This window comes from Chiloscyllium plagiosum, unplaced genomic scaffold, assembly GCF_037043375.1.
Source record: "Chiloscyllium plagiosum isolate Xiang-an unplaced genomic scaffold, Cpla_swu_hap1 HiC_scaffold_21, whole genome shotgun sequence".
NCBI lineage: Eukaryota > Metazoa > Chordata > Chondrichthyes > Orectolobiformes > Hemiscylliidae > Chiloscyllium > Chiloscyllium plagiosum.
The window spans coordinates 69,907,414-70,051,592 of NW_028270159.1; the positions used below are offsets into that span (position 1 = coordinate 69,907,414).

General features: G+C 42.8%; 1 pseudogene; it reads right to left on the reverse strand.

Moving 5' to 3' along the window:
* Nucleotides 1–20,400: 20,400 nt before the first annotated feature.
* On the reverse strand, nucleotides 20,401–60,201 carry LOC148146301 (uncharacterized; annotated as a pseudogene).
* Nucleotides 60,202–144,179: the final 83,978 nt, after the last annotated feature.

The following is a 144,179-nucleotide window of genomic DNA, read 5'->3' on the forward strand; positions in this document are numbered from 1 at the left end:
CAATGTGGAATACCTCTTAATGGGGAAGATCTGAAACAAACATTTTGATTTAGGATTTACTGTGGAGAAAAACATGGAATTTCGGGAACTTGGGAAAATACATAGTGATGTCTTGAACAGAGTTTACATTGGAGAACAGGAAGTGCAGGATGTCTTAAAATGCAAAAAGTTAGCTTAAATTTTGGGATATGATCAGATGTGTCCCAATGCCTTATGGGAAGCTTGGGCAGAAATATCAAGGCCCATCACATCATCGACAGCCAGTTCAGATCAGTGAGACCGATGGGAGAGTAAGTGGTTGGAGTTGATTCTGAGAGAAAGGATCATCATGTATTTGGAAAGACAAGGAACGATTAGTCATAATCATCATGGCTTTGTGCTTGGAAGATGATGTCTCACAAACCTGACTGGTTGTGGAGGTAGACAAATTATGTATACAGAGAAGTAGATGATGTCTCCATTTACTTCAGCAAGGCCTTTGACGAATTTCTGTATGGGAGACTGGTTAACAAGTTTAGGTCACACATAACCAGGGGGTGCTCACCAACTGGATACAAAATTGGATTGACGGTAGGAGAAAGCGCGTGTTCATAGAGGGTTACTGCTCAAACCGCAGGCTGTGTCCAACGGTGTGCCATGGGATTCGGTACTGGGTCACTGCCGTGCATTATTTATGTAGATGGTTTGGATGATAATTCAGGAGTCATGGTTAGCAAGTTTGTGACACTGAAATTGATGAAGTGTACAGTGAAGAAGGTTATCTAAGAGTACAATTTGAACAGCAATACTTTTGGGGCAGTATTCTAGGAATAACAGGTGGAGTAAAGCATGATATTGCATTTTGCTAAGGCAAACCAGTCTGGACTTTTACAGTAAATGCTCGGGCCTTCGGTCGTGTTGTCAAACAGAGAGACGTACGGATACAGGTGAACAGTTCTTTGAAAGTGGTGTCACTGATATACAGGCTGGTGAAGTAGGAATTTGGGATGCTTTCCTTCATTGGTCAGAGCACCGAGAGTAGGAGTTGGGATGTCATGTTGCGTCTGTACAGAACATTGGTGAGGCAACCATAAAAGCATTGCTGATTGTGTGGAAAAACTCGACTCTTTCACTTATGTCCTTGTGGGAAGGACATCTGACATTCTACCCTTGCCTGGCTCACATGTGACTTCAGACCGACAACAATGTGGCTGACTCTGAGTTGCCTATGTGCCGTTAACAGTGGGATAATGCATGCTAGTCTGATGGGTGACATCCTCAGCCCATGTTTAAATATATAAATAAACATACTTTCATCGCTACGACTGAATACACCTCAACCTCCAGTAATTTGTACTTTATTTGTAACATCATTCAGTTCCTTGCCCCTCTCGGTAACACACTCACCACCTGCAGCACCTGAAACTCTCATCCTATCATCGGATGAAGCCTGACAATATTTCCTCTTCCCAGTGCACTCCTCCTGCTAGAAGACCCCTACTAATCACTTTAAAATGTATTTCTAAGGCATTGGTTTCTTCAGAATTGTGAGGTGTTTTTCTTTTCCAAGCATGTTTTAATGAATTCTGGAAAATCCTGGGAATTACTGGGCCAAGACCGTCTAAAGTGGGGGAGGAGCATTGGGAATGTATCGAGAAGTTTGAGACTTGGTGTGGGGAAAAATGCGAATCCAGGAGAAAACAGCATATGGAGTGCACTGCCACACCAACGTTCCACCCACCCCCTTCCCACGGCCACATTCTGCCACAAGTGTAACTGAATCTGTGAAAAGGTAAATTGGGCTGTACATCCACCTACAGATTCCCCCAGAGAGTGGGAGAAAGTCAGCCTCTTCTGTGACCCACCACCAATGAGATGATGAGACAGGAAAGTTGAATCCCCTCTCAAATTTCCTCGTGTGTTTTTTTTTAGAAATTTCAATAATTGTCTTCCAATGCAGTGTCTCGCAATGTAGTGCTGTAAAGGGGCCTTAACGCTGTCCTTCCACTTCTGTGCTCTGATTCTTATTACCCAGATTCATTCAGTTCTCCTAATGATTGATAATATGAGGCAACATGATTTAGTGATCAACCATTGTTACCTAAATGATGAGAGTTTCACATCCTGCTTCATATTCTGCCTGACTTTCCACGATGTTTTTTGGCGTGAATATTAATGCCTCACCTTTTTGTTCATCCTGTGACAATGTCTCCGTGATGGTGATTAGCTACAAAATCACAAGTCACACGTGCATATCTCTTATTACAAATGCATCATGCATTCACATTAAGAAACAGTACTTTTCTTTTTTATCACAATTTCCTCTCATAAACCTATCTGCTGATATTCAATTTTAGTTAACCTCCGTCCCTTCCTGTTTCTTTCTGTTTTTCCTCAGCCATATCCCCATGTTTCAACCTTTCTCTTTGAAATAGGGAATTTCCTTTCACCTGAGCCCCGTTTCTCCTCCACTGTGTCAGATTAAATGACTCAGCATAAAACTGATCGACCAGGACACTGGTCCAACACTGTACCATCCGAATAAAATTGTTGTCTCCTCCATGAGTACCGGTAGCAGTGCCCACTGAATCAGAACAACTTCTGCTGACATCATTGCGTAATCCTGACACCTTTCTTCGCTCTGCTGATAACGGTCAGTATCTCTCCACGTGGTGTCCCTCGCTGTGTGGGTTTAATTGCTGCGTCTGTCAGCTCTTGGAACTAATCCAAATTGTGACCCAATAGAATTCTCCATTCCAGAGAGACACAACAGTAGAGGTCAGGGACGGCGACTAGGATTTTCCAGATCTCTGCTGGACTCAGTGCAACTCGACATGAGTTATCTCACTGCAAAAGTCCAATTTCCCATTCTGTCATTTGACTGCCTCATGCAGGTAATCACAATGTTCATAACTCCAGTCGCATCCATCACCTCATTGAACATGCTTGGTCAGCCAGAGAGAGATGGAGAGTAAGACCTGGAGCCTTCAGTAAATCTTGCTGCTGGAAAGGTCACTCACAATAAACAGCACAGGGAGAGGTTGGTGTCCTTCAGTTCTCAGACCCGTAAATCAGGACATAGGCACAGTGCTTGGCAAGGAACACCAACATTTTAGGCTGCATTCTCACCATCTTGAGAGGGTCCTCCTCTCATCCCTGCTTTACTGCTCATCACTGAGGCACACAGGAAGTCCCAGGCATCAATCCTGGCCCATGTTGTACTTGTGATCTCTCTGTGACCTCTGCCCTTCTGTTCAATTCACTATCGTCCCCAACACAATACTTATGAATGGTTCTCTGCGTACGCCATAAGGTAGATAGAATGACAGAGATGTAGCTGCAGTATGACCATCGCTGGGAAGTGAATATTGAAGGATTGGTGAGATCGAGTCAGGCGAGGTAAAAAGCCAGCAAGTTGTGAATGAAGGATAAGTTTAATGCATTGATGAGATAGTCGCGTTGATCTGAAGATCAAAATTTCGAGTGTAGTTGGGTGGAGCTGAGAATAAGCACGCAGCAACAGTCGATTGCAGGAATTCTTTTGGAGGAACAAACCAGTGATGATAATGCAAATTAGGTTACAGTCAGGACACTGAATATACTTGCAGCAAGGGCAGTGCAGTAATTGTGTGTGACAGTGCTGTCCATCCTGACTGTATAACTAATGAGTATTCATCATTATTCGATGAAATCCTGGATTGCATGCTAGATCGTTTTCTAAAACACCATATCAAGGAACCATTAACAAAATTGTCTATTGTAGATCAAATGTTGTGTAATAATAAATATCTAATAATCCCATTATAATGGAGCTTTGTGAGCAGAGACCCATGATGTTATACAGGAGATATTGAGTTTGAGTTCAGACCTTGAGATGTCGGAGCGGAATTATGCCATTTACCCCATTGAGTATGCTCTGCCTTTCAATAAGTTCATGGCTGAACCGATACTCTTCAACTCTACTTTCCCGTCTTTTCTACAAAACCGATGTTTCCCTGAGTAATTAAAATCTGACAGCCTTCGACAGTCAGGAATTACCAAGAGTCACGACCGTCTGAGTGAAGACATGCCTGTTCCGCTCCATCTTTAATGGGTGAGCCCTTGCGGGGATTTTATGCCCTCTGATTACAGATTCGTTCACATTTGAAACGAAAGGAAGTGGCAAAGATAATTATTGCTGATGACACGAAAATTGGTGGAGTTGGGGTTAATGTGCAAGGATATCCAAGGTGGCAGGAGGCTACAGGTCAGTTGGAAAGGTGTGCAGAGAAATGGCAATTTGAGTTTAATATGTGTAATTATGAGATGATGTCAAATTCAAGAGGACAGTTAGCATCTTGAGGGACATTGATATACATGAGGATCTTGGCGCAAGTCAGTAACTCCCTGAAAATAGCAACAGAAGTATTTCAGATGGGAAAGAACGCAAATGGAACAGTGGTCTTCATCGGTCACCAGACTGAGTGTAGTGTTTTCCATCTCATTTTGTTATTCTATAAAACTTGTGTTTGGCCACATATGGAGTACTGTGTGCAGTTCCTATCTGCACAAAATTGGAAGGATGTCGAGGCTTTGGAGAGGGTGCAAAAGGGGGTTTATCAGCAGGTTGGCTGTGTTAGGTTTGTTTAAGGGTGTGTTTGATGTAAGAGCTCATTAAACAATTTGGATTGTTTTATGAGAATGTCAGGGGCGATAGGGGAACAGGTACGGGAATGTAAAATTAGGAGAGAGATAGCTAATATGGATCGTCAGAATCTTTTTTTCCAATAATAGTGTCAAATACTAGAGCGCATAGGTTTAAGGTGAGAAGGAGAAAGTTAAACGAGTTGTGTGAGGCAAGTTTTTTTTTTGACGTAGAGCGTGGAAGTTACCGAGGGAGATCGTAGAAACAGAAATGTGAGCAAAGTTCTGAATTGGCATTTAGACAGAAACATGAACAGGTAGAGAGTAGAGGGAGATGGACCATGTGCAATCATTTGGTACGAGTTGAGAATCGCATCATGGTGGGCCGATGAGCCGAATGCTGTGCTGTACTGTTCTATTTTCTAACTTCCCTGCATCTATCCGATCAAACTCTTTCAGAATCTTGGATGTTGCATTCAATTTCTCTCTCATTTTCCTCAACTTCAATCGGTTCAACCACAATCTACACCACCTCTTCTTATTTGAAAATCCGTACATTCCCAGGATCAGCTGAGTGAACTTTCTCTGGCTTGGCTCGAATAGAAAAAAATCTTTTTTTGGGGCACTCACGCTGTTTATAATAATCTAGGTGTGGTCTAGCTCATATCTTGTATAGTTTTAACAAGACGTTCCTATTTGTAGACTCCATTCCCTACGTAATAAGTGGCAGCATTTGATTTGCCTCCTCTAGTACATGTTGACGCTGTAAGCTATCTTTTTTCAGATTGATAAACAAGAATTCCCACAACTCTTTCTTCTGCCAGTCTGAAAACAAAGTGTTAGCTTGACAGGAATTCAGGAGCATGCTGAAATGTGTCAGAAAGAAAATGCCAATTAACAATAACTGAGATCTTAGAAACACATTTTATAAAAGAGTATTTGTTTTTGAGCCTGTGGGATTTTATTTGTTTGTGTGAATATAAATGGCAGAATAGATAAGGGTGGGGAGAGGTATGTTTGTACAAGAGATGTGATCTATTTGCATTTTCAGAAGCCTTTATGCAAGTTTTAATAAGGGCTAAGAGGAACTTGGTAGAGAATAGTGCACATGAAATCTTCATAAGTCGACTATGTATGGAATCAGAGGCGATAGTTGAAGCCTTAAACCAAAACTATCTTGTCAGTATTTACTGTGTAGAAAAACATGGAAGCTTAGGAACTTAAGGAAATAAATAGTGACCTCTTGGAAAGAATCCTCAACAGAGAAAAAAAAAGTGCTGGAATCTTGAAACAAATACAGGTAGATCAATCCTCAGTAGTTCATTCGAACGATCCGAGAATATTGTGGGAAACTAGGGAAGAGATATTTATATTATCAACAGACGCAGTGAGGGTTCAGAAGACTGGAGGGAAGTTAATGCTGTTCTCTCACTTATGGGCTGCAGGGGAAAGCCAGACGAGTGACACGAGTGATGGGTAGGTTGTTGGAGGAGATTCTGAGAGAAAGGAGCTACACATATTTGGAAAGACAAGGACTGATTAAAGATAGTCAGCATGGCTTTCTGAGTGGATAACAGTGTTTCACAAACCGGATTGACTTTTTGAGGACGTAGCCAAAAGATAGATGAAAGCAGTGCAGTCAACATTGTCAACATGAACTTCAGCAAGGTATTTGACAAAGTCCCAAGGAATGCAGAATATCTAGTCAAGAGGAAGAAGGAAGCTTACTTAAGGTTGAGGAAACAAGGATCAGATAGACCTCCGGAGGGGTATATGTGGTGGCACGGTGACTCAATAGTTAGCACTGCTGCCTCATCGCACCAGGGACCCAATTTCGATTCCAGCCCCGGGCGATGGTCTGGCTGCAGTTTGCACATTATCCCCATGTCTGAGTGTGTTTCCTCGAGGTGTTCCGGTTTCCACCCACAGTGCAAAGATGTGCAGGTTAGTTGAATAAACCATGCTAAATGACCCATTCTGGGATGTGTAGGTTTGGCGCAATCGTCAGGGAAAATGTGAAGTGTCAGAGTGGGGGTGATGTTCTGGGTAGATTAATGTTCGGAGGGTAGATATGGGGAGGTTGAGACAAATGGCTTGTGTCCACATTCTGTGGACTCTCTGCAGGGAGCCAGGAAGGCACTGTGGAATGGATTTATGACATGTAGAAGGGGGCATGAATACGCATTGTTGGGAAGGTGTAAGGAAAACCGTAAAGCATGCTCCTTTTATGTTAGGAACAAGAGGATGCCAGAGTGAGGTCAGAGTCGAGCAGGGCTAGTGGAGGGAACTCTGTGCCTGGAGTCAGAGACGGTACGGAGGTCCTTAATGAATACTATGCTGCAGTATTCACTACTGAGAGGGACCTTGTCATTTGTGAGGACAACATGAAAATGATTGATATATTTGTAGAGGTTGATGTTTATGGGAAGATGTGCTGAAAAGTTTGTAAAACATAAGGAAAGATAATTCTGCTGGACCAGACGAGATGTGCCCAAAATTATTACAGGAAGCGAGGGAAGAGATTGCTGCGCCTTTGGCATTGACCTTCGCGCCCTCACTGTCCACTGGAGTCGTGTCAGATGATGGCAAATGTTATGGCCTTGTTCAAGAAAGGAAGAGAGATAATCCTGGGAATTACAGACCTGTTAGTCTTATGTCTGTGGTGTGCATATTAATGGAGATGATTCTGAGAGAAAGGATTTATGATTCTTTGGAAAACCATAGTTTGATTAGACACAGTCAGCATGGTTTTGTAAGGGATAGGTCATGCCTCACAAATCTTATTGAATCCTTTGAGAAAGTGACAAGACATGTTGAAGGCTCATTTTGAAAGTATGGAGAATTGGCATACAGGGAAACCTGTCTGTCTGGATACAGAATTTCTGGCCCACAGGAGAGAGAGGGTGATGACAGATGGCATTCAGCTTGGATCTCGGTGACCTGTGGTATTCTGTAGGGGTCTGTTCCAGGAACTCTGCTTTTTGTGATTTTATTTAAAAAGACTTGGATGTGGGTGTGGAAGAGTAGGTTAGTACGTTTGCCAAGGAGAAGTTTGGTTGAATAGTGGATAGTGTGGAGGGCTGTTGAAGGTTGGAACGGGACATTGGCCGGATGCAAAACTGTCTGAGAAGAGGCAGATGGAATTCAATCTGGAAAAGTGTGAAGTGATTTATTTCGGAAAGTAGAATTGGAATGCTGAGTACAGGGTTAAAAGCAGGATTCTAGGCAATGTGGAGAAACAGAGGGATCTTGGGTTCCACGCTCAAATATCCCTCAAAGTTGTTGAGAAGGAATACATGGTGATGGCTTTCATTAGCTGGGGGATTGACTTTAGTTTATGCTGCTGCTCTATAGAGTCCTGGTTCGACCCACTTGAAATATTGTGTTCAGTTCTGGTCTCTTCTTTACAGGAATGATGTGGAAGGTGCAGAGAGGGTAAATACGCGATTTACCAGTATGCTGCCTGTACTGGAGAACATGTCTTATGAAAAACGTTTGAGGGAGCTAACGTTTTTCTCATTGGAGCTAAGAAGTGTGAGCCGGACTTGTGAGGGGTGAACAAAATGATGAGAGCCACAGAGAAAGTGGATCGTAAGAGACCTTTTTTTTTCCTATAGCGTAAATGGCTATTACAATATAATATTAAGGCGAATAGAGGATGGTTAAAGGGCGATTTTAGAGTTTGTTTCTTTACACAGAAAATGGTAGATGATTTTATTACATTCGGGACATTTAGTAGACTCTTGGATAGGCACATAGATGTGAGTAAAATGAAGGGTTTGAAGGTTACAGTAGGATAAAAGATTAGCATGTCATTATGTCCAAAGGGTCTTGTGCTGTACTGTTCTGTGTTCTACGTTCTGTATAATAACTTGGGTAATAAGCTCAGATCAATGTAAAAGGAAATGGCATTCAGGAGGAGCCAGTCAACTGGATACAAACATGGCTTGATGGTAGGAGACAAAGGGTGATGTGTGACTTGTTTTCCTGACTGGAGGCAGCGGTGTAGTCGGTGTTCATTGTTATTTGGGAAAATGGCTTGGATGGGAATATTATTTTACTGGTAAGTAAGTTTTGATTAGATGACGTACAGTGTGGAAACAGGTCCTTCGGCCCAACAAGTCCACACTGACCCTCCGAAGAGCAACCCACCCAGACACATTCCGCTACATTTACCCCTTCACCTAACACTACAGGCAATTTAGCATGGCCAATTCACCTAACCTGCACATTTATTGGACTGTGGGAGGAAACCGGAGCACACGACCGAAACCCACGCAGATACGGGGAGAATGTGAAAACTCAACACAGACAGTTGCCTGAGGTGGGAATTGAATCAGGGTCTCTGGCGCTGTGAGGCAGCAGTGCTAACCACTGCACCACGGTGCCAACCAGGGGACGACACTAGAATTGGTGCTAAAGTGGACAGGGAACAAGGTTTTCAATGATACAACAGGATGAAGAATAGCAGATGGAGTTCAATTCGATAAATGCGAAGTGCTCCATTTTGTTGAAGCAAACCAGGGTGGGACTTTACAGTTAATGTTCGCCCTAGGTAGTGTTGTCAATCAGAGACCCAGGGATGCAGGTACACAGTTCTTTGGAAGTAGTGTCACAGGTAGACAGGCTGGTGACGCAGCCGTTTGGGATGGTTACCTTGATTGGGCAGAGCGTTGAGAGTAGGAGCAGGGATGTCATGTACGATCGTACAAGATACTGGTGAGGTCATCATAAACGCATTGTTGATCAATAGGAAGAACTCATTTGGTTCACTTCCCTCCTTTAGGGCGATATTCTAATCTGGTCTGGCCTACATGCGATTCCAGACCCACAGCAGCAAGGCTGACTCTGAGCTACCCTCTGGGCAATTAGCAGTAGGGAAAAGAATACTAGTACAATCAGTGACATCCTCATCCTATGAATGAATATATACAAATACATATGCCCCTCCTCCACCTCTGGAAACACCTACAGCTGCAGCAATTCGTACTGGCTTTGCAACACCTTTCAGGCTCTGACCATTCTCTGTAACAATCTCATCACCTCCAGCACCTTCAACTCTATCTGCCCTTACAGTTTCAATAAACTCTGAGCATGATTCCCCTTTCCAATGCCCTCCTCCTGCTAGAAGACCCTTTGCAATCCCTTTAAAACTTACTCCTCAAACATTTTCTCACTTCAGGATTTTAAATACTTTTGGTGATCTTCTCAACCTCATAATCTATTATGATCCATTTTGTCCTGAATGACGGACAGGCGGGAATTTCTAGCTGAGGCTTTGTCTGTCTCAATGGAATTTCATTTTACTGAGTGCTTTACACTGTTCCTTCAAATGTTTTCCACTGTCCATTTGCAGACACGTGTTTCAATCTATTTACCTAGGACAGTTCTCCGCTCAAACTAATGTAATTGGTTATTTCTCCTGTTTCTAGTTGTAGCTTGTCCTCTCGGTGATTCATGTTAAAACTTTATATTTGTTTAAACTGCACTTTATCAAAATTTCCCAGAGGACCTCCCCAGGTGACATTACTCATTCATTAATTTTCATCCGACAACGGTCGATCTGAGATAGTTACAGCCCGAGCCAGTTGCACAATGAGTTATTGAATGAAACACTGAAAAACAATTATCCGAACTTCTCTTCCAATATCACTCTTGTCAGTGTGACTGTCAACATTACACGAATATTGAAGTTTCCCAAAGTTATCACAATGTCTTTGTTTAAAATTCTAATTAATTCCTGTTTAACGCAGTGATGAACAATGAATTGCTGCGAGGTGGCCGAAAACTGTTCTGCTGCTTATGTCCTTGACAAGTAGTATCCAGAATTTACATTCAGAATGACTCTATTTCATGATCTGAGCCAATTGTTTTCTCTGCAATGCCTTTGTTATCCATTATTGTTACTGATACCCATTTTGCCTGAATTTGCACAAGGTTGTGAAGATTGAATATTTTTGTTCACCCTGTAACCATGTCTCTCTGGTGTCTAAATCTCTTTTACCGCTGTGTCACAAATCCATCTATCTTATTGCAGCGAATTTGTCCATTCCAAAAAATATATAATTTACTCTTTCCCACCATTACCTTCACAAACCTATCCACCGATGTGCAGTTTTCGTTAAAATGTATCTCATCTTCTTCCTTTCTGCTTGTCTTCAGCCACATTCACATGCTTTTCCGATATTTCGCCATTTCTCTTTGGATTTGGAAAGCTCCTTTCACCTGAATACTGTCCCTGCATTATCTCTGTCAGTTTAAAGCACTGTCCGTAAATCTACCGATATGATTGGCCAGGATACTGGTCCAAGCACGGTTACAATGGGGCTATCCTACTGGATTATATTAAAAACATGTCAGGGATGTTGGTGTCTCTGGCAGACCAGCCTTTTTTGCCCAGCCCGAGCTGCCCTTGAACTAAGTAGACTGCTAGTCCATTTCATCGGGAAATTGAGAGGCAAACATTTTCTTGTGTGTGTATCGTCTAGACCACATGAGGATGGGCAGATGTCTTTCTCTAAAGGAGAGGCGTTTGGGTTTTTGGTACATCAACAACGCGTTCATACTTATTTATGAATTGTTAATTGCTATTTTTAAAATTGCTGACATCAATTTCAAGCATTCCAGATGGTGGGATTCAAACATACCTCCCCTGAATATTATCTGAGGTTTTGGATATGTGCTCTAGCGATAATATCACTAGGCCATCACTTCGCGTGTTCACTGGCAGCTCATCCCTGAGTACTGATATGAGTACAACATGAAGCTAAACCAGTTCATCCTACATAATTTTTTGATCCTGATACGTTCCTGCTTTTTGTTGCTCTCACTCAGTCGCTGTCCATTTGATATCCCTCACTGTGAGGGTGTAATTGCTGCTTACGTTAGTGCCTCTCGATCTTGCAGCTGCTCCAGATCCTGAGCCAACAGAATTCTCCTCTCCAGAGAGACGAGGCTGCATAGGCCAGCGATGGAGAATTGATTTTTTCCATTTCTCTTTGGGACTCAGTGTAACCCTCACTGCATCAATCTAAGTTCCCATTCTGTCTATTTGTCTGTCTCCTGTAGGCTCTCAGGAAATTCCTGATACAGTAGACTTCCCAACTGCTGGGTGTCTCGTCAATCACATAGTTGAAGATGGTTAGTCAGCCAGAGAGGCAAAAGGCAGGGAGATCTGGAGCCCTCAGTAAATCGTGAAGTGAGGTAAGATCACTCACAGTGAACAGAGCAGAGAGCAATGAGTGGAATCCAAACGTCGGCTAACAAGACATGACATGGATACATTGCTGGGGGGGGTGGGGGGGGAGGAATAGTACAGATAATCAGGCTCAATCACCGCTCCTACTTTAGGTTTTGTTTAACTAAGACCGCATAGGGAGTTCTGAGTAATCAATACAGGCCTGTGCTCTCTTAGTAAGCATCAGGAAAACAGACGGTAAAACAGGCCTCCCATTGTAATGCTGCCTGCGATCTTTCTGTGCTCTGCTCTCCCTCTTGCAAAAGTGGTCAACACTGACACTTTAATATCTTTCCCTACCTTGTTTCCCAAGGGGAGGTCAGGATTTACAGCTTCTCCAGTTAGCCCATTTACACTTGACTGAGAGAGTTTTCTTGAACATACGTAACAAATCCCTCCCATCCAAGCTCCGAACACTCTGGCAGTCCCAATCTAGGTTTGGAAAGTTAAAATCGGCGACTGTTAGAACCCTATTACCCTTACAGATACCTGAGATATCCCGACATATTTGCTGCTCAAATTCCTTTTGACTATTGGGAGCATGTAGTACAGTCATATCTAAGTGATGACCCAGTCTCATTTCTCATTTCCACCATTTTCGCTTCACTAGGCGATCCCCAGGAATATCTCTCAGTGCTGCAGTGATGTTTTCCACAGGTAAAACTCCACTCCCCCTCCTCTCTCGGCTCCCCTTCTATCATCTCTGTTGCATCTGTACCTTGAACAATGAGCTACCATTCCTGTCCCTCCCTCAGCTGTGTTTCTGTAGTTCCTGTGATATTCCGGTCACATGCTCACATCCATGCCATGAGTTCTTCTGCCTTACCTCTCAGGCCTTTTACATCGAAATAAATACAGCTTAATTCTACAGTTTTCTATCATTGCCTATTGTGCTCTTGCCTGCCTTGTCTAGTTAAATTACTCCCTTGAAATTCCATCACAACCTCAATGAACAGACTGTAACCTGAGCCATCTACCTCACTGTGGACAACACACTCACCTTTCATATCATCTGCAAACCTACTAATGATTCCTTCTTGTTTCACATCTGAGTAATTAATGTACTTAATATAGAGCAATGGTTCTTACACAGATCCCTATGGTACACTCTCTGGTGAAAGGCTGTCAGTCCCCAAAACAATCCTCCACCAGTTGTGAATCCAGTTCACCAAATTGCCTTGGATTCTATTGGTCAGTTGGACCAGCCTTCCATGTGGGACCTTATCAAAGGCCTTAATGAACTCCATGTAAACCACATCATCTGCATTACCCACATCAATATCCTCAATAGTAATTTCAAACAAAATGCTCAGCTGAATTCTTCAGACAGGATAGTCATCTACCAAATCCGAGATGATTTTCTCTCATCTATTCCTGTCTTTCCAAATGTTGATTCATCCTGTCTTTCACAATTGTTTCCAATAATTCCCCTCCCACTGCTGTCTGTCTATCTACTGTGTCATTACCTGGCCTATCTGTGCTGCACTTCTTAAACTAAGGAACCACATTAACTACCAGCCAGTCATTCAGTGCTTTACCTGTGGCCAGCAAAGTATTAAATATATCCCTCCAGGGTCTCAGCAATTTCCGCCCTTAATTCCCATAGCAGCCCGACATACATTTCATTGGACACTGCGGATCTCTCCACCTTTATGCCCGTGAAAACATTTAATACCTCCCCCTTATTGATCTTAACATTTTCTAAAACCTCACCATCCGAACTGAAATCTCCAGCTGCAATGCCTTTCCCCTGTGTTAATACAGATGGGAAGTATTCATTTAAAAACTCAGCTTCTTCTTCTGGCTCCATGCACAGATTGTCCCATTGGTTATTAACAGGTCCCACGGGCACCTGAAAGTACTGAGGGACGCGCATAAGAACGGATTATAATGCTCAATTCATCGATCGCCAGTTCCGACGTGCCACAGCAAGGAACCGTGATGACCTTCTCAGGAAACAGGTACTTGCTGCAACCGACAGGGTACCCTTTGTTGTTCAGTACTTCCAGGAGCTGAAAGACTGCGCCATATTTTTCGTGATCTGAAACACGCTATCAATGAGGGTGAGCACCTTGCCAAGACATTCACCACACCTCAACTGCTTGCCTTTAAACAACCACCAAACCTCAAACAGATCATTGTTCGTAGCAAGCTGCCCGGGTTTCAGGACAACTCCATACAACCCTGTCATGGTAGGCGCTGCAAGACGTGTCAGAGTGTGGACATGGATACCACCATTACACGTGGGGACACCTGCCACCTGTTCGTGGCAGATACTCATGTGACTCAGCTAACGTTGTCGATTTTATACGTTGCAGGCAACGATGCCCTGAGGAATGGTACATTGGAGAAACCGTGCAAAGGCTACGTCAACAGATGAATGGACACCACACAACATTCAACAGACAGGAGTGTTCCCTCCCAGTTGGGGAACACATTAGCGGTCCAAGACATTTGACCTCGGAATTTTGGGTGACCATCCTCCAAGGCGGACTTCGGGACAGGCAGCAGCGAAAAGTGGCCGAGCAGAGGCTGATATCTAAGTTCGGTAAACATAGGGAGGGTCTCAACCGGGATCTTGGGTTCATGTCACACTACAAGTAACCACCATTGCACTACACGCATACACACGTGCACACATACACATGGACACACATATACAGACACTCACACACACCCTTACAGGCACACACACTCCCACACTCTCACATGCATCCTCTCAGAAACTTAGACCACTTTACACTCGTGCACACAGATATACACTCTCTCACACAGACACACTACATTTCGATATTTATATAAATGATTTCGATCAGACACGGGAGGTACAGTTAATAAGTTTGCAGATTACACCAAAATTGGTGGTGTAGTGGACAGCGAAGAAGATTAGCTCAAATTATAACGGGATCTTTATCATATGGGCCAATGGGCTGAGCAGTGGCAAATGGAGTTTAATTTAGATAAAAGTGAGGTGCAGCATTTGGGATAGCAAATCTTAGCAGGAATCATGCACTTAATGGTAAGGTCCCAGGGCACGTTGATGAACAAAAAGACCTTGGAGTGCAGGTTCAAAGTTCCTTGAAAGTAGAGTCACGGGTACACAAGATAGCGAAGAAGGCATTTGGTAGTCTTTCATTTATTGGTCAGAACGCTTAGTTCAGGAATTGGGAGGTCATGTTACGTCTGTGCAGCACATTAGTTAGGCCACTATTGGAATATTGCATGAAATTCTGGTCTCCTTTCTATCAAAAGGATGTTGCGAAACTTCAAACGGTTCAGGAAGGATTTTCAAGAATTTTGCCAGGCTTGGAGGATTTGAGCTATAGGGAAAGGTTGAATAGGCTGGGGTTGTTTTCCATGAAGCGTGAGAGGCCGAGGGATGACATTATAGAGGTTTATAAAATCTTTAGGGGCATGGATAGGATAAACAGACACATCTTTTCCCTGGGGTGTGGGAATCCAGAACTAGAGGATATTGGTTAACGATGACAGCCGAAAAATATAAAAGGAATCAAAGGGGCAACCTTTTCACGCAGAGGCTGTTGTGGGTATGGAATGATCTACCAGAGGAAGTGATTGAGGCTGGTACAATTACAGCAATCAAAAGGTATCTGCACGGGTATATGAATAAGAAGAGTTTAGAGGGATATGGGTTCTCTAAGTACTGGAAAATGGGCTGAGATTATGTTTGGAGATCTGGCCGCCATGGACAAATCAGCCCAAAGGGTCTGTTTCTGTGCTGTACATTTGTATCTGACATCAAATGTTTTCCACTGTTCATTTACATTCATACATTTCAATATGGTTACCATGTTTAACTTGTTCAGTTCTGCTCTCAAACTCGTATAATTGGCTTTGTATCTGATTGCCAGATGGTCACTTTAAAAAATCATATCCTCTTTGAATTCAAACATACTACAATTTCCCAGATGATTGGTCATTGTGACATCATTCCTTCACTCAGCATCATCACCCAATGGTCATTCTGAGATAGCCACGTCCCTCGCCATTTGCACAAGATGCTGTTCAAAGAAACACTGACAAGGACATTCGAGGAAGAGTTCGGAGAGTCCCACATTATACAAAGATTGAAGACTCTCAAAATTATCGCAGTGCCTTTACTACAAATTTCAATAAATTCCTGTTTAATGCAATGATGAACAATGAAATGCTGTAAGGCATCATAAAAAAAAACTGTTCTCCTACTTGCGTTTATGACACGCATTGCCCACATTTTGCATTCAGGCTGATTCAACTTCATCATCTGAGGCCAAGTGCTTTCCCTGTCCAAACTTTTGTTATCCATTACTGTCACGGATACCTATCCTGTACTCCTATTCTGCCTGAGTCCCCACAAGGTTGTTTACTGTTGAATATTTGTGTTCTAGCTTTTGTTCACACTGAAACCACATCTCTCTGTTGACTAAATCTCATTTATCTGTGTGACAAGTCCATCGAATTATTGCAGATACTTTATACATTCCAAGAAAAAGACACTATAATTTACTCTTTCCGACAATTTCCTGTCACAAACCTATTCACTAATGCATAGTTCGAGTTAAACCCTGTCCCTTCCTTCTCCTTTCTGCTTGTCTTTAGCCACATCCCCATGCTGTTCCGAATCTTCACCTATTGTTTGTGTAACTTGAAAGTTTATTTCGCCTGAAATCTATTCCTGCATCCTCTATGCCAATTTAAAGCCTGCCCATAAACCTACCGACATGATCGGCCAAAACGCTGGTTTCAGAAGTTATTTTTAATTCACTCGTGGAATGTGGCTGTCTCCGGCCAGCCAGCATTTATAGGGAGAGAGTGAGTACTGCAGATGCTGGAGGTCAGAATCGAGAGTGTGATGCTGGAAATGGTCTGGCAGCATCCAAGAGAGTAGGATAAATTACATTTCACGCATATGAAAGGCTTCTGCCTGAAAATCAATCTCCTGCTCGTCGATGCTGCCTGACCTGCTGTGCTTTTCCAGCAACAGACTCTCGACTCTGGCCATTATTTCTTGCCAACCTCCAGCTGCCCTTGAACTGAGTGGCTTGTTCGGTCATTTGAGAGGGCAATCAGGGGGAAATGTGTCTGGGTCGGTTACTCTTCGGAGCATTGGTGTGGACTTGATGGGCTGAAGGACTTGTTTCCACACTGTAGAGAATCTAAACTAAATGGATACCCTAGTACTGGTTGCTGTTTTGACAACAATTGAAATTTAACCAATACATTTAAACTATATCTACGATCACAACACGCAATTGAGTTTATTTTATTTCCAGCATCGAACAAATGAACCGTCACCTAATTCAGAACAATTGAGAGGGAAGGAGAGAGAGAACAGAGCGAGAGAAAAAGCTGGGCAGTCAGTCAAAGAGAGAAAGGAAACAAGCCAGATGGATAGGAGAAGGGGAGAGAGTAAATGAAGGGAGAGAAACAGAAATAAATCAGAGAAAAGGATAACTTACAGACTGGGAGAATCAGTGAGAAACAAAGGACTCGGGGAGATGGGTGTTGGAGTAACAGGGATGTTGAGTGGGGTTCTGGAGAAGCTGAGAGTGAAGACCAGACGGGGTTGCGGGGTGGGAGGTGAGGATTTATTGTTACCTGCACCAAGACTACAGGCAGATAACAGTAAGCAAGAATGTACAGAAAATGTTTGTAAAACATGTCTGAGTGGCATGTACGTTATGTTGCACAGGGCGTGCACTGGGCAAGATCAATATTAACAAGATCAGCACGATCTGAGATTAGAGAATCCTTTCATCATACTGACAACAGCTGGGAAGAAGCTGTTCCTGAAACTGCTAATGCGTATATTCAAGCTTCTATATCTTTTAGCTTGATGGAAGAGATTGCAGGAGATCATTACTGAGGTGTGATGAGTCTTTGATCATGTTAGAACAAAGAACGAAGAAAATCACAGCACAGACCCTTCGGCTGCTCAGGCCCGGGCTGATCCAAATCCTCTATCTAAACCTGTCGCCTATCTTCTAAGTGTCTGTATCCCTTTGCGCCCTGCCCATTCAATTATCTATCTAGATAGATCTTCAATGACGCTACCGTGCCCTCCTCTCCCACCTCCGCTGGCAACGCATTCCAGGCACCCACCACCCTCTGTGCAAAGAGCTTTCCACGCATATCTCCCCTAATCATTTCCCCTCTGACTTTGAACTCATGACCCATCGTAATTTAGTCCTCCACTCTGGGAAAAAAAAATTTGATATCCAACCTTCTGTACCTGTCATGATTTTGTTGACCTCAATCAAGTACCCTCCCAGCAATCATCTTTCTAATGACAATAATCGTAATTTTAACAACATCTCTTCATAGCTGATGCTCTCCCTACCAGGCAACATCCTGATGAACCTCCTCTGCACCTTCTCCAGAACATTCACATCCTTTTGGTAATGTGCTGACCAGAACTGTACTCAGTATTCTAAATGTGGCCGAACCAAAGTCGTATACAACTATAACATGACTTGCCAACTATTGTACTAAATATCCCGTCCGATAAAGGAAAGCATGTTGTAGGCATTCTTGACCACTCTATTCACCTGTGTCGTCACATTCAGGGAACAATGGATCTTAACACACAGGTCTCTCTTTACATCAATTTTCTCCAGGACGTTTCCATTTACTGTGTAGTCCTCTCTTGAATTGGATCATCCACAATTCATTAACTCGCATTTGCCCGGATTGAAATCTATCTGCCATTTCTCTGCCCTACTCTCCAATGTATCTGTACACCGCTGAATTCTCTGACAGCTCCCTTGACTATCTGCTACTCCACCAATCTCAGTGTCATCAGTAAACTTGCTAATCAGACCAATCATTAATGTTTCTCATAAACAACAGTTGTCCAGCACGGATACCTGTGAAACATCACTGGTCACAGATCTCCATTTTAGAAACTCCCTTCCCCTTCAATTCTCTGAAAGCTGTTGCCCAGCTAGTTCTCTATCCATCTAACTCGTATGCCAAGGGTCCCATGCGACTTCACTTTCTCCATGGGGAACCTGATCAAATGCCTTAATGAAGTCCATGTATATGACACCTGCAGCCTTTCCCTAATCAATCAACTCTGTCACTTCCTCAATGAATTCTATTAAGTTGTTGCGACATGACGTTCCCTGCACAAAATCATGTTGCCTATCACTGAAGAGCCCATTTTCTTCCAAATGGCAATAGATCCGATCTCTCATTATCTTCTACATCAAATTCCCACCACTGACGTCAGGGTCACCGGGCAAACATTAACTGGATTATCCCTGCTACCCTTCTCTAAAAATGGGATTATTAATTCTCCAGTCCTCCGTCCTGCTGTCTTCCATCAAGGATGCTACAAAGATGTCTATTATTCTCCAGCCTTTCCACGGCAATAAGAAGTGCAAACAGAGTCAATGGTTGGGAGGTTAGAATCCATGATTGTTAGGGCTGTGCACCAAATCATCTGTACAGCGAGTACAGAAGGGGGCTGAGGGCAGAGCCTTGGATGAACTGGGAGTACAGTCAGGGGCTGATGCACAGCCTTGGGTGTACAGGGAGTAGAGTAGGGATTTGAGGGCACAGTTTGTGACGGTTCTTGGCATAGCAATTGCCATACTAGGTCGTAATGCATCCAGACAGTATGTCTCAATGGTGCATTTGTAGAAGTTGTGCATGCTGAATATCCTGAGCAACCGCAGGAAGGAGAGCCATCGTTGAAACTTCTTGACTGTCAGACCTATGTGAGTCGTCCAGGTAAGATTGTCATTTATCGTCACTCTGAGGGACTTGACACTCTGCACTCTCTCAACGCCAGCTCCATTGATGCAGAAGGGGGGTGTTCCCCACCTTCTATTCTGATAAAAATATCAGTTATTTTGTTTTGTTGAAGTTGAATGAGAGACTGTTATCATTACATGACGTCAGCAAGCCCTCTATCTCCCTTCTGTATTCCGACTTATCCTCCTTAGATATCCCTCCTCCTATGGTGGTGCATCTACTAACTTGTGCTTGACATTTGTTTAGAATTTGCAACACAGCTGAGCGTATATGAGGAGTACAGTAGGGGACTGAGGGCACAGCCGTGGGTATACAGGGAGTACAGTAGGCGGCTGAGGGCATAGCCGTGGTTGTACAGGGAGTAGAGTAGGGGACTGAGGGCACAGCCTTGGGTGTAAAAGGAGTACAGTAGCGGGGTGAGCGCACAGACTTGGGTGTACAGGAAGTGTATCAAGAGGCTGAGACACTGCCGTGTACATGGAGTACGGTAGGGGACTGCAGACACAGCCGTCGATGTATCGGGAATACAGCAAGGGGCTGAGGGCACAGCCTTGGGTGTACACGGAGTATGGTAGGGGGCTGAGGACATATGTGTGGGTGTACAAGAAGTACAGTTGGGGGCTGAGGTCAGAGCTGTGGATATACAGGGAGTACAGTAGGCGGCCGACTGCAGATCCATGGATGTACACAGAGAACAGTGGGTATGGAGGGAGGACGGTAGGGTGCTGAGGACACAGCCTATGGGTACTTATCTTAGCTATCAGCCTCTGATCGGCCACTTTTCGCTGCTGCCTGTCCCAAAGTCAGCCTTGGAGGATGGTCACCCGAAGGTCCGATGTCGAATGCCCTGCACCACTGAAGTGTTCCCCAATTGGGAGGGAACAACCCTGTCTGTTGATTGTTGTGTGGTGCCCATTCATCCGTTGTCATAGCCTTTCCCCAATGTACCACCCCTCTGGGCATCCTTGCCTGCAACGTATAAGATAGATAACATTGGCTGAGTCTCATGAGTACCTGCCATGTACAAGGTGGGAGGTGTCCCCACGTGTAATGGTGTTATCTATGTCCACACTCTGACACGTCTTGCAGTACCTACCGTGATAGGTTTATATGGTGTTTTACTGAGAGCCGGGCAGTTTGCTACGAACAATGATCTGTTTGAGGTTTGGCGGTTGTTTAAAGGTAAGTAGTGGTGGTGTGGGGAAGGTCTTGGTGAGGTGCTCATCCGAAGTGATAATGTGTTGCAGGTCACGAAGAACATGGCGAAGTTTTTCAGCTCCTGCGAAATACTGAACAACGAAGGGTACCCTGTCGGTTGCAGCACGTGCCTGTTTCCTGAGGAGGTCATTACGGTTCCTTGCTGTTGCACGTCGGAACCGGCCGTCGATGAGATCGGCATCGTACCGCGTTCTTGTGAGGGTATCCCTCAGTTCTTCCAGGTTTCCATCACATTCCTCCTCATCTGAGCAGATCCGGTGTACACATAGGGCTTGTCCATAGGGGATGGCTGTTTTATTATGTTTGGGTGGAAGCTGGAGAAGTGTAGCATTGTGAGGTTGTCTGTGGGTTTGTGGTAGCGTGTGGTGCTGAGGTGTCCATCCTTGATGCGTGTGTCCAAGAATGAGACAGATAGTCGAGAGTAGTCCATGGTGAGTTTGATAGTGGGATGAAACTTGTTGATGTCACTGTGTAGTTTTAACAGTGACTTGTCGCCATGGGTCCAGAGGAAGAAAATGTCGTCAATGTACCTGGTGTATAATGTTGGTTCGAGATCCTGCACAGAGAAGAAGTCTTTTTCAAACCTGTTCATAAAAATGTTGGCATATAGGGGTGCAAATTTGGTCCCCATCGCTGTTCCATGTGTCTGGATGAAGAACTGTATGTCAAAGGTGAATACATTGTGATCAAGGATAAATCGGATGAGTTGTCGAATGGTATTTGGAGATTGGCAGTTGTGAGTGTTGAGTACTGATTCTAATGCCACAATGTGATCATTGTGGGGGATGCTGGTGTAGAGTGCGGAAACGTCCATTCTGACGAGGAATGTTCCTGGTTCGACTGGTCCATGGGTGCTGAGTTTCTGTAAGAAATCCGTTGTGTCGCGACAGAAGCTGGGGATCCCCTGTACAATAGGTTTCAAGATGCCTTCAACAGAGCCGGAGATATTCTCACATAGGGCCCCATTGCCCGACACGATGGGACATCCTGTTGTGTTGGATTTGTGTACCTTTGGATGGCAGTAAAAGTCGCCTACACGAGAAGTACGTGGGATGAGGGCGCGTAGGGAACTCTGAAGGATTGGATCCAAAGCTCTGATCAATGTGTTAAATTTATGGGTGCATTCTTTGGTCGGATCAGCTGGTAGTTGCCTGTAGCGTTTCTGGTTGTTCAGTTGTCGATACACTTCCTTGCAGTAATCTGTTCTATTCTGAATGACAATGGTTCCTCCTTTATCTGCTGGTTTAATGACAATGTTGTGATTGGTTTTGAGAGCCTGGATGGCATTACGTTGTGAACAGGTGATGTTTTGCTCTAACTTGTGGGTACGGCTGATGAATCAGACATTTGTATATTTCCTGATGGTTTGAGCATACATATCAAACCCAGGGTAGCGGCCCTTCGGTGGGATCCAACTTTACATCTTCTTTGGTCGCTCCTCTACAGATCCCTGTGATGACTGTTCCAGTTCATCAGTGGGTTCATTGAGATCACTGCTGGCACCTTGAAAGAATTCCCGGAGTCTCATTCATCTAATGAACTCCTCCGTGTCTGCGGCCAGAACCAACGGGTCCATTTTGGTGTTGGGGCAGAAGTTGAGACACCTCCTATGTGGATATAGATACCACCATTGCGCGTGGAGACACCTCTCACCTTGTACATAGCAGATACTCATCTGACTCAGCCAATGTTGTCTATCCGATACGATGCAGGCAAGGATGCCCCGAGACATGGTACATTGGAGAAACCGAGCAAAGGCTATGACAACGGATGAATAGGCCCCGAACAACAATCAACAGACAGAAGTGTTCCCTCCCAGTTGGGGAACACTTCAGTGGTCCAGGGCATTCAACCTCGGACCATCGGGTGACCACCCTCCAAGGCGGAATTCGGGACAGGCAGCAGCGAAAAGTTGCCGAGCAGAGGCTGATAGTTAAGTTTGATACCCATAGGGAGGACCTCAACCGGAACCTTGGGTTCATGTCACATGAGAGGTGACCATCATTGCACTATACACACACATACACACACACACACACACACACACACACACACACACACACACACACACACACACACACACGGACACACACACACACGGACACACATATACACAGATGCGCACACAGACACCCACACACACCCTGACAGACACACACGTTCCCACACTCACACATGCACCTCCTCACAAACTTAAGACACTCTAAACTCACTACATACATGCACTTTCCCACACTCACAACTCTCAGCCCAGACAGACACACACACAGACAAAGACCCAGATGCACACATATATTTTGTGGGGTGAATTTGTACTTGGAGGATTACATTGTAATTTGCTCAAAAACTGCATGCATTCATGTAAATCTCTGAGCTGAAAAACTGCATGAATTCATGTAAAACTCCGTTATCTCACCTTTTAGATGAGAATCAATCTACAAATCATGGCATAGACAGCGAACACAGGGGGTTAACATCTTCAACATATTGTCTAACTATCACACATTGTTAACAGCTAACCAGAGAATGTAACTTTTTAAAAAAGGTTTTCTGATTTACACATGAAAGAAGTGAAAGAAATGATATGGTATTCAAACAGATGAAAGACTTAATCAATTTTTCAATGTATAATTTCAGTTACATCACACTGTAAATTTTTGCGATAAATTATGTGTTAGGATTGAGCCCTCCGCTATCACTTGATGAAGGAGCGTCGCTCCGAAAGCTAGTGTGCTTCCAATTAAGCCTGTTGGACTACAACCTGATGTTGTGTGATTTTTGACCGTGAGGGAGAGCAGTGAAGAATGACCAGACTGATCTCTGGGATGACAGGCTTGTTGTGGGAGCAGAGTTTGGGTCGACTGGGCCTGTATTCCACGGGCTTTAGGAAAACGAGTGGAGATATCCGAGAAATATATAAAACTCTGACAGGATGAGACAAATTGAAAGCAGGAATGATAATTCCCCTGGTTGGGACATCTAAGGCATCTAATCCACAGTACTAGATACAGGCAGGCGACTCTGCATTGAGATGAGAGTAAATGTCTGCACTCAGACACTGGTGAACGTGGGGAACTCTCTACCGCATAGGTTTGTGGAAGTCAAGGCATTGAATGTACATACGGATTTCTGGACACTAAACGGAGCGAGCAGGATTATGGTGTGGAGAGACAGCGTCAGCCATCAGTGTTGACATTTGGTGGTAAACTCAATGGATCAAAGGGATTAATTCAGTTTCTATTTTATATTTTAATATTTTTACGACGGTTAATCATAGTAAGGTGTATACACATTGTGTGGAATATTGCATTGAAGAGATATTCTCATGAGTGAGGTGGGGTGGGATCAATGTTTTGAATGACCCTTTCCCGATGTTTCTGTGCAGTCTTTGGGAACGCTCTGCAAATGTTGTCACAAGCTTTCGGATGTTGGTTTCAAGGTTCACTGTTACTAACACCAGATTATAGATCTCAATGCTTCATTATTTTTTTTTTACTTCCATCAGCTGCCAGAGCATTAGCCTGCTGTGCATTAGTATGCCAGTGTCATTTCCACGGCAGCACCTTCTCCACATGGGGACCGAGCGGAAACCACACCGAGCAGGTTATTTCTGTGCTGCTTGACAGCTCTGCCAAAAAGAACTTCCATCAATATCACTAGCGTGATGGGACAGAGAGGATGGCAATTGATCAGATTGCAATTATTATTATCTTAGGGGACTGGGCATATTTGAGTATTTTTTCATATTGCCAGGGAAATGTCAGAGTTGGATATGGAATGAAACAGCTTTCCCAGGGACACGGATTGTTGTGCCGCACAAGTCTTCAGTCTGTTTGCAGGAATGATATCATGGCCTATTGCCTTTGTCGTATCTACTGTGTTCAGCTGTTTCTTCATGTCACGTGCAGCGAATCGATTTGGTTGAAGACTGCCATCTGCGATTCTATGGGCATCATGGGCACCTCCTGCTTAAAACCCAAAAGGTCATAAGGATCGTGAGGCCCGCTTTCACGGACTCTACTCGTACTGAAAATCAAGATCAAGCGAGCTTTTGCCCTTCCGCTCCACGGGAGGGTTCTGTCCTTCCTGAGCTCGTCTTAGGACACCTGCGTTACGGTGTGACAGGTGTACCGCCCCAGTCAAACTCCCCACCTGCCACTGCCCCCGGAGCGGGTCGCGCCCGGCCGCCCGGGCACTTCCGACCAGAAGCGAGAGCCCCTTGGGGCTCCCCTCCCTGCCTCACCGGGTAAGTGAAAAAACGATAAGAGTAGTGGTATTTCACCGGCGGCCGAAGCCTCCCACTTATTCTACACCTCTCATGTCTCTTCACAGTGCCAGACTAGAGTCAAGCTCAACGGGGTCTTCTTTCACCGCTAATTCTGCCAAGACCGTTCCCTCGGCTGTGGTTTCGCTAGATAGTAGGTAGGGACAGTGGGAATCTCGTTCATCCATTAATGCGTGTCACTAATATGGATGACGAGGCATTTGTCTATTTCATGCACTCGCCATACGCGATGGATCGTGTCCTTTTCGAGATTTTAACGTCGCTCGTCGACGAGTGAAATACCCCTATCCAGCGAAACCACAGCCAGAAGATCTAAAAGGGGACGGTAAAAGAAAATAAAAAAAATAAAATGACATTGTGAAGCAGAGTTTCAGCGAGGCGAGGGATGAGTTGAGGTTATCAACCGTTGGACTAAGTTACCACTCATCCCTTGTTGTGTGGAGCGTGCACTTTAATTATTATCACCTAACTTACCCACCACCAATTAACTAAGTGATCTAAAACAATACAATTTTATTAATAAAACCTTAAAAGTTAACTATAACTTAAAATCAAACTATTTAAAATACTACTAAAACTATTAAAACAAATAAAAATTTAAAACAACACTATTTTTAAAAAATACGTCGATCGGAGCTATTACGAGTCCATAAAAATCCGTAAACGTTCGAGGGTCAAAGATAAAGTTAGGTTTGTGATGTTCTGGGCAAATGATTTAAATTTTGAAATCCCGAGGCCTTTCATCAATTCAGAATTCTTCTCAAACTCCTTCCCTCGGGCTCCCATCACAAATCCATAAAAAGGTATTTTTCCTCCACCAGTGAGGTCGATTATCTCTATATCCAAATGGTTATATTTCATTAATTTTTCCTCCCACGCCGATTCGAGGGAATTTATGTGTGGGTGAGGTGGATCATCCACACAACACTTCTGTCTGGGGACGGTATGGATACTATATCCTTGAATTTTACACTGATATACCGGGCTGTCCATTATTTAGGATGGGAATATCTGTGGATCCCACTTCTCCAGTGAGTTGTTTAACCCTCCAGGACCAATTATGAGTGGGTGTGACAGGACTGTTGGTTTGTTAGCACTGCGATTATTTCTCCATCTCTATCAGGTGCTAGTTCTGCTGGTTAGATTGCAACCAGTCAAGTGTGGTAGCTTTAGCGGGTTATCATCAGGTTTAGGTAGACATGGTTCTGACACTGGCATGTTCACCCACACTCGCCATTGAACAATAGATCAACTTGGTTGTAATTGCAGACTGAGGAATTCTCCCGGAAAAATAAAATATGATTGTGGCTGTATATAATTCTGCTGCTGCTGCTGTGGTCAGCAGCAACACATTAATGTCAGGAATTCTCAATTTGAGACATTTCGGAGAACTAGAACATTGAAAGTATTTTCAAAGGACTTTTGACACGGAAATGAATTAAGTGCAGTGAAGAATTAGTAATGAAACAGGAGTTATAGAGCCATAGACGCTTTGTATCATGCAATATTCAAACAGACCCTTTGACCAAACTCGTCCATGATAACCAGGTTTCCTAAACTGAATTCGTTTTATTTTTCTGCTTTCGGGACATACACCTTCAACCCATTCCTACTCATGTATCCATCTGATTATCTTTCAAATGTTGTAACTGTACTCACCATTACCACTTCTTCTGACACCTCGCTCCATATACACACACGACCCTCTTTGAGAAACAGCTGCCACTAAAATCTCTTTTAAATCTCCCTCCTCTCACCTGAAACGTATCCTCTCTGGTTCTGGACACCCCCGTCCTGGGGAAAAGACCTCGGCTATTCTTTGTATCCATGTTCCTCATGATTTTATAAATCTCCATAAGGTCACCCCTCACCCCTCAGGGAAAAAAAAAACCCAGCCTCTCCATATATCTCAAAATCTCCTATCTCCATCATATAATTTTAAATGTTTTAGCACCCTTCCGATAGCAGGGCGACAAGAATTGTGCTCAGTCCTCCAAATGTGTCCTGACCATTCTTTTGTGCAGCCACAACATGATGTCCCACTTCCTACACTCAGTGCTCTGACTGATGAAGGCAAACCTGTTTAATGCCTTCTTCACCCGTTGTCTACCTCGGACTTCACTTGCAGGGAACTATGCATCGGCATCCTGGGTCTCTGTGTTCGACTACACTTCCCGAGGCCCCATGTTTACTGTCTAAATCCTCAACTGTTTTCGGCTGCACAGTGGCACAGTGGTTAGAACTGCTGCCTCACAGCGCCAGAGACATGGGTTTAATTCTCCGCCTCAGGCAACTGTCTGTGTGGAGTTTGCAAATTCTCTCCGTGTCTGTGTGGGTTTCCTTCAGGTGTTCCGGTTTCCTCCCACAGTCCAAAAACGTGCAGGTCAGGTGAATTAGCCATGTTATGATGCCTGTAATGTCAGTTTAAGGGGGAAATGTAGGGGAATGCGTCTGGGTGGGTTGCTCTTCGGAGGGTCGGTGTGGACTTATTGGGCTGAAAGGCCTGTTTCCACACTGTAAGTAATCTAATCTAATCTAAAATGCAACACCTCAAATGTATCTGCATCTAGCTCCATCTGCCAATCCTTGACCCAGTTGATCAAGATCTCATTTTTCTCTTAAATAGCCCTCTTCACTGCCACCTATCACACCAATTTCGACAACTTCCTATCCGTGGTTCCTATATTCTCATCCAAATCATTTACAAATACAATAAACAGCAGCAGCCTGGTACTTGTGGCACACCACTGATCACAGATCTCCAATTGGAACAACAAATCTTTCCCAGCACACTCTGTCTCCTCCTGTCAAGCCAATTTTTTTCTCTAATTGGCAAGCACTCACTGATCCCCGTGAGGTAACGCTATTAACTAGGCTACCATCTGGATCCATGGTGGGCCTCATTAAGTTCCGCATAGATAATGTATGCTGCTTTACCTTCATCTATCTTCCTAATCACCTCTTCAAAAACTGCAATCTAGTTTGTGAGACACGTTTTCCCATACACAAAGCCGTGCTGACTATCCCTAATCAGTCCTTGATTTTCCAAATGCATGCAAATCCTGCCTCCCAGAATTTCCAACAAACACTTACCCACCCTTGGCATCAGACTCACCGGTCGGTATTTCCCTGGCATTTTCTTGCAACCTTGTTACAAATAATGTGACAAAAGTCGCTGTTTTCCCGTGCACCAACGCCTCACTTGTAGCTGACAATGATACAAAAGAGAAAATCAAGAAAACTGCGGATTTTATAAACCAGAAACAAAGACAGAACGTGCTGGAAGACCCCATCAGGTCTGGCAGCATTTTTGCAGAAAAATCAGAGTTAATGTGTTACGACATGGGATAAACCGCCCTTGCTAATTTATACCAGCAAAACAGAAAAAATTAACCCGCACTGTAATCTGTTGAAATAAAAAAAGCCAAGAAGTATCATAAAGGTCACTATTTAAAGTAAAAATTAGCAACATTTTTAAAAAGTCTAACAGCGAATAATTACCTAACAACTATGTACAATTCCTTTCTCTGACCTATCTTTTACTTTCTCTTCTACAATACTGGTCCAACAAAACGCCCCAATTAAGATTTTTCAAAAAAATTCAAATTTTCAGATCCAGCCAGCGGATGAATCTTCTCCTTATATCTTCATCTGTCTTCTTTTCTTCATCTTCGGGTTTCGGTTTCACCGGTCATTGATAAATAAAGGTGCACTTAAGAGAGCTATTCTCTGGGCAGTCTGCAGATGTTGGTGGCTTGGCAAATCTCCCCCAACTGTTCATTCTTTTTCGATATCCCTAAGCATTGTATTGTTTCATTTTTTAAAAATTGTCAAAGCGCCAAATTCAAACTCATTTGGAGTTCAGTATCTTGGGACATAATGTAAACTGATTGGTCGAATTTGAATTTTTTTTGTCTCATAGCAACACAGATTTTGACAGCTGCTGGATCAAATGATACATTGTAAATTTTCCAGAATTCGTCATGCTTGCTAATCTTTTAAATCTCTTAAAGGTACCCTTTATATGTTCATAACACCTTCCTTCTCAAAAGAGAAGAACCATCACCATGAAAACATGGTTTCATTTCATTTTCAATTCTTTAAACACATTACAATAACATATAGATAACTTAAATCTCAGTTCACATTAATTTTTTCCCATATACCTATATGAAACATTGGATAAATAAAAATCTCATTTCAACTTTATCCGTTGAATCTATGGTAACGCATCTGTGATTACATTCTTACGACACACTTCATGTGTGTACGATTTTTAAATTAAAAATCTGCAACATAAGACTTCAATGAAATAGTCACTAAAGCATTCTAAGTATGTAAGTAGATTGGGATCCGTGTACACAACCATCTCCATCACATTACTCATGACACACGCATTAAGATGTGACAAAGATAGTACCAAACTCAATAGTTCTCTTTCAATCGTGGAGTATTTCCTCTGATGCATGTTTAGTTTCTTTGAAAAGTACAATTCCATCCTCATCGTCCTGTTGCAGTACGGTTCCAACCCCTATGTCACTAGCATAGATGGCAACTTTTAACGTTTTCAAAATGTTTAGAACATAGAACAATAGAACAATACAGCACAGAACAGGCCCTTCTGCCCACGATGTTGTGCCGAACTTCTAACCTAGATTAAGTACCCATCCATGTACCTATCCAAATGCCGCTTAAAGGTCGCCAATGATTCCGACTCCACCACTCCCACGGGCAGCGCATTCCATGCCCCCACCACTCTCTGGGTAAAGAACCCACCCCTGACATCTCCCCTATACCTTCCACCCTTCACCTTAAATTTATGTCCCCTTGTAACACTCTGTTGTACCTGGGGAAAAAGTTTCTGACTGTCTACTCTATCTATTCCTCTGATCATCTTATAAACCTCTATCAAGTCACCCCTCATCCTTCGCCGTTCCAACGAGAAAAGGCCGAGAACTCTCAACCTATCCTCGTACGACTTCCTCTCCATTCCAGGCAACATCCTGGTAAATCTTCTCTGCACCCTCTCCAAAGCTTCCACATCTTTCCTATAGTGAGGCGACCAGAACTGCACACAGTACTCCAACTGTGGCCTAACCAAAGTCCTGTACAGCTGCAACATCACTTCACGACTCTTGAATTCAATCCCTCTGCTAATGAACGATAATACTCCATAGGCCTTCTTACAAACTCTATCCACCTGAGTGGCAACCTTCAAAGATCTATGTACATAGACCCCAAGATCCCTTTGTTCCTCCACCTGACTAAGAACCCTACCATTAACCCTGTATTCCGCATTCTTATTTGTTCTTCCAAAATGGACAACCTCACACTTGGCAGGGTTGAACTCCATCTGCCACTCCTCAGCCCAGCTCTGCATCATATCTAAGTCCCTCTGCAGCCGACAACAGCCCTCCTCACTGTCCACAACTCCACCTATCTTCGTATCATCTGCAAATTTACTGACCCACCCTTCGACTCCCTCATCTCAGTCATTAATAAAAATTACAAACAGCAGAGGACCCAGAACTGATCCCTGCGGAACTCCACTTGTAACTGGGCTCCAGGCTGAGTATTTACCATCTACCACCACTCTCTGCCTTCGACCGGTTAGCCAGTTTTCTATCCAATTGTCCAAATTTCCCTCTATCCCATGCCTCCTGACTTTCCGCATAAGCCTACCATGGGGAACCTTATCAAATGCCTTACTAAAATCCATGTACACTACATCCACTGCTCTTCCCTCATCCACATGCTTGGTCACCTCCTCAAAGAATTCAATAAGACTTGTAAGGCAAGACCTACCCTTCACAAATCCGTGCTGGCTGTCCCTAATCAAGCAGTGTCTTTCCAGATACTCATAAATCCTATCCCTCAGTACCCTTTCCATTACTTTGCCTACCACAGAAGTAAGACTAACAGGCCTGTAATTCCCGGGGTTATCCCTATTCCCTTTTTTGAACAGGGGCACAACATTCGCTACTCTCCAGTCCCCTGGTACCACCCCCTTTGCCAGTGAAGACGAGAAGATCATTGCCAACGGTACTGCAATTTCCTCTCTTGCTTCCCACATAATCCTAGGATATATCCCGTCAGGCCCGGGGGACTTGTCTATCCTCAAGTTGTTCAAAATGTCCAACACATCTTCCTTTCTAACAGGTATCTCTTCTAGCTTACCAGTCCATTTCACACTCTCCTCTTCTACAATACGGTCCCTCTCGTTCGTAAATACTGAAGAGAAGTACTTGTTCAAGACCTCTCCTATCTCTTCCGACTCAATACACAGTCTCCCACTACTGTCCTTAATCGGACCTACCCTCGTTCTCGTCATTCTCTGGTTTCTCACATACGCATAAAATGCCTTGGGGTTATCCTTGATCCTATCCGCCAACGATTTTTCATGCCCTCTCTTAGCTCTCCTAATCCCTTTCTTCAGGTCCCTTCTGGCTATCCTGTATCCCTCCACTGCTCTGTCTGAATCCTGTTTCCTCAACCTTATGTAAGCCTCCTTCTTCCTCTTTACCAGACATTCAACCTCTCTCGTCAACCAAGGCTCCTTCACACGACCATTTCTTTCCTGCCTGATAGGTACATACATATCATGGACACGTCGTATCTGCTCTTTGAAAAAGTTCCACATTTCCACCACATCCTTCCCTGACAGCCTATGCTCCCAACGTATGCTCCTCAAATCCTGCCTTACAGCATCGTAATTTCCCTTCCCCCAATTATAAAATCTACCTTGTTGTGCGCACCTATCTCTCTCCATAACCAAGGTGAAAATCACAGAATTGTGGTCACCATCACCAAAATGTTCACCCACTAACAAGCCCACCACTTGTCCCGGTTCATTACCGAGTACCAAATCCAATATGGCCTCCCCTCTGGTTGGACAATCTACATACTGCGTTAGAAAAGCTTCCTGGACACACTGCACAAACACCGCCACATCCAATCTACTTGATCTAAAGAGCTTCCAATCAATATTTGGGAAGTTGAAGTCGCCCATGACTACGACCCTGTGGCCTCTGCACCTTTCCAAAATCTGTTTCCCAATCTGTTTCTCCACATCTCTGCTGCTATTGGGGGGCCTATAGTAAACACCCAACAAGGTGACTGCACCTTTCCTATTTCTGACTTCAGCCCATACTACCTCCAGAGGCAGATCCCCCTCAAACTTCCTTTCTGCAGCCGTTATACCATTTCTAATTAGCAATGCCACCCCCCCTCCTTTTTTCCCACCCTCCCTAATCTTACTGAAACACCTGTAACCAGGAACCTCCAACAGCCATTCCTGTCCCACATCTATCCACGTTTCCGTGATGGCCACAACATCGTAGTCCCAGGTACCGATCCACGCCTTAAGTTCACCCACCTTATTTCTGATACTCCTTGCGTTGATGTATACGCACTTGAGCCCATCTCTGTGTCCGCTAGTAGTCCCTGTCAGTGCTACCTTCTCCACAGCCCCCCTACAGTCTTGGGCATCCTGACAAACAGCTAACCTACTTGCTGGACTACAAGTCCGGATCCCATCCCCCTGCCAAATTAGTTTAAACACCCCCGAAGAGTGCTAGCAAACCTACCCCCCAGGATATTGGTGCCCTTCTGGTTCAGGTGCAACCCGTCCTGTTTGTACAGGTCCCACCTTCCCCAGAATGCAGTCCAATTGTCCAAATATCTGAAGCCCTCCCTCCTACACCAGCCTTGCAGCCACGTGTTCAACTGCACTCTCTCCCTATTCTTTGCCTCACTGTCACGTGGCACCGGCAACAACCCAGAGATGACGACTCTGTCTGTCCTAGCTTTTAGCTTCCAGCCTAACTCCTTGAGCTCTTGAATGACCTCCCCACCCCTCTTCCTACCTATGTCGTTGGTGCCAATGTGCACCACGACTTCTGGCTGCACACCCTCCCCCTTAAGGATTCTGAAGACACGGTCTGAGACGTCTCGGACCCTAGCACCCGGGAGGCAACAAACCATCCGTGAGTCTCGCCCATGTCCACAGAACCGCCTGTCCGTCCCTCTAACTAGAGAGTCCCCTATAACTAGCGCTCTCCTCCTCTCCCCCTTTCCCTTCTGAGTCTCAGAGCCACAGACCCCTTCACTGCAGCTAACACCTGCAACGCTGTCCCCCCCAACAGTTTCCAAAGCTGTATATTTATTTTTTAGGGGAACGACCACAGGGGAACCCTGCACTGCCTGCTTCTTCCCCTTCCCACCTCTAACTGTTACCCAGCTACCTCTGTTCTCCGGCGTAACTATGTCCCTGTAGCTTCTATCAATCACCCTCTCAGCCTCTCGAATAATCCTCAGTTCATCCAACTCCAGTTCCAGTTCCCTAACTCGTTCGGTGAGGATCAGGATCTGACTGCATTTCCTGCAGACGAAGTCGGCAGGAGTATCGGTGGTCACCCCTACCTCAAACATCCTGCAGGAGGAACATTTCACCGCCTGCGCTGCCATGACTGTACACTTTCTCCAAAAACAAGAACACTGAGTCAATAACACTGAGTCACTTACCTGTGGACTTTAAAGTTAGGTTAGAGGAGGAGGGTGGGAGGGAGGCCCTACGGAAGTAGGACCTGGGGTCTAGAACACACCCACTCAAATACTAATCACTTACCTTCCCGCCCAGCTATGCGCTCCAACCTCACTTCCGCTGCTCCCACTCAAATGACCGTTGGTGATTAAAGGGTGAGTATTTATACAGCTTTGGAAACTGTTGGGGGGGACAGCGTTGCAGGTGTAAGCTGCAGTGAAGGGGTCTGTGGCTCTGAGACTCAGAGGGAAAGGGGGAGAGGAGGAGAGCGCTAGTTATAGGGGACTCTCTAGTTAGAGGGACGGACAGGCGGTTCTGTGGACATGGGCGAGACTCACGGATGGTTTGTTGCCTCCCGGGTGCTATGGTCCGAGACGTTTGGTTTAGGTAAAACTGGTTTGGTCGCTAATATTGCTTTCTAATAGTTGAATGCCTCCTGGCATTGTTCTGTGCACCGAATTTTTGTGTTCTTCTACAGAAAATCGGTTAATAGTGCCACTCCACTGACGAAGTTTGGAACAAACTTCTGATAAAATCCGCTGAGTCCAAAGAAGCGAAGAACTTCTTTCCTCGAGGTTGGATGTGGAAATTCATCGGTAGCTTTTGTCTTTGCATTCCATATGGTTAGTCTTAGATGACGGATATTTTGTACAAAGAATATCACGCCAGCATCCGAGGATTCAGTTTTGTTTAATTTTATTACCAGTTTTTCTTCTTGTATTTTGTCAAAGAGCGTTGCCAACTGTACAATGTGATCTTTCCAGGACTTACTAAAGATCACTACATCGTCTAATTGTACTGTACAGTTTAGTAACCCAGCCACAACTCTGTTCACGAGTCTTTGGATTGTGGTAGGTGCGGTCTTCATGCCAAAAGGCATCACTTTGAAGTGATACAGCCAATTTGGCGTTACAATTCAGAAATTTGTTTCATCGTCACTGAAAAAGGTACATACCAGTAATCACGCATTAAGTCCAACTTGGTGATGTGACTGACTTGTCCAACTTTCTCGATACAGTCGTCCAATGTCGATACTGGATATGACTCTAATTTTGTAACAGTATTGACCTCACAATAATCCAAGCAAAGTCATTGAGTCCCATCCGGATTGGGAACTAAGACGATCGGCGAGCTCGACTCACTCTGGCTTGGTTCGATGATGTCCTCATTGAGCATGGCCTCCACCTCCTTCTGGACCTGTCTGGTTTTGAGAGATTAGGCCAATATGGGTGTTGATTTATCAAAACAGTATTCCCGACGTCTACTTCATGTACAATAGCATGAATACTCCCCAAATTATTCTTACATACGTCCTCATACTGCAATAATAAACTTTTTCAACTGCATTCTATGCTCCTGAGACAGATAATTTACTAACCTATCGCACTGCTCAAAGACTTTTTTCATTTTTAACATATTTTGAGGCGCATCAAAATCACCAATATTTGCATATGATTCCTCACTCTGCTGGGCAGAAACTAACACCTGTTTCTCCAGTTTTATATCTCCTCCACCTTTTAGGAGGGTACCTAGACAACATTTATAACTCACCTTGTGGGTCTTCGAATTAAGGAATCGGTGACAGAGATGTTAGTTTAATTACTGCCTGTGGCCGACTTAGCATTTGGCATGTATGGCACATATGCAAAAAGTTAAACAAACTTTTGTGCATTCTCAGTCAATGAAAAAAAAGTATTTTTCCCCTTAGCCTGAGTCTTTCGTACCCTAGACGACCTACCACAGGTAGTTCATGTGCTACACGTATGTCTGCATTCTCCCGGCCACACAATCTGAAGCACTTCTGCACATTTCTCCGCTGCACTAATTTGCAGTCGTTTCCAATTTTACCTTAGGCATACATCTTATAAATAATAATCCCCAGGAATATTCTTTTTACCCTTTTTGGAGTACGCATCCACATATATATCTTTTATCGTCTTGCCTGTCTGTTGTAAGTCCCTTCGTCTTTCAGGAATAAACATCTCTAACCCTCTCCTGTTCAGGTGTTCCGTGCACCATTATATCAAACAGGGTGTCTGCTAACTAAATCTCAATATCTTCATCTTTGTCTTTAGTTTGTTTCTTGCTATGATTTATGATAGCGGGATCTGGTTACTGCGCAGTTTGGTAAAATGCCAGGATATTTCAATTTTGACTCCTCAGTTTCTTGGTCTTCCTTGGGCCTCTCCACAACGAAGGGTGTCGCTCCCAACTTGCCCTACTAAATCATTCCCAAGAGCAAACTGGATTCCTGGAACTGACACTCTGACAACCACTCCCACTGTTATGTCCCCAATCTTGAGCAGGCACTCCAACCTAAGCTTTCATTGGGGAACGCTAACTTTCTGTCAATCTATCCCACAAATTATGACACTCTTGGATAAAAGATCTGAACGACTGCAAATTTGCTCATCTTTTAGTATTGGAGACTGGTTAGATTCTATATCTCTCAAAATTACAACATTTCCTCATTCTCCTCTGTTGTTTCTGAGTAAACTTTAATCACAAAGGCGATAACTTTACAGAGATCAGGTACTAACTCCATACCCAGCCTCTGCCTAGTGCTGTGCATTTTCCTGCAGCTCCTTGGTTCTTGTTGGGGGTTCCTTTAAAACTTCCACTAATGCCACTGGCTTAGCTTCTTTTCCGACATGTTTTCTCACAGTGCCCTTCTTAACGACCAGCACTATGACTGTACGTATCCCACCTTATAGCAATGAAAATACCTTCTCCTACTGTTTGTTCTCTCTCTCGCTCCCTTTCATTACCTTTAAATTCCATTTTTCTCAATTGAAATGCCAGTTTTTTTTTCACTCCACTGCACTTGTCTGTTTATCTGACACACCTTAGTGCTTATGTAATTCCCTAACGATTTCAGCCAGACTTTAGTCCTTGGTTAAACCCAAATCGAACGTCGTTGCTAATTCTAAAAGTTTGGCCTTTATATTTCCTTCTAAACTTTCTTGGCAAATTTGAGAATTATCTTCAAATCCCCTCTTAACATTTTTAATAAACATTTCTCCAACTTTTAAGTTAACAAGCAACAAGTCACCGAAATTAAACATGCTGTCTCACTGACGTTTTAATTAAAGATGTCGGATACTAACGTGCAAATGTTTGAATATACTGCGCTTTTTGCATACTCCACATTTACTCAATTCTGCCCAAATCTCAGACTTGATCTGTCTAAACCTGTTCAAATCGCGGACGAAACCCACACACTGTTAAGACACAGGGTAACCCCTCTTCTAATTTAACCCCCCCCCCCCCCACACACAGAAAAAGTGCACCTCATGCTGTAATCTGTTAAATTTCAAAATGCAAAGCTCCGTTTACAGAGGTCACTATTTATATTAAAACTAACAATGTTGTTTTTTTAAATCGAACAGAGAATATTGAAACGAACCACTATGTCGAATTTCTTTCCATTAAACCTAACTTATACCTACCTCTCTACAATACCGGTCCGATAAAACAAAAGAAAATGTCGCTTAATATTTACAAAAAAATATAATCACGTTTCAAAACCAGTGAGATTTGTCGATTCTCCTTTGTAGACTTTCTTCTGTAGATCCTCCTCTAGGTCAGCTTCGATGTTGTGCTGTGCAAACCTCTTATAGATAGGTACCTTTGAGAAAGCTCTTCAGCAAGCAGTCTATCTTTGTGGATGTCCTTGGCAGTTCTGCCCTAAATGTTCAAGATGTCCGGTTTTATGCCTCAAAACATTGGATCATTTAATTGATATTGATGTCATCAAATACATCATATTTCAAACTCAATTTAATATGTTCGAGCATAATTTAAACTGACTGGCTGAATTTGAATTTGTTTTCCTTCCATGGCAACTCAGACTCTCTATTAATTTCACAGTGAAATGTTACATTTTAACATCTTTCAGAAAACTTGTGCCAGTTTCCAGTCTCTCTAAAAGGTAAAGTATAATTCCACACCTTCATAACAATATCTATTTTCTGCCCTGCATAGCTCTCCATAAATTTAGTGAACTTAAGAAGTTCACATAAGTTTTTCTGTTCCAAAAAAGACCCATTTTCTCTCATCCGTCATTTGCCTAAATACTTCTTTCCAGATACCCTGGAAATCTCTCTTCCCACGTGGTTAAAAATGCCCTCCTACGCATCTCATCTACATCCCGCCCCTCCATCCTCAAACCCCACCCCTCCAACCTGAACATGGACAGAACAGCCCTGGTGCTCACCTTCAACCCTACAACCTTCGCAAAAACCATATCATCCGACCACATTTCTGCCACATCCAAACGGACCCCACCAACAGGGATATATTTCCCGACCCACCTATTTCGCTTTTCGCTTTCCCCAGTGAGTACCTGGTCAGGTCCACGCCCCCCAACAATCCACCCTCCCTTCCTGGCACCCTCCCCTGCCACCGCAGAAATTGCAAAGCCTGCGCCCACACCTCCTCACTCACCTCCATCCAAGACCCCAAAGGAGCCTTCCACATCCATCAAAGTTTCACCTGCACATCCACTAACATCATTTATTGTATCCGTTGCTTCCAATGCGCTTTAGGTAACATCTCCGGGTCACCCGAAACAATCAACCCCACCACCCTGTGGCCCAACATTTCAATTCTCCGTCCCACTCTGCCGAGGATATGCACGTCCAGGGCCTCCTCCACCACCGTTCCCTCACCACACGGCACCTGGAGGAAGAACAGCTTATCTGCCGCCTCGGAACGCTTCTATCCCATGGCATCAATCTGGATTTCGCCAGTTTTATCATTTCCCTTCTCCCATCTCACCCCAGTTCCAGCCTTCCAGCTCAGCACCGCCCCTATGACCTGTCCTAAGTGCTGATCTTCCTTTCCACCTATCCACTCCATCCTCCTCATTGACATTTCACTTTCATCTCCATCCCCATTCACCCGTTGTAGTATTTTCTACCTTCCCCCACCCTCTTCCCTGACCTAGCACCTCCGTTCCCACCCCATTAACGTATTTTACTCTGTGCTACTTTCTCCCCACCCCCACCCCCGCTCATTTATCTCTACACCCTGCAGGCTCCCTGCCTCTATTCCTGATGAAGGGCTTTTGCCCGAAAAGTCGATTTCCCCTGCTCCTCGGATGCTGCCTGAGCTGCTGCCCTTTTCAAGCACCACTCTAATCTATAGGGGAAAGTGAGGACTGCAGATGCTGGAGATCAGAGCTTAAAAATGTATTGCTGGAAAAGCGCAGCAAGTCAGGCAGCATCAAAGGAGAAGAAGAATCGACTTTTCGGACATAAGCCCTTCTTCAGAAATGAGGAGGGTGTGCCAAGCAGACTAAGATAAAAGGTAGGGAGGAGGGACTTGGGGGAGGGGCATTAGGAATGCGATATGTGGAAGGAGGTTAAGGTGAGAGTGATAGGCCTGAGAGGGGGTAGGGCGGAGAGGTCGGGAAGAAGATTGCAGGTCAAAAAGGTGGTGCTGAGTCTGAGGGCTGGGACAGAGAAAAGGTGGGGGGAGGGGAAATGAGGAAGCTGGAGAAATCCGCATTCATCCGCAGTGGCTGGACCTCCACACACATCATTTACTACATCCGCTGCACCCGATGTAGCCTCCTACACATTGGGGAGACAGGCCGCCTACTTGCAAAACGTTTCAGAGAACACCTCTGGGGAACCCGCACCAACAAACTCAACCGCCCCGTGGCTGAACACTTTAACTCCCCCTCCCACTCCGCCCAGGACATGCAGGTCCTTGGACTCCTCCATCGCCAGACCATGGCAACACGACGCCTGGAGGAAGAGAGACTCATCTTCCGCCTAGGAATCCTCTAGCCACAGGGGATGAATGCGGATTTCTCCAGCTTCCTCATTTCCCCTCCCCCACCTTTTCTCACTCCCAACCCTCAGACTCAGCTCCGCCTTCTTGATCCCCAATCTTCTTCCTGACCTCTCCGCCCCCCGCTCTCTGGCCTATCACCCTCACATTAACCTCCTTCCACCTATCGCATTCGCGACGCCCCTACCCCAAGTCCATCGTCCCTAACTTTTATCTTAGCCTGCTTGGCACACCCTCCTCATTCCTGAAGAAGGGCTTATGCCCGAAACGTCGATTCTCCTCTCCTTTGATGCTGCCTGACCTGCCACTCTAATCTATACTCTGGTTTCCATCATCTGCGTCCTCGTTTTCACCTAAGGCCAGTTCAATGACAATGCTAAGGGAAGGAATCATAACAATTTAAAAAGTGTGTAGAAAGATGCAGTAAATGATCCACTCACTGTTATCGGGGATCAATAAATAAGGTTGGAGAGCCTGTGCTCAAAAGTATTAAAAGAGAAAAGACCAATCAATAAAACTTATGTAAAAATATTTTACCTAAATCCGTGCAGTATTTTGAATAAACAGAATGAATTGACAGCTCAAACAGAGATAAATATGGATGGCATGGTGGGTATTACGGAAATGTGGTGAAAAGAAGTCCAGGATGAGAGCGTTATATGTCCAAGGATACTCAGTATTCAGAGAAGAAGGAAAAGCAAGTGGAGTGTCTATATTGGTTAAGGATACTATCAAGGCTGTAGTGGGACAAATGTGAAAAATCAGTCTGTTTCGAAATAAAGGACATGGAAAGAAACCCATTGGTTGGAACATTTCCAGCCCACAAAACCCCATCCCCGCAAACTACTTTCAAATTAGGGAATAGCATGAAGCAATGAATAACGATACCTTGAGACAAGAGCACAAGAGTGTTTATGTGTAACTTGAACATGCATATTGACTGGATTAATCAATTAGATAAGAGGAGCCACAAAGAATTATTCATCGAATTTATGAGGTAATAGTACTTCGAGTAACATGTCATGGAACAAAGCAGAGAATTTTGGTATTGCATAATGAGGAAGGAGTGATAAATGATATTGTAGCACGGGATCATCGCGGAAAGAGTGACCACAACATGCTGGTGTTTCACATTCACACTGAAAGAGTGTAGTATTGGGTAATGATAATTGTAATGGCCAGAGGAAGGGATTAGCCTGAGTGGACTTCGCAAAACGATTGAAGGGCAAGACAGTTGAAGAACAGTGGCAACTACTTTTGGAAAATCGTCAAAACCCTTCAATTAAAGTTTAATCCTGAATGGAAGAGGTATTGTTAAAAGGTGAAAGGTGATCAATATCTTAACAAGGAAGTCAATAATAACATGAATGTGATGACCTGGTGGTATTATCGCTGACTGCTACTCCAGGGGGGACGACTTACCAGGGGTAAGCAATGGGGTTCAGGCCTCTGGCAGGGAGCCTGTCCCCATTGCTCAGAAGGGAAGGGTGGAGGAAGGCAGAGCAATAGTTGTTGGGGACTCGATAGTTCGGGGCATGAATAGATGGTTTTGTGGGGGCGAGAGAGACTCACGTTTGGCATGTTGCCTCCCAGGTGCAAGGGTACGTGCCGTCTATGATCGTGTTTTCCAGGTCCTTAAGGGGGAGGGGAGCAGCCCGAAGTCGTAGTCCACATTGGCACCAATGACATAGGTAGGAGTAGGGCTGAGGATGTTAGGCAGGCTTTCAGGGAGATAGGTTGGAAGCACAGAGTTAGAACAAACAGAGTTGTTGTCTCTGGTTTGTTACCCGTGACACGTGATAGAGAGTGGAGGAATAGGGAGAGAGAACAGTTCAATGCGTGGCTACAGGGATGGTGCAGGAGGGAGGGATTCCGGTATCTGGATAACTGGGGTTCTTTCTGGGGAAGGTCGGACCTCTATAAACAGCATGGTCTACACCTGAACCTGAGGGGCACCAGTATCCTTGGGGGGAGGTTTGCTAGTGATCTTGGTGGGGTGGGGGGCGGGGGTGGGGGTTAAACTAACGCTGCAGGTGCATGGGAACCTAGACTGTAGCTCTCGGGTGCAGGATCTGGAGTGTAGGGAGGTTAGGAACATGGCATCAATCTCAAAGGAGGGTGCCTGTAAACAGGAAAGTGGCTTGAAATGTATATACTTCAATGCAAGAAGTATACGAAATAAGGTAAATGAACTTGCAGCGTGGGTTGGTACCTGGGATTTCGAGATTGTGCTATTACGGAGACATGGGTAGAACAGGGACAGGATTGGCTGTTGCAGGTTCCAGTGTTTAAGTGTTTTAGTAGCGTCAGAGGTGAGGGTAAAAGAGGGGGAGGTGTGGCATTGCTAGTAAAAGATAGTATTACAGCGGTGGAAATGACGATGGATGAAGACTCGCCATCTGAGGCAGTTTGGGCTGAGGTGAGGAATAGGATAGGTGAAGTCACCCTGTTAGGAGTTTTCTACAGGCCTCCTAATAGTTCTAAAGACGTAGAAGAAAGGATTGCGAGGATGATTCAGGAGAAGAGTGAAAGTAATAGGGTGGTTGTTATGGGGGACTTTAGCTTTCCAGATATTGACTGGGAAAGCTATAGCTCGAGTTCGTTAGATGGGTCGGTGTTTGTCCAATGTGTGCAGGAGGGTTTCCTAACACAATTTGTAGACGGGCCAACAAGAGGTGAGGCCATACTGGATTTGGTTCTTGGTGACGAACCAGGTGTTAGAATTGGAGGTAGGTGAGCACTTTGGGGACAATGACCACAATTTGTTGACCTTTACCCTAGTGATGGAGAGGGATAAGTGTGCACTGCAGGGCAAGATTTATAGTTGGGGGCAGGGAAATTATGATGCGGTGAGGCACGACTTATGATGCGTGTCTTAGAAAAGTAGGCTTCAAGGGAAGGGCGCAATTGATATGTGGAGCTTGTTCAAGGAGCAACTATTGAGTGTCCTTGATAAGTATGTACGTGTCAGGCAGAGAGGAAAGGGTCGTGTGAGGGAGCCGAGGTTTAATAAGGAATTGGAATCCCTTGTTAAAGGGAAGAGGGCGGCCGATGTAAAGATGAGGCGTGATGGTTCAATTGGGGAGATTGAGAGTTATAAGGTAGCCAGGAAGGATCTGAACAGAGAGCTAAGAGCAGCAAGGAGGGGACATGAAAAGACCTTAGTTGGTAGGATTAGGGAAAACCCAAAGGCTTTCTATAGGTATGTCAGGAATAAAAGAATGACTAGGGTAGGAATGGGTCCAGTCAAGGATAGTAGTGGGAAGTTGCGTGTGGAGGCTGAAGAGATTGGGGAGACACTGAATGAATACTTTTCGTCAGTATTCACTCAGGAACAGGACATTGTTGCCAATGTGAATACTGAGTCACAATTAAGTAGAGTGGACGGCTTTGAGGTATGTAGGGAAGAGGTGTTGGAAATTCTAGAAAGGGTGAAAATAGATAAGCCCCTTGGGCCTGATGGCATTTATCCTAGGATTCTCTGGGAAGCAAGTGAGGAGATTGCAGAGCCATTGGCCTTGATTTTTATGTCCTCGTTGTCTACAGGAATAGTGCTTGAAGACTGGAGGCTAGCAAATGTGGTTCCCTTGTTCAAGAAGGGGAGCAGGGATAACCCTAGTTCGATGAGTCTCACTTCTTTGTTGTTGGCAAAGTCTTAGAGAGAATTGTAAGGAATAGGATTTATGAACACCTGGATAGGAATAATGTGATCAAGGATAGTCAGCATGGTTTTGTGAAGGGCAGGTCGTGCCTCACAAACCTTATTGAATTCTTTGAGAAGGTGACTAAGGAGGTGGATGAGGGGAAAGCGGTAGATGTGGTGTATATGGATTTTAGTAAGGCGTTTGATAAGGTTCCCCATGTTCGGCTACTGCAAAAAATACGGAGGTATGGCATTGAGGGTGAGTTGGAGGTTTGATTAGGAATTGGCTGGCTAGAAGAAGACAGAGGGTAGTAGTTGATGGTAAAGGGTCATCTTGGAGTGCAGTTCCTAGCGGTGTTCCGCAAGGATCTGTTTTGAACCATTGCTGTTTGTCATTTTTATAAATGACCTGGAGGAGGGGCTAGAAGGTTGGGTGAGCAAGTTTTTGGATGATACGAAAGTCGGTGGAATTGTTGACAGTGAGGAAGGATGTGGCAGATTACAGCGGGATATAGATAAGCTGCAGAGCTGGGCAGAAAGGTGGCAAATGGAGTTAATGTAGGTAAATGTGAGGTGATTCACTTTGGTAAGAGTATCAAGAAGATGGGGTACTGGGCTAATGGTCGGATACTTGGTAGTGTGGATGAGCAGAGGGAGCTTGGTGTCCATGTACACAGATCTCAGAAACTTACCACCCAGGTAAATAGTGCTGTGAAGAAGGCATATGGCGTACTGGTTTATATTGGTAGAGGAATTGAGTTCCGGAGTCCTGAGGTCATGTTGCAGTTGTGTAAGACTCTGGTGCGGCCTCACCTGGAGTATTGTGTGCAGTGTTGGTCGCCATACTATAAGAAGGATGTGGAGGCACTGGAAAGGGTGCAGAGGAGGTTTCCCAGGATGTTGCCTGGTTTGGTAGGAAGATCGTATGAGGAAAGTCTGAGGCACTTGGGGCTGTTTTTTATTGGAGAAAAGAAGGTTTAGGGGTGACTTGATAGAGGTGTACAAGATGATTAGGGGTTTAGATAGGGTTGACCATGAGAACCATTTTCCACATATGGATTCAGCTATTACGAGGGGGCTTGGCTTTAAATTAAGGGGTGGTAGGTATAAGACAGATGTTAGGGGGAGATTCTTTACTCAGTGAGTCGTGAGCTCATGGAATGCCCTGCCAGTAGCAGTGGTGGATTCTCCCTCTTTATGGGCATTTAAACGGGCAATGGATAGACATATGGAGGATAGTGGGCTAGTGTAGGTTAGGTGGTCTTGGATCGGCGCAATATCGAGGGCCAAAGGGCCTGTACTGCGCTGTATGTTTCTATGTTCTATGTTCTTTAGACCGCGGGAGGAAAGCGGAGCAAACCCACTCAAATAAGGGGAGAATGTACAAACTTCACACAGACAGTCGCCCGAGGCTGGAATCGAACCTGGGACGCTGGTGCTGTGAGGCAACACTGTAGTAGATGTATTAGTTAAGATCTTCATAAAATCTTGGACTCTGGTATGGTGCTGAAGTATTAGAAAATTAATAATCTGGCACTCATATCCAAAACAGGAGATAGGCAAAAAATGACAAACTATAAATCAGTAACTTTGACATCTGTAGTGGGGAAGTTACTTCAGTCACCGTAAAGTACGAAATCACTTCGAAAAACAAAGATCAATTCACCTCTGCCAGCACGGTTTCATGATGGGCAGATTGTGCTGGCAAACCTGCTGTAGTTCTTTGAGACTGTAACCAGCAAGGTGCCTAATTGGGATGCTGCAACTCCGATACATCTGAACTTCAGAAGGCATTTGAAAAGTCGCTGCATGAAGGAACAATCTAGAACGTTAGGGGTAGTTCAGCGTAAAATATTGAATGGCTTAGAGGATTGGCTGACTTACAGAATGCAGATCATCGGTATAAATGGTCTTTCTCTGGCGAATTGAAACTTGTGAGGTGCCACAGGTATCAGTTTTCAGACCTCAACTGTTTACAATCTATCCAAATGACCTGGAAGGAGAGACAGAGTGTAGGAACTAAATTCACAGATGGTACTAAAATAGGTGGTAATATAGGCTGTAATTAGGAGATAAAGAGTTGACAGATGAATATTGATAGGCTTGGAAAATGGGACTGATTGCTATATCCGGCAGATGATGTTTAATGTGGATAAGTGCAAAGTTCAGTTTTTTTACTGCCACTCAAAATTTATTTGTTCTTGTGTTGCTCCATCTTCAGTTCTTTGGATTGTATTCACAGTTGGTGGCTCGGGTGACAGGAGTCGAGGGGTTTTGTTGAGGGAAAATCTGGTTGATCTGTGTGTAAGGAACAAGACAGTAAAGTGGAGAAAAGCCCGCAGTCAGGTCTTGTTGATTACCACAGCAGGCCTGGCAACCAGATGGTCTTATCGCTGTTCTGAATTCCTGATTTTTATTTGCCTGGAGTAAACCACATCAAAATGTTGCAGTCAGACAGACAGCCCGTAATCATATACCTATTTCATAATAAAGGGACAAATGACATTTAGATCGTAAGTAAAGACTTGGCAATTCTTTTGAGATTTTAATGACTATTTGCTGCAACTTGGAAGTGGGTGACGGGAGAACAAAACATTTTAGCTTGTTGCAATTTTATAGTTTAGATATTGAGTAAAAAGTTACATTATCAATTCTGTTCCAAAGTGTCCATAACCTATATATTATTAAAAAATATATTGAATGTATTATGGAAGAATACAGACTTTGATAAAATGAGAAACGGAAGATGTGAAGAGGATATAAGTATGTTCAGCGGTCTAGTCATGTCAAGGGAACGGGCAAATAATTGGCCTTTGGATCATAATTGAGAAAATGTGTCTGTGTTTGAGCACATTGGCGAGTTGAATGGAAAAACAGTACTATTTAAATGAACAGTTTGCGAAACTGAGGCACGAGGAACGGGTCATCTAGATCACGAAACAAATCTCTGCATCAACGTCACATTTTTTCGGGCGGCAATGTGAATCTTGAAATATTTTAAAACCAAATACATTTAGAAAATGTAAGTTTTTCTACAATTTACATAATAATCGTGGGGGTATTTTCACTTTTTAATCGTGTCTGCTTATTACTCAGCCTTCAAGAAAGGAGAATAGCTGCTCTCTGTTCATCCTATCCAGAACCCGCATGCTGTTAAACACCTCCATCAGGAGCACCTCACAACCTTCTTTGTTTGAAAATAACATCAAATAAATTTAGCCTCTCTTCAGTTTGCGTAGTCTCTTGTCTTGAGACTTCTGAAATTTATCACATTCATTCGTGTTAGTTTCATCAGCGATTGATCTGTCCACCTGAACAACCGATTTATAGCGTCCCGTAACCGCAAACGTTCTTCCTCACTGTGAATCACCAGCTCATCAACAGCAGTATTTCGCATTCTCCCCAAACTCCATTCCTCCCATTCTCATCATCAACATTTATGAAGATCACAACTAAGCCTTGATTTTCTTCCTGTTCTTCAGATGTTATTCACAGTGAAATAATTGAGAACTCCACTATCTTTTCTTCCCTTAGTTTGGTGAGTTTATGGCACGATGCTCCTTTTTTGTAAGGGAGACACAAATTCTATTTTGGACATGGAATTGTATTACCATTTTATACTTTGCGCCTCTGTATGTTCTTTTCATGAGGTTTGTATATAATTGTGATGAGGATAAAATAAACTCTACACATAGACTCACGGCAGGAGATCAAATCATATTGTCAAGTCGACCTTGAACTGGAAACAAATTATTCAAACATGCGCCCACTTTTCTTCATATTGTAAACACGGTTTCAAAAAATGGTCTTAGAGCAGCACGGATCTTGTATCTACTCCTGGGACTGGAAACAGTTAGATACTTGTTTGCAGTTGATATAATTATTAGAGTTTATTAATGTAACATTATAGTTTATTTTTATTAACATGCAAAAACAACCAAAAACACAAGCAAACAATAACGACTTCCTTTCAAACGAACATTTTTTAAAGAACCGTTTAAAGGTGCTTTACAAAAAAAAGGTTTAAGAGTCTATCGATGTGTTAAACAGTTTCTTTTCTTACGCTGCAAAAGTTTTTTTTTGTTTCAAAAAATTAAACAGTTTTTTTTTAAATAAGGAGTTGTGCCCTCATTCCAGAGAGTACTAGACGTTTCAGATCTGGAGAAGACATTTTTATTTGAGGAATTTATTGAAGAGGAATGTTTGAATTGATATAATCTGCTAAATGGTTGATTGTATTCAATTTGTATTTGATATGTATATGTACATATTTTTTCCATTTTAACATTATTGTCTGTAGGTAATGTAAGGTGACAAATATCAGGCGTTGTGAAAAGAATGTTTTAACATAAAGTTACTAAGGTCATATGTAAGGTACAGAGAGAATAGCTAGAAGATTCATAAAAAGTTATTATCCAGCAAAACAGTCAGATAGATTGGTGACGATCAAGAAAGATAAGAAGGTAGTTCAAACCTCTCCGATGGGTATTCATCTACCAAAAGGATTTTCAGTTTTATGGAACAGTTGAAGGTGATTATCTCTCTGAGAAAAACGGAAGAGCAGTAAGTTATTGGACACTTGGAACAATTCTTATGTTCGGCAACGTTTGAGGAGATTCAGTAGAGTTATCGCTGCAGTGAAGTCTTCTGTCGGGGCATCTACAGGAGATTCTGTCGCATTGAGAGTGAGTTTAGGATGGTTTTTGACTTTCCCAGTGCTAGGATTAAGAATGAGTCAAAATATTTCAAGCACACTTTTAAAGGTGTGATTGAGTAATCAGAGATACTTGTACTATTTGAAAGTAAAGACATTTTTAGGGAAATATTAAAGCAGTACAGAGTGAATTTAAGAGGTGAGGTCGAATATTCAAAATAAAGCCTTCAGATTATTAATTTCTGGTTTACTCGCAATGCCAAGCTCAACTGGGGAAGGAACAAATGGTTAAAGAAGTAAAATCAATAACTGAAGAGCTTTTGTGTTGTTGGGGTTCAGATTTTTGGAAAATTGGAATGCGTTTTGGAAAAGGAAAGACCTGTTCAAAAAGGATTGGTCTAATTTCAACTGAAAAGCAAACAATTCCTTCGCAGGGATATTTGCTCACTCTGTGAAGGGAGACTTTATATTGACGGAGAAGGTAAGGGTAGGGATGTATTCTAAGTAGCAGTGTAAATGGTGCGAGGGATGGAGAAGGTTATGAATGTGAGGAAAACACGTCAACTAGAAAAGAAAGATGAGAGTCAGCGTATATCGAAATGCTTAAGCACTAAATTGCATTTCTTTCAATGTACGGGTTCTAATGGGGGAGGCTGAGAATTCAGGGCATGTTAAAGAACATGGCATTCGGACATCAAATTTATTACAGAAACTTGGGTGGGAGATGTTCAAGAATGGCAATTCGATGTTCTAGGTGTTAAGTGTCATATGAAGGATAGAGAAAAGAGACATGCGATGGATGGGGAAGGGAGGTCTGCCGTTTTTGATTAAGAAATAAATTATTGCTAGAACTGGGGGAGATATTTTGGAAAAAATCATCCAGTTAAAATACTTTGGTAGCATAAAACATAAGACAGTAAAGAGCACTTTGAAAAGATTGTATTGTATGCTTAATTGTGGGACGGCACTCAGTGGTTAACATTACTGCCTCACAGTGCCACGGTTTGATTCCAGCCTAGGCAATTGTTGGTGTGGAATTTGCACATTGTCCCTGTGTCTGCGTGTGGTTCCTCCCACAACCCAAAGATGTGCTAGGTAGGTGAATTGCCATGCTAAATTGCCCGTATGTTCGGTGCATTTGTCCGGGGTAAATAAAGGAGAGGGAAATGATTCTGGGTGGGTTACTCATTCAGAGGGTCGGTGTGGACCTGTTCGGCCAAGGGGCCTGTTTCCATACTGTAGGGAATGTAATCTTAAATGTAAAAAATCGTTCAGTGAAAATATGTTGGTAGAAATTAAAAATAAGGAAGGAAAGAACACGACGATGATATTTCACCAATTACGCTCCAACGGTATAAAAGAAAATGAGAAACAAACATATAGGATGAACTTGGATGTATGTAAGCATAATAAGGTGGGATTTTAATTTTCTAAAAGTTGATTCGGACTATCATAGTGTTAAAGGGTTGGATGGTGAAGAATTTGCCAAATATGGTCTAGAAAATCTTCTTCATTAATATGTGGACGATCCTAATACAGAAGGAGCAAACTAGACCTTATTTCGTGTAATAGGCAGGGCAAGTGACTGAAGTAAACATGGGGGAGAAGTTTGGGTCTTGCAGTCATAATTCTATTAGTTTCAAAATGGTTGTGTAAAGGAATAAAAGTTCCATTAATGTTATCTTTTTAATTGGAGTACTATAAATTTTAATGGCATGAGACAGGGACTTACCAAGCTTGATTGCAGTAGACTGTTAGCAGGTAAAACAACGTCTGACAAAAGGGAGGCGTTCAACAGTGTGACGATGAGAGTTGAGAGGCATTATCTTCCCTTTAGAGTGAAGGGTAAGGCTGCTAAGATTAAAGAACAATGGATGACTAAAGCTGTTGAGGTTCCATTCAAGAATAAAAGAGAGCATCGACAGCTTTAATCAATTGAATCTCTTACACAAAACAAAGATTGTGCGGCATCATTAGAGAGAAATCAGGAAAGCAAAACGACGATATGAGATAGCGTGGGAAGATAAGGTTAAAATAATCCAAATATCTTGTACAACGATTTTAAGAGCAAGAGGGTAACCACGAAGAGGGTAAGGCCTTTTGATGATCATGAAAGTTATCGATGTGCTGAACCCAGGAGATGGTTAATGAAATCACCACGTTCAAGATGCATCAGGTAGCAGCAAACACACACTATTGCCCGTACCTCGCATTCATCCAGATTGAACTCTATCTGCTATTTGTAAGCTTAATGACCCATTTGATCAAGATCATTTTGTAATCTTAGAAAATGTTCTTTACTGTCCGCTGTGCCACCAATTTTGGTGTCATCCGCAAACTTATTAACCATGCCTTCTATATTATCATCCAAATGACAAACAATGAAAACCCAGAAACAACCTACGTGGAGCACTACTGGTCCAGTACGAAATGCAACCGCCCACCATTACTCTCTGTCTTCTGCGATTGCACCAATTGAAAGTTCTGGATAGACGTCTAACAGTATCGGAACAGAGAAAAACAGAATTTACGTTTTGAATCCAATATCACTTGTTCAGATTAGGTTCATATCAGCCTTGATATGTCAACTCTGTTTCTCTGTCCAGATTCTGTGTCATCCGTTGCATTTCTCAGCCATTTCAGTTGTATTTAAGATTTCCACTATAGATAACTTTTGCTTGTCTTGATTGGTTGAGATGCTGAACCCGGTTGTATTTGGAAAATATGGTCCATTCCAGTTCCGATCACTTGTGCCAGTGACACATGTATTTCACTGGAGACTGCTTCTTCTTTAAGTTCTGAAAATAACTGCATGAATTACGACAAATTGCTTTTGATTTGAAAGGCATTTTAGAGACAGATACACTTGATGTAGAAAAGGAATAGATTATTAGTTATGACATTTTCCGTGCACCTTCTGATTAAGCTTGTTTCCGCAGGCTCTGAACGTTTTTAATACATTTCTCAGAATATCTACAGCAATTATCGTGGTCACGTAGCCTATCATTACTGTACCAGATCGGAATGAGCGACATCCTCACTCTTACTCTGGCGTAACTCCCTGTAACCCCACATATTTCGTAATCTGTGTCTGTTATAATTCTGAATATCACCTACGTTAATAAACAATCTTATCAACTTGTATATCCTGTCGTTAAACAATCTATATGTAAAATATAATTCCGTATATAATATTTAAAATTTTCCTGTTCTATTCACATTATCGTTCAGCATTCCATGTGCCAAAAATCATCTTTCACTTGCTCTGCATTACATTTCATTCCATTTGTCATAAAGAAAGATGGTTGAATACTCGTGACACGGGAGATATTAATGTACTTCCCTCACATCTTCTCAGTTACTGGACCCAGTCTTTTCTGTCTCATGGCCAATATCATATTCATTCCGTCTCTTACTCATTAATTCATGGCTTTTAATGAACAAGGTTATTGTACATTGTTATGGACAAGGCCTGACCCCTCAATACATTTTAAGCAGATTGCCCAGACCGTAACTTTGCTTTTTGTTGAATGTTCGTGTATAATTTACATTTCCGAAGTGAATTAGCTCGTCCGACTGCCGAATTTTAAACAAATGGTATTTATTTCCCAGATTACAGAATGAAGCACATGAACGGAAGGCAGAATACCCGAATAATTTATCCTATACAACCGACAGGCGCTCCCAACTTAAGGATGTTGTTCCAAAACGCTTGGAGCAATCGCAATAGACAAATCCCGAAGCACAAACAGTAAATGTGACAAAAAACGTTGACAAGTTATGAGCTCAGAAGGAGGTGGAGAACGTCCAGTTTCAACACTGACCCTGGCTCAAGTTTCCCCCAAACTGAGCCGAATTACCCATCAACGTCCTCTTGATTACACAAGTTATTTATTAAAGACTTGAAAACGGTCTACCACAGGCATTACCAGTTAGGTATATACCAATGGGTCGAAAGTAAATTTTCAAAGTTCAAACATATTGAATCTTTGGTTGTTTAGAACTCTCCCTGAAACAAAATAAAAACAAGGACAATATAGTTTTGTAAAAGGACCAGCTTTGTGACAACATGCCTCATATGGTTTTGGATTGAATTTTAAACAATGTAAGTCTAACAGCTTACGACAAGTGTATTACGACGTTTGTGAGTTTGTTTTAAAAAATGCTGAAGCATTTTGTGTGTTGAAGATACAAAATTGCCTTATCAGAACATTGAGAGGAATGTCCAGAAACATCCATGTTTCCAGTGTATTCGAATGCAAATATCACACTGTAAATCCATTGACTGGTCTCAGTTCAACTCCAGGAGAGATCAGCACGATAACTACATCTAGATCGTGTTGTTTTGGGGGGTGAGGGGATGGGATTGGGAGTCAGGTAGTTACAGCATTGCAAACGGACAACACAGAAGAATTATCTAGCCTGCGATAAGAAAACATCAATAATTCCCCCTCACAGCTAACTTCATGAGAGCAATTGGTGATGGGAGATGTGACCAATAGCCAGTGATGCCAACTTTCAATCCTGTCCAATTGTTATTATGATCTGAAGGTACCATACTGAAAGGAATTAACTGGGTCTGTTTGTTCAGTGACTGTGATTGATGTCAGTCTCCATGTAATTTTAATTGTGTCACAGGATGGTTTCCAACTTCTATTAGTAAGGGCTTCTTGCAATACTTTATCCCAGTTAGCGGCGGACGCATCAGCTCCAACACTAACGAGGATCAACAGCTGCAAAGACAGAAAAAAGAAAGATAAACATCTGAGAATACTCTGGAATGTTCCACTAATGGATCAGAATCTGAGAACAGTAGACTGGAATCCTGCAGCAATGGACAGGAGTTTATCCTCGGGTCTTTTCTATGTTTCCTGGTCTTGGTTACCATTGCCATATCGGATATACGGTGTACTGTTGATCATTCAGGCGGGTTACTATCCTATCCTCGTTTTTGTTGGTGTTCCTGGTAAGTCTGTTCATCTCTATCCATTTATTAATCCCACAAACCATGGCGAACTTCATTGTTATTTCTGTATTCCAAAGTAGACAATGACAGAAACTATTGTCTTCTGTTTCAACTACAAATTCCATTCACTACCCATAAATTTGAGAACAGCCCACACCCCTGGCCTTACAAACATCTGAGAGCAAGACTGTTTGCCTTTTTGCCCGGAATTCATTTATGTATTGGTATTCTGTCCATCACCAAATTTATCCACTACCAGTCGATAATACCCCCAGTCACCATCTTTTCGTCAATGCTGATGCTTAGTAAACCACTACCTATGCCTTATTAAAATTCAGACTTTATGCTTCCAGCTCTCCTCGAAGCACTCTTTCAGTTGCAAATATTTTGATCACAAGCTTGTTCTTGTCTCTAAAGTATCTTCCTGTCAGGGACACCGTGTCAGAGTAGTAATGTCACAAGAAATGTAATTCAGAGGCACAACTTATTACACAGAAAGACACTTTTTTACATCCTACCACAGATGATGGGCAGACCGTAAATCAAAATGACAGGAATTGGAAATAAAATCGCGTTTCACTCCTATCAACCATAACATCACCAGAAGTTTGTCGATAAGTTTATCTATTTCTCTAATTTCCTTTGGTAAAGAAATCTAGCATTATTTCCAGGTCTGGCTTAAGACTGACGTCAGACCCACAACAATGTGCTTGGCTGTATACTGCCTCAAAGGATGACCTTACAGCAAAGGGCATTTAGTGATGTCAACAAATGCTGCCCTTGCCAATGAGGCAGACATTCAATGTAATAACAAAATTAAAGGATAAATAAAACAAAGAATGATGCAAGAGATCAGAATCAAAAAGAACGAGAAAGTGCCAGAGAAGCTGAACAGATTTGGCGGCCTCGGGTCGAGAGAAGAACAAAATTGGCATTTCGAGTCCAATGACCATCCATCAGAACTGAACACAACTGGGAAATAGTATGATTGATGTTGGTGACAGGGACGTCTGTTGTGTAGTGGAGAAGGACTGCGTTGAATGGATAGAGAAAGAGACAGATAGAGAGAAATAAACAAATAAAGTTATTGTTGATGATCAGCTGGGATGGATATAGAAAAACGAGATTTATCTTATTTATTTTTCCCCTGTTCCCATATTATTGAATATCGTGATCATGTAAGGTACGACAAAGTCACTCTTTAAAGTGAGTTATGTCCCTTTTTATCTCATCTCTGAGTGTGATCATCTTATTTTCTTCATTAATGGGATGCTGAGAGAGCATTTCATACCCTTTCCTCATTGTTCTTGAGAAGGTGTTAATGAGCTGCATTCCTGACCAATGCAGTTCATGGGCTGTAAGTCGCCAGTGCTTAGTTCCGTCCGGTTTCATTTCTTTGACACTTTGTAGTGAGTGATATAACTGAGTGTTTGGCTGAGCCATTTCAAACTGCAGCTGAGAGTTAACGACATTGCTGAGGATCTGGAGTCACTTGTAAACCCGACCAGCTGAAGATGGTAGATTTCCTTCCCCGGAAGGCATGAGGGTGCATTGTTTTATTTGATTATCAATTCCTGATATTTCATGAAAATCATATTCCACATTTGCTGTGGTGGCATCCAAATTCGGAGTTTGGGTCATTACCTGGGTCCTTGGATTAATATTCCCGAGATAATACAGCTCGGCCAAATCCTCCTCAGCATCTCCAACCATCTCCAAAGGCAATAGTGGTTTGCTGTTGATTGGCTTTTTTTCCTAAGGGGAAGAAATGATTTGACAAAACATACCATCCTTGCCATTTTGTATTTATGAGAAGCCGAGATGATGGAAAGTGCTCTTGGCGAAAAGGATCTAGATGTCCTTCGTCATGAGTTACTGACAGAATTCATAAAAAGCAGAAAGTAATCAGTACAGTAAATGTGTGGTGTCCTTCATTGCAAAATGATTAATGTATAGGAGTGAAAACACATTTCTTCCGTTGTAGAATGTTCTTCAGACAGTACTTGGGGCACTATGAACAGACTTTCTCTCCTTTATAATGAATGATCTCCTTGTTGCATGGAGGCAATGTAATTGAGTTTCACAAGACTATCCCTGCGGTGATTGTACCATGAGTAGAGTGTAAAGGAAATGAGGGTTTCATCTATATCGCTACAAAAGACTAAAAACAGATTACCATGAAACTTGAGTGATATGAGCTAACACTCATTATTTCCAAAACAAATTGTTGATTGCGTGAAATAGAACGTGTTTTCAGCGATACACGTCTTCACGTTTCGACAAATACATAGATAGGAAACGTTGAAAAGGACATGGGCCAAGTGCAGGGATATGAGGTTAGCATGGATGGATATTTTGGTCAGCATGAACTCGTTTGGGTTAAAGGGTCTGTCTCCGTGCTGTAGGATTCTATGACTCTATGATAGATTGCATAGCTCAGTGGACACTTCATGTTGGTTGAAAGAGAGCTCCAAGTCCTGAATGAACTCTCACCGTCTCAAGGTGCACTTGGTGTGTGACAATGCACTGAACGTCATGTTGTTCACAAACCTGTCAGCAGCCACATTCTGATAGAGTTAGCCATTCCCACCAGCTTCTGACCTCCATACAGATTACTAGCTTGTTTCGCTGTCACAAAGCTGGTTTCTTTTTTGTCACTAAAAGTTGTTCCTTGGCTCAAGGAGACTGTCCTTGATATTTTTTTTCGGATGGGCAATAAAACGAGGCCAAGTTCCGCTCAGTCTGTTTTGGTACAGAGATGAAAGGGATTTTCAGAGCCTTTTTGTTTACATGTAAACAGATAAGAATTCAGGCCAAGGTAGTCATGTTTTAGAAGTGACCAAGATAATGAAAGGGGAGTGGTCAGCTCTTCTGGCTGTACTGGCTGAGTTCAGCTGAGATGAGCAGATTTCCAATTCAGTTTGAACTGAAAAAAATCAACAAGGAGCTGTGTGTAAACTGTCTCTCTTTTCTGTTCTTCAACTTCAACCTGTAAGCATGTGTTCCATTTATACCGTGTTTTAAAGGGAGTTTGCTTATTGTAACTATTATGTGTATTCGGCACAGTATAATTAAATCGAGCTGGTTAGGTTGAGTTCTGTGAGAGCTCTTTATTCTGTTCTTTGTGTTTCATTGTGCAAATATGAGAATAAAGGTTTTGCCTGCTTTAAAATCTCGTAGACAACCCAACTATCTTCTGCCGGGTAATCTTCATTGTACACTTACCAAATCAAATTGCAAAGTTATGCTCCAGCTGCCTGCTTAAGAATGTTTTGAGTGGTCTTGCATAATACATAACAGACTGGGGGCCTCTTTGCAGAATTTTAAACAGCGAGTGTGAGGTGGTCGAGTGTTTATTTCGGGTGTTAGTTTTGTTGGGTAGATAGCAATGGCTATTTCAGTCGCCAAAAGGTTTCTCTTTGTGGACGCAGTGACTTTGGAAGTTTTGCAAAAAGTGAATAAGAGCAAGAATTAGCAAAGAAGCTGGAATTGAAGAGTGTGCTTCTGTGAGGAAAGGAGAGATAATTACAGCAGTAACTCATCTATTAAACTTGCTGTGGAAACCATCAGAATCTAGAGAGATAGCAAGTATTCAATTGCAAATGAAGCAACTTGAGTTAGAGGCGAGAAAGAAGGAAAGGGCAGCAGAAATGAAATAGTTTGAGAGAAAAAGAGCGGCAGAGGAGAAAAAAAGTGAGAGCTTTTGAACAGCAAAAACTGACACTTAAAAAGGAGAGTCAGCGTAAAAGGCTAAAATAAAGGTTAAGGGTAGGGTTACTGAGAAAGAGAGTGAGTAGTCAGAAGCCTAGTGAGAAACGGTTTAAGTATGTTCAAGCATTGCCTAAATTTGATGAGAATGATGTGGACGTCTTTTTCAACTCATTTGAAAAGGTGGCTAAACAAATGCAGTGGCAAGAGGCAATATGGGTTTTGTTGATCCAAATGAAACTTGTACGTAAGGCTAGTGAGGTATTCGCATCCTTATCAGAGGAGGTATCTGGGGAGTATGAGGAGGTGAAAAAAGCCATTTTAACTGCATATGAGCTTGTGTCAGAAGGCTACAGGCAACGTTTCAGGAATCAAAGCAGGAAACCTGGCCAAACCTAGACTGAGTTTGAACGGATCAAACAGAGTAATTTCGAAAGATGGACAAGAGCTTTAAAAACCTAGCAAATCTATAATGCCCCTAGAGATGAAATTATTTTGGACGAATTCAAAAATTCACTGCCTGAAGTAATGCAAACTGATGTGGAAGAGGAGAGAGTTAAAACGGCAAGATTAGTTGCTGAATTCCTGTTGGTCATAAACTCGTCCAATAACACGATTTGGCTTCCAGAATCAATTTCAGTCCATGAGGATAGAAATTGGAGCAAAGGGATACCCTCACGTGAAAAAGGAAATGTAGATCACAGTGAAGATCATAAGGATAATTTACTGCAGGGTTAAAAAAAAGGAAAACCTCGAAGAGGACAAAGAACTTAAAAGACTCCGGTGTTTTCATTGTAAGAAAGTGGGCCACACAAACTCACAGTGTTGGTGGGCTCGGAGAAATCCGAAGTAGGAGCAAGCAGACAAGCCTGGAAGTTTTGTTGGACGAGTAACAAAAACGCACAAGGGAAGTTAGACAACTGTCTCAGAGTATACGAGATGATCAACCATTGATTAAGGAGACGTGCCAGATCTGCTTAAAAATATGCATGCAAGGGTAAAGTTTATTTAGAAAGGCCAGGAGTAATACGTAAGCAGGTTCTAATATCAAGGAGACAGGATCGACTCAGACTGTAATGCCGATGGATGAGGAGATATGCACTGCTGAGAGACTATTGCCAGAACATATGCTGCTAACAGAAATTCATGGTGATACAAAAAAAGTGTTCAGTATGTATGGTGAGGATAGCGAGTCCACATAAGAGTGGAGAATGTGTGGTAGGAGTACTGGACAAACTCTCAGCTCCAGAAATAAAATTTGTCCTTGCAAATGATATAGCAGATTCACCAGTAGGAGTGCTGCCTACTCTAGTTGAAAAGCCAGTGTAGGTGCACGCAACTGAAGACCAGGAAAATGTTTATCCAGGAATTTTCCCTGATAGTGTGATCACAAGTTTACAGATATTCAGATTGAAGCAGGAGAGACACAAAGGCGCAGATAGGAAGCTGACATAGAGGTATCCAAATGTTTTTGGTCAGATTTTGGAACACAGGAGGAGCAAGTAGGAAAATTTAGAAGTATTTTTAGCTCTGCTAAGTTGATTGATTTACAGCAGAAAGATAAGGAGGTAAAGTAGTTATATCAAAAGCTAGTTAGCAAGAAAGTCAGTGAATACATTCCTCTCTGTTATTACTTAACAAATGATGTCTTAATGAGTAAATGGAGACCATCACACATTCCAGGAGATCAGAACTGGGCAGAAAGTCATCAAATTGATTTGCCAGTAGGTTTTAGAAAGGAATTGCTGCGAGTGACATATAGTTGCAAGTCATTTCGGGGTGAGGAAAATACTGGTTAATATACAACGATATTTCTACTGGCCTGGACAAAACAACGATGTCGACGAATTGTGCCAAACGAGTGACACATGTCGCAAAGGCAGTAATTAAACCTGCACCTTCAGTACCTTTTCCACCGTTTGAGGAACCTTTCACAAGAGTCCTGATTGATTGCACAGGTCGCCCATCTCAAACAAAAAGTGGGAATAAGTGTTTATTATCAATAATGATTGTGTCGACTTGATTTCCAGAGGCAATCTCATTACGTAGCATCACAGCTAAAGGAGTTGCAGAAAATTATTAAATGTTTTACTAGATATGGACTACCAATAGAGATCCAGTCAGATCAAAGATCAATCTTCACATCCTAACTAATCAAAGAAGTGACAGATAACGTGGGAATAAAAGAGGTAAAAACAATGACTGCAGGTGCGGGAAACCAGATTTCTGGTTCAGTGGTGCTGGAAGAGCACAGCAGTTCAGGCAGCATCCGAGGAGCTTCAAAATCGACGTTTCGGACAAAAGCCCTTCATCAGGAATAAAGGCAGCGAGCCTGAAGTGTGGAGAGTTAAGCTAGAGGAGGGTGGGGTCTGAGGGCGGAGGTGCGGGATGTGGTCGAGATGCGTTGGAGGGCCTCCTTAACCACGTGGGAAGGGAAATTACGGTCTCTAAAGAAGGAGGCCATCTGTTGTGTTCTATGGTGGAATTGGTCCTCCTGGGAGCAGATACGGCGGAGGTGGAGGAATTTGGAATACGGGATGGCATTTTTGCAAGAGATAGGGTAGGAAGAGGTGTAATGCAAGAGATAGGGTGGGAAGAGGTGTAATGCAAGAGATAGGGTGGGAAGAGGTGTAATTACCTATTCCACCCTATCCCACCCTATCTCTTGCAAAAATGCCATCCCTGAAATGATTTGGGAGGGAGGGTGTGGGAGTGGGTATCAATGGATTTTGACCCATCAGAGAGTCGAGAGCTACAAAGAATTGGGCATGAAAGAGAAATTGCAGCCGAGAGCACATCAGCCCCGACCTTCCTGAACGGAAGGCCAGGCTTGAGGGCGTAAACAGACTCGTGTTATTTCAGTGTACTCCATAGTCCAGTCACTTTGTAGCCTCTTCCATCTCAGCGACAACAAGTAGCTGAATATACTGTTCGTGTTGCTGCATAACAGGATACTGGTGTTGCATGATCTATTCTGGCAACAGTTTTAAAGGCTCGAGGCGCTGATTGGCCGCCTCCTCTGACTCTATATCAGGTTCCAGGGGCTGAAAAGCCTCATCTTGTTCTGGTATAATGGAAATCCATATCGACCAAATCTATCACCCTTTGGAGAAAGTGAGCACTGCAGATACTGTAGATCAGAGGCGAAACGTCTGGCGCTGGAAAAGCACGGAAGGGAAGGCAGCATCCGAGAAGCAGGAGTATCGATGTCTTGGACACTTCTGATGAAGCTTTTATGCCCGAAACGTCGATTCTTCTACACTGCGAATGCTGCCTGACCTGCTATGCTTTTCTAACACCACACGTTTCGATGTCTACAAGCCCGCCCTAGTCTATCTTCCTGCTCACGTCATCAAAGAACTTTATCAATTTCGTAAGGCATGAACTCCCACTCACAAAGCCATACTTATTATTCCTAATAAATCACTATTTTCCAAATGCATGTACATCTTATCTCTGTGAACCTTCTCAGGTAACGTACCTACCACAGATGTTAGACTTACTGGTCTTTCGTTCCCAGGCTTCGCTTTTCAGTCCTTCTTGAAAAAGTGTACATTTGTTATCCTGCAGTTCCTGGGACCTCACATGTTGTGAATGATGATCAAAAATATCAGCCAGGGCAACCGCAAATGCTTCTGAAGCACCTTGCACGGTTCTTGGATATATCTGGTAAGCACCATGAGATTTATCCAACTTCAAACATTGTAGTACGTCCAAGACTTCCTCTACTGTGGTTTGGATTGTCCCGAAGATAGCAACACTAACTTCCCCAAGTTTCCAAGTAGTCATGTCTTTCTCCAAGCTAAAGGTGGAGGAGAAATATTCATTGACGACTTAGCCCATCTATTATGGTTCGACACATATATGTTCACTTTGGTGATTCGGGGATCCTATTCTCTCTTGTTATTGTGTTTTCCTTTAATAAACGGAAAGTACCTCTTTGGATTCACCCTGATCTTCTCGGACAAGGATCTTTCCAGTTCATTGTTAGCCCTCCTGATTTCCTTCTTCTGTAAACTCCTGTATCCCCTATCCACCTCCAGGCATTCCCTTGATCCCAGCAGCCTGTACTTGAGCCATGCCCCCTCCTTTTTTCGTCAAAGCCTCAATACCTCTTGTCATCCAGGGCTCACCATTGCTGTCAACATTCCATTCATCTTCACAGGAACATATAGATCTTGAACTGTAGCTGCGTCTCTTTTAAAGTCTTCCAATTTTGCAGAAGTCCCTTTGCCTGCAAATAATCTACGCCAATCAACCCCTGCAAGCTCCTGTCTAATTCCATCATACTTTACCTCGCCCCAATTTAGAACTTGAACCTGTGGTCCAGTTTAGGACCCTCTATATACTGCTTGAGGAAACGTCCCTGATGCACTTAACAGAGACCGCCCCATAAAATAACTTAATGCTCTGACAGTCCCAGTCTATGGTATAAAAATTAAAATCAACTATTCTGACAACCTTTCTGGACTTGGAAGTTTCCCCAGTCTCGCTGCATATTTGTTCATCGAATTCCCATTGACTGTTTGGGGGCCTATCATACAAACCCAACAACGTCACAATGTCTTCGTATTTCTTAGCTCCAGTTTAGGACCCTCTATATACTGCTTGAGGAAACGTCCCTGATGCACTTAACAGAGACCGCCCCATAAAATAACTTAATGCTCTGACAGTCCCAGTCTATGGTATAAAAATTAAAATCAACTATTCTGACAACCTTTCTGGACTTGGAAGTTTCCCCAGTCTCGCTGCATATTTGTTCATCGAATTCCCATTGACTGTTTGGGGGCCTATCATACAAACCCAACAACGTCACAATGTCTTCGTATTTCTTAGCTCCACCAACAAAGCCTCGCTGGATGATCCTTCAGTTCTTTTATCTCTTATTACTGCTTTGATTCTCCCCTTAATCAGAAGTGCAACACTCCTCCCTTCCTTCCACATCAGTGCCGCCTAAAGCACCTGTAACTTGGTAAATTAAGCTGCCAGTCCTATCCATCCCGCAGGTTTGTTTCTGTAATAGCTATACTATCCCAGTCCCACTTACTCTTCATTCCCAGAGTTCATTACTTACCTATCAGCCCTTTTCTATTTAAATAAATGCAATTTAATCCATAAAGTCTTTCATAGCTGTGTATCATCATCCAGACTGACCTGTCTCTTCAACTTACTATTTCTCATTACTGTATCTCCTTCCAGCTTCAAAGTTGCCTCCCTGCTGTTGAGGATACTACCCCCTAACAATCTAATTCAAACCCTTCCTTGTAGCACGAACAAAACTGTCCGCCAATATATTGGTCATCTCTCAAGTGTAAGTGCCATCTGTCCTCTTGAACAGGTCAACTCTATCACAGAAAAGATCCCAATGATCTAACAATCTGAATACCTCCCACCGTATCATTTCTTGAGTCACATGTTTATCTGCCATATCCTCACTAGCTCATGACACTGGAAATAATCAGGAGATTACCTCCATCAAGGACCTGGTTTTTATTTTTTTCCTATCTCTCTGTAATCTCTCTGTCGTACCTCATTCTTATATCTACCTCTGGCATTTGTACCAACGTGCACGATGACTTCTGGCTTCTCCCTCTTCCCCTTGAGAGCGTTCTGCAGCCACTCGGAGATATCTTAGACCTTGTCACCTGGGAGGTCACACACAATCTTGGATTCCTGTTTGAGGGCACAGAATTCTCCGAATTAACCCTCTAAAAATCGACTCTCCTATCTCTAAGACTCTGTTTGCCTTTACCCTTTCCCACTGCATCCCAGTGCCAATGGTCTTGCCACCAAACTATCTCACTCCCGAGCAAGAGAGTTTGCTTTTCCAGTGAATACCGGGTTTTGGAAAAAGAATACTATTAGACTCAGGAGCAATAGTATGCCTATCTGCTCACGGAGTCTGTTTTTCCATTCAATTTATTCTGTTAATACCTCATTCCACTTTCCTGCAATTTCCCTGAAATCCTGGAATAAAAGTCAGACTGTCTCAGCCTTGAAGATATTTAATAATCTCGACTCAACAGCCTTCAGAATTTTCTACAATTGTTTCCCTCTCACTGATGTGAGACTTGGTGGGCTTTAATCCCATGGCTCATTTCTAGTACTCTATTTGAAAGTTCTACCGACATTAAATGTTATCCTGTCCGATCACACCTCCTCTGTGGCCAGAGGGAAAACTAAGATAAAGGTTTAAGAGCCTGTAATCTCCTTCTTCTTCATCCATGTCAGCCGAAGATACAGCTCATCCGGATCTGGGGATGTGACTACTCTTTTTCCTGCATCAACTTCCAATTCATCCTCAGCTTCTGTATCAATTCATTCAAGGGTCATACGGTTACTCTCCCTGAATTCAGGAACTTTTTATGCAAGCTGAAGACCGATATGAAGTACATGTTCAACATATACTCTAGCTCTGTGCACAGGCTATCTCCTTGACCCCTAACACCCCTCATTTTTTCATTTGTTATCCTCTCCCTGTTTTTAACCAATATAATATCTTTGGCTTCTTGCTGATCTTACCTGCTAATGTTTTTATCACCCCAACTCCCCTTCTGCTCTTCTCCTGGCCTTTTAAGTTTAGCCCTACATTTTTTATATTCTTTTGTATCTCAACTGATCAGCTCACTTTGTACCTCCTCTAAGCTTCTCCTGCCTTTGCAATTCTGTTCTGAATTTTTGTCGACATGCAAGGTACTGTGGGCTTGTGATCCTAAGTCTCGTCTCCTTCGGCGTCACATATTGGTCTGGCACTCTTCTATCAATTCCATTTTGATCAACCCCAAATCCCCCCCCCCCCCCCAACCCCACGCTGTTCTGCTACAGTTTCACTCAGAAGCAACTGCACTTTGGCCAGATTTTGTCATTTTGTTTGATAAAATCTCTCTCCTTAATCCAGAAAGCTTCTATATTTCAGACCTTTTTTTGTGTTTTCTTTACCAAACTTAAAATGTATGCTGTCACGGTCATTCGTCCTACAATGTTTTCCGAATCCTGCCTGCAACACCTAACTAGCTTCGCTCCCTACATTGTGGCCCAGCACTGCAGCGCCCATTGTTGTATCTGCTACATGTTGATATAAGCAGCACTCTGGAATAAATTCCAATGTATCTGTCCCGTTTTTAAAAGAAGTTATTACTGCCCTAATGAATGTTTTGAATTGTAATGCCTCATTGTAATAATCCTACTATTTCTTTCTACACACCTCAGTAAATTGGTTATATATTAGCCCCTGTCTTTATTTTATTTGAAGATCTATAATATATCCTCAGCAGTGTTTATGCCATCATTTGATCCTAAGCTCTAACCTCATTTGATCCTACGCTGTAACCTCAAAGCCGCATTAGAAGATCCTTCAAAGATTTCGCCCCTCCTTCCTGAGTAACTGACTCCATAATTAATAAGGCAACACCACCTCCCCTTTTACGCCCTCCTGTGCTGCATATGGTACTTGTACCGTAGGACATTTCAGTTGTCAGCCCTGACCTCCCTCAAACGCATCTTGATGATGTCAAAATTGCCTCACTTCCATGTGTCACCTCGTTCCCTGATCACATCTGCCTGTCCAATAAGATTTCCAGAATTAAGGTAAAAAACATCCACCCTGAAACATATTATCTGGAGTACTCTGTACCTGGGTGTTTTTCAGTCATTCACTGTTTGTGATCAAGCTGCCCATTCATGAACCAAAACTGTAACTGTGGGACTGAATAAAGATTTGTTGAATTTTAATTTCGGGCTTAATGCATGTATTCATCAAATTCAACTTTCCAGAATACAACAGTCAGTTCCACATTCAATGAGTTTCTGCTGATTAATTCCCTGCTCAATGTGCAGAGGGAACAGCACTCAGTAATGGAGAAAGTGAGGGCTGCAGGTGATGGCAATCAGAGTCGAAAAGTGTGGCGCTGGAAAGCACAGTCAGTCAGGCAGCATCTAAGGAGCAGGACAGTCAAAGCTTTGGGCATTAACGCTTCACCCGGAATACATTGGTGCATTCAAATGTTTTCCATTCCATGATTAACAGGATGTTGTGAACCATATGTGTTCAGGAAGGCAGCACAGTATATAGCTCTGAATTGGAAAGCAGGAAATAAGTTGGGTGGACGGGGGTAGACAAGTTGTAGTTGAGTACAGATTGATTGAAGTCCAAACAAAAGGATAGATAAATCCTCTGGGCCAGATTAGAAACTACCTAGGTTACAACATGAAGAGAGGGAAGAGATTTCAGCGCATTTAAAGATTATCTTTGCGTCTTCACTCTCCATTGGAGTAGTGCCAGATGATCGGAGGAGGTCAAATGTTACTCCCTGTTCAGGAAAGGGAATAGGGATAATATTGAGAATTACAGAACAGTCATTCTTGCATTTGTATTGGGAAAACTATTGGAGAGGATTCTGAGAAATAGAATTTATGATTACTTGGAAAATCATAGATTGATTAGAAATAGGGTGGCATTAGGAAGGGCAGGTCATGCCTCACAGACTTTATTGAATTCTTTGAGGATCGGATAAAGCACATTGAAGAAGATAGAGCAGTCGATGTGGTGTCTATGGATTTTAACAAAACATTTGATAAGCTTCCCCAAGGGAAATTCATAAAATAAGGCGCTTGGATACAGAGAGACCTGTCTGTCTGGATACAGAATTGACTGGCCCATAGAAGACAGAGGTGGTGGTAGATGGGAAGTATTCAGTCTGGATCTCGGTGTTTCACTGGGATCGGGTCTGGGACCTCTACTGTATGTGATATTTATAAATGACTTGGATGAGCAAGTGGAGGGAAAGGTCAGTAAGTTTGTTGATGTAACAAAAGTTGGTGGAATTGTGGATAGTGTGGATTATTGTTGTAGTTTGCAGCGGGACATTGACAGGATGCAGAACTGAGCTGCTAAGTGGCATTTGGAGTTCAACTTGGAAAAGTGTGAAACAATGCATTTTGGAAAGTCGACTATGAGTGCAGAATACACGGTTAAAGGCAGTATTCTTAAATTTTGGAAGAACGAGGGATCTTGTTTTCCATGTCATAGCTCCCTCAAAGTTGCCACCCAGGTTGATAAGGTTGTTAAGAATGCCTATGATGTTTTCATTATCAAGGGGATTGAGTTGTCGATCAGCGAGGTTGTGCTGCATGGCTATGGAGCCCTGATGATATCACATTTAGAATATTATGTTCCGTTCTGACTGCCTCATTAGAGGAAAGATGTGGAAGCTTTGGTGAGGATGCTGAGGAGATTTGGACTGGATGGGATTTCGTAAGAAGACATGAGGGAAATAGGGCTTTTCTCATTGGTGCAAAGAAGGATGAGAGTTGGCTTTATAGAGGTGGAGAAGATGATGAGAAGCGTGGAGAGTGCATAGCCAGAGACGTTTTCCCAGGGCGGAAATGTCTACCGCGAGGGGGTATAAGTTTAAAGTAATTGGATGAAGTTTAGGGGAGTTATCAGAGATATGTTCTTTACAAAGAAACTGCTGGATGGGTAGAATGCACTGCTGGCAATTGTAATAAACTCAGCTATATTCAGGATATGTAAGCGACTATTGGGTAGGCACATGGATGATAGTATAATGAAGGGTTAGTCCGAACGTGCAATAGTATGAATGTTTGGCAGGACGTCAAGGGCCGAACGTTTTGTACTGTGCTGCACAATTCTATATTTCACATTTCAGTCAATTGTGGATTCTCATCAATTGTTTAATGCGTGAGGGAGTGATGTTTGTGGGATCAGGAAGCTGGGGAGGGGCGTTAGGCTAAAACTTCCAGTTATGGTGTGCATTGTTACAGTCACCTGAGTGCCAGTACACAATGTGTCTTCTCACCTACCCCAGACAGAATCCGCCAAATTCAGTTATTAACGTGATTCTCGGTTTGCCATTTGCTGCTGTTTTCTTCAGATACATTCTACCATGTGATCCATGCATTAATCTCCGAGCATCTACAGAAATGTACAATTTTATTTTGATACTGGTTGAATGTGAAGGAGACAATTATTGGATAAGGTTTTAGAGGTTTCTTTATGAGACTCAAGGCACTGCAATAGATTGTCAACTTGTTGGTGTCTTCACCCAGTGTCTCGTCCAGGGTACAGATGTATGAGGTCTGGGAGGAAGGCCAGATGTGATCACTATATGTAACTTGTACAATGTGATTCTGACACTCCAAGTCCACACATCTGCTCTCTGGGCCAGGCTCTGACTAAAGATGAATTTGTAAGTCATGGTTGCTAGCCTTTCATTGATATCTAATTTTGATAGCATTTGTACAGACACAAAGACCAGTGAAAGCTTGTTGGCAAGTCTCCCCACTGCCCTAGGTGAAGTCCAAGTAATTAGTTGTGAAATAATTTTTGAATGACTGCCAAAACCTAGGTGGAAGCTCTCTGGGCACATTTAAGAGTAGACCAGTGTCGCACTGAGTGCCACAGGCATCTGTTTGGTTCAGTAACACTGTGCCTGATTTTAGATCTTTTGAAATCTATTTTCAACGTAGGACATGATTGCAAGGTGATGAGTTCACTGATCTAAAAAAAATCAGACATTTGCTACGTTTCGTGAATTGGGCAAAAATGAGATGCGAAGTATGACCATTCAATCAAACAATAATTGCATCATCTCTGAAAACAATTAGGTTGATTTCATATTGATGGATCTAAAATATAAACTCCTGTCAACATTTTATCATACAAAATTAAATAATTTACATTATGTTTTATATGGAACAAAGAACATGTTATCTGATTACCGCGGCAATCACAATTACATACTCATTGTCAGTATTCAAATGAATACATTGCCGCTCCAACATTTGGTAAGTGGTTGGTCTCTGAATGCCTTATATATTAAGAATGAGAAAATGATTGAACAACCATATTGAAATAACATTCTTATGTGTTCAAATATCAATTAGCTTAATTTTTCACTGAAATATACGAGATTCAGCTATTTACCAACAATTAAGAAATGACAATAATTGAACATACACAGTGAATATTAATTTAAATTAATTATTTGCGTTATTAAATTGAAGTGAACAATGATTTGAAACCTTATAACTTTTAGTATGAATGCTATTTAATGTAAAATGTAAAAAAGAACGATGAACATATATCTGTGTGAGTGAACTGTCAGACGTTTTCAGAGCTTTGTGTCAAAGCAAATGAAATATTTATTTTAGTAATTGGGATACAAGATTTAAAATATTCATGTGCTGTGTACTAATTGGACTTCATCATCAAGCTGACCTTGCAATACCTTCATTTTAAATGGTTATGCTGCAGCAAATATGATCAGATATTTGCCAACATTTACAACTGGAAATGATCAGATACTGGCTTTGACTTGCATCTGTACATGATAGAGTACATAACCTTAATGTACAGAAAGAGGCCATTGTGTATGCACCAGCTCCCAAGATCCCCCCATTTCCCACCTCTATCTCTGTAACACTGAAAATTCGGAACTTACAAATATATGTCTTGTTCCATTTTGAATCTTCATCCACAACCCTATCAGGTAGGGCATTCTAAATCCTACAAACTCTCTCAATAAAGAACTTTTTCCTTCTCTCACTCCGAGTTCTTGTGCTGACAGTCTTGAACTGGGACTCCCACACGGTATAATGCCACCTAACAGAAACTGAATATTCTTATTGAACACTGATTTTTTCATAATTTTGAGCATTGCAATAACTTCACATATCTGCCTGTTCTGCTCAAATAAGAGAAAGCCTAATTTCTCGCATCGTACCTTTAACTAAATCCTTCATTCCAGTTATCATTCTGAATACTTTTAAGCTTACTACAAAGTAATGAGGGGTGTGTGTGTGTGAGTGTGTGTGAGAGACCACAATTCTCTGGAATGTCTGAATTCGACTCAGTGCCCCATGGAAAAAGAGGTAAGGATTAGAAAGGTATTATAGCTTTACACGTGGTTAAAGAGCAAGTGCAGGGGTGAGAGTTTCAGATTTTTGGATAATTGGAATCTCTTCTAGGATCTGTGGGAGCTTTTAAAAATTTGGACAGATTTCATCTGCATTGGAGGAGCACCAACATCCTTTTGGGGACGTTTGCTAGTGCAAATTGGCTGGATTTAAACAGATAAACCCGGAGGCTAGGAACCAAAACAGCAAGTCTGAATCTGAGCACTCGGTAGAGATGAACAAAGAACAAAGAACGTCGCAAATTACAGCGCGGTACAGGTCCTTCAGCCCTCGATGTTGCGCCGAACTGTCATGCCAATCCGAAGTCCATCTAACCTATACTATTCCATATACGTTTATATGCATGTCCATTGACGACTAAAATGTACTTCAAGTTGGCGAATCTACTACCGTTACAGACAAAGCATTCTATATCCTTACTGCACTCTGCGTAAAGAAACTACCTCTGACATCTATCATATATCTATCACCCCTCAATTTAAAGCTATTCCCCCTCGTGCTCGCCGTCAACATTCTTGGAAAAATACCCTCCCTGTCCACCCTATCTAAGCCTCTGATTATCTTATATGTCTCTAATAAGTCACCTTTCAACCTTCTTCAACCTTCTTCTCTCCAACGAAAACAGCTTCAAGTCCCTCAGCCTTTCCTCGTAAGACCTTCCCTCCATACCAGGCAACATCCGAGTAAACCTCCTCTGCACCCAACTCCTCTGAATTTATGCAAAACTCTGTTATCTCACTTTTTAGATTAGAATCAATCTAAACATCAGGTCATAGACAGAGAACACAGGGGGCTAACACCTTCAACATATTGTCTAACTATCACCATTGTTAACAGCTAACCCGAGAATGCAACTTTAAAAAAAACGTTTTGTGATTTACACATGAAAGAAGTGAAACTATCACTATATTCTAACAGATGAAAGGCTTAACAGACAATCAATTTTTCAATGTATAATTTCAGTTACATCACTGCAAATTTTTGCTATAAATTCTGTGTTACGATTGAGCCCTCCACTATCACATGATAAAGGAGCGTCGCTCCGAAAGCTAGTGTGCTTCCAATTAAACCTGTTGGACTATAACCTAGTGTTGTGTGATTTTTAACTTTGTACACCCCAGTCCAACACCGGCATCTCCAAATCATCAACTCACACTTGTCTGCATTAAACTCCATTTGCCACCTCTCAGCCAAGCTCTGCAGCTTATCTGTCTCTCTGTAACCTTCAGCATCCTTCGTCACTATCCACAACTCCACCGACCTTTGCGGCATCTGCAAATTTACTAACCCACTCTTTTATGCCCTCATCCAGGTTGTTTATAAAAATGACGAATAGCAATGGGCCCAACACTGACCCTTGCGATACATCACTGGTTTATGGACTCCAGGATGAACATTCATCATCAACCACCACCCTCTGTCTTCTTTCAGCAAGCCAAATACTGATCCAAACTGCTATATCTCCCACAATCCCATTCCTCCGCATTTTGGACAATAGCCGACTGTGGGGAGCCTTATCGAACGCCTTGCTGAAATCCATATACACCACATCAACCGGTTTACTCTCATCTACCTGTATTGGTCACCTACGCAAAGAACTCAATAAAGTTTGTGAGGCACGACCTGCCCTTCACAAACTGTGCCGACTATCACTAATCAAATTATTATTTTCCAGATGATTATAAATCCTATCTTTTATAACATTTTCCAACACTTTACCAACAATGAAGTAAGGCTCCCTGGTCTATAATTACCAGGATTGTCTCTACTCTTCTTGTTGAACAGGGGAACCACATTTGCTATCCTCCAGTCTTCTGGCATTATTCCTGTAGACAATGATGGTTTAAAGATCAATGCCAAGGCTCAGCAATCTCCTCTCTGGCTTCCCAGAGGATCCGGGGATAAACCCCATCCGGCCCAGGGGACTTATCTATTTTCACACTCTGCAGGATTTCTAATACCTCTTCCTTGTGAACCTCAATAACACTTAGTCTTGTAGCCTGTATCTCAGTAATATCCTCGACAGCATTGTCGTTTTATAGAGTGAAACTGTTGAAGAGTACTCATTTGGTGCTTCCCCATCTCCTCTGACTTCACATACAACTTCCCACTACGATTCTTGATTAGCCCTAATCTTCCTCTCGTCATTCTTTTATTCCTTAAATACCTATAGAAAGCTTTAAGTTTTACCCTGATCCTATCCACCAACAAATTCTCATGTCTTCTCCTGGCTCTTCTGAGCTCTCTCTTTAGGTCTTTCCTTGCTACCTTGCAACGCTCAAGCGCCCTAACTAAACCTTCACATCTCATCCTAACATAAGCCTTCTTCTTCCTCTTGACCAGAGATTCCATTTCCTTCGCAAAAGAAGGATCCCGCGCTCTACAGCTTCCTCCCTTCCTGACAAGTACATTCTCATCTAGGACACACAGTAACATTTCCTTGAATAAGGTCCACATTTCTAATGTGCCTATCCCCTCCAGTTTCCTTCCCCATCCTATGCTTCCTAAGTCTTGCCTAATCGCATCGTAATTGCCTTTCCCCCAGCTGTAACTCTTGCCCAGTGGTAAACACCCAACCCTTTCTATCACTAAAGTAAACATAACAGAACTGTGATCGCTACTTCTAAGTCTAACAACTGGCCGGGCTCATTACCCAGTACCAAATCTAATGGGGCTTCGCCCCTTCTTGGCCTGTCTACATCTGTGTCAGGAAACCCTCCTGCACACACTAGACAAAAACTGACCCATCTATAGTACTCGTAGTATACTGTTCCAGTCAATATTTGGAAAGTTGAAGTCCCCCATGACAACTACCCTGTCTCTCTCACTCCCATCGAGAATCATCTTTGCTATCCTTTCCTCTACATCTGTGGAACTATTCGGAGGCCTGAAGGAAACTCCCAACAGGATGACCTGTCCTTTCTGGTTTCTATCTTCAGCCCATACTACCTCAGTTGATGAGTCTCTGAACTTCCTTTCCGCAACTGTAATACTGTCCTTGACCAACAATGTCACACCTCCCCCTCTTTTACCATCTTCTCTGTTCTTAGTGAAACGTCTAAATCCTGGAAACTGCAACAACTATTCCTGTCCCATGTACCAACCCATGCTGCAAGTTCACCCACCTTATTCCAGATGCCCCTGACGTTGAAGTAGACACACTTTAAACCAACGTTTCGCTTGCTGGTGCCATCTGCGACCCTGAAAATTGATTTTGGACCTCGAACTACAATTTTGGTTTCATCCCCCTGCTGGATTAGTTTAAACCCACCCAAATAGGCTTAGCGAACTCGCCCCCCCCCCCCCCCCCCCAGGATATTGGTACCCCTCTGGTTCAGATGAAGACCATCCTGCTTGTAGAGGTCCCACCTACCTCAGAAAAAGCCCCAGTTATCTAAGAATACATCACCCTCCCTCCTGCACCATCCCTGTAGCCACGTGTTCGACTCTCTCTACTTATTCCTTGCATCACTAGCACGTGACACGGGCAGCAAACCAGAGACAACAACTCTGTTCATCCAAGCTCTAAGTGTTCATCCAAGCTCTAAGTGTCCATCCTCGCTCCTTGAATTTCTGCCTTAAATCCCCATCTCTTTTCCTATCTATGTCATTGGTCCCTATGTGGACCACGACTTGTGGCTGCGCCCCCTCCCCCTTAAGGATCCCAAAAACACAATGCGAGACATCGTGAACCGTGGCACCTGGCAGGCAACACACCAACCATGAGTCTCTCTCGTCCCCACAGAACCTCCTACCTCTCCCCCTAACTATGGAGTCCCCAATGACTACAGCTCTGCTCCTCTTCCCCTTTCCCTTCTGAGCAGCACGGATAGACTGTGCCAGAGCCCTGTTCTGCATTGCTTTCCCCTGGTAAGTCGTCCCCCCCAACATTATCCAAAACAGTCTACTTATTGTTGAGAGAATGGCCACAGTAATGCCTCCACTGCATGCCGGTTCCCTTTCCGTCCCCTGACTGTGACCCATTTGCCTTTTTCTTGTACCTTAAGAGTGACTACCTCCCTGTAACTCCTCTCAATAACCCCCTCTGCCTCCCGAATGATCCGAAGTTCATCCAGCACCAGCTCCAGTTCCAGTGCCCTTATGCGATTTTCGAGGAGCTGGAGTTGGGTGCACTTTCTGCAGATGTAGTCAACAGGGACACTAGTGGTGACTCTTACCTCACACATTCTGCCGGAGGAACATTCAACTGCCCTAACTTCCATCCCCACTATTCTAAATTCCCAAAGAGATTGCTGAAAAAAATAACGAATAAAAAATCTCGTTACCTTACCAATCTGGCGCACAGGTTCTTTTATTTTGATTAGAGGAGGAGGATGGGTGGGAGATACTCCAGAGTAATGTTTCGGGTAATGCGACCACACAAGTATATGACTTCCCACAAGTCCTTCGCTCCTCCGTCGCACCTCTCGGCAAATGGAATCCGGACTCCCGAGGTAAGTCCCTTTTAATGCGGGAAAACTCTCCGTTCCCGGCATCCCTTGCTCACCTCTCCTCTCCTCGCCGCTCTGGCAAAATGGATGCCCGACCCCCGAGGTAATTACCTTTTAATGCGGGAAAACTCACCATTCCCGGCAGCCCTCGCTTCACTTCTCCTTCTCTCCTCGAGGTGAACAGGACATCAGGCACGGTCAGTCTAATGACCGTGCTGAAAGAAGGAATCAAATCAGTCCAAAATGTGAGTTGGAGGTTGCAATAAATGAGATTATATCAGAGATTAGCAAATAAAGATAGAAATTGTGAGGGATGTGAGGAAGGAAGGTGTGTGAGATCAGGAAGCGAGTGGACAAGAAAATATTAAAGGGGAAAGACAAATCCATAAAATGTATTTAAAAACCTTGTGCCTAAAACACACAGTATTTAGAACACGATTGTTTAGCTTATAGTCGACATAGAGACAAATGGAGATGATCTAGTGGAGATTACTGAAGCATGGTTACAGGAAGATCAGGAATGGACAGTGAAATGTCCATGGGCACTCGGTATTCAAAAAGGATAGACGTGATGGTACAGGAGGTGTAATTGACGTATTGGTTAATGATATATCATTGGCACGAGGGAACAATATGAAAATCAGTCTAGGTGCAAATAAAAAGCAAGAAGAAAAAAACTCTCGGGAAGAGTAATTTTCAGCCACTGTCCCCCCCAAAGTACTTCTGAAGTCAGAAATTATGAGGGCTCGTGCCTATTGAACCAATTCATCAATGTAGCAAGGGTAGGCTCGAAGAACAATTCATAAAGTGTACGAAGGATTGTTTCTGAGAGCAGCATGTCATGGAACCAGCCAGAGAATGGGTTACTTTAGATTAGATATTATGCAACAAGGAATGCTAGAAAAAATAATCTTGTAGTTAAGGATCCTTTTGGAAGGAGTGTCCGCAACATGCGAGAGTTTCAAATTCATATTGAAAGAGTGAGGACAGAGTCACATATGAGAGCCCTAATATTGGTCAATGATAATTATACTGGCCTCAGGAAGAAGTTGGTCTGGGTGGACTGGGAGGGTGGAGGAACAGTCAAAGGCAAGACAGACGAAGGAATTTCGCAAATACTTAAGGAGATACGATATACCCCTCAATTAAAGTAGATTCGTGAAAAGAAGAGGGATTGCATAACGGACGAAAAATCATCCATGTTTTGAGAAGGAAGTCAATGACATCATGAGGGCAAAAAAAAAACAAGGGTAAAGTATACTGCACAAGTTTGGCATGCTCTGGTGGATTGGGTACCGTAGTAGCCTCGTACATTATTGCTGAACGGTTCATCGAGAGATCCACAGAATGTTCTGTGGAGCTGGATTTGAATCCTGTCATGGCAGATGGTGGAATTTGAATTCAAATCTGGAATTTAGAGCCTGGTGTTGAACATGAATTGATTATCAGGAGAAACTCTCCGGTTTCATTAATGTCCTTTGGGGAAGAAAACTGCCATCCTTAGCTGATCTGACCTACACATAACTCCAGATCCACAGCAACATAGTTAACTCCTAACTGCCTTCTGCACAATCGAGGATGGGCAATAAATGCTGGCCATCGTCCTGTGAATTAATTTAAAAATTAAAAAGTAAATATCAGGCAAATGGTTCCCACACACAACATTAAAAGAAATTATGATAGGAAGCGAATGGAACCTTAAACATTGATACCAGAAGCTTCCACCCGTATATAGAAAGAAAGTTCACAGAAAAGCTAAATGCTGCCACTGTGCAGGATGAAAAACTCAAAAATGACCGAGGCACAAAACCAATGCTTTCTGTTTTCACAGACTACATCAAAAACTATAGTCGCTACAGAGGATCATGCTACGATTACCACTGGTTGTCAATTTTATAAATGACCTAGATGAGTGCATAGAAGGATGTGTTTATATATTTACGGATGGTGCTAAGGTCAGTGAAGTTGCGGATAGTGCTGAAGGATGTTGCTTGTTACAAAGGGACATAGATAAGCCGCAGAGCCGGGGTGAGAGGTGATTCAGCTTGGAAGGAGCAACAGGAATAAAGAGTAATGGACTAATAGTAAGATTATTGTCAGTGTAGATGAGCATAGAGATCTCAGCATCCATGTACATAGATCCCTGAAAGTAGTCATTAAGGTTAATAGGTTTGATAAGAAGGCGTACTGTCTGTTAGCTTTTATTGGTAGGGTGTTGAATTTTGGAACCACACGATAATAATGCAGGTGCATAAAATTGTGGCGTGGCTGCACCTTGGAGTACTGCGTATAGTTCTGTTCGCTGCATTACAGGAAGGATGTGGAGAGTTTGGAAAGGGTTCAGAAGAGATTTACGAGGATGTTGCCTAGTATGTAGGGTAGGCCTTGAGAAAAGGCTGAGGGAGTTGAGGCTGTTTTCCTTTGAGAGAAGAAAGTTGAGAGGTGACTTAATTGGAACAGTTAATATAATCAGAGGGTTAGATAAGATGGACAGTGTTATGAGATTTTAAGTGCATGATACCTTTCAGAGAGTTGAAAGGATGGCAAGGGCTTAGCAAGGACAAAGAGTACTGGAAAATGTAAACACAGGTAGCAGTAACAGGGTTGCTATGAGACACAAACAAATTTAAGTTCAGCCAATCAGTTTAAATTGTGTCTCAAGGTACTAAATGTCAATCAATTTTATATTTAGTTTTTTGACAATATTAAAACGAATGAAACAATCCAATCTTTCGGGGTATAAATATCAAACATTTTGTACAATTCACCAAAGCAGCAAAGAGCAGTAAGCCACCAACAAGTACAGCCTACCAGCAGAAAGATCTGCTTTCTGACAGGTACCTTTAAAAACAAAGATGTGGGAAAAAGAATTCCTAAGAAAAAGAAAAGGATATAGGAGTATACAGAAGAACCGATAGATGCCTTGGTTTTGAAATAAGAATATTTAAACAAATCTTTATTGGGATTTTTTGTCAGACCAGTATTGTAGAGGCCACGATAAAAGATAGGTTTAAGAGCTGTAAATAATTTTTAGTTCATATTCTCTGATTTACTTTAACAATAAAGTTGTTCATTTTTTACTTTAAATAGTAACTTTTGGGATAGTTCATTGCCTCTGGAATTTTAACAGATTATAGCACGGTGTAAATCCTTTCTGTGTTGCTGGTTTAAATTAGCAAAAGGGGTGTAACTCTTGTCGTTACAACAGTGAGAGCCTTTTGTCCTGGGATAGTATCGACCAACACGCGGGAACATAGCTTTAAATTCGGGGGTGATAGATATAGGACAGATGTAAGAGACAGTTTCTTTACTCAGACAGTAGTTGGGGTGCGGAATGCCGAGTCTGCAACCGAGTTGGTAGACTCGCCAACTTTAAAGACATTTAAGTAGTCATTGGATAAGCATATGTATACAAATGGAGTTGTGTAGGATAGATTGGCTTCAGATTGGTTCCACATTTCGGCGCAACATCGAGGGCCGAAGGGCCTGTACTGCACTGTTATGTTCTATGTTCTATGATTACTATGGTCAGGGAAACGATAACATGTAAACTAATCGGATTAAAAGCAGATAAGTCCCTCGGCTATTTAAAGGAGATGGCAGAGAGACCGTGGCTGTATTGGTTATGATATTCAAAAATTAATTGGATGGTAGAAAGGTGCAAATTCATGGGAACCTTACTAATATAACATCCTTTTTCAAAAAGGAGATAGGCAAAAGGTAGAACAATGTATGCCAGTGAGTTTGACCTCTGCACTAGACAGTTGCTGAAGTCAATCATAAAGAAGGAAATAACTGAATACTTGGAAAAAAAAGATCATGTCACCAATGTCAGAAGTTTCATGAAGAGCAGGTCATGTTGGACAAATCTGCTGGAGTACATTGAGAATGCAAAAAGGAAGATGGATAATGGGGATCCAGTGGATGTTATCCAGACTTTGAAAAGGCATTTAGAAAGTGCTGCATAAAAGACTGATCTATAAAGTTAGTTCCCGGGGGTTAAGGGTCGAGTATTGGCTTGGATAGACTGTCTAACAGAAGGCAAAGCATTGGGAGGTGGAGAAGTCGACGTTTCGGATGTACAAAAGGGAAAATGACCGTTTAGATCGGAATTAAAGAGTGTTGATCATTCGTTTTAGATTTAAAGATTATTTTCTGCAGCTGCAGGCTGGTAATTGGGTGATGGGGCTGCAAGAGACAAAAAAACTGCAGATGCTGGAATTCAAAATAAATAGGCAGGAGGCTGGAAGAACACAACAGACCAGGCAACATGAAGAGCTGGAGAAGTCAACGTTTCGGGGTTACACCCTTCTCCACCTCCACATGCTGCTTAATATGCTGTATTCCTCCATCCTCCTGCCTGTCGATGATGGGGCTGCTAAACATGTTAGCGTTGCTGAAAATTGACAGTTCGGACACGGAGTTAAAATAAAACATTGTCAACTCCATTGGAATATGGCTTCAATCTATATTGTTGGCAAAAACATTTTGCCTGTATTATGGAAGAATATAAACATTAAAAAGCTAAGAATGGAAATGTATGAAGTGGCTGTCAGTCTATTGTCATGAAATTGGTATCAAGTGGCAAACTGGTAAAATTAGAGGAAACACTGAGACGACCTTTGAAAAGGTAAGGTGCTTTTCGGTGCATTAAAGAGAAGAATGAATGTCTGTGGGTAAGCAATTTGCAGGTGCCCACGTTAACAGAATATATCAAAACCATTCAGTTATCAGGCTTCAAGCAGCAATTTTACCCAGACAACAGTTTAAATTCTGACAATTAATTTTAAAAAGGCACTTGGAGACTTAGGATCCATTTTAGTGTTAACAATCTGAAACCAGCATGTGATAAGAATTACTGGTATCAAGGAGGGATACATAACAGACAGGACAATTGGACAGAGGGGTAGAGTCAACTGCCATCTGAAAATAGGTGAGATCTAAGTATTTTCTGAGAAAACATATTGTGCTCTGACAAGAAATCTCCATTCTTTATCTAAAAAAAAACACTATCCATCGATAAAGCTACACAGCATGCTGAGCAAATATTCTTCACACCAGAAAACATTTCAGACAGAGAACGACCACGGAATAAGATACATAAAGTTCAAGAAGATCCATTCTGTATGAACTTTGAGAAAGTACGTTTTAATTTACTGTTCTTATTAATAACGGATTTATGCGGGAATCCTGTAGTAATGGAACATCATACCGGGGAATCATGTTTTATTCCAGAATAGGTCGTTAGTTACGGAGTGATTGTGCAGTTTTTTTTTAGTAATTTGGTCACTGTTCGACTTAGAATCAACGATTCCCTACAGTATTGAAACAGGCCCTTCAGCCCAACAAGTCCACACCAACACTCCAACGAGTAACCCACCCAGGTGCATTCCTCTACCCTGTAATCCTATACTTACCCCTTCTAATGTACCTAACCAACACATCACTGAATACTATGGGCAATTTAACATGGCAATCAACCTAACCTGCACATCGTTGGATTGTTCGAGAAAGCCGGAGCACCCAGAGGAAGCCCACAAAAACTCGCGGAGAACATATTAACTCCACGCGGACAGCCACCCGAGGCTGGAATTGAACCCGGGTCCCCGGTCTTGTGATGTAGCTGTGCTAACTACGGAGCCACGGTTCCACTGCTCGATGAGTAGGTACTTGTTAATTACAGCGTGGGTTAAAAAGGTTCCATTTCATTGAACCACTCCTTTATAACAAACTGGAGTTAAAAAAGATTTGCATTCCATAACCTGTCACGCTTGTTTATCGTATTACAAGGCGAGGAGATCTTCGCTGGGTGTATTGTTTTTAATTATCAGATGGATGTTGACTTTCGCTTCATAACATTATAGAGAGCTCCACGTGGGTCAAGTGAATAACATTTTGGTATATGGGGCATAGTAGGAAAATGCGTCTGTGTTTGAATTGTTTGGCGGTTTGAATGGAAAAGCAGCGTATTATTCCAATGGAAAATTTGTAAAGCTGAAACACAGAGAAATCAGGAAGCTGGATTACAAAATAAATTTTACGTGCACGTAATGTTTTCAGGAGGCAATATAAATTTTTAAGCATTTTGAAACAGAATACGTTTAGAAGGAAGGAAGATTTTCTACAGTATCACTGGATAAATGTGAGACCACATAGGGAGAGCTGAGGGCATAATGACAGGAAAAGCCGTCCAGAGAATATTTGCTCAACTGATTCCTGTGAGAAGCATTTATCTCAGGAGAAAATCGTGCCCAGACTGGCGTGATCTGTTGGAGTTTAGGCAAATGATACATGATCGGGTTTAAACCCATAATATCCTGAATAGTCTATTTAAGTTGAGTGCTGAAACAATTTTCAATTTGTGCGAGAAACTCCAGACTCCAGACTGCTGGAAACTGGAGAATATCGCAGTGAATAAGTTGGTGAATGTTTTAATCCTCTCCAAGGCACGTTTGTGGACCTGTCCTCCCATAGTGTGATGAAATGTAAGGCATTAAATATTCTTAAGACACAGGCAGACAGTTTATTGACTAAGAATGATGCACCAACGTTAAAAGGTGTGGCATGAATGTGTGTTTGAGACTATAACCAGATCATCCATGACCTTATCGCATGGCGGAGTTGGTTCAAGTTGTCAAATCACTTATTCCTGATCTTATTTTCTATGTTTTTATTGCCTTTAGACACTGACAAATGATGAAAGCATTCTCCAGGACCCTCATGTCTCTCCCTTTCTGAATAATGAGCATAACGTCCAAATGTGAGTGGAAAGCAACACTGGGAACGCACTCGTGGAAGATTCATGGTGTTACAGAATGTTCAGAGGCTTTGGTCAAAGTAAAAGCCGCATTAAAACTGCGTTATAAATCAGATCGGGTGGAATGGATGTCTTTAATATTGCAGATTCTTTTCAGTTGTTCTTGTCAGGTGAATTATGCTAGCAAGACCAGCATTTATTGCCTGTGCCAAATTTCAATTCAGAATATGGTGATGCACCCCAGTTATCCTCGTGTTGCAGGGACACTAACATATAAGTTACAAAGTGAGCCACAGGATTCTGAAGAAGTGACAGTGAAGGAACAATGATATTGATTCTAATCAAAATGCTGTGAAACCTTGGAATTGTATTAATCACTACATAATGTTCACAGCGATGGAAATAGTGAGAGTACGTCTTCTGTTTTCAAAATTTAAGTTCATAAAGCTGTACGGCATAGAAACAAGCCCTTCAGCCCAACAGGTATATGCCAGCCAAAAGCCAGCAAATTACGTTAATCGTACTTACCTCGAGATTATAGCCTGCTCTGCCCTGGCATTTGAAGTGGTGAATCAACTGCTTCTAAAATGCTGCTATCCTGTATTATCGTTGACCTGAGGTGCCAGTTGGTCTTAATTTATACATGAAATGGTATCTGCAAATAAATCACACAGCTTCAGAGACAGCGAAAAGATCAATAAAAATATGTGCATTGATCAATAGTTACTAGAATTTCGAGTTCTGTTTACTAATTCATGTCGGATTTTAACTGAGGTAGACCTGCATTAATTGCACTTGAGAAGTTCCGGTCATGGTTAGAGAGGTGCTGGAAAAGCACAGCAGGTCAGGCAGCATCGACTTTTCTGGCAAAAGCCTGTCATCGGGAAAGGGCATTCCTACTCCTCGGATGCTGCCTGATCGGCTGTGCTTTTCCAGCACCACTCTAATCTTGACTCTCATCTGGGTACCAACATCTGCCTTGAGCAGTGACAATCCAGTTGGTGTTGGCAATCCATAGTGCTGATGGGGCAGTGTTGCAGCGATGGAGTATTATGTCTACTGATGGATGCAGTCTTTAACTAGCCGCCTGCATTCTCCTCGATAACAGTTGTTGCAGCTGTATTCATCCAGGCACCAGAGGGTCTTCCTTTATACTCCCTGCCTGGTGCCATGTAGATCATGCATAAACTTTGGGTGCTTTAGGAGTTCAGTTATCAACATCTACAATGCTGTTTTAGCATGGCCAGTCCAGTTGAATTTCTGATCATTATTTATACACAGGGTACACGTCTTTGGATATTTATTATACCACTGATATCAATAGAAAGCTTTTGGATTCTCTTCCAATTGAGATATTTACTGCTGGTTAATTTTCTTTAAATCTTGTTTTCCGGTCATCAGCTAAACCTAAATGATGTCTACATATTCCGGAACAGGAACACAGCCTGCAAAAATCGTATTTCCTCCCCTCTCAATGTGGCCTGTCACATCCAATCTGAGATGTTACCCGCCTCAACAACCCTCGAAGACAATGCATTCCAGACACATACCACCCTCTCTGTTCGAATCAGATTCCACAAATCCTCTCTCAATCCCCTGCCTTTCACTTTATAGCTGTGTTTCTTTGTTGTTAACCCTAGGACTACGGTAAACAGCTGCTGTCTGTTCATCTGGTACCTATCCTTTATGCCGTTGTACACCTCCTCAAACTTTCCGGTTGCAAAGAAATACTGAGCGAATTTAGCCCCTCTTCATAGTTTGTGTAAGCTCTTGTCTTGATGGTTCTGATTTGCATCACCTCACATTTATTTTATTGATCATTGGTCTGGCCATCTGAATAGACTGTTTATATCCTCCTCTAACCTAACCCTTTCCTCCTCACTGTGAACCACCCAGCTGATCTTTGTGTCATCCACAACATTGTTTATCATTCCAGTGCCCCCATCTTCCACATTTTCACAATCATCATTTATGAATGTCAAAAACAAAGTTTGATTTCCTTCTTGTTCTCCAGATATTATTCACAGAGGAAGAATTAAAAATCCAGAATCTTATTTTGGGAGTTTTACGGAGTAATGTAGTTAAGGTATTTTATGAGGGAGCCATAAATAGCATTTTGAACACAGATCTTAAATCACCTTTGACGTACGCTCTGCCACTCTGCATGTTTTATTTAAACACGTGTAAATAATTTAGGATGAACTAGGGTTTGGCACCTTGCAATGCAACAGTTGTATTTTCCCTGACACTAGTATTTTATTTGTAAAATTCCCTGCAATAGTCAGAGATGAAGGAGTTTTTGACCTGCAGGATGGACACAGACTCATTCAGTGTTTGTTTGAAAGAGCGAGTGTGATGAGGATAAAGATTCAATTAAATTGTACATTATGGACACACTGCAGGAGATCAAATCATATTTTCATGTCTTCCTTGAATTGGAAGCAAAATAACAGAGGGAACGGCCGCAGTTGAACATACTGCGTGGGCGGCACGGTGGCACAGTGAGGCACTGCTGCCTCACAGCGCCAGAGACCCGGGTTCAATTCCCGCCTCAGGCGACTGACTGTGTGAAGTTTGCACGTTCTCCCCGTGTCTGCGTGGGTTTCCTCCGGGTGCTCCGGTTTCCTCCCACAGTCCAAAGATGTGCAGGTCAGGTGAATTGGCCATGCTAAATTGCCCGTAGTGTTAGGTAAGGGGTAAATATAGGGGTATGGGTGGGTTACGCTTCGGCGGGTCAGTGTGGACTTGTTGGGCCGAAGGGCCTGTTTACACACTGTAATGTAATCTAATACTGTAAAAAAAGTTTAAAAACATGGAGTCACCACACGAGGGGAGAAAAACGTGGCGTCTGCACTTGATGGAGATACAGAAATACAGAGCAAGCATCTAATCTGAACAAGAATCAAGTGATGGGAAAAAAATGTCTGATAAGTCTTTTCTTAATTTTGAATGGAAAACAGATCCCGATTATCCTGAACAGTGTTTTATTTTTCTCACCCAATCTCAATTCTCCGAAAACAAACTTCATCTGCCACTCCTCCTCCACAGTCCTACTCTTTCCTTACACTCCTGCTTCCCTTGCACTACATGATCTGCTGCTACACCCTCTTCCACTGACGATCTGCCGACATGCCTTTCTTCTGCCACGGTATGTTACACCAATTCCCCAGGTTCGCAAAACTCGGTGCTGTGGCCAATCAGCGCATCCTCCCTACAGTCCCCATTCCCCATCAGCACATGGAACAAGAATATTGAACGTGTTAGAAAAGGAGAGGGGCGGAAGGTCCTGCAACTCTACGTCCAAGATCCCTATACCTGCTTCACTCATAGCCACAGTCTCCTCTCCCTGACCACTGACTAAATTTGACTTAGTTGATCGAAGAAGTGTGACTGTCTCCTGAAACAGCATCCAGTTAACTCTCCCTCTCCCTGATGTTTCGCAGTGGTTGAAGCTCAGACTCCAACCAATCGACTCTGAGCCGGAGGTCTTACAGCACCCAACATTTATTCCAGACATGGTCACTGGGAACCACCATGGGGTCCACCAGCACAAATCGTGTAGAAACAACACATCACCCGACCCTCCATCCGTATTTTACTTAACTGGTTTTGAAATTGCCTTTTCTTTAATTTTAACTGTTTTTGTATTTCTGCTGAAGCAAGTTGTAACCAATTAATTGCTAAGATTCAATTTAACACAGCATCAAATTTAGCAGATTCCCTGTTAGCCAATCAAATCACAACCCTCCTTTGTCAGGCCTGCTCATTATCTTCGGAAACATTTCTGACAGACTTGATGAAGCCATGCTGACTCAGCCCTATTTTGCCTTGCACCTCCAAGTACTCTGCAATCTCATTGTTAATAATCGGCTCTAAAATCTTACTAAAGCCTTATAGAGGGCAACTATCCCATGGTTTCTTGTCTTCTGCCTTCCTTCCTTCTTACACAGAGATTTTACATTACACACTTGCCAGTCCTCTGGGACTCTGTCTGACGACAGTTATTTCTGAAAATTCACTACCAATGCCACACAATCACCTCCGCTGTCCCCTTCAGAACCTTGGGTTGTCATCCTTTCAGTCTGTGTGATTTATCTACCTTCAAACGTTGAAGCTTCCCCAACATCTTCTTCTCACTGCAAATCACGACACTCATCTCTAGCCATTGACTATCTTGACGTTCTGGAATGTCTTCAGTGCCTTCCATTGTGAGGATTGATGCGTAGCACCTATTCAGTTCATACTCCAATGCTTTGATCTCCGTTTCTTCGTAGTCAGCTTCATTTTTCACTCTTGCATCTCTTCCGTTTATATATCTTAGCAACACTCCTGCAATCTCATTTTGTATAGTGATCTATCTGACATGTTTCATGTTCTCCACCTTATTGTTTTTTCATTGACCTCTGCTGCCTTAAAAATATTTTTTCCAATCTTACACAGATTGAGTGAGAGCATTCCAATGTACTGAAAAATAAAGGAACGCATACCAAAAACCTTATTCACTATCCTGTCTCGCTGAGACTCTACTTTCATGCAACAATGAACCTGAGCGGACATATGCAACATGTATTTGAGATGGACAAGGATGAACAGAAATTAGTGCAAAAGACCAGAAAATGTCAGGGCAGATGGACCGATGGGTCTGTTTCCGTGCTGCGCATCTTTATCACTCTCTGACACTTGTTAAAAACGTTGTCACACAGGTTTGGTAGAGGTGACAGATATCAGATCCTGTGGTGTTTGGACTGATTCAGTAGACTCACCTTTCAAAATTACTGAGGCAACCTTTACGTTTTTATTATCAAGTATATCCATTTAAAGAAAAACGTCTTGCTGGAGTTGTGCTGAAAGGATATTTGAATTTTGGAGAGACCTGATTATGCCACGTTCTAGTGAGGTTAGGAATAGGAATATGACCAAAAAGCTGTTAGGTGAGGCAGAGCTTCTGCGATGTGGATCATTGGGACACTTGAGTCGGTAGGGCATACACAAGATGGACGGGATGTACCTGAACTGGCAGCGATCGGCTGGTAGTAGGTTTGCTTTGTCACTGAGGAGGGTTTAAATATGTGTGGCAGGATGAGTGAGAAACGGGGCAGCAGGCCCAGAAGTACAGTGACTCAGAAAGTGTTGGAGACTAATACCAGTGCAGCTAAGACCAATAACAACACGCAGAGGGCACTGAACGCAATAAGACTGGCAATCTGAAGTGTGATGAGTTTAATGTGAGGAATCTGGCAGTTAAGAAATTCGAGCTTGTGTGAATAAATACAACTAACTACAGTATAAACATTACAGATATTTCGTTGAGAGAGGGACAAAAAAAAACAATCAATCCAGTGGGTCCGTAGAGAGTTGCAGAATATGCAGTGAATGACTGGAGACAGTTGTTTAAAGTAAAATAATTATACACTACTTTATTGAAATTGGACTGTGTGTGATGCAATGTACAGATTGAAGGAGAAAGGAGGAAACTGTAGTAGTCTATTTACAATATTTTCTGCGTTACTGCTAGTCGTTTGTAATCTCCTATCACCGGAAAATAGAAGAGAATTTGCATCAGGAAAACTCAAACCAAGTATCAGGTCAGTATCTGATGGCGTTGATCTGAAGTGTGTTAAATTCAATGTAATTATGGGGAAACAGATGAACTGAGAGCCTGAATCCGTACATGGGACGAGGATGTTGCGGCCGTTACAGGGACGTAGTTGAGAAAGGGTCAGGACTGGCTGCTCAACTTTCCACAGAGTTTAGTTGTTTTATATAAGATAGAGAGGAAGATAAAGAGGTGAAGGAGTTGCATTACCAATCGGGGGAATGATATATCTGCATTCAGAGAGTAAGTACTGAAGGGGTCATCTACTGAGGCAACATGAATAGAGCTTACAAATAAGGTGGATTCAAGCACTGTGCTCGTATAATATTGTATTCCCTCCAACAGCCAGGGAGAGACTGAGGAACAAATATGGAGGATAATTATGGAATCATGTATTAAAAACAGAATTGCCATGGTTAGTGACTTTAACATCCCCAGTATTGATCGGGAGCCCCTTCGAACAAGAGGCTTGAACGCGGCAGAATGTATTAAGTGCATTCAATGGAGTTACTTGCAGCGGTATGTGGATAGTTTATCGACAGGAGTGCCCATACTTGGCCTCATATTAGATAATGGGCCATTATCTAATGAGCAGATGACCTCTCCAACTGCACAATGCAAAATCAGAGAGACCGTTTGGAGATAGACAGAGAGAGAAAGAGAAATAATAAGAGAGAAACAACGTGAAGGGAGATACACGGAATGGAGCGAAAGGGTGTGGTAGACTGAGTGAGAGAACGGATGTGAGATGGGATTGAAGTTGGATAAATCAGGAGACATCATGAGTAAAATACACAGAAGATGGAAATTTTATTTAGAAATTGCCATGGACTGTATGGCCTTTCTCTGGGTGCCATACCCTGTGAGCACAATGTTGTTACTGGATGGCATCCCAGATCATTTATCACCAATAATATCACAGAGCTGGGTTGCTGACAGCTGAACAAAACACAATAGACTAATGCATTGCTTTCAGGGAGAAGGTGGACTAATTTAAATAGACTGGGTTAACAGCAGCAGGAACTGATAATCCCTGGAGACATTGTGTGAGAGATTGGACCAGAGAATCTCAGTGAGGGGAATTACTGACAGAGGGGAAGTCAGGATCTCAGCTGTGGGTCGATTTATGGTTGATAAAGTTGGCATGCCACTTCCATAATTTTGTAATCCACATTTCAATTTATATAGCTCAATGTCATGCGTGTATTCCAACAATCTTTGTACTTTCCATATTTTCGAATGTACAAAAAGTAATTTTGTCCCTGTATTTTGTGTTGAATAATCATATTTTATTACTGGGGAAGAAGGGATCGATTCTCATGGGAAGGTCTTCATCTGAACAATGCTGGGAGCAGAGTACTAGCAAATCACGTGACTAGGGTTGTGGACAGATCTTCAACAAATCTTTACGTTTGGGCGGGGTTTCAGTTGTAGGAGAAATTATAAAATTCGATTTTAAAATGGTGGTAAGAGTACAAAACTCAGGAGAGTTTATTAAAATCTCCAGCACAGACGCAAATAGGACAGTGTATTGACAGTGCAAGCAATCAAACTTCAGGCACACTGGATAAACAAATGACACTGAGAGGAGGGACGGTTAACATAGGATTGAAATTATTATATCTGAATGCATGCCATGCAAGGAATAAGGTAAATGAGCTTGTGGCACAGATCATAATTGGCAGGTATGACGTGGTAGGCATCACAGAGACGTGACTGCAAGGTTATCAGGATTGATTTCTGAATATTCAAGGGTACACATCCTATCAAATAGATAGGCGGGGTGGCGAGAGCAGTTGCCTTATTAGTAAGAATAAAAATAAATTAATCGTAAGAATTCTGATCTCCTTGCTATGAGAAGGATGTCGAGAAACTTGAAAGAGGTCAGAAACGATTTACAATGATATTACCAGGTTAGGACAATTTGAGCTACATGGATAAGCTGAATAGGCTGGGGCTGTTTTCTCTGCAGCGTCGGAGGCTGAGGGGTGAACTTATACAGGTTTATAAAATCACGAGGGGCATGCATGGGATAGTTACATCACGTATTTTCCCTGGGGTGCTGGAGAACGAGAGGGTGTAAGTTTAGGGTGAGGGGGAAAGATTTAAAAGGGACCTAAGGGGCAAGTTTTTTTTTTCACAAAGGGTGTGATGCGTTTAAGGAAACAGCTGTGAGAGGACGTGGTGGACTCTGGTCCCATTCCAACATTTAAAAGGCACCTAGAAGGGTATTTAAATAGGAAGGGTAGGAAAGGTATAGGCCAGTTGCTGAAAAATGGGACTCGATTAGGTTGCAATGTCTGGTCGGCATGGATGAGTTGCACTGAAGGGTCTGGTTCCGTGCTGTACATCTCTCTGACTGTATGACATGAAGTAGGGTCAGATGGCACACAATCTGTGAGGGTGGAATTGAGTATCCGCAAAGGTTGAAAAAAGAAACATAGTTGGCGTTATGTACAGGCTTCCAAAGAATCTCGATTCGAGTGTACTGGTAAAGCACATCAGGTCTGGCAGAGTCCGAGGAGTAGGAAAATCGATGTTTCAGGCAAAAGCCCTTCATCAGGACTGAAAGCAGGGAGCCTCCAGGGTGGAGAGTTAAATGGGAGAAGTTTGGGGCTGGAGAGAAGGTAACGAAGAGTACAATAAGAGGATGGGGGTGGGGATGAAGGCGATAAGTCAGAGAGGAGGGTGAGTGAAGGTAGCAAAGAGTACAATGGGTGGATGGGAATGCGGATGAAGGTGGTCAGTCAGAGAGGAGAGTGGAGAGGATAGGTGGGACGCAAGATTGGCAGGTACGAGGATTGGTCATGAGGATTGTGCTGAGCTGGAAGTTTGTAACTGGGGTAAGGTGGGGAGAGGGGAAATGAGGAAACTGGTGAACTCCACATTGATGCCCTGGGGTTGAAGTGTTCCGAGGCAGAAGATGAGGCGTTCCACCTCCAGGAATCGGATGGTGAGCGAGCGGCGGTGGAGGAGACCCAGGACCTGCATGTCGTCGGAACTGTGGAAGGGAGACTTGAAATGTTGGACCACGGGGCGGCGGGGTTGATTGGTGCGGTTGTCCTTGAGATGTTCCCTAAAGGGCTCTGCGAGAAGCCACCCAGTCTCCCCAATATAGACGAAGCCGCATTGGGAGCAACAGATGCAATAAACGACATTGGTGGATGTTCAAATGAAACTTTGATCGATATGGAAGGTTGCTTTGGGGCCTTGCACGGAGGTGGGAAGGGAGGCGTGGGCGCAGGTTTTGTAATTCCAGTGGTGGCATGGGGAGGAGCCTGGAGGGGAGGGTGAGTTGTTGTTTGGGCTGGACAACACAGAGGCAACAGTCTTTGCGGAAAGCGGAAAGGGGTGTGGAGGGAAATATATCATGGTGGTGGAGTCCTTTTGGATGTGGTGGATATGTCGGCAGATGATGCGGTTTATACAAAGGTTGATAGGGTAGAAGGTGAGGACTGGGGGTTCTATCCTTGTTACGGCTGGAGGGGTGGTGTTTGAGGGTGGAGATGCGGGATGTCAATGAAGTGTTTTGGAGGGCATATTTAACCACGTGGGAAGGGAAATTACGGCCTTTAAAGATTGAGGCCTTCTAGTGCGTTCTGTGGTGGAACTCGTCCACCTGGGAGTAGATAGGGCGGAGGTCGAGGAATTGGGAATAGAGGATGGCATTTTTGCAGGAGGCAGGGTGGGACGAGCTGTCGTCCAGGTAGCTGTGGGGGTCAGTGGGTTTGTAAAAAATGTCAGTGCGAAGTCGGTCATAATTGACTGTAATAGTGAGGTCCAGGAAGGGAGCGAAGTGTCAGAGATGTTCCAGGAGAATTTAAGGTCGGAGTGGAATTTATTGGTGAAGTTGAAAAACTGCTCAAACTCCTCGTGAGAGCACGAGGTGGCGCCGATGCAGTCCGCAGCGGAGGAAAAGGTGGGGATTGGTGACAGTGTAACTATGGAAGACGGACTGTACTACATAACCAACAAGGAGACTGGCATAGCCGGGACGCATAATGGTGCCCATGGCTACAACTTTGGTGTGGAGGAAGTTGGAGGATTTGAAGGAGAAATTGTTAAGGATGAGGGCCAGTTCAGCCAAACGAATGAGAATATCAGTGGAAGGGTACTGTTCGAGACGTCAGGAGAGAAAGAAACGGAGGGTTTCGAGGACGAGGTGTAGAGTAATTGGATGTCCATGGTGAAGATGAGGCATTGGCGGCCAGGGAAACGGAAGTGTTAGAGGATGTGGAGGGCGTGGGTCGTGTCTTGAATATATGTGGGGAAACCCAGACTGGGGAATGGGAGGAATGCGACAGTATCAAGGTAGGTAGAGATGCGTTTGGTGGGGCAGGAGCATGGGTCGGCAAGTGTGGTCAGTCTCATGGACCTTGGGAAGGACGGAGAATCGGGCGGTGTGGGGCTCCAGGACTACGAGGTTGGAAGCTCCAGGTGGGAGATCTCCTGAGTTGATGAGGTTTTGTATGGCCTTGGAGATGATGGCTTGGTGATGGGGCGTGGGCTGATAGTCGGGGGGGCGGTTGGAGGAGGTGTCTTCGCGTTGGCGTCTGGCTTCAGTGGTGAAGAGTGCAGTGCACCAAACAACCACTGCTCCCCCTTTATCCGCTGGTTTCATTGTGAGTTTGGGATTGGAGCATAGGGAATGGAGGGCTGTGCGTTGTGGGTGAGAGCTTGGAGTGGGGGTGGGGGTACACAGGTTTAGGTGGTTAATTTCACGGCGGAAGTTGGAAATGAATAGATTGAAGGCGAGTAATAGGCTTGCATGGGGTATCCAACTGGATGGAGTGTGTTCCAGGGGAGTGAAGGGGCCCTCGGATAGTGGGCGGGTGCCCTGATTGAAAAAGTACCCTCCGAGGCGGGGACGGTGGAAGAAATGTTCAATGTTCCAGCGTATATTAAGTTCGTTGATGGGTGGGCGGAGGGGGATAAAAATGTATCCTTTGCTGAGGACTGAGTGTTCATCTTCAGTGAGGGGGTGGTCTGGGGGGATGGTGAACACTCGGCAGGGCTGGGAGCGAAGACTTAGCACAAGTGTAGACCTGGGAGTGGGGGTGGAGCCTGGCGCTAGGGAAAATGGCGGGTGGAGTCATGAGCAGTGGTGGTGTTCCCCTCATGGTTTGGGGGTCGGAGATGGTAACAGTAGAACCTGTGGGGGGCGTGTCAGCAGTCTGCAGGTGAGTGGCGTTGGTGGGGGTGAAGTAGTGGTGAACACCACAGTAGGGGGTGCGGAAATTGCTGAGCCTGTGATGTCAGTGATAACATGAGGTGTGGATGTGATGACACGTGTGGTGCATTTGAAATCGTCAGGGCCGGAAGTGGCTGCGGACGCGGCCATGATGAGGGCGGAAGTGACATCATCGATCGCCGTGGGGATCGTCGCTGCACCGGCTTCGTGGCTAATAGCGTCCGATCAGTTCTGCAGGCTGAGGGAATTTTCTGGAATGTCTTAAGAGTGCTGGATATGGAAATGATTATTTAAAATTTTGTTATACTTACAGTTTTTGATGTTTGAGATAGTGTTGAATTGCTGTTTTTTTTGAGAATACGAATTCTTCTTAGGATATAGTATAGAAGGGCTCCTTTGCAGTTCTGAGAGAGTGTGGCCCTCAGCTGAGGCTGACTTTGGAGAGGTTAGCTGCCAGCGCATTGCTGCGAGTATAGAGCAGAGGATTCTGAAGGAGATCCGTTGCTGGTGATTTTGAATCTGTAGTCTGTAATGATTTTCCTGTTCGCATCCAAACTTTGCTGGCTTGAATGCAGTCCGGAGTCCGTGTGGGATCAGTTGGCTGCGGAGGGAAGCACAAAGGAAGCATATTTGGTGGTGGTAGCGAGTCCCTTTCAGTACATGATTGAAGACCTTCAAGGCAGAGGAGATGACATGAGGGTTGCAATAAGAGAGAGACACTTGTGAAGAGAGGAGAACTTTTTTTCAAAATAGGCATCCTTGCAATTGGATTGGCAGTAAGGTTAAAATCAACTATGCAAAAATGAGGACTGCAGATGCTGGACATCAGAGTCCAGATTACAGTGGTGCTGGAAAAGCACAGCAGATCAGGCAGCATCCCAAAAGGGCGAAATCCACGTATCGGGAAAAAGCCCTTCATCAGGACTGAAGGCAGGGCGCCTCCAGGGTGGAGAGATAAATAGGAGGGGGATGGGTGTGGGAAAAATGTAGGTAAGCGTACAAGAGCTGGATGGGAATGGGGATGAAGGTGATATGTTAGACAGGAGAGTGGGAAGGTAGCAAAGTATGCAATGGATGAATGGGGTGGGGATGAAGGTGATAGGTCAGAGAGGTGGGTGGAGCCGATAGGTGGGAAGCAAGATTGGCAGGTAGTAGACCTCATGAGGATGGTGTCCATGTGAACTTCACCAGCTTCTTCATTCCCCTACCCCACCTTACCCCAGTTCCAACCTTTCAGCTCAGCATCAATAATCAAAGTACAATAATTATGGGAGATTTCTATATGCAGTGGGCGGCACGGTGGCGCAGTGGTTAGCACTGTTGCCTCACAGCGCCTGAGACCCGGGTTCAATTCCTGCCTCAGGCGACTGACTGTGTGGAGTTTGCATGTTCTCCCCGTGTCTGCGTGGGTTTCCTCCGGGTGCTCCGGTTTCCTCCCATAGTCCAAAGATGTGCAGGTCAGGTGAATTGGCCATGCTAAATTGTCCGTAGTTAGGTAAGGAGTAAATGTAGTGGTATGGGTGGGTTGCGCTTCGGCGGTTCGGTGTGGACTTGTTGGGCCGAAGGGCCTGTTTCCACACTGTAATCATCTTCCTGACCTGTCCTACCTGCAAATCTTGCTTCCAACCTATCCGCTCCACCCTCACATCTGGCGTATCACCATCATCCCCACAGCCATCAACCTATTCTACTCGTAGCTAACTACTCCCAACCCCACCCCGTCCCATTTACCTCTTCACACTGAATGCTCCCTGCCTTCAGTCCTGATGAAGGTCTTTTGCCCAAAACGTCGATTTTCCTACTCCTCGGATCCTGCTCGAAATGTTTTGCTTATCCAGCACCACTTTAATCGAGACTCTGATTTCCAGCATCTGCAGTCTTCACTTTTGCCTTCCAAAGAATTGTCAGGAGGTGTGGCACAGTATACATCAGGAGATAGAAAAGATGGGTAGGAAAAAGCAAAGTACAATAATTATGGGAGATTTCAATATGCAGGGGGACTATGAAAATCAAGTTAGTAGTGATTCACAAGAAAAATAATTTGTGGAATAGCTACGATAGCACTGTTTTGGAACAGCTTGTAGTGGAGCATACTCGGAAACAGGCAATACTCCTTTTAGTGTTGTCCAATGAGACAGACTATTTAAGGGATCTGAAGGTGAAGGAACACATCAGAAGCACTGATCATAATATGATTGAATTTATTCTGCAATTTGAGAGAGCGACCATAGAATCAGAGGTAACGGTATTTCAGCTGAATAAAGGCAATTACAGAGGCATGCGGGAGCAGCTCGGTAGAATTGACTGGGAGAGGGGTCTAGCAGGAAAAACAGTGGAACAGCAACGGCAGGGGTTTCTGGGTGCAATGTGGGGAAGAACAGAGAAAAAAACAGACGATTTGGAAACTCACAAAGACGAACAGAGGGCAAAAATAAACATGGAGGGAGGAGATTAAATATGAGGGTAAAGTTGTCAGTAAAATAAAGGAAAGTTGTACGATTTTCTTCAGTTTATAAAGGGCATAGGCGAGACAAAAGAGGAAAATCCGGAAAATGGCACAGGGCATACAGTAGTGGGAAACAAAGAAATGGATGAGGACACGAATGATTTCCCAAAAACGCAGGAGTGTGAAGGGGCAGAGCTGAGAATGTCACTCATCGCCAAGTTGAACATGGTAGAAAAACTGAAAGGGCTGAAAGTGTGCAAATCACCAGGACCAGAAGGACGACATCACAGAGTTCTGTGGGAGAAAGCAAAGAGGTGGTGGAGGTGTTAGTGGGGACTTTTTAGATTAGGTTTCCTGCAGCGCGGAAACATGCTCTTCGGCCCAACAAGTCCATTCCAACCTTTCGAAGAGTAACCACACAAACCCATTTCTTTCTGACGAATGCACCTAAGACTATGTGTAATTTAGCATGGCCAATTCACCTGGCCTGCACATGTTTGGAATGTGGGAGGTAAGCGGAGCACCTGGAGGAAACCCAGGCAGACACAGGAAGAATGCAAACACCACACAAACAGTCACCCAAGGCTGGAATAGAACCTGGGTCCCTGGCGCTGTGAGGCAGCAATGCTAATCACTGAGCCACCGTGCCACCCATACATATCGGGAAAGATCACCCCCTCATGGGATTGAACCACAGTCTTCCGCGTGACAGGCGGGATATTTCAGGAGTTCATTAGAATCAGGGAATGTCCCAGAGTGCTGGAAAACTGCTAATGTAAAACTCCTGTTGAAAAAAGGAAGAAAGCAGAAGGCGGAAAATTACAGACCAATTCGACAAATCTCAGTCATGGGTAAGATTCTGGAATCCATCGCAAAGTGTGGAATTTCTGAATACTTGGAGGTGCATGGTAATAGAGGGCCAAGTCAGCGTGGTATCATCAAGGGGAGGTCATGCCTGACACATCTGCTAGAATTGTTTACGGAAGTGATGAGCAGATTAGACCAAGAAGAGCCAATGGGTGTGATCTACCCGGACCACAAGAAGGCCTTAGACAAGGGACTAAAAAGAGGCTATTGATTTATCTAATGACCCATAGTGTTGGAGGCAACGTGAAAGCATTGAAAGCTGTGAGGCAAAAAAAACAGATGGTGGGGTACAATGGACTTATGAGGATGGCAGCAGTTTGAGAAAATGTGTTCTGCAGGACTCAGTGTTGGGATAACTTTTCACTTTGTACATTAATGATCTAGATGATGGAAGGGAGGGCACTCTGGCTACGTTTGCAGACATTACAAAGATATGTAGAGGGGCAGGTAGCACTGAGGAGGCGGAGAAGCTGCAGAAGGAATTGAACAGGTTAGGAGATGGGCAAAGAAGTGGTCAAGTATGAGGTCAAGCACTCTGGTCGAAACAATACAGGCATGGACTATTTTCTCAACGAGAAGAAAATTCAGAAGTCTGAAATGAAAAGAAATTTGGGAATCCTAGTTTAGGATACTCTCAAAGTAAATTTTCAAACTGAGTCAAAGGCAAATACAATGAAGATATTTAATTCGAGAGGAATTGAATATAAAAGCAGGGATGTAATTCGAAGGCATTAAAAAGCTCTGCTCAGGCCACATTTGGATTACTGTGTGCAATGTTGGACCCTGTATCTCAGCAAGTATGTATTGGCCCTGGAGGGTGTTCAGGGAACTTTCACTGGAATGGTCCTAGGAAGGCAAAGTATAACATATAAGGAACGTTTGAGAGCGCTGGGTCTATACTCCATGGAGTTTAGGAGGTTGAGGGGTGATCTAATTGAAACATACAGAATATTGAGTGACTGGACATAGTGAATTTTGGGAAAATGTGTCCATTGGTAGGAGAGACTAGAATCCGAGGCACAGAAATAGATAACAAGGACGATCTTTCAGAACAGAGAAAAGGAGAAACTTCTTCAGCTCGATCATTGTTAGTATATGGAATTAACTGTCAGGGAAGGCTGTGGAGGCCAGGTCATTGAGTATATTCAAGCCTGTGCAGGAGATGTTCCCGATTGTAAACGGGATCAAGGGTTATGGGGAGAATGGGGTTGAGAAACTTATCAGCTTTGATTGAATGTTGGAGCAGACTCGATTTGCTGAATGGCCAGGTTTCTGCTCCTATGTCTTCTGGCCGTATGGTCTTTCTAATATTGGCTATGCTCAGTCTTCATTGTAGATTTTTACTTGAATTTGATCTGCATCCAACTTATGAAGAGGAACGGTCCAATACTGATGACTGGGCAACGTCATGTTCCCTCCCTCTCATCTCAGCAGCCATGTCCCCCAATTCTCTCTGTTTTCTGCCTCCCCCACAATGTCATAATCACACTGCAATTGAAGTCCAGTAAATGGGATTTCATTACAGTTGATTAACATCAATAACATCAGTAGCATGACACTCACCTATTCTCTCTGAACCTTGAATAACAATCTGAAATGCATTTGTTCGGGACAATTCTCTGTTAACATATCCATGCCATTTATCTGTTAAAAACTGCATGTAGGCACATTTTCCTGTCAGATTATGGACTATAAAAGTTATCTCAATATTTTGTTGAGATTGTAATTAGTTGCAGGCTGTATGTTTCCAATTATAAATAGCGGCACTCGTTTATGTTCTGACAATCTTTTGTCATTACTCCGATATCCAAATCAGATTGATTGATCATACACAATCAATGTAACATCTCCAACATTCCTTCCTTCAGTCACTCTCACATATCCCATTTCGAGTGAGTAAATTTTAAACGTTGTTTTGAAATTTAATAATAACGGTATTGAATTGAAAGAGGTTAACTGAAGACATTCGTTCAGTGAATGTGAATAATGTCAGTCTCCGTGGATCCAAAATGTGTCACTGGAGGATTAACCTCCTTTTTAAAAAAGAGAATCGGTTCAATGTGTTATCCCATAATATGAGAGGGAGCATCACCAACTTGACGAACAGCGATCAGCAGCTCCAGAGAGAGAGGGAAGACAGATCACAATCTGAGAACAATAGACTGGAATGTTCCAACTATCGATCAGAATCTGAGAACATTTGATTGGAATGTTACAACAATGCAAAGGACGTTTTCTATGGTTCTTTACTGGCTTTCTCAGACTTGGATATCATTAGCAATACGGTTCGAAGACATCCTTTGGATTATTCAAGGTGGTTACTGTCCCATCCTCGCTATAGTTGATGTTCCGATTAAGTCATTCTCTTTGTCTATTATGAGCTTCTGCTCATGAGAGGTAAATTTTGGAAAAGAAGAAGTCAGTGTCTTCAGTTCCAATCAAAAATTTATTTCATTATAAATTCTATAAAGCAAATTACTAATCACAAATTACTCACTGATATGAGAGAAACAACCAGACTGTTCTCAAACTCCATAATATTTCAAGCCCTGCACAGATCAATATTTTCCATGTCCTCCCCACTCACAAATCCTGCCAAATACCACCAGCATGATGCCCCGGTCTCTTCCTCAGCCTCAGTGCAATTTCGGAATAAACTTCTGAATTTGTGCCATTGTGAAATCTGGATACACCTGTTTCAAGTCCATTTTAACCACGTGTCCATTACAAGACAATTGCATTTGAGATGTTTAACTTGTTCTCTCCATAGAATCTGTCAGATAGTGGGAGAAATGGCTCTCACTCTTCAATAATTTCAGTCTGAGTCAAATTCCGAAGCAAGTATTTATTAAAACATTCTTATAAGAATGGGTGCCCAACAAGTAGGCACACAAATAAAAGGGTTACATCGCAAGTTATACAGTTCAGCTGAGTCTCTCGGTACTCATCGTTTACCTTATTGGCTTAGCATGCAAAGCGTCAAAGCTATCATAAGCTACTCACTTCACTCCTCCTGTGTCCAGTTCTCCCACTACTCTAAGCCTGTCGCCCCTTACTCTTGTTTGTTTACTACCTTATTTTGGCCTATCCAGTTCCTTGTTTATGACAAATTCCAGGTATCAGCTTGACAGTTTTACCACATGCCTTGACCGTTTTACGTCATCCCTCTGTGGACTATTGTTAACGTGTATCCCCCTTCACTGCTAGCTGGTACGTGCTTGCTAAAGCAACACTTCTTCCCCCTCATAAGCCACACTGAGCCTTATGACATCTGAATGTACCTGTGTAGGTGCTTGCTAAAGCAACATTTTGTCCACTATAGCCCACACTGAGCTTTATGACCTCTGATTGTGATTTCGGCAGCACTGAGCCTTATATTTTTCACAAACGTTTTAACACAAACTTCTTCAGAAGCAGCACTTCACATTTTGCACAAACATATTCTCCACCATTCCCCCTTTTCTTTTAGGCTAATAATTGCTGTCTTCTGTACAGGCCACCTCTAAGTGTGTCAGCAGCATCCCTGAGGCGTCATCTATCTTGGCAAAATCACTCATACCCTCATGGTTCAACGGGTAGAATTCTGTCGCTGAGCAAACGGTTAGGGGATTTGTTTAGTCAGGGCCGTTTCAATCAGCGGTTGGAGTAGTCCCCGTGCACAAGGTATAATGCAACATCCTATAGCTACCAGTACTCTAGCAACCACGATCAAGGAGGTGAGTGTGGATACCACTATACCTTTCCATTTCCCAAACCAGGATTCCAGCCACCCCCTGATAGAAGTGTCTACCCCTGAATTCTCAGCTAACTCCTCTGCCAAGGTACTCAAGCCACGCAGGGCTCGAGTGATTGAACCATCGGGCGCTGTTTTATTTGAAATACAGGTACAACAACTCACCCCTAACATCACGCACAAGCTCCCTTTTTTGGCTAGGATCATGTCTGAGGCCAATCTCTTCTCTCAAGGCATTCTGCTGGTTGTATCGAGCTGCTCTGCTATACTCTTGACTGCATCGCCAGGAGTAAATGAACCTTTGTGGATTATAGAAAATATAGTTTATCCAGTCCACATTCTTGTTTATTGTTACCCACCAGAAGAAAGCCGACTCAGAGCCTGCTGCAATCTGGTTGCGAGCCTTGAACTCATCTGGCACCCGTTCGGAACTCCTATATAGTGCAGATACATATGGTCATCAAAAGAGGTATCCGATAATAATCTATTTCTCCGACTCATTTTTGTGAAATATTTTCTTTTTCAAGTGCCAAAGGAAACGTGGTTGCTAATTGCACAATTGCACATATGCCTCCTCAATCTGGAGGTAGGGTGGTTCTCAGCATTCTCCCTCCACAGTAGCACCACAGATCCGCTCGGGGAACTTACAGCGCTGAGTAGTTCCCTCCCTTGTCTATTCCAGCCGCATTTTCAATACCTATACACGGTTTTAGATCCCCCAGATCTCTGAACTGATTTAGACGTTGTCTGCTAACACACGACGTGTGATTGGCGACCGTGGCCAAAATCGTGGGGTGGGAAGGGGTTAAAATCTTTCTTCTCCAAGGGAGGAACATCAGTGATAGGGAAGTATAAATCCCATTTTTCCACGCAGTCTTATCCTGATAGAGGGCTATCATACATTACATGCCCTCCCTGCCTTTCTGCTACTCGAGCGGAAAGGAAACTACTTGGGCTACTGGCCGACCGTAGGCAAAAAGCTAGCAATTGTTTTTGTTCAGACTTTTCACAGTGTACGTTACCCATTCAAGCCAGGCAATTTCCAATTCGTAACCAATTTCTATTTCGATGGTCCGTTTTAAGTCCTATATCTCTATAATTTGTGCCACCTTAGGGTCGTTGGGAGGGGCGAAATGATATACCTGTGGCATCTGAGTGCTCTTTTCATTCACTTCAACTGGCCACTTTCCTCTACCCCCTGTATGCAGAAACAATAGCCTAAGAAAACCTTCCAGTTTGCCTTCGTTTCTCTCCTTAATGCTTCTCTTAATTGGACTTGATAAAACTCCCCTCCCAGAACCACTTCGTGCCATGTGGCTTTCTTTATTGTTAAATATCTCGGATTACACTTTGTATTGGGACACTCAAGAGTTGGCCGGAAGGGGCGCTGGTGTATTGTGACGAGTTGATTAATCCAAGTACCATACCCAAAGTCATCACTGTAGGACTTAATATGTATATCTGTGTTGCTGTACTGTCTTTGATTTTCTACATTTCCACAATCAACAAGGCTAAAGGCATCGGTATCTAATACTTGCAGATTAGCACTCTCAGGGACCATTATCACCAAGTAAGAGGACCACACCAAGTTTGGAAGAAATCCCAAGACTTGAAGAGCTAAGATCGTATGCCTAATTATCCACCTCATTTCAAAAAGAGTGCTGAAGCACCGAGAGACTTAATATACAATCTTACAAAAATAATCCCGACCTCGCGTCGCCACTGTATAATCAGTTACTCAAAGACTCTTTAGCCTGAGTTTCAATGGTTCTCTCGTTGATTAGGCTGTCCAGACTTCTTTCGCAAGCAGTGACTCCACTGGTCCCTTAATTCTAGTGTATGAGTCCAACCTTTCTCCGCCGTCCTTATCGCTGTTTCGGTAGTCAAAGAAGCCTGGTACGGGTTGTAATTTAGTCTCTGTCCATGGCTTCACAAGGACCCAATCTCCTGGCCGGATTGGTTGAACGGCAAAATCGAGAGGTGGAGTCTGTGCGTGTAAACCCTGTCTCCTGAGAAAAGACAAAGACGAGAACAGTCCCAATATATACTTTTTAAAGAACAAGTCCTTAGTCTCTCTGTCGGGAGTCCCCCTGTCGTCCCCAAGTATGGCAGCCCAAACAATATTTTATAAGGGGACAGACCCAAATTGTTCCTTGGAGCCTTTCGCACTGCAGGAGTAGTATCGGCAAACATCGAGTCCAGGGGAGTCTGGTCTCTAATACCAATTTGGACCAATCTTTTAAGAGTTTGGTGCAACCTCTCGACCCTCCCTGAAGACGGAGGGTGCCAAGTGGTGTGAAAATCCCAGGGGATTTCCAAGCTTTGCATTATTCCCTGGAACACCGTAGAGGTGAAGAGACTTCCCTGGTCTGAGTCTATACGCTCCACTATCCAATACCGGGGAACTATCTGCTCAAGAATAATCTTAGATACCCCACTTACTGTCGCTGTGGCCAGGGGGCATGCCTCCACACAACCTGATAAATGGGCTACTATAACCAACATGTACTTTAACCTTCTTACCCGGAGCAATTCAGTGTAATCCACCTGTATGGTCTGAAATGGTCTTAGCCAGGTCTCTCCCACCTGGGACCTGTTTCCTTTGTACCTTCTTGTTTTCTTTTTACATGTTATATAGCATTCACATATCTGTTTGGCAATCGTGTATATCCCTTTACATCTATATTTCCGAAGAAGCAAATCACACATTGTGTGCACTCCCCAATGACCCCCCTGATGTAGGACAGTCATTATTTCTCGCATCAGCATCCTGATAACGTTTCTCGACCATCGGGTAGCACCCATTTTCCTTCTACCGTTTTATGCAGCCCCTAGTTCCTCCAACTCCTTCTCTTCCCAAGCACTAAATAGGGGTCTCCCTGTAGGTTCCTGTATTGTTGGGATCAAGGTAAATATCTGGATGACCTGTGTGTTCAGAGCTACCTCCTTAGCGACTTCATCCGCCAACCTATTTCCCTTATCTCGGGATCATCTCCCCTCTGATGACCATTAACGTGGACTATGGCTATTTCCTTTGGCAGCAAATGGGAGTCCAATACTTGCTGAACTAATGCCGCTAGTTCTTTAACTCTACTATTTACCAGTCGTCTCTCCAGCCATATTTTCCCAAATGTGTGTGCCACCCCGAAGGCATACTTATAATCTGGGTAGACTGTTCCTCCCTTGACCTCCAGACTCTTAAGAGCAAATCTCGCGCAGAGAGTTCGCCGGTCTGTGCCGACCAGTCATTGGGCAGCCTACCAGCCTCGACGACATTCCCCTTTATTGCGTCCACTACCGCATATCCGTTATATCTTTTGCCTTCAATTATTTTGGAGGACTCATCAACGAACAGTCTGGCTTCTGCGTGGACAGGGACGTATATAAGGTCCATTCTTACTTTAGTATGATACTCTGTAATGATAAGGCTGTAATGACAATGTGTTGTAGGTCCAAGGTAACTACGTCCTCCCCACTCCATAGAAAAGTAGCTGGATTCAGACATTCGTCTGTGATCAACGTAAGGTCATCTTTCTCTATTAAAATTGCTTCGTATTTTAAAATTCTAAAGTCCGTTAGCCACCGTCCTGCCTTCTGGTTCAGTATGGCCCGCACTTGATGCGGGTGCTTCCTTTCAATGCCCCGCCGAATGTGTGTTTTTGACTTTCTTCCACCAGTAGCACAGTTGCTGCTACTGCCTGTACACACTCGACCCACCCTCTAGAAACTGGATCTAATAATTTAGGCAAGAATCCTACCGGCTATTTCATTCCTCCCCATCGCTGGGTCAGGACCCCCAGAGCTGCTCCCTTATCAACGGTGGCAAACAAGTGAAAGTGCTTATCTAGGGAAGACAACGCAAGGACAGGGGCATGGATCAAACTTTTCTTCAATCCTTCGACTATTTATTTTTCTTCCGCTGTCCACTTTAACAACTATGGTTCTTCTTCCAGCAATTTTAGGTATGATTTCTTTGTCTTTTGGACGCAAGACTCGATCCATAATCTACAGTATCCTGTTAGCCCCAGAAATTTCCTCAATTCCCGTTTAGTCCGAGGGAATGGCATTTCCACTATCCCTTCAATCCTTTCAGGACTTATTTTCCTTTTACCTTCACTGACCAGGTGTCTTAAGTATTTTACTTCCCTTTCTACATATTGTCATTTGTACCTCGAAACCGTCAATCCCTGTTGTCCCAGAAAATTTAGCAATTTATTAGTTGTTTCCATTGTTCCCTTCTCATCTTCTCCCGTGACCAATAGCTCATCTACATATTGCAGCAAATTTGTCCCTTGAGGACTTATAAAAATTTCCCAAATTTGTTCTAAAACCTGTTCAAACAAGTTTGGGGACAAATTGAATCCCCGAGGAAGCACTGTCCATCTATATTGCTGTTTCCGACCCGTTCTTGGGTCTTCCCACTCGAATGTGAGCATGTTTCTGTTTTCCTCTGCCGGGGGCATGTCCAAAAGGCGTCCTTTATGTCTACCACATTGAACCACTTATGGTCGTGTGGGATTTTATTCAAGAGTGTATAAGGATTAGGGACTACCAGGTGTCGGGTCTCTACTATCCTATAATTGCCCTTAGATCTTGTACCAGACGATAAGTACCACCGGTTTTCTTTACTGGCAAAATAGGTGTATTATACAGGGACATACAGGGTTCCAGCAGGCCGTCCCTAATTAATCCCTCAATCATGAATTGTAGCCTGCTTCTTCCTTCGGTCGAAATCGGGTATTGTCTTTCACATACCGTCCTCCCCACCTCTTTCAAGCTGATCTTGAGAGGTGGAATCCGCAAACACCCTCGATTGCCTTCTCGTGCCCATACTGTGGGGTATATTTGTTTTTCCTGTTCCTTGTTCAAAAGGGCCATTTTTACTGCAGGTTGTCGGTCGCTAACCCCGATTCATAGTCCTAATAATATAATTAAGTCTCTTCCTAACAAACTACTTCCTCTGTCCGGAATTTATAATAATTGCGCCTCCATTTTTCCTTCATCACTTTCGATCGTCATAGATTCAAATACAGGGACTGTTAATCCTTCCCCCTTTACACAGGACACTGTTACCTTTTGTTTTGTAAATTGTACTTCTTTGGGTATAAAATTTAAGAATGATCGTGCTTCCCCCGTATCTATAAAGAAAACTCTATCCTCTTTTGAAGTCCCACCTTTAGATTTATCACGGGTTCCCGGTGTGTCCCAGGGGGCAGGAACCCCTGACGCCCCTATTCTTCATCAAAGTTCATAAGCGGTATCGCCCTCTCTTCCCTTTTCAGATCCAGACACTCACGCTTAAAGTGACCTGTCTTTCCATGGTAGTCACATCCCGCCTGTAGAGATTTCCACCTTGATCCTGTCCCTGTGGACTGGACCCCTGAACGGGTCCTCCTCGTTCACTTCCCCTACCTCTATTTTCAACATAACGCCAGCCATCATTCCAGTTGCTAACTACCGGCTCCACTCTCTTCTTGACTACATCATCAACCGTAGCTACTATCATTTTCGCCTTCTGTTTTGGCTTCTCATCCCCTCTGTTTGCAAACACTTTCTGTGCCTCTCTCAATAATTCATCCAATGATCTCTCACTCCAGCCCTCTATTTTCTGAATTTTCTTTTGGATAGCCGGCCATGCTTTAGTCACAAAATGGACTTTGAGAAGGCCCTGAGCTTTTGGATCCTCAGGATTCACACCCGAATACTTTCTTATTGAGTTCTGTAGCCTCAGTAAAAATGCTAACGGAGTCTCATCTTTCTCTTGTCGGACCTCAAACGCCTTTGGTAAATTCTGGGATTTAGGGACTGCCTCTCTGATTCCTTTTATTATTAAGACTTTTAGGTCTTTCATTTAGTTTTGGTCAGCTGCCTCGTTTTTCCCCCAGCCTGGGTCTGTGTGGTAAACTTCTGTTCAGACGACGGAACACCACCCCCAGAGGGGTGTTCTCGTTACCACAACTTCATGTCTACTCTTCTGATCATCCCTATCTCTTCCACAGTGAAATGAATATTTAAAATAGATATCAACTCCGTCCAATTGTCTTGGTTGAGACCTAGAAATTGACCGATTTGCTCAGATAGACCCGCAGGATATTCAATAATAAGTTTTATTTCCTTCTTGAATGTCCTGAGTTCGCCGCTTGTTGAAGGGACATTTACGAAGCCAATTATTCGCTGCCCGATGGAAACTTCTCTGAGAGGGTATACATTTGTTTCTTGATGTCTTTAATTTAATTTCGGGAACGGATATTCCTCAATATCCTTTTCTAATCGCTTTACTTCCGTCGTCAGTCCTCCTTTCGGGACCTTTGGTTTCACAACCTTCACCCGTTCCTCATCTTCCCCCTCCTCTTGCTTGCCAACAGCCGCCACCCCTAACCCACGCAATCGGCTTGTAGATGGTCAGGATCGTTTTGAGGGGGAGTCATATGGCGGGTGCAAATGGTCAAGAATGTCCCAAGGGAGAGGGGGTGCCGAGGGCGACTTTTCCTCCTTTCCTGTCATAGTTTTCATACTATATAAACGTGCGTCTCGACTGCCCTGCCAGGAGAAGGCATATTCGGACTCCTCTTTCGAGAAAGATTGTTTTTCATGAACATATGACTTCAACAATTGACAGACCCAATCCTCGACCGACCCATAGACCGATGGTGGACGAATACTCTGTTTGGTTCAGACAAAATAACAATATTTTATGATAGTTTTCTTATCCTTCTCCCTTGTACAAGCATTATTTTTCCAATTATTCAACATCCGTCCCAAGGGAGTTTCTGGAGGGATGTCTTCTGGGACCTCTTTACCCTTTATCCCAGGCGCCACATTTTTGCTTCCTTTACCTCCCATAGTGGTCAACCGCCAGTTCCTTAATTTGACAGGTATCACACTCCCTGTCACCAAGGCAATTCGGACTCTAACCCCAATCAAACCTAGGAGACTCTATCCCTAATCAAGCCTGGCGGATTCTAGCCCCAATCAAACCGAGGGGTCTCTAAACCCAGGGGAACATCCCTCCCGAAGAAATTTCCAGAGGGATGTCTTTTTCCGGGACTTCTCTATCCGTTTTCCCAGGCGTTTTATTTTACTTCCCTAGAGGCTCACTGCCTCCCGTGGTGTTCAACACGTCAGTCCCTCAATTCGACACGTGTCACACGCGCCAGTCGCCAAGGTAATACTTAAAAGTCTCTTTTCATGGCTTGGTCTGTGCACAGAGTTGCCTGACTGCAGCTGTGCCTACTATTCCATGCCTGCCTTATTTGCCTCCGCTGTTTCAGAATGACTCCCCTCGGATCCTGGTCAGTTGACCGGACAGGGCACCCACCAACGATAGACACAGGACCGCTTTAAAAGGAACAGGATGTGTCTTCCCAGTCGTCGACGGTGACCACTCTGCCGGTGATGACAGTTTCCCGGATGAGACCCAATTGTGAGAAATGGCTCTCACTCTTCAACAATTTCAGTCTGAGTCAAATTCCGAAGCAGGTATTTATTGAAACATTCTTATAAGAATGGGTGCCCAACAAGTAGGCATACACATCAAACGGTTACATCGCAAGTTATACAGTTCAGCTGAGTCTCTCGGTACTCATCGTTTACCTTATTGGCTTAGCATGCAAAACGTCAAACTATCAAGAGCTACTCACTTCACTCCTCCTCTGTTTACTTCTCCCACTACTCTAAGCCTGTCGCCCCTTACTCTTGTTTGTGTCTTGCCTTATTTGGCCTATCCAGTTCCTATTCCAGGTGATGGCTTGACCGTTCTACCACATCCCTGTTGTTATCGTGCGTCCCCCTTCACTGCTTTCTGGTACGTGCTTGCTAACGCAACGCTTCTTCCCCTCATAACCCACACTGAACCTTATGACCTCTGATTCTGGTTGTGTACGTGCTTGCTAACGCACCATTTCGTCCCCGAAAGCCCACACTGAGCCATATGACCTCTGGTTGTGTTTTCTGCAGCACTGAGCCTTATATTTTTCACTAGCATTTTAACACAAGCTTCTTGCAGAAGCAACACTTACATTTTTCACAAACTTATTCCCCACAACCGAAAGATCATGTATGGTGCTCAAGTCATTGATTCTTAATCTAGAGGTACAGAATAATAATCAGTTGATGTCCCATGAAGCAAGCTGACGGAATTTAAAATAATCAGAAGCCCATCTGCTTACCCCATGCCTTTTAGAATGCACTGTGCCATCCTTCCCTGGTCAGGCCTCTGTGTGACTGCAAACACACAGCAATGTGTACTCTTCTTTACAGTCGTGTGGAATCTCTGACCCAGCCACTCAGTTCAAGATAAGCATAACATGCTGTCCTGACCAGAGTTGCATATACCTCGTGAAAAAGAACAAAATTAAAGATAGCTCTTTTCTGCTGCCTCTTTCCCAGATTCATACATTTCATTTCCATGACAACGGTGACTATTTCATATTTTAGCTGTATTCTGTCTCATTGAGTCAGTCCTTGAGAGTGATATCTATCTCCATAGATACCTCTGGTGCTGGTTTTGTTTATGCTGACATACAGATGTAAGGAACTTGTAAATTCAGCATCAGTGGCAAGTGTATGGAGAAGGAATGTATTTTTAACGCCAAAAGACAAAACGGAGATGGCGAATGAGGGAAAAGAATTATTGATATCATCCCTGAGAATGTAGTTGAGGAGGTTTTTGTGGTATTGTGGACAGAATTTCTCTCCTTTATAGGAATGATCTCCTCACCTCAGAGAGAATGCAACGGCGTTTCACGACACTAATCCCTAGGCTCATGGTACTATGAGGAATGAGTAAATCTGTAGTGCTAAAGGAGAATATAAAGGGATCGATTTTGAACCTTGAAGGGAATGGACAATCACTCATGATGTTCTAAATACACACTGATACGGTGATAAATAACGTGGCTTTTTTTTTTAATTCAGGTTACGTGATTCTCGATAGTTTCGGTGCTTCTGAGAACATTGCCCACAACCACCCCCATACCCCATGTCAATGAGAGGGCAGCAAATCCAGGCGTTGAATAGAAATTCCACATATTAATACATTTGGTGTGTGATCCTGTACTGAATGTCATATTATCCACAATCCCCACCAGACCTACATTCTAAAACTGTTAGCTATTCCCACCAGCTTCGGAACTCCATGGAGAACATGGGTCTGTCTTCTCAGAGTTGAAAGATGCCTCCTTGAGGCTTGACACAACACATTTGGCTTCCTTCCTCACTGCCAGCTGAAGCCATTATAGTTTCATGTGTTCAACAGTCAACGGAGTCAGAGGAAAATCGTGTAGCCCACTATCATTGCAAGATTTGCTCCTTTGATTTGTCATGTTGGAGCATCAATACCATCCTCCTGTACCTTTATAATCCTTCGAGGGGCTGAATGGCCTCTTCCTGGTCCCATGAAACAGGTTCAAGAGACCGATTGAGTTCCACCTCTTCCTGTTTAATAGCACGATGTACTGACAGACTCCTTCTCTTCCTCTGAAACAGGAAGGAGCAATTAATGAGCAATCACTCTTCCTTAACAGTAGTTTCAAAGAGCTGAATGGCTTCCACATATCCGTGTGTAACCAGCTTGAGATGCTGAATGAGCTCCACTTTTAACTGTGGAATAGTGCAGTGTCTGGCAACGCTGTTACATCAATGTTACCGACTCTTTAATAGCAAAAACCTGACCGCTGTCCAGGTGTTTCTGCACATGGATACATACTGCAGCAACACCGGGGGGCGGGGGGGGGGGGGCGGGGATGTTCTGAACACATCTTCAGTGACGACCCCCCACTTCTGATCATATGATAGGGGAAAGACATTGATGAAGCAACTATAGATGTTTGTGCGAAGGAAGATCTGCTGAGGATCTCCTGAAGATATGTCCTGGGACTGAAAGGATTGATGTCCACCAACCAAGAACATTTTCCTTTGTGCTATGCATGACACCAACCAGGAAAGAGATTGTTTCAAATTCCCATTAAATTCAATTTAGTCAGCGTTTTCCTTGATACTATCCTGAGTCAACTCCTGCCTTGATGTCAGGGTCTGTCACTCTTCCATGAGCCTCTATATTCACCTCTTTTGAACATATCAATAGGGTATAGTATGTATTTGAGGAATGTTTTCTTCTCACAGAGGGTAGTCAATGCCAGGAACTATCTGGTCGAGAGAGTTCGGGGAGGTAGATCACTGAAATTATTTAAAGAGGAGATAGATTTTTTTTAACCTTCATAGTGTTGAGGGGTGTGAAGAATTGGGAATAAAAGCAGAGTTAGTGCCAACAGTGCATCAGCCATGATCGAATACAATGGCACGGTAGGCCTGGCCGTCCTAATTGCCTGATCCTGTTCCTCATGCTCTCATATTCTGTAATTGAAACGTTAATGGCTGTAATTTTCCTGAAAATGCTGTTATTTGATGATGCAGTCAGAGAGAGAAAAGCATTTTGTGAGTCATCTTTGAGTGAGATTTCGGGGCTGTATTCATAATGAATCTAAGTCTACAGTGAAGCACATGTTGCAGAGAGGAGACATACTGCGAAGAGACCAGAGGCGTCTTTGCTACCCAGCGTGGATTTCCAACTAACATTTCCAACTCACACCAAATCGTGTGTGACAGTCTTGAGAGACAAAATTATATCTTGTGTTACTGTGGACCAACTATTTGGAGCAAGTCGCCTCCATGTGCTCCTGTGCAGGAAGGTTGAGAGGCTGAATGCAACATAGCAACATAAGACGGAGGAGCAGGAGTGGGTCATTAGCAACTTTGTCACTGTTCCACCACGCACTAAGGTTGTAGGCTGATCATATTGTGGTCTCAGCAGCACCTTTCTGTACATGCACCATTTTCCTGCATTCTCTTGACTGTCAAATATTTAACAGACACAACTTTGAATAAATGCAAACATCCAGGCATCACAAACTTCTGGGGAAGGGATTTACCACTTGAACAGCCTTTTGAGAATTTCTCATTCGTGCTCCAACCAATGTTGCAGGGTCACTGCTTCCTTTTGCAGTCACACTGCTCCACTGGTTACAACAATTCTAAAAGATTAGTGATATGGCTAATGATATAAGTGTCAGGCGGGGTCATTTTCAAGACAAATGTAAAACACACACACACACACACATCTTAAGACAAAGCATAAAAAAGAAAGCGTTCCAGAGCTTCATAATGATTGAACTCATAACAAAAGGATTGACTGTCCCAAATGTGTTTCTGTCCTCTGAAGTTATTCTGCTCATACGAGCTGCTTGTAATGGGATTTCTCCCCAGAACAGTTTGAATTAGCTGAATTCCCTTTGCTTCAGACGGAGGTGAGATTATAATGACTCTCTCATCAGGAAATCTCAGGAGAGATGAGTTAACGACCCTTTTTCACTAGTATCCTTACATACAGAAGGAAGGACACCACTTTCACTGGAACTATACATCCATGCGAGGACAAGCAAAACAGACACGCACGAAAATTCCTATAAGCATGCCATTCTAACTGGAATTCTGTCAACAAACATATCGAGTTGGACACCTGAGAATTTGAACAGGAAATGTCATCGCCACAGAAAATGATGTCACCACAGGAAATGGCATCGCCAATCCAAAGAAACACAAACATATACAGAGAAAGCAGGAATTATCAACAGTGCTTCGCCCGGAGGCCCACTAAAGATGTCTCCAAGTAAGGTGATGAAACGTGTGGAAATGTAACTTCCAGCACAGGGAACGAACCTATATCCAGAACCTCCACCTGCGCAGCAAACTTCTCAAAACTCACTAAAACATATTTTTCTTAAAATTCATTCTATAGGTTTCGTCTCTCTGAGAAGAGAAAGTAAGTATCCTGCTGATTTTTCTCAAAAATATGAATGCTTCAAAACGATACCTCATCTATGACCAAAACTGATAATGTTTCAAAGGAAAGACCTTCAACATAAGAACGGGTGAACAAAACATTGTTGAAAGCTTCTAAAACAATTATATCTTTTTTCATTAGTTTAAGGGATCACAACTGCACACCATGTGTCAGATGTTGTCCTTGAAATGTTGTTTACAGATGCAAGGTGAAACGTGTGATGCGGAAAAAGCACAGCAGGTGAGGCAGCATCCGTGGAGCAGGAGACCCAATGCTTCAGGCACATTCCTGATGACGGGCTTATGTCTGAAACGTCGACTTTTCTGATCCTCGGATGCTGCCTGACCTGCTGTGCATTTCCACTTCCACGCTGTTTGACTCTGATTCTTAGATTTCCTACAGTGTGGAAACAGGCCATTCAGCCCAACAAGTTAACACAGACACTCCAAAGAGCAACCCACCCATCTCCTTACATTTACGCCTGCACCTAACACTACGGGCAATTTAGCATGGTCAATTCATCTAATCTGCATATCTTTGAATTGTGGTAGGAAACCGGAGAACCCGAGGGAAACCCACGCAGACACAGGGAGATTGTCCCAACTCCACACAGACAGCTGCCCGAGGTGGGAATTGAACCCGAGTCCCTGGCGCTATGAGGCAGCAGTGCAAACCACTGAACCACCATACCGCCCCTGATCTCCAGGGTCTGCAGTCCTCTCTTTCTCCCTGTACAGATGGAGTAAAATATTCATGATCAAATCTGATACTCTTTGCCAGAAACAGAGTCATTCTACTTAACTTTCAAATCACTTGCTGCAGAGGAATTACATATGATGCATGTACCAGAATCATGAAAACTGTTTGTATCACAGAGTTCTGCAATCTCTCTCAATTTATATTGCTTACCATTGTTTTTGTCCTTCCATCCAAAACACACAACTCACATTATGCTACTTCTGCTGAAGCTTTGCTCACTAACGTCCCTTGTCTATATGATATTGATGACACACGACCTCCACTTGATGACATACTGAACGACGATCTTCGTGTTTAAGCTAATTGACCTTCGATCCGTTCAGTCCCGTCCTACAGATGTTCATGTAGATTTTTATCATTGATGATCCCGCAGTGATCTCTGAGGCACTCAATGTGTTACAGCTTTCAAACCTAAAAATAAACACTTATCTCTACTCACTATTTCCTGTTACAGACAGCTTCCTTTGTAGCAGCTCAGGCAAGTTGAGTGGCCCTCTGTACTGTGTAATGTTCTCAAGGAGCTGAAATACTTCATTCTATACTCCTGTGTAACTCCTTAGAGGGGCAGTATGGTCTCCTCCCATGGGGGAGAATGCAGAATGAGGTGATACTCTACTGTGCCACAGGAGGGATTTCAGGGAATAGCACATTCGGTCGGGTGAGCAATATATCTCTGAAACAGCCTCGAGGGTTGGGTAGAGGAAACAACATCTTTGGTGGGAGGAGCAGCATATCTCGGTAATAGCCTCAAGTTGGATTGAGGGCACAGCACATGGGCTGGTGGCAGTAGTATATCTCGTTAACAGCCTCAAGGGGCGGATTGAGAGAACACATAGGATATGGACAGCAGTATATTTCTGTAATAGCCTCGAGTGGTGGATTGAGGGAACACATAGGATATGGGCTGCAGTAAATCTCTGTAAAAGCCTCGAGGGGTGGATTGAAGGAACTCATAGAGTAGGGACAGCAAAATATCTCTGTAACAACTTCGAGGGTTGGATTAAAGGAACAACACATGAGGCAGGGGCAGAAGTATATTTCTGTAACATCCTCGAGGGGTGGATTGAGGAATAACACATGGTGTATGGGCAGCAGTATATCTCTGTAACTGCATCGAGGGGTGGATTGAGGGAACAACACATGGGGTATGGGCAGCACTTGGCTATTCGGCAGCACCATTCAGAATGCTTATGACTGATGTGAGTGTGTCTGACAATCCGTCTCCAGTCTGTTCCCAATAAACATTGACTGTCCTGTCCCGCAAATATCAGTCGAACTCAACCTTGAATATCTTCAGTAACTAAGTTTTCACTGCTCTATGAGCATGAGGACAGTTAACACAACACTAAAGAGAAAGGAACATTCTTATTTCATTGCAGAATCCATTATTTTAAAACTGTGTTAATCTATCATCAAATCGCCGCCTCTTTTGAGACATAACTATACAGTAATTATGAATAATCATAAACCATTCCTCTCTCCAAACCTGTCCGATATTCCCACTGACTCGTTCCAGTCAAATTTGTATCAAACACAGAGTCAGCTTCTGTCTCAGGAAGAGAATACCTGACAGCATAATACCACACGGGCATAAAAAAAACAGAATTAGGCCGTTCGGGTCATCGACTCTGAAATGCATTTCAATAATTTCTGACATGTTCCTCAACATCATTCTCCTGCCTTCTCCTTAGAATGCATGAAACCCCTTATAAATTACAAAACTCATCTATTTGTGCCTTAATTACACTACTGCCTGTCTCTCTGTTTGCGTGTGTGCCCATGTGCTTGTAATCTGAGTATTTGCATGTCTACATCTGTCTGTCTGTGTATCAGCTGTGTGTTTCTATCTGTGTTTGTGTCTATTTGTGTGTAATTGCATATGTCTCTGTGTGTTTCGACGTGCGTGTATGTCTCGCTGCTTGTATGTGTTGTGCATATTAGTATATTGGGTTGTGTACCATGTTTCTGTGTATTTATGTACCTGCATTCTGTGCACTGTGGTATCTGTTCTTTTGGGATTGAGAGAGCTGACGTTGGAACTAACAGTGGGTTTAAAGTGGGAATTGCCCTTCACTGTAAATTACTCCTTATTCGGTTGTTGGGATATGGATGTTTCAGAATCTCCACATGAGGCGTTCCGGTCCTCTCCGGCTCGTACCAGTGTCCTCCCCACATGGCGGCGGGAGGAGGCATGAGGGAACGCATGTCGGGCACTCCACCAACCAGCTTGTTCATTTCTGTCCTATTCCAGACTGTTTTCCCTGGAATGAGAGAAAGCCAGGGTGGGAGCGGGCGTCCCTCTGGTTAGTGCTGGTGAAGGTGTGGGGATGTAGTGGAAATGGTGAGGTGTCCTGACTGAGTCTGTCCATAGTGTTGTGCCTATGCAGTGTTATTATTGTGGGGGCTATTGCGTCGGTGACAGAAAATGTGGGGGAAGGAATTTGCTGAATCCAGTAATGACAGTGGTAGTGTGTGACCTTTATTTGGAGATAGAACGTGAGACTTGTTCGGGGATAGGTGCTATAAGAGATATATAGTGAGTGTGAGGAAGTAGAGAATACCGTGACTCTTATCCTTGCAAAATGGGGAGGATATTGTTGCTTGTCCTGTATTGCTGGACATTTCTTCAGATCGTCTTAGCGTCGAGGTGAGACTCCCTAAATGTCTTGTCCAAATCTATCACTAAAACTGCCACACACCCTATCCCTCAGATCCCACAGAGTCAGTTTGTGTGGTCCTTATATATCGCAAGGAGAAGCAAACGTTTGTGTGTTATATACCAAAACCAGAACTGTCATTCATATATTTTGCATCATATGCTCTGGAAATTAGATATCCAAGTATGTGGAAGGGGAAACAATGGCCTAGTGGTATTATCGCTGGACTCTTAACCCAGAGACCCAAGTTATGTTCTGGGATCTGGATTTGAATTCTGCTGTGGCAGTTGGTGGAAATTGAATTCAGTAATTATCTGGAATCAAGGGTTTATGGTGACGAGGAATGCATTGTCGATTGTTAGAAAAAGTCATCTGGTTCAATAATCTCTTTTGGAGAAAAAACTGCTGTACTTACCTGGTCTGATCTACATGTGACTCCAGACCCAGAGAAACGCGGTTAACTCTTAACTGCAGTAAATGCTGCTTCTCCAGTGGCGTCCTCATCCTGTGAATGAGTAACAAGTAATCGTGGGTGCTGTCGTAATAATGGATGGTCTCAAGTTGCATCTAAACTGCGTTAACTAATTGACTGCTAATGTGAAAAATAATTTCCATAATTGTATATGGGGGTGGGTGGTTGAAGAGTATGTTATGAAGCAAACCAGAGAGCAGGTTAATTCCGATTTGGTGCTGTGGGGTCAGGAAGACTAATTAATAACTTTGCTCTGAGGCAGTTTTTGAGGAATAGTGGCATTAATATGTTGCATTTTACATGGCGTCTGCATACAATATAGAATGTTTGAACATCGTGGTCAAAAATCACGGAGGCCTGGAGGGTCCCGTTAGCTCCAGTGAATTAGGCAAGTACAATATTAAATGCAGTGGTAGACAAGCAATAATTGTTGGAGTCAAACTGATCCATTCCGTCCAAAATGTCCATTCACACTAACCCCATTTCCCTGCCATTGCCCCGTATCTTTCTAATCCTTTCCGATCCATGTATTTGTCCAACTGCCTTTTAAATGTTGCTCATGGATCCATTTCAACCACTTGCGTTGGCAGCTCATTCCATATGCATACTCTCCTCTGAGTAACACATTGCTCCTCAGGTTCCCTTGCATTCTTTCCTCTCTAACGTGAAACTGATGCGCTCTGCTCCGGATTTCCCAACCCTGGGAAAACTGGTACATTCACTCTATCATGCCTCCCACGTCAGTCTCATATACTCTTAAGTGAACCGTCCTGTCTTGCCCATCCTCTCTTTATAACTCAGACCATTCAGTCCTTGGCAGCATTCTTGTCAATTTCTTCTGCACTCTTTCCAGTGTAAGAACATCCTTCCTACAGCAAAGTGAACAAAACTGACCATAATGCTACAAGTATGGCTGCACCAGCGAGCTGGTAACTGCAACGTAACTCTCCAACATCGATGTTCAATGCTCTGCCTGATGAAGGCCAATGTACCAAAAGCTGCCTTCTCTGCCCTGTCTACCACTGACTCCAATTTAAGGGAACCATGCACCTGAAATCCAGGGTTTTCCTGTGTCACTACACTACTGAAGGCCCAACCATTCACCATGAAACTCCCACCTTGATTTTACTTACCAACATGCAAGATCTCGCGTTGTTCTGTATTAAACTTCATTTGTCATTTCTCTGCCCATGTCTCCAGCAGATCAAGGTACTGCTGCATTTTCTGATAACCTTCCTCACCGTCCACGATAGTGTGAATTTTAGTGTCATCTACAATCTTATTAATCATGCCTTGTGCATTCACATTCAGATAATTATAAATTTATAGAAATACTGCCTAGTCTGATGCATTCTCGCATTTCATTCTGGTAAGACACAAAATAGTGAGGTCGTGAGTTAATGATGGTTGACATTACAAATTAGAGATAATATTGATCAGAGGAAGTGACATGAGAAGAATTCCATACATTGTGGAAACCCGTGAAGTGTCAGAAAGTGACGATAAAAAAGGAGGGCCATGAAACTGACAAGGAAATCAAAAAGCGAACATACATGCGAACTAAGACTGCATAAATCTACAATCTATATTTCAAAGAAAGCAAAATAAAAGCAAAGCCAAAAGTGGAAATTGTACTCGGGAGAAGCGGGTTGATTGTGGAGAACAGGGAAATGGCCAAGAAAACAACCTGTTATTTTGCAAATGTCTTCTCGAGGAAGATCCAGAAAATCTCTGAGAAGTACAAAGTGATCATATAGGACTTGTAGAGCTAAAGAAATAAAGTCAATTCTTATCAGTAACAAGATAGCACTTGAAAATGAGCCTTGCTCGGTCAAATGAGCCAGTTGTACTTCATATCAAAATGTCAGAAATAAATCAGCAACAGAAGTATTAATTACACGGTCAATGAGTGTGTTTTATTTTCCTGTATGTTCTGCAGAGGCTGGATGCCATTGTAGATAAACGGAAGGCAGTAATAGTGATCCAAGCACGGCAGATGAACGGAATGGATCCAAGCATTTTCAATGGGAAGAAAAGTGTGGAGAACTGCTGACCAATGAACTCGATATCTGTAGGAAAAATGTTGCAATCTATTACATAGGATGTGATATTGGATATTTAGAAATTAACAACAACATTGGATAGAACAAGTATGCATTTCTGAATGGGAAATCATACTTGATAATCAAAGGAATTGTTTGAAGGATATGTAGAGGAATATACGTAGCTGGAAAGTTGAAGGTCTGTTCACCTTCATTTCAGGGAACCAGAATATAGATGTGAAAACATGTTGAAGCAGTTTCACAGCGTATTAGTGAGACTGTACCTGGAGTATTGTGTACAGTTTTGGTGACCGAAGAATATACTGACCACAGAGGAAGTGCAATGAAGATTCTCTAAATTCATCCCTTAGATGGCGAGATTGTTGATAAGGAAACCCGGCCTGTGTTCTCTACAGTTTCAAAGAATAACAGGAGAAATTTAGAAAATTCACAAAGCATATACCAATTTAGAAATAAACAGTATGTTTCTGTCGCTATCTACTCTACATTTAAGGCAAATAATGGCAGGATAAGGTACAGGCCATTTCAGACTGCAATAAGGAGGAAATTCATCACTTGAATGGGACTGGCTAACACAGAGGCATGGAAACATACTAGCAGGGCAAGATTAGGGAAAATCCCCAGACAATCTACAAATGTAGCAAGCAGAAAAGGATAACCTGGGAATAGACAGGATTCATTAGAGATTTGCCAAGTTGCATTCAAATCAATTTAGTGTAAGGAGACAGAGGGTGGTGGTAGAAGGCTGTGTAACTGGGGACCACTGTCCAATGGTGCACCATAGGAATCAGTACTTTGTCCCTTATTATTTGTGATTCGGTGGTTCCAGAGTAGGAATAGGATGGGCAAAGTTATAAATCACACAACATCAGGTTACAGTTCAACAGGTATATACAGACGCACGATCTTTCAAAGTGCACAACCACCTGGTGAAAAAGCAAAGCTTGGAAAGCTAGTGCTGCCGAATCACCCTGTTAGACTATAACCTGGTGTTGTGATTTTTTAACCTTAGCACTTATGATATTCATAAATGATGTAAATGTGAATTTGGAGGGGGGTGATAGGGAGTGTGATAACGAAGTTTGTGTTTAACACAAAGATTGCCCGGATAGTTGGCATTGAGGAGGAAGGTCTTATGTTGCAGGAAGATACAGATGGAATGGCCAGATGGGCAGATCATTTGCAAATGTAATGTAACCGTGATAAATATGAGCTGTTTCACTTTGGAAGAAGGAACTACAAAGGGGAGGACTCAATGAATGGCAACACACCAGAAAGCTCAGAGGGTGCTTTTCCACACATCCCTGAATGTGGCTTAACGGGTTAATATACGAGTTGACAAAGCACGGCGACCGTAAACATAACCTTTATTCATCGAAGCTTCGATTTTCAGAGCTACGTGGAACTTTCGTTAGGCCAGGATGGAATACTGTGTGCAGTTCTGGGAGCCACGTTACATGAAAGATATTATTGCAGTGGAGGGGTGCAGAGGAGATTCATCAGGATGTTCCCTGGGATGGAGCATATCTGCTATGGAGAGAGGCTGAATAAGCGCTTGTTGTTTACTTTGGAGCAGAAAAGGCTGAGGCAGGGACATGATTCAGAATGATACGATTATGACGAACATGGACCAGGTGGATAGACAGCAGCTGTTCCGTTTAGTCAGAGGGTCAAGAACAAGGGAGTACACTTTTAAATTGAAGGGTTTGAGGTTTCGAGAGAGCATGCGAATTCCTCTCACCCAGAACGGGTGAATGGGTCTGGAATGTACATCCTGAGAGGGCAGTTGACACGGGTAACCTCGCAACCGTTACAAAGAACGTGGACGAGCATTTCAATTGTCATTATAACCCTAGCTATGGGCCTCGTGTTGGGAAGTGGGAAGAATGTAGATTGTGCAGTGTTTCTAACTGTGCAGAGTCTGAACTCCTGTGGGTTTATCGTGTGGACTGTCAATCATTTAGCTGTTTTAGACAGGAATTCATATGTTTCGGAACAGTATACTCACAAGGTTTATAAGAGTAATCTTTTAATAGCTTCTAGAAGTACGTCAATGAAAAAAGTAAAGGAAAAAGAGGAACTGCTTTCTAACGGTTTGAAACCAGAGAATGGTCAATGGAGAACAGGGAAATGGTAGAACTATGAAGCAAATATTTCAGTTACGTCTTCATAGAAGAAAACAAAACAACAAATAAATCTTCCCGGCAATACTAGGAAACTTTAGTCTGGTGAGAATAAAAAGAATAGAATGAAATTAGCAAATAAAAATTTCAGAGAAAGTGTTGGGACAGAAAGTCAACTTAGACAAAGTCAACGCAGATTTATCAAATGTGAATCATATTTGAGAAAGTGACTTAGCAAAATTATGGAGAAGCAATCAAAGTAATACGTACAGATTTTCAGAAAGGTTTTTGATAAAGCCCCAAGTCTAATGTGCAAATTCGAAACTCTGGGAATGGAGATACAATGTAGGCAAGGTTTTAGATTGGGAGAGCTAACAGGAAATATTGACTATCAATAAATCAATGTTTGTATAATGGAAGACTTGAGGAATATAGCAGGAATCGGGGCTTGGGACCCAGGTATTCAAAATGCACACCAAACTTTTGTAAGAAGGAATCAAATGCAATATTTCCAAATCTGCAGATGGCACTAATCAATGTCATATTGTGAGTGGATGAGCAAGATATTTTAAAAAAAATCTCAAATGTGAGTGAGGAAGTGGAGTGCCTAGGCAAATACGTGGCAGTTAGAGGGCAATGTGGTTAGATGTGACGTTATGCACTTTTGATGGGAAAATCAGAACGGCAGCCTGCCATTTGATACGTTTGGAAAATATTACACTATAAAGGGAATTATGCTCCTTACTTTCTTTCGTGCTGAGCAAACCTCGCTGTCCATGTAGGGCAGTGAGGTCTGAAATCAGAAGCCAATACTGGGAATCGCATTGCACATAGACCCACCAAGTGGGTAGCTGTAACGTTGAAAAGAAACTGGATCTCGTTGTACTCCAGTCATTGAAAGCAATATTGCAGGAACAGAAAGCAGTTAGAAATATAAATGCTATGTTGATCTTGATTCAAAGTAGATTTGAGTCCAGGCGTAAGGGTGTCTTACTGCAGCTGTAGTTGGCCTTGGTGAGACATCATCTCGAACATTGTGCAGTCTTGTGTGCAGTTTTACTCTCCTTACCTAATAAAGGACAAACCTTGCACTGAAGGAATGCAGCGATGGGTGAGCAGACTGATCTCTGGGATGACAGATTTATTGTGGAAGCAGAGCTTGGGGCGACTCGGCCTGTATTCCATGGGGTTTAGGAATATTAGTGGAGATCTCAGTGAAATATACAAAACTCTGAGATGGAGATCCAGATTGGAAGCAGGGGTGATAATTCCCCTGGCTACGAAGTCTAAAGCAAGGAGCGCACTGTATGAGGTAGAGACAGAATAATCTGAATTTAGCCGAGAATGAAGGTATGCACTTCGTGACTGATGAACCAGATAAATTCTGTCCCTCATAAGACTGTGAAAGCCAAGACACTGAATCTAAATAAGGATATTTGGAAATTGAAGTAATGGAGAGAGACCAAGAGAATGTCGTGAAGGTAGTGGATTATCCAACGTCACAGGCAATTCTCCAATAACATGATTCTGTGTTTTTTAAAATCGTACAAAATCAATAAGGGGGCTTGGAAGAAATTAAAAAAAAAGTGCAATAGGGAAACCACCAGAAGTATAACTAAAAATGAAAACAAAACTAGCAGTTAGCCGAACACAAATGAGATCACAGTCTAAGTAAAACTCTAAATCAAATATATTGTTATGAATTCTTACAGCAAATGTAATACGTCAACATTACAGTCACTGACATTGGCACAATAATTTCACGAAACACTTCACCAGGAAGCGTGCGAGACGACTGATCACGTGATGCCAACGCTTGATTCCAGTTCTCCTCAAGATTCTCCGTCTGGTTTAAAGTAAATTTCCTTCTAAATGTACACTACAATTCCCAGTTTCAAGGCTTGCAGGGCTGATTCCATTCTGTTTCAGCTGAACACATGGAGGGTGCATTTTGCAGACAGAGGATCCTGAGGCTGTGTTTGCTGTTCAGCTAGTGCCGGAGATGGAATCATACATCAGTGAACTGGAGCTTGCTTTATTAAAGACAGATCTATAACTTACGAATCGCGTTACAGCCACATTACGTTTCCTCAACACGTGATTTCAGAGAACCGCAATGAAGGATAAAAGTCGAAGGAGCGGCGGAATGAATGCAGTTTATATTTCCCGATTGGTTAAGTAAGGGAAAGTGCAGTTGGGCCAAAGTGCATTGAGGAGATATTCAGACATGAACTAGAATGGAGGAGGCTCAGTATTTCCAATAGCTTACTTCTTTCCCGATGTTTCTGTGTTGTCTGTGGGAAAGCTCTGAAAATGTTGTCTCAAGTTCTCAGATGTTAGGAAGGAGGTTTCTGAAGTCTCGATAGGACCCTGTTTCGTCTTCCCTTCCTGGCTGGTGCCAGGTGTTCTGTCTGGTTTTATCCTTTCAGACCTCGGAGCTGTTTGATACAATAAAGTGTCTTGCTTGGCCGATTCAGAGACCATTGAATTGTTTATCACATGTCTGTGTGTCTGAAGTCACTTTTAGCCAGACCAGGAAAGCACGGGAGATTCACTTCATGAAAGTACATTGGGGAAGGAAATTGGTGTTTACAATTGCCATTGGCTTCAAAGTCAGTGTTACGGACACCAGACTTTAAATCTTGATATTTTATTGATTGATTTTACCTTCCACCAGCTGTCAAAGCATAAGGCTAGTCTGGATTAGTAATCCATTCACATTTCCACAACAGCACCACCTCCACATGGGGACCTATCAGAAACCACACTGAGCAGATTATTTCTGTGCTGCTTGACAGCTCTGTCTAAAAATCCCACCAATTTCATATCGTGATGGGACTGATTGCGTGGCAATTGGTCAGATTTTAATTATTCTTCTCTAAGGGGATGGGACATAATTGAGTAATTTTGAACATTGCCAAGGGGATGTCCGAATTGGAGCTGGAATGAAACAGTTTTCCCTGGACACGGCTTGTTGTGCAGAACAAGTTTTCAGTCGAATTGCATGAAGAGTGTCAGGGCCCATTACCTTGGTCGTATATACTGTGTTCGGATGTTTCTTCATGTCACGGATAGTGAATTGAATTGGTTGAAGACTTGCAGCTTTGATTCTGTGGGCATCATGGCGAGGGTAATGTGGATCATCCACTCAACACTTCTGTCTGAAGACAGTGCAGAGACTACATCCTTATATTTTACACTGACGTACAGGGCTGTTCCATCATTTAGAAAAAGGATATTAGTGACAACTGCTCCTCCAGAGATATGTTTAATCGTCAACCCGATTTATGCCTGAATGCTTTGATCTGAAGAAGGGCTTATGCCCGAAACGTCGATTCTCCTGTTCCCAGGATGCTGCCTGACTTGCTGCGCTGTTCCAGCAACACATTTTCAGCTCTGATCTCCAGTATCTGCAGACCTCACTTTCTCCTGCTTTGATCTGATTGGCTTTTCAAGTCCGGTAGCTTTAGCGCATTGTCATAAGGATTGGGCTCACATAGTTCCGACACTGGCATGTTCACCCACACTCGTCACTGAACCATCGATCAGATTGATGGCAATGATAGACTGAGGGATTATCCCTGGGAAAGATTTCCAGACTGTGGTTCAATGTAGTTCTGTTTTTACTGCTACTGTGATCTGCTGCACTTCATGAATGCGCAGTTTCGAGCTGTAATATGTGCAATGCAATTCTGTCTGTCTCCACATTCACATCGTGATCCATTCACCCATCATCCCTGCACTCGGTGTCTTACTCTGGTTTCTGCGGTGATCAATTTTCCATTTTCACATTCTTTTTCTGCTGAGATTCTCTGCCTGGTGTCACACTTCCAATCTGACACATTCCTCAAAAACATTTAACTGATTTTAATTTAACTGTTTAATTCATCTGTTTAATTCACCTGAATGTATATCCCTGATTAGTGCCATCTCTGTGTTTGATGTGAATTTATTTCCCTCTGTTTCTCTCCCTGACCATGATGAAGAGTTCTGTCGTGTCAGTGATGCCAACCTGATGTAGTATCAGAACCAATTAATTTGTTCACTTCCTGGTGTACAGCGCTCCGTGTTGGACAGGGCGGTTGAGCAGCTTTGACATACACCTTTGAAACTCGTTCAAAAATAGAAAATGCAGGAGAAACTAAGCATATCTGGCAGCATCTGTGGAGGCAATGCAAAGATGTTTTTTTCCGATTCAATGACCCTTCCTCAAAGGTCCTGTTTTTTTTTATTTTTGCTTCCGATTTCCTGTATTCACAGTTCTTTGTTTTATTGAAAATGTTTCCTGTTCAATTCTGGATAGATTCAACAGATCTGACATCATCTTCTGAGACACTGAAAAAGGCCGGAAACAGGGGGTGTGGAGGTGCAGTACAAAAGACTAGCGGGGTTTTTAAGTGTGGGTGAAAGAATTATGGGTGCAAAATAGGTGCATATTAAGGTTTGAATGGGAGCAAATAATTCCCTCCATCGAGCGCAATATAAACAAGACACGGTCATAGGGAGCCCAGGAGAGATAATGATGAAGTAATGGACAACAGCCCTAATAAGGTCAGGCTGTGGAGTTATGGAATTGAATATCAACTCTTACAGGCTGTAGGAGTGTAAAATGTAAAGTGAGGTGTTATTCGAGCTTGATTTGTGCTCCATTTGAACATTGCTACAGCCCAGGACCGAAATGTTGGTATGAGAGCAAGGTAGGTTATTGAAATGGCAATCAATGAGGTCAAGGTTATTCCTTCAGACAGAGTGGGAGTGTACCTCAAAGCAGTCTCTGTTTGGTCTCCCCAGTGTAATGGAGACTGCATTGTGAGCAACACTGACAGGAGACAGGATTGAAAGAGTACAAATGAAATGCTGCTTCAACTGGAAGGTATGTGTTGGGTTGCTAAGAAATGAGGAATGATCCAGCGATCTTTTCAAATATCTGGCATTACACCTTCTTCGATATAGAATACAGCGTTGCACATTGGGACCTCTGTAGCAACAACTTTAGTCATGGTCTTTTGACAGTTATTTTTAATCCAGTTTCTCACATGCTGTCCCCCACATCCGAAAAACAAGGTGCAGGCAACAATCTGTTCATCACGTATGGTCCTGCGTGCTTCAAACCGATTTCCTTTGTTTCAACCACACTTGCAAGTCCGCTGTGCAATATCATTTGTAAATTTAACCCTTTTTATGCTGTAGAATAATCACACAATTTTCAGTGAACTCCATAACTTTCTTGCTTTGTTACGCTATACCTCTATTCATAAAACCAATGATCCACTAAGCCTTCTGACGAACAGTTTCAACTTGCCTGGCACCCTTGCAATTTCTTGTCTTCTGTGACCCTCTCTCATCAAACGGGGAGTTATATTTGCCAACTCTCTGAGACCCTCCCTAAGGCCAGTGAATCCTGAAAGATTTTTGAAAGATTATGAACGATATCTCCACTATCTCCTCAGCTATCTCTTTAGAATTATGGGGTGCAGTCCAGGCAATGTTGCCAACTTCAGACCTTTCAGATTGCCCAGCAACTTCTCCTGAGTTTTGGTCACTGCATTCACCTCAGCCCCGTGACGCTCTTGAAGTTCTAGCAGGATGCTCGTGTCTTCCACGTTGAAGACTGATGCAAAGTGTCTGTTCATTTCTTCTGCCAGTTCCTTTTTCCCATAACTCTTCCTGTCTCATTTTCCAGACGTCTACTGTTTGCTCTTCCCTCCGTCTCTTCCCTGCGAAATATCTAAAAATCTCTTGTAATCTTCTGCTACAGCATTAAAAAGCATATCGTTATATTTAGTCTTATCCTCCCCATTGCTTTTATTCCTTATCCTATGCTTGTATTTAAGGCTTCTCTATTTTCTGGATTCGCAATAATCTTCACCACATTACATGTCTTCTCTTTTGCTTTGATGCTGTCCCTGACTTCTCCTGTCACCCACAACTGCCTTGTCCTTCCCTGAGTACATTTATTTTCTTTGGGATGAATTTCTGTTGTGCCTCTAAATTATCCCCAGAAACTCTTGCCATTGATGCTCCATGGTCTTCCCTGATTGGCTCCCATTCAAATTAACTCTGGCCACCTCCTGCCTTATGTTACATTACTCAATAATAATCACGTTACATCAGGAAGAGAACAATAGACATAAACTGAAAGAAGGAAAATTGTGAGATGAGACACGGAAAATGGAGGATTTATTAACTAGATGCAAAGAGAGAAAGAGAGAGAATATAGATGAGGAGATGCAAAACAAAAGCCGAGAAAACTCGATTATCGACAGAAGGAGATGTACTTCCCTATTTGATTTGGCAATTCCCGTGAGATGTGTTCCCTTGTACAGTGTATGTACAACAGAGTAAAATGTCCAATGATATGACCGAGACTACCTGTTGACAGAACGCAAAAGGCCAATATAGTTATTTCCTGTTAGAAGTGATTTAATTGAAATACGTTGGGACATCAGATGCAGCAATTAATCATTCACATCCTGATAAGAAAGAACTGGGGAGCAAGGAATCCCAGAAAGTGAGGGAACCCTGAGAGAAGGGGAAAATGACACCTCGGACGAGGTTCAAATAAGGTTTTAATGTTTTATTTTAAATTCTATTCAACATATGCATCATAATTTGTTAACTGTGTCTCCGTTGTTCATTCTGAATATGCTATGCACGTATCAACAATCTTACTTATAGGCGCACACTGATTAAAAAGTGTATATAAGATAATTTTCCTCCAGTTCAAATTTTCCTGTTTTCTTTACATTGTCACTCGCCACTCCTTCTTCCAAATGTGTTCTGTTTCTTTCTCTGCATTTTATTTTCTTTCCACTGCGGAGAAGATATGGTGATTGGGGATATCACTTTAATCCTCTCCAGTGTCCACAGCCACTGTTCACATAATTCTCTGTTTTTTCAACCAATGACTCATACATAATGTCTTTGCCCCTTTAATCCCAACAAACAATGCAATTGTAGACATAACATTTACTTTTGACCTAAGGCTAAAAAATTTGAAAAAGCGCATCTAATCTGTGCAATAAAATATTTTCATCATTAGAAACAGATTTGCTTTTAAGAGGGTGATTGCATAGATAATTGTATGTGGATAACACAGCAAAACTCATCAAGCCTGTGAAGAGAAAGTATGCTTTGCTTCTAACGATGTTAGTGCAGGTGGAGATAAGACATAAGACCGATAGCAGGGGATGTCATCATCCCAACCAGATCAGTTTTGGTGTTACATTAGAAGTGTTGTCCGTGAAAGGGTTTAACGGAGCTGTTTGTTCAGTTACTGTGATTGGCGTCGGTCTCCATGAATAAGAACAGTGCCACTGGAGGGTTTCCTTCTTCCACTACGTAAGGGCTTCTTTCAATTTGTTACCCCAAATTATCAGCATTAGCATCATCCTCAACATGATTGAATTCAGCAACTTCAGATAGAGGGAGAGATCATAATTTTAGAACATTCGATAGAACTTTCTGACAATGGATCAGAATCTGAGAACAATGGACTCGAATATTCCAACAATGGAACAGAATCTGAGAACATTAGACTGGAATGTTGCAACTATGAATCAGAGTCTGAGAATATTCGACTGGAATGTCCCAACAATTGATCAGAATCTGAGAACGTTAGACTGGAATGCTCCAACAATGGATCAGAATTTGAAAACAGTAGCGTGGAACGTTCCAACAATGAACAGGAGTTTATGCTATGGTCTTTATTGGCTTTCTCAGGATTGTATATGGTTAACATGGTGGACAGAATGTGTTCTGATGATAATTCAGGCAGGTTACGATCCCATCCTTGCTGTTGTTGGTTTTCCTGGTGTGTCTATCTCTGCCCACTTATTAATTCTGCAGACCACCGTGAATGCCATCACCATTTTTATTGTCTATATTTGGCAAAGATATAAACAATTAAATGTCATTTTCAATCACAAACTCCATTCCGATTCAATGGATTTCATTCCGTTTGCTGACAAACATCTGAGGAGGAACAAACGTTTTCATAACCAAGGCTGGAAATGTGTTGCTGGAAAAGCGCAGCAGGTCAGGCAGTATCCAAGGAACAGGAGAATCGACGTTTCGGGCATAGGCCAGCCCGAAACGTCGATTCTCCTGTTCCTTGGATGCTGCCTGACCTGCTGCGCTTTTCCAGCAACACATTTTCAGCTCTGATCTCCAGCATCTGCAGCCCTTACTTTCTCCTCATAACCAAGGCTACCTCATTGTGTCCTGGGCCGTGTTATATCACAATAATCCCTCGATGACCAAACCTGCCCATGACCACCTCCGCAATATTCTCAGTTTCCACGTCTGCCTCAGTGCTGTTTCTGAATAAACCATCATCCACACCTAACCTGTTGCAGTTCTCTTCTGGCCTTTCTGCTAGTTACAGATATTTTGATCAGAAACGTATTCCTGGACGGATTGGACGTATGCTGGGTGTAAAGTGTAAACTCTGTTGGATTCTAAAATGCAGTAGTCACAGCATTATGTGATATCTTACAGAATAACCTTTAACCTTATACCAGGAAGAGCACTGTGCTCTCGTTGACCGTGAAGTGATAGGTTCATTAAAGTATTTTACTCAAGAGCTTTCCAAACAACAATGGAACCCATATCCATCCTCTTCCAAGTGCAGTGCTCCGATGCTTTAAATTGGTGTCGGATGTTATCTCTCCCCCACCCCCTCCAACAAAGAGAAGGATTCAGAAAATCATCCATAAATATTACGAGATAGAATGAAATTGAGAAACTGTGGTGGATTAGAATGAATGAAGAGAAATTACTCAATAAACTAATTGAACTGAAGGTTGGTAAATTGCCCCATCCCAGAGCATTCAGGCAGGTGGGAATAGAACTATTGAAAGAGCTACAGAATCATTTATCACAGAAATAGACCCTTCGGTGCAACCAGTCTATGATTACCATAATCCCAAACTAACCTAGTCCCACTTGCCGAGGCTTGTCCCATATCCCTCTAAGTCTTTCCTATTCATATATTTTAAAGGTAGTAGCCACAAGAAGTAATCATTCCATATCCTTCAAAACTGTTTAGACGGAAAATTATGCATCCTGCCGATTGCAGCTTTAATCACCAAAAATATTGAAAATGTGAGGGAGAGAGAAATCAAATCAAGTTTATATATGGGACAACTTGATGTCAGGGCTGAGGATAGTATTGGAATCTGTTAGTAAGGAATGTGGTAATTAGACACGTGAGAATCATGATGTGACTTGTAAGAGTTGCCTTAGCTTCAGGAAATGGATATAATTTTCTTGAAATCTGTGGAGTTAGTGTTAGGTGAGGCATCCACAAATAAGAACCCAGTGGCAGCGTTCTTTTCTTTATTAGCAGAATACTGTGGTTGATGCCACGTGAGCGAAAGTACATGAGTAACGGGGGATATACGACATGGACTGCAAATTCGGTAGTGGACACAATATAGTGAGTGTGCCCGTTTCTGAACTGAAGGCTGTTACTTGCGGTGTAACACACGGATCAGTATTTGGAACACAGCAATTTGCAACTTTAGACACATGATTTCGATGTGGGAAACAAATAGCATAGATCTCATTTTGTGTTGGAAAATGTCGTTTTCCAAAAGGGCCTGCGTGTCCTTGATCATGAGTCACCAAACAGAGTTAATCCAGGCACTTAGAGTCATAGAATCTTACAGCATGCAAGCTGGTCCATATTACGAAGGGGAAAGCAGGTTTGGTCACGTTAAAACAGAATGTATTTTGCTGAATTTCAAGGACAACCCGAGTTGAAGGTTGGTTTCCTGTAGTCAGGCCGTTCCAAATGTAACAATGGGTTGTTAAATAGACACCTGAGTTTTGGTTGCTGTTTTAATAACAATTCGATCTTAACCAATTAATTTTCATCATGCCCAGGCTACCAGAAGCCAATTGAAGCTGAACTTTATTATTTTAACAGCTGGAAACCAAATAAATTATGAGTATATAATGTGTCATGGGGATATATAAACCCGGTCTTTTGAAAATTAAAGGGAGACCAACTGCTGTCTAGCCGGAGATCTAACTCGCCATCTAACATCTTGATCTCAAATAAATTTGAAAAAAAAGTCTCCATCAAAGGTACTTTTTCATGTCAAACTGACTTGCTGTAAAAAAATGAAATAAACAGTGACTCTGGAAGATTGAAGACAGCGGAGAAGCCGCTGTGTGATCTTGAGAAAAGTTAATGTAATGTTAAATAAGTAGGATATTGGGACAGCATATTTTTCGAGTTGTAAACAGACAATAAGCGGTTAAGAAAGAGAAAGAGAGAGAGGAAAGAGAGAGAGAGAATTTGAATTTCACAGGTTGCAAATCATTCAGCAAAGTCAACTCAACAGAATAGTGATTAAAATAGAAGGTAGAGATATCTAAATAAATATGTTAAAGCTTTGCCATATTTCGATAAGAAAACTATGGCTGCCTTCATTATTTAATTTGAAATTTTGTCTAGTCAGAAGGAGTGATCAGAGAACTAATGGGTAATACTAGTTCAGACTAAACTAGTAGGTATGTACAGCGCTGTCAGATGAGAGATCAAGAAAGTATGAGAGATCAAACAGACTATTTTGAATTCCTATGAATTGGTACCATTCGCATATAGACAGCGGTTCAGAGACATAAAGAAGGAACCTGGTCAGATTTATGTTGAGTTTGAAAGAGTTTAACTTAGTAATTTTGATATAAGGGCGTGGGCCTTAAAAACAGACAAGACATATAAGGCGCTGAGGCAGATTATTCTGTTTGAGGAATTAAAAAACTCACTTTCAGAGATGATCAGAATTCACGCTAATGAACAGAAGTTCAAGAATTGAGCAGAGTGGTAGAGATAGGGGGGAAATATGCAATTTAGCTTCTGCCAGGATTTTCATCCTGTGAGGGATAGAACTTGTGGGAAAGGGATATCCTACTGTACAAAACAAAGTGCAGAGCTCACTGGAGTAGTATACAATAGATTAAAAGAGAAGCCCAAGAGAATTGAACGGAGACGAAAGGCCTCAGGTGTTTTCACATTACCGGAGTGGAACACATAAAATTACAGTGCCAGTGGTTCATTGCTGGTCATTGAAGAAAGACGCTGTGATAAATGTTCTGATAAAAGAGAATAAGCCTGTGGTATTAGTGGAAGTCATAAAAGAAACCCCAAGAAAAGTCAATCGGGCTGCATTAACATGCACAGCCCAGGCAGGAGCAGGTATGGAGTTGGTACCTGATCTCTATAAAGAATTCGCCGATGTGGGTAAAATTTACTCAGAAAAAACAGGGGAAGAAGGACAAACAGTTAATTTGTGAGATATGGGATCTGCTCGGATTCGAATAGTAGAAAAGTGTGGCGCTGGAATACCACAAAAGATCAGGCAGCACCTGGACATCGATATATTAGGCACATGCCCTTCTTTCAGAATGTGGCAGGGGTGAGAAGGGGACTGAAGGATAAATAGTAGGGTAGCGAGCGGCTGGTGGGAATTTCACTGGGAAGACGATAGTAGCTGTAGGTGGGAGCGGATTTGAGAGTTCGAAGGAGAGGGTGGAGTGGATGGGTAGAAGGAAGGTGGGTAGTTAGGAGAGTTCAAGAGGACAGTGCTAAGTTGAAGAGTTGGATCTGGGATGAGGTTGGCAGAGGTGAGATCTGGAAACTATTGAAGTGAACGTTGATGCCGTTTTTTTTCGGAGAGTACCTGCTGTCCTACCACCTATCTGCTTCATCCTGTCCTCCGAACTATCATAATCACTTCCAAACTGCATCGATCTATCACCTTCCAGGCTATCTTCTGCCCACCTCCACCCGCAACCTCCTATTTATCTCTCAGCCCCTTTCCCCTCTCCTCCACTTTCCTGATTAAAAGCTTATACCCAAAACATCGATTCTCCTGCTCTTCGGATGCTACCTCATAAGCTGTGCTTTTCAAGCACTACCGTACTCTTTCTAACATTTTACCTGAGAGAGTGATAACTTGTGGAATGTGGACAGAAATTTAGAGTTCACCTCTGCAAGATCAGGTCGGAGAGACAAATCAATATTGGGGAATTAATGCTGGGAGTGAATGACAGAGTTTCAGTTCCAGGAATACAGTTTGTTCATGGGAACGATTTAGCAGGATCCAAGGCAGGAGTGACAAACGTTGTGTTGGAGAAGTCAAAGGAAGATCAGGGAACAGGGGAGTCACAAGAATAATACCCAGTATTTTTTTCCAGACTGAGGAGTAACGAGATCTCACTGTCGTAAGTGACAGCAAAAAGCAAAAGTACTAAAGAGAATGACAAAGGAGTGGATGTTTACTTACCTGGCATGCTGTTTGATGTAATGATGCCGGAAAAAGACTGAACAGGCAGGTGGTCACGCAGAGGTGTTTAGTCCTGAAAGGCCAATGGCCTTACAAGAAAAATATACATATTGATGCATACTCAGAAAAGGAATCAGAATATATTGTCAAGGGTCAGTAACTTAAAGATGAAATCTTAAAATGAAAATGTCAGTGCCAAGGAGAAAGGGGTCGAAGTGAACCAAATTGTGTTGCCAGTGGCATACAGGAAGTGTTATGGGTAGCACATGAAGTACCCGTACGAGATCACCCAAGGCAATGGAAGACTCAGGCTAAGGCACATAAGCATATATATTAGACTGGAATACACAAAGACGTTGTTAAGTTTTACTGCAAACATCATTCATGGCAAATGCTAGATAAGCCATAGGCCGTAATGAAACGATCAATTTCATTGCCAATTTCTGCACTTCAAGAATATTTCATGCTGGTTTGGATTAATTGGGAGGTCCCCTTCCTGAACGAAATATTTGCTACCAGATTTCTGCAGGGAATTACATTACGGAGTGTTCATGCAAAAAAAGGTGACCGAGGAGTTGGTAGCCTTGTTTACTCGATATGGGCTACCCAGAGAGATTCAGTTAGACCAAGGGTCTCACTTTACTGCTCGGATGTTTAAGTAAATCATGGATATCTTCGGTATACTGCACTTTAAATCAAGTGCGAACCATCTTGATTCCTTGGAGCCTTGGAAATTTGGCAGCAGATCCTCAAGACCATCTTAATAGCGTTCTGTCAAGATTGCCCGAATGATTGGGATAAAGTGCCCCATTTGTATTGTACGCCATTAGAGATGCCGCAAATGAATTTACCCAGTTTACTCCCTTTGAGTTAAAATTCGGACATGAAGTGACAGGTCCTTTCACGTTAATTAAGGAGAATTTGTCAGAACCGAAGTCGGAGATCTCACACTAGAATTCTGTATCTGAGGTAAGGGTGGCATGCCAGATTTAAAAATAAAACAGTATAATGTATGCTATGTGAATATGGTGAAACCCTACGAAAACAGAGACAGGGAAATGGAGAAACAGCTGTTAGTCACTTCTCCACAGAGTCAGGAATCAAATCCACATATCAGGGAGTTTGATGTGCCTCAAAACACTCTAAATAACAAGGACGTCCTTGAAGAGTGGGATAAGCTAGTGAGCTATCTGTCACAGGAACAAAGTACCCAGTTGAGTGTCTATTATAGACGTATGAGGGCATATGTAGAAACAAGAGGGGAGGATGAATACTATTGTGCATGAAATGGATGTAGGGAATGCTGTGCCAATAAAACAACACCCGTAAAGACTTAATCCTCTCAATGCCACAGAGATCCAGAAGGAAGAGGATATGATACTCAAAGAAGATTTCATCGAATCAACTTAAAACGAGTGGGGTTCGCTGATTGTGTTAGTTTCCAAAGCTGATGGGACTCAACAATTTTGCGTGGACTGTAGGAAGGTTAATGCTTCAACAAAATCGGACTCCTATCTAATACCAAAATTGGAGGACACCTTACAAAATTTTTGACAAGCCACACACACCATGAAGTTGGACTTACTGCACTTTTATTGTCAAGTAACCTTTTCAGAGAAAGTTACATAAGTGTCTGCAATTGCAACACCAAATTGGTTATATCAATTCAACGTGATGTTCTTTGGTGGAATGAATTACGTACTAGCAACATTTCAAACACTTATGAACAGAGTTCTGGCCAGATTAACAAATTGTGCGATTTATCTGTATGATGTAGTGATCTTTAGCAAGTCCGGGAAAGATCACATGGTACAGTTGGCAGTGCTCGTTTAACGGTTACAAGGAATAAAACTAGTATTAAACGTAAAGAAAACACATGCTGCGAAGGCAGAGTTGACGTTTTTGGGACATTACGTTGGTCATGGAATGTTGACCCCGTGAAACACAAAGACGAAGGGCTTTGAGGAATTTCCACCACCATCCTCCAAGAATGAGGTGCTTTGATATTTGGGACTAAATTGATCCAATCACAAATTTGTTCCAAACTTCAGCAGTGTCGTTGAACAACGTCATGAGGCATTTGAAAATGTAAAAACATTATTTACCATTGCACCAAATTTATCCACACCAAATATTTTGAAAACCTTCAAAATTGTGATTGATGCTCACAATATAGTAGTTGGAGATGCATTGATGCAGGAAGAGATTGATGGAATTGAATGGCCAATCAGCTACTTGTCAAAGCAACTCAATATCCATCAGAAAAAAAAGCTCTACTATTGAAAAAGAATTATTGAGTTTGGTACTGGCCTGATAACACGCTAATATTTATTTAACAAAGAAGTTGTCCGACAAATGTGTCCAAAAACGACAATCCTCTGGCATTTTTGAAAGATTTAAAGACTAAAATATGAAACTATTTATTGGAGTCTTATGTTACAGGGTTCTAATTTACACAAAGTAAATGTTGCGGGTAGTAAAGTTGTTTTAGCATATGTGTTATCGCTGATTTAAATGAAAAAAAGTGTTGAGAAGCTTTGACTTATTCCAATGTTATGTGTGTCCACAATTAAAGTGAAAGGTAGCGAGATTTAAACAATCCTTAGATAAGCTCATGAATGATTTTGAGATAGTGTCGGGGGACGAGCTGAGAATAGTCCACCGGTCGGCACAACACCGAGGGCCGAAGGGCTTGTTCTGCGCTGTATTGTTCTATGCTCTATGTTCTAACTTAGATTAATGGCCTGTGTATTTCATTGTAATGGGATTAAAAAATTGAGGAAAAGAAATGAAGCCACCTTTTCAATCAGGAAGACAACTGCCACCGAACAGCAGAGCATTAGCTGGAGAGCCCGAAAGCTAACTGTTCATCTAAAACACTCTCAATCAGATATCTTTTCATGTAAAGCATACTTGCAGTAAAAAAAAGAAAGATGATCCATGGATATCAGCAGCTGGAAGAGTGAAGAGATTCGAGAAGGTAGACACTGTGTTTTCTTAAGATTAATTTAATGTAATGTTGATAAGTGGGTTCTGGGAACATCATATTTATAGAGTTGGAGTCAGATAGTAAGCAAATAAAAGGGTCTTGTATTTGTGAATAGCTGTTGATTAGTGTTCACTATTTAGAGTTCAGAAAACAAATTGTTATTTTTCCTTTAATACTGAATGTAGGAGATCTCTGGCCCTCAGTCTTTAAGAGATTGGGAAGCAAGACAAGCTTATCAGGGTTTTTAGTTTAATTAATAGAGGAGTTCGATCTCGGACTTGTAAATGCCCTTATACACTGACCTTATTACCCTGAAGTTTGTCCGTACATTTCTTGTCTTTTCCTATCCACGTATCTTTCCAAATGTCTTTTAAATGTTGTTAATGTAGCCACTACAACCACATCCGCTGGTAGCTCATTGCATTTGCGTACACGCCTCTGTGAAAAAACGTTGCCCCTAAGGCGCCCTTTCATTTTACCCACCATTAAACTTAAACTGATGCCTTCTAGTGTTCGACTCTCCAAACTTTGGAAAAATACTGAGAGTATTCACCTAATCCTTGCCTCTCATGATCTTCTGCCACGTATAAGATCCTCCCCATCCCCCAGTCTCATACGCTCGAAAGAAAAATAATTAGCTTGTCCAACCTCTCCATTTAACTCAGATCATTATGTCCAGGCAACATGCTTGCAAATTTCATCTACACTCCTTCCAATTTAATACCATCCTTCCTTATAACAAGGAGACAAAAACTGAATACAATACTCCTCGTGCGGCCTCGCCAAAACCCTGGATAACTGCAACACAGATTTTCAACTTCTGTGCTCAATGCCCTAATTAACGAAGGCCAGTGTGCCACAAGCCTTATTAACTGCCCTGTCTACCTGTGACTCCACTTTCATGGAATTGTGAACGGGCCTAACATTTATCATGAACTTCCTACTTTATTTGACTTTCCAAAGTGCAAGACCTCATACTTATCTATAGTAAACTACATTAGCCATTTCTCGGTCCTGTGACAATTTCTGATAAACTTCCTCACTGTCCACATTAACACGTATTTTAATGTCAGCTACAAACTTACTAATCATGCCTTGTACATTCGTAGGCAAATCAATGATACAGATAACAAACATCAATGGCCCCAGAACCGACCCCTGAAGCACTCTAGTATTCACAGGCCTCCAGTCCAACAAGTATCCTTCCATGATGACTCTCTGCTTTCTACGATCAATCTAATTGTGTATCCAATCTGCCGGCTCCTCCTCGATTCCATGCGATTTATCCTTCTAGAGTAGTGTACCATGTGGGAACTTATCAAAGGCCTTACTGAAATGTGTAGTGACTATGTCTACCACGCTGCCCTTGCCAACATTCCTGGTCACTTCATCAAAGATCTCTAATAAATTTGTGAGTCATGATCTCCCAAGCAAAAAAGTAATGATGACTGCTCATAATTAATGCCAGTGAAAGTAACGAGAGCAGTAAATGGTATGTTGTCCACTACTGGAAGATGATACAAGTACATAAATAAAACCATTTCCCCGCAATTGCAGAGCTTTGCTGACAGGGTGTTTGGGGCACCGTGTACTGATTTGATTTCATTTTGTAAGAAATAATCTCCTTAACACAGACACAGATGTTTGTGCCATGAAATGACAGGGAAGAAACTGAATGTTTAATCTATAGAGCTGTGAGAGAATATAGAGTTATCATGAAAATTGAGGGCTACTGATGCTCACTTATTTCGAAAAGAGACATTGATACGGTGAGAAAGTCCATACTTTCCTCAGGATTGATTTACGAAATTTATTTCAGGGCAAAGCTTTATTTGTGATCAGTGGACACCGATCATAGAATGACAATAAACTTGGACAGGGATACGGGGTACATTGCACAGGAAAAGATCAACACGAAGAAGGTCAGCACTAATTGAACTTCGAGAGTCCATTCGTCAGTCTAATACGGCGTTCCTGATAGTTTATATGCCTTAATTAACTCTCCCCACATTAATGTGCCATCGCCGTGTGACCCCACACTGAACACTTTTTTTTTTAGAAAAGATTACTTTAGATTAGATTACTTACAGTGTGGAAACAGGCCCTTCGGCCCAACAAGTCCACACCGACCCGCTGAAGCGTAACCCACCCATTCCCGTACATTCACCCCTTTACCTAACACTACGGGCAATTTAGCATGGCCAATTCACCTGACCTGCACATCTTTGTGACAGTGGGAGGAAACCGGAGCACCCGGAGGAAACCCACGCAGACACGGGGAGAATGTGCAACAGACAGTTGCCTGAGGCGGGAATTGAACTCGGGTCTCTGGCGCTGTGAGGCAGCAATGCTAACCACTGTGCCACCGTGCCGCCCACAACAACGCTATGTTGTTCAACATCCTGGCCAGCAGACCCAACACCTTCCTTCTGAAAGAGTTAGCTATTCCCACCAGCTCCCGCAATCCATACAGAACACCAGGCTGTCTTCTCGGAGATTGAAACTTCACACAAAGTATTTGTTTTCCCTCCTCACAGCTCGAAAATCACAGAAATGTCCCACGTGTGTACCATAAGCAATGGAGCTATGAGGAATAACGTGGAGCAGTCTCTCTGTGCAGCATCTGCTCCAATTGTTTATCACGTTAGGTCATCAATTATCTCATTCTATCTTTCTGTGAGTGAGTTGAGGGGCTGGCTGGTCTCCTACTGTTCCTGTGCAAGTGTTTCAAGCGACTGACGAGCTTTTTCCTCATCCGATTGGACCTGATTGGTTTGCCCGCAGTTCATGTACAACAGCTCGTTGTGCTGACTAGTGTGCCAATGCTGTAGCTTTAAGAGATTAGATAATCCTGTTTTTTAATAGAGAGATTGAGCAATCGTTACCGAGCTGGCTAGTTAAGTTCATTGAGTAAACAGCTTGGGAGAATTTGGTTAATTTAATGAAGCCTGAATGCGTGTGTTCAGCTCAAAGAGATTAGGATTTCTGGGTTTTGGTTTCTCCTTAACATCAGACGCAATAGCATTTCTCATCAGAGTTGGAAGCTTCATGGGAAATCTCCTGACTGCTACTCTCTCTGAAATTTCTATTGACGCTGTTGTTTTCGTCCTGGACTGGAGAAATGTTCGTGACAATCTGTCTCCGAATTTTCATTTTCGCTAAGGGCTATGTTTATGGGAATTTCCTGTATTGGAACAGTTAGTTAGTAATCGTTCCTGGATCTATTATTCTGTTAAGTTGTCCAATCGAGTTACGTTCTTCAAAATTCCTCTTTCTTTGGCTTTATTTTATCTATGCTGTTTAAATAAGTTGTATTTTGCTTAACACCGAGTAGTTTGACCAGTCACATTGCATCTGGAACAGACACTTTACATTTCCTTTAAAATAAGGAAACATTAGAGTCTCGGCTACCGCTTTCAAACATTTTCGAGGGGCTCCGGTGTGATCCATATCACGATACGTGTTTTCTTCAGGTGCAATAGGCTGGAGGCAATGAATGGGCTATCTCTGTTCTTCACCAATAGTGTCAATGGACTGAACGGCATCCTCATATTCCTGTGAAACTAGTTTAGGTGCTGAAATAATTCTTCATTTTACTGTAGCAATGAGCACACTTTCGCAGTGCTGTTACAAGAATGTTACCGACACTTTAACCGCACAAGCCTGAATGGTATCCGGGCATTTCTGCAGAGAGACACAGACCGGTTTAGGAGATTGGGGTGCGGGGGTGGTGGCAGGGGGGGTTAGGGAGTGCAAATTATTCGGAACATTGTGTAATCTTCTGAAAATATCCCCACTTCTGAACATATGGTGGGAAGGGTGGGGAGTGGGGAAGGAAGACATTGATGAAGCAGCTGAAGATGTTTGTGAAAAGGAAGCTACACTGAGGATCTCTCACAGAGATGACCCAGGACTGAGATGATGAACATCCACGAACCACAAACATCTTCCTTTGTGCTATGATTGACTCGAAGCAGTAGTGAGTTTACACATTAAGCTCAATTTTGATAAGCTCTTTGATGTCAAACTCAGTCAATCACTGCCTTGATATGAGGGCTAGTCATTCTGACCTAAATCCTTGAATCCACCTCTTTTGTTCACATCAATAGTCATGGTATAGGAGCAGGAAGTGTTTTAATCAAACTGAGGGCATTGAATGTCAGGAATCCTCTTTTATATTGTGTTCGGAGAATTAGATTACTGAAAGTATTTGAGAATTTGCAGAATTGGGTATTGCAGAGTATTTGAGACCTCGAACAGGTCAACCATGATCGTAGTGAAGGGCAAGGCAGGCTTCGGGGGTGGGGGTGAACGACCTGTTCCTGTTTCTGATGTTCTCACATTCTGTTATTGGCTACTTAGTGGGTGCTGTTTTCCTCGAAGCTTTGTTATTGAATGTTGCGTTCAGAGAGACCAGAGGATATTTGAGCCATCTGTGGGTGAGGTATGGGGACTATATTCACAGTGAATCGGTGTCTACAACATGACCAACAAATAAAGCACAAGTTGCAGTGAGGGGACGATCTGTAAAGAGAGATGAGCGGCGTCTTTCATACACAGACTGGGTATTCTAATTACATTTTCCAAATCTCCCAAACCGTGTGTGACAATCTTGAGGGGCTGAATAATCTTCTCTGTTTCTGTGCACCAGGCCATAGCAGTAAGTGGCCTCCAACTGCTCCTGTTCAGCAGGTTTGAGCGGTTGAATAGAGCAAAGGAACATGAGGAGCAGGTTGTGGGCCATTCGATACTTTGAGCCTTCCCCAACAGGCACTAACGTTATGGTTGATCAGGTTGTGGTCTCAGCCAGACTTTCCTGTCAGTATCCCATTATCCATAATTCACTCTCTGTCAACTATTTAACTAACACAGCTTTGAATCAATGTGAACATACAGGCACAATAAACTTCTTGTGAAGAGAATGCCCTCTCCAAAGATCATTTAAGAATTTCTCCTCACCCCTCTTATCGAATTAAAGAGTCATACAGCATGAAAACTGACACATCAGTTCAATCTGTCCAATCTTAACAGATAACCAAATCTGATCAAGGCACATTTGCTAGCATTTTACATATATCTTTCCTTTCTGAGACACTTTCAAAATGTGCGATTGTAACCGCCTTCACCACATCCTCTGACAGCAATTTCCGTACGCACACTACTCTCTGGGTGAAACATTTGCACCTCAGTTCCATTCTAAGTTATCCCTCTCACACTTTCAATCTATGTCCCCTTGTTTTGACTCCCCTATCCTGGGAAATAGACTGTGGCTATTTAGACTATACATGACCCTATTGATTTTAGAAACCTTCATAATGTCACCCCCTCAGCCTCTGACACTCCAGGAGAAGTATCTCAACATATTCTGCGTCTCTGTAAAACTAAAACCCTCCAGTCCTGAAACATCCATGTCCATCTTTTCTGCAGCCAACCGAATTGGATGCAGTATTCTTAAAGTGGCCTCACCGACATCTTGTAGAGATGCACCATACCAACCCATAAGCTATACTCAATGCTCTGACTGATTAAGGCAAGTGTGATAAATGTGTTCTGTCCCACTCTGTCTACCTGCGACTCCACTTTCAAGAAACTATGCGCCTGCAGCACTCGGTCTCTCTGTTCCACAACACTGTCTAGGACCATAATTCCAGCCCTGATTGTCCTTTCCAAAATGCAAAACCTCATATTTATCGAAATGAAATTTCATCTGTCACTCCTTTCCCCATTGGCCCATCTAATTGTGATGTTATTGTACTCTTAGATAATCCATTGCACCACGTTCATGATTTCAAATGTAAACTTAGTAACTTTGCCTGCAATGGTCACATCCAAATTCTTGACATAAATGATGAAATGCAGTGAACTCAGTACTAATCCTTGCAGGGCACTACTGGTCACAAGCCTCCAGTCTGGAAAAGATAACGTCCACCATCAAACCAATTGAGAAGCTTCCTCTGTACCCCATGTGACCTAACCTGACTAATCTGTCTACCAATCGGAATGTTATGAACACCTTGCTGAAGTTTATATAGACGATGTCGACCGAACTGCCTTCATCAATCTTCTTTGTCACATCTTCAAAAAACTCAATTAAATGAATGAGACATGATTTCACACACACAAAGCCATATCGACTGTCCCCAATCAGTCCTTGACTTTCCAAATGTATGTAAATCATATCCCTCACGTTTCCCTTCAACAACTTAACCATCACTGAAGTCAGTCTCACCAGTCTAGAGGTTCCCGGAGTTTGGGTCACTGTTTCATTTTCCAACCTTACTTCTCCAATGCTCACAACAAATGTTGAATGTAACCAGGTTGGTGATATGGCTGTTGATGTCGGTCTCAAACTGGGTCAGGGTCAGTTTTAGGAACACGTCAGGCTGGTTTCTTTAATCTGTTAAAACATCACGTTTGTGATCAAGAGCAAAGTTACTCAGACTATGATGGAAAGGTGAATGGAAAACTATTTGGAGATTGCAAATATGTAATAGATATTTCATTTTCTAAACAACCGAAAAACAAAATCTCTTCAATGTATCTTGAAATAACTTTAACCAAATAACGGTGCAATTCACGACAAAAGTAATAGTTGAGAGATTGCCCAAATGTTATGCGGCTTCTGAAGCCATCCTGCTCACACAAGCTGCTAGCGATGGGATTTCATCCTGGAGCAGTTGGAGTTGGCTGAATTCTCTTTGATTTAGGCAGTGAGGACATTACAGTAAATTTTGGTCAGGAATTCTTCACGAGTGGAAAAGATAACTGAGCTTGTATGCGTTGCTGTAATAAGGAATAATGAGGCAGAGTGTGCAATAGTCCTTTCCTTCTCGGGCAGATTACTGGACCGTGTAATGTCTACTTGAACATTGTCCGAACTATGACTTCATCGCATTCCCTGCCCCATGTAGGTGCATCGTTACTGCTGTCATACACAGAGCCATTTCATTAGCAAAAAATGAGCCCAGTCAATTTGAAGATGTGTATATGCCTGCAACATGTAAAAAAATAAAATGTTTAATGTATTGAGATTACCTGTGTTAAAATGATTGCATCTTATCTTATAACAAGCACAGACATTGCAGGAAAAGCTCAGCAGGTCTGACAGCATGGAGGTGCCTTTTAAATGTTGTCATTGTACAAGCTTCCATCACGTCCTCTGGCAGATCATTCCATGCACTCACCACTCTCTGCGTGAAACGGTGTCTCTTAGGCTTCTTCAAAATCTTTCCCCTCTCACTGTCAACCAATGCCCTCTAGTTTTACATGCCCCAACGGTGGGGAAAAGCCTTTACTACTAACCCTCTCTATGACCTTTCTGATTTTATACATCTCTACTGCTACGAAATGTGACTGCAAACAACGCGAATTACTATGCTTTCAGTCATGCCGGGCCTAAATTCTGAAATTGAATACTGACACCGCTTCCTTCTCCATTACGTCCCAATTCTAAAACCATTTCAGTCAGTTTATCTAGACATATTATGAAATGGTTCTGTGGGATTTATACCTAAAACTTTAGACCCAGAGGTATGGACACTGCCACCACTCAGCGACAGCCCCGAAAGATGTAACGTTTTCCTCCTGTGTATTTAATGATCAGCGTGTTCTGATATGGTGCGACACACCTCCACAACCGGCAAGACTTGAATCCAGACCATCTGATCTAGAGCTAGGAACACTACCACACACGTTCAGGAATTGGAGTCAAATGTAGTGTTCTAGCTCAGAGCCAAGGGCACTATGCACTACACAAGATCTAAACAGTGCCTAGATTTTGGTAACAGTTTAAGTGCCAGCTTTCAACTCGGTATGGATTCATTAAAATTTGGTTAACATTACTGATCTGCACAAACCTAAACAAGCAGACACAATGCAACCTAAAATTATGATCACATTACCTTACAACAAAGGCATAACAGAAATTACTTCCTGAGTAATCAGATCTCTTGGCATCATGGGAGCCCACAAACCTACCAATACACTTAAACAGCGACGAATGTATCTAAAGGATCCATTCGTTACCACCAGCAAAACTAACATTATTTACAAGATACCATGCAAGAACTGGAAAAAAAGAACGACATCGGAGAACGTAGCAGGAAACCTGCCTGTAGGATACATAAACATCAACTGGCCACGAAAAGCGATGACCCACTGTCACTCGATTCCAACCATCCAGACAAAACATACCACTTTGACTGAGCCAACACACACACATCCTCGGACAGGCGAAACAAAGACACGCACGAAATTTCCTAGAGGGCTGGCATTCTAACTGGAACTCCATCAATTATCACATCGGTTTAGATCCCATTTCCCTTCCCATCATAAAAACACCGGAAATGACATTACCCACCTTAAGAAACCAAGATCTATAAAGAGAGGCAGAACGTGCCACCAGCATTTCACCGATGATGTCATCTAGTCATGGTGACAAAACGTCTGAAAACAAACCTTTACGATCAGCGAGTTAAATTACAGACTTACCATTAACCTGAGCTACAAATCTGGTCAAAATTACTAGCATTGAGATTGTCCGAGCATCACAGTCCGCTTGCAACAACCGAGATCCTGCCATACCGACGAATGTGAGCAAATGGAATAATGATATAGTCTTACGGAGTGAGACAAATAACGACATGCTGTCAACGGAGGAACAAAAGTCCTAACACACACCAGACAGAGTCAATGGAATATTGGCAAATCACGGGGCAAGAGAAATCCTAATAAACTCCACTTATTTATATTCATGTTATACATGTTATGAAGTTGAAGGCCGGTTCTGTACCTTTAAGAGAGAGGGAATGCTGTTTTGAACAGAGAGTTTACAAGTCCCTGCCCTTATGACTAGATAGCAGTCCAACTGTGTACTGAAATTTTTAAAAAAAATGTTACATTTGACTGTGAAATAATTACCTGAGTTGGTTGCTGTTTTCACAACAATTCGAATTTAACGAATCAGTTTAAATTCTGCTCCACGATACTAAAAGCAAATCGAGTTTGAATTTTTTTTCAGCAGCAAGCCAATGAGATGATCAGATGTTGGGGATGCAAAATGCAGTAAATTTGAAAATTGCAGACAGAGAAAAGCCATAAATATAGATCCAAGAAATTAAGAAACACTCTCTGTCAAAGTTACCTTTTCATATGAAACATATTAACAGTAAAAAGTAAGAAGATGACCCAGGGAGATCTCAGACGGAAGCAAACACTGAAACTGACAGCTGCTGCTGTGTGGTTTTGAAATTTAGTTGACGTAATTTTAATACGTGTTTTATTGGAACAGTATGTTGTTATATAGTTGAATGCAGGTAAAAAGCAATTAAGAGAAAGCGAAGTTTCGAGTTGTGAATAGTTATTGTTTAATGAGCACTTTCAGAGTTAAAAAAAATAAATTGATGTTTTATTTAAACAGTCGGATTTAGAAATTCTCTGTAATTCATATTTTAACAGGCGAGTTGAACTTTTTCGGGCGTTTTGTTTCAATTAACAGAAGGATTCAACGCCATGTCTTAACAATTTCTGTGTGTCTGTTTTTGTGTCCCTGTGTTGGGCAGGTCTGACAGTCTCTGTTGTATTTCAGGAGATACAATCCCACCCTCTATTGGCCTTCCCAGCCACTGCACAGGCATTGACAAAGGGGGAAAATCAGCAGGGATTCAGTCAGAGAAGGAAAGGGAGAGGGCAGTTGCTCACTACACCATCTAGACTGATTTCTTATCCATGTACTGATCTAGATGATTTTAGACATTGTAACTGTACCTGCTTTCACCACTTAATCTGCAACTTTATTCCACAGACAAGCCATCTTCTGTCGAAAATAATCGACTGTTGTAAACCATTCTCCTGTCACCTAATATTATCCCGCAGTCTTGAATCCTCCACTCTCGGGAAGAGCCATCGGCCCTCCAGCTTATCTGTAACACTCATGATTTTATAAACACCTGAAATGACAATCCTCAATCATATACTCTCCAGTAAACAAAAGTCGCAACCCATCTAGCCTCTCCTGATAGCTCAGTCCCTCCAATCCCAGCAACATCTCGGAATCTCATCTCATCTCAATCCCTTCCAGCTTAATAATATCAAGGTCAATAATCTCAATGTGAATAGTCAAAGCCTTTTCTAAACGTGGGGCTGTCCAAAAATATAAGCCATAGGCTTAAGGTGAGTGAGGAAGACTTAACTGTGACCTAAAGGGTAACGTTTTCACACAGAGGGTTATGTGTGTATGGAATGAGTTGCTAGGGCGACCAGAACTGGATAAGTTATTCCAGAAGAGGACTCATCAACGTCCTGTACAACTTCAACATGACGTCCAACTTATGATATTCAAAGACCTGAACAATGAAGGCAAGTGTGCTAACGGGTTTTCTTAACCAAACTATTTATACGTGATGCAAAATTTAAAGAATTAATCACAACGGCCTAGGTCTCTGTTCTGCAGCATTACCAAAGGCCCTGTTTTCAAGTGTATAGATCCTGCCTAACTAAAAACAATTCCTGGCAATATTCCAAACAAAATTCCATCTGCCACTCCACAGCCTAGTGAGTGATATTACTACCTCCTCACTCACCCCCTTCAATTTTAAAATACCTTCCTCTCTCCAGGGGGCCTACACACACCGGCCTTGATTTTCACAAAGACCCTGAGCGTGTTTTGCCTTGTGCGGTTAGGTGGAGGAGAGACAGATTGCAGCCACAGTCAATGGGGAGGCTGGATAGTAATCAGCTGCCTTGTATCAGTTCATGATTTTAGGAAGAGGGCAGTCACATGTTAGAGGTGAATAGCAGTGATTGGTGTTATGGGGCCAGAAATTATGCCCTTTTCTTAATCGCTGGTGATCAAAAATAGATATATATTCGAAACTCTTCATTGCACAGTGTACTTGCAGGATTTCGTTCCCTTATATTGAAGACTACAGATAATAGCAATTAAGGTGATGTGTCAGAGATGGTCCAGAAAGGGGAAAGAAGTGTCAGAAATTGTCCAGGATGTGTCCGACATCCTGCAGTTGAGGTAAATACCTTGCATTTGTATACCAATTGAAAAACATTTCATGTAGATCAGGTTTATCCAGGAACGGGATGGAGGTGCCCAAGAGGGTACAGAAAGAGGAGTGATGTGTCAGAGAAGGGGAGGGAGGTGTCCTAGATGGTCCAGGAAGGGAAGAAAGATGTTTGCGGTGGCCCAGGAAGGGGTGGAGGGGTTCGAGCTTTTCTGGGAAGGGGCGGGGTGCGTCGAAGATTGTCGTGGAGCGAGTGGGAGGTGTCCAAGAAGGTCCATGAAAGGGAATTATGTGTCAAAGATGGTCCGGGAAGGGAAGGGATGTGTACAAAATGGCATGGAACAGGGATTGAGGTGTCAGAGATGGTCCATGGAGGGGATTGGGTCGTCCGGGATGGTCCAGGAAGTGGATGGAGTGTCCCAGATCGATCCAAAAGGGAGGAAGGGAGGTGTCCGAGATGATCAGGGTGGTCGGGTGATGTGTCCAAAATGGGCCGAGAATGGGACGAAAGTGCATAACATAATGAAGGAAGGAGAAGGAGGCGTCCGAGATGTTCCAGGAAGCGGAGGGAGGTGTCTG